This window comes from Dendrobates tinctorius, unplaced genomic scaffold (assembly GCF_039654945.1).
Source record: "Dendrobates tinctorius isolate UK_male_01 unplaced genomic scaffold, ASM3965494v1 ptg000120l, whole genome shotgun sequence".
NCBI lineage: Eukaryota > Metazoa > Chordata > Amphibia > Anura > Dendrobatidae > Dendrobates > Dendrobates tinctorius.
In genome coordinates, this window is record NW_027361788.1 from 35,693,843 (window position 1) to 35,815,738 (window position 121,896).

General features: G+C 43.7%; 1 protein-coding gene across 1 annotated transcript; it reads left to right on the forward strand.

The window, feature by feature from the left end:
• The first annotated feature begins 46,201 nt into the window (after window positions 1–46,201).
• ADAMTSL2 (ADAMTS like 2) lies at window positions 46,202–121,535 on the forward strand. Its single transcript, XM_073541387.1, has 21 exons — window positions 46,202–46,333; window positions 60,090–60,162; window positions 70,871–70,981; window positions 71,303–71,421; window positions 73,247–73,389; window positions 73,661–73,736; window positions 74,312–74,414; window positions 75,311–75,456; window positions 75,568–75,691; window positions 76,787–76,867; window positions 76,967–77,142; window positions 77,250–77,580; window positions 77,669–78,014; window positions 93,318–93,421; window positions 96,450–96,576; window positions 102,919–103,132; window positions 107,001–107,156; window positions 111,708–111,878; window positions 112,233–112,409; window positions 112,931–113,075; window positions 117,720–121,535. Exons 1-21 carry the CDS (start codon window positions 46,202–46,204, stop codon window positions 117,836–117,838), a joined length of 3,174 nt encoding a protein of 1,057 aa, XP_073397488.1. The 3' UTR covers window positions 117,839–121,535.
• Window positions 121,536–121,896: the final 361 nt, after the last annotated feature.

Sequence of the window (121,896 nt, forward strand, 5' to 3'; positions counted from 1 at the left end):
CACCACATTATGGGTGTCAGGTCCGAGCATTCCGACAAGGAATCTGACCCCCTAGCATTTCTTCTGCGGTGTTGCTATCAGTGGGTCAAGAATGGGAGAAGAGGGTTGCATTGACAATCCAACACAATGGGCAGCACTTTGAACACATTTTATAAGTAGTCATAAACTTGTAAATAACTCATGAAAGAATAAAGTTATGTTAAAACCAAGCACACCATTGTTTTTCTTGTGAAATTCTCAATAAGTTTGAGGTGTCACATGACCCTCTTCCCATTGGAAAAAATAAAGTTGGATTTAAAATGGCCGCCATGGTCACCACCCATCTTGAAAAGTTCCCCCCTCCCATATACTAATGTGCCACAAACAGGAAGTTGATATCACCAACCATTCCCATTTTATTTAGGTGTATCCATATAAATGGCCCACCCTGTAGTTTATCGTGTGCAAAGTTCTCATGTTATGTTTTGGCATATTTGTTAGTATTGTAAACTTCATGCATGATAGCTATGTGCTTCATCTTATTGTCATAGCTTTTGGTTTTTCCTTTCCCTTGGGACAGTGGACTCATTTTCATGTCTTCTGCTTGGCCAGCTGCCCACTCTGTGCTGTGACATTCTCAGTAGCTCAGGATAGACATTTCTTAATGTGGTTTGCTCTTAAGGGAAGTATGTGAAATTGGCTGTCACAGATATGATGCAGTGCCCTGTGGGAGGAGGCTGGGAGAGTGCCATACAGAATGGGGCAATGTGGAAGTACTCCTGTGATTTGCTACAATTATTCTGGTACATGATTCTTGTCTATAGGGGGCAGCAGTAGTGTAGAAGTTAGTGGAATTCTCTTGTTCCTAGTATTATGTATTATAACTATTATAGTAGTTATATTCTTGTATATAGGGGCAGCATTACAGTAGTTATATTCTGGTAAATAGGGGCAGTATTATATTAGTTATATTCTTGTACATAGGGAGCAGTATTATAGTAGTTATATTCTTGTACATAGGAGGCAGTATTATAGTAGTTATATTCTTGTACATAGGGGCAGTATTATAGTAGTTATATTCTTGTACAGAGCAGTGTTATAGTAGTTATTTTCTTGTACATAGGGGACAGTATTATAGTAGATATATTCTTGTACATAGGGAGCAGTATTATAGTAGTTATATTCTTGTACATAGGAGCAGTATTATAGTAGTTATATTCTTGTACATAGGGGCAGTATTATAGTCGTTATATTCTAGTACATAGGAGCAGTATTATAGTAGTTATATTCTTGTACATAGGGGAAGTATTATAGTAGCTATATTCTTGTACATAGGGAGCAGTATTATAGTAGTTATATTCTTGTACATAGGGGCAGCATTATAGTCGTTATATTCTTGTACATAGGGGCAGTATTATAGTAGTTATATTCGTGTACATAGGGGACAGTATTATATTATTTATATTCTTGTACATAGGAGGCAGTATTATAGTAGCTATATTCCTGTACATAGGAGCAGTATTATAGTAGTTATATTCTTGTACATAAGAGCAGTATTATATTAGTTATATTCTTGTACATAGGGGCAGTATTATAGTAGTTATATTCTTGTACATAGGGGCAGTAGTATTATAGTAGTTATCTTCTTGTACATAGGGGCAGTATTATAGTAGTTATATTCTTGTACATAGGGGACAGTATTATAGTAGTTATATTCTTGTACATAGGGGGCAGTATTATAGTAGTTATATTCTTGTACAGAGCAGTATTATAGTAGTTATATTCTTGTACAGAGCAGTATTATAGTAGTTATATTCTTGTACATAGGGGACAGTATTATAGTAGATATATTCTTGTACATAGGGAGCAGTATTATAGTAGCTATATTCTTGTACATAGGGAGCAGTATTATAGTAGTTATATTCTTGTACATAGGGGCAATTTTTACTGTAAAAAAACAAAAAAATACAAATAAATTTAACAACATTCTTCCAATAATACAAAACTAAATTCACTTGGATTGTACATATATTCATTACATATCCAGATTAAACATATCAAATGAACTTAGAGTCCATACTCCTAGTTTGGGAAATAAAAAAACACTTTGCAAACAGAGCTCATCATATTCCTACCCAGTGACTCATCCTTCCATATCTTAACATTTCCTAATTTCTCCTAATGATTCTTCCTATCTGAGTTTGGACATTATCTGGTTGACAGCGTCACAGATCTGAGTCGGAGTCGGAGTTATTCTGTTCACCACCGGTCTCCATCTCAGACTCTACGCGAGTGCCTCAGGTAAGGCCATGTTTCACACATCCGTTTTTTGGCATCCGCATGCATCCGTCAAAGTGTGAAAAAACGGATCTGTTTCCGTTTTGCCGCAAACGGATCCGCTTTTTTGACAGATCCGCGGTAGCCGCTAATGGAAGTCTATGGGACAAAAAAACGGATCCTCAAAAAAATGGCGGTTCCGTTTTTTAACGGAAAACGACGGATTTAGACGGATTTTAAAAAACGGAAGTGTGATCCAGGCCTTAGGGCTTCCGCTTTGGCGGAGGACAGTCCTCTACGTCCCTATCACACTCTGCGTCAATTCTTTTAAGGTCATCTTCAAAATCGCCGTCAGACTCAGACAGAACATCAAACCTGTTAGATATTACCATTACACCTGCAGAACTCTGGAATTTCTTCCCGGCTCCTTGGCCAGTGTCAAACTCCTCAGGTTTACGGGAGGCCTTGTCCTTTTTCTTCCTTTTCTGATTATTGCTATTCTCTTCAGACACAGATGGTAGCACTGAAGTAATACCTTCCTGTGACTGCTGCCCCTGAGGTACAACCTCCATACTCCCCTGCTGCTCTGGTGTTAGCTGAGTAGACCCCTGGTGGACCTCTGGTCTGGTCAGTATTTCCCCTGACAGTAAAGCTGCCTCCTCCAGAATTTCTGCCCCTGCCACCAAGTCCTCGTCAGGAAAGTCCTTACAGATATTGCGTCAGGCGTCTGGACAGTTCCTGTGAGGGTGACCGATCTTCCCACAGAGGTTGCACATGATGTTCTGGCAGTTTTCAGCTAGATGGCCGACCTCCCCACACAGGCTGCACTTCACCACAGTACAGGTATTTGCCAGGTGACCTGCCTTGCCACATTTAAAGCACTTACGAGGCTGCCCAGAATAGAAACACACACCCCTGTCCCTCCCAATAAAGAAGGAGTTGGGTAAGTGGGCAGTGATGTTATTGCATTGGCGCAGTTTCACCTATATACGCCACCCTCCCGTCCAGATACCTTCACTGTGTCTGCTTTTGGTGAGGTCAGAGACCAGGTCACAATGCCTCCGGAGCCACACCACAATGTCCTGCAGGGGAACAGACTCATTCCAGAAGATAAATATACCAATCTTGTCCTACAATGATTATTAGAATCTGGCACTTTAATAATACATATAAACACGACAATATTCCGGACTTACATGTGAACCATTGCCGAAATAAGATAAAGAGATCCAGAAAAAGTAATTTTAAAATATCATGTTTATTAAATACACATAAAAGCAACTGAAAACTGACCAGAAGGAGGCGCAATATACCCTAATAGTCACATATATCTAGATATAGCGGCAACATGCCTAGCAAGTCTAAGTCCCCATATCTATCTCATACCAAAAATAATTGCTAATGCAAAAAACATTAATGCTAGAAAAAAGGTCCTAGACCACAATTCAGATCATAGATCTCATATAGCTGAAAATATCATACCCATTTAGATGTAGCGGCAACATGACAGACCAGTCTAAGTCCCCTAATCAATCCTCATAAGTAAACAACTCCAGCATGAGTTAAAAAGGTTAGATGTAAACAAGAATAAACAGGGTAACAATACCTGACTATCATGGACACAAATAACGATGGGCACCGCAGCCTCCTCCACCCCAACGCGCGTTTCGCAACAAGCTTCTTCCGGGGGGGCTTCATCCAGGTAAGGTGGAAACTCCTGACCACGCTCTAACGCCTGCACCCCACACCACAGAGTAGTGTAGCAAAGCACCTTCAGCGGCTCCCTGCTTGGAGTATAGCAAAGCACCCATTGGTGGCTCCCTGCTTGGAACACGAAACGTGCTGGGAGGTGGGTGGAGTTAGATTACATTTCAAGGAGCAGGAAGAGTTTAAGTCAGTTAGTCAGTAGTTGATTGAGGAGCTAGAGAGAAGAAGATCCCTAGAGAGAGGGATAGATGGATGGAAGTGCTGCAGCAGATCCCAGTGATCTGGGTCTGCTGGCACGGGAAAGAGAGAACGAGAGAGCAACATAGACTGAAAGCTTGACTTTCCATAGAAGGAAAGGATTAGCACAGAATGTGAGGAGTAAAACAGAACAGAGGACGTGGGTGAGAAGAGAACCCTTCCTAGAAGTTCTAAGCGCAAGGCTGGGGCCCGGTCCCCGAGGATGTACGGATACTAATGGTCCTGCAGCAGACACCGGAGGAATAGAAGTAGTGACCACTTTATTCCCACACAAGACTTGGGGGCACAACAGCAACTGGATAGTGAGCCGGGACATAGTAGCAAGGAGTCCCTGAAACAGGCTACAGCTGTCTGCCGTACAAGTAGAGTTTATAGGAACATCAGCCAGGAGGAACTCCAGTGTGACTCAGTACTAGGAGTACTTCATCTAAAGGAGCTATAAGAGGAGACGTTCAGAAAGGCACAAGTTGGCGGAGTGTTGGAAAGGAGTATTCCATCTGGCCTGGGGGGTTGACTGGGTCCCAGACCCGGAGGACACGGCACAGAAGCAGGCACCTGTTTGTGCAACAGACTGTGAGTAAAGCGTTGGAACTGCATGCCCTGGTGTCCTCCACTTATTCCAGCGTCAACCTGCCCGGCACCACTACATCCCCTGCGCCTGACACTACACCACCTAAGTGTCACCATATCTACTCTGCCCTGGGACAACATTCCTGCCTGTGGAGGGCTATACCATCCCTGCTGCACCACACCATCTGTCCCAGAGGATCTGTCTTCAGCGTCGGCCTAACATCTACATTGCCGAACACCACAGGTGGCGTCACGACTTATTCATTCACACTGAACATTTACCATGGGCGCCCAGGGCCACGGGCCAGGTCACAGCTACCGTGACAATTCCCATTGAGATCCACCGGGCCCGGTACCGAGTACCCCCACAGCCCTGGGTGTGAGGGCATCCCAACTTGGCGTCACGAACAGGATGACAAGACCCGATGCCATCGTGTTCTGTGTGCCTACAATTTATTGAACTTAAAAGCTTGTGGAAATGTGCCGAAGACCATATTTGATAGACTGTGGAATGAACACTAAAAATGGCCGCGGTGAAGAGGGGCGTGACATCATGGGTGGTCCTAAAAAAAGACTGCGAACTGTTCTGGGCCTCCCCTGTCTGAACTTCTATGCATCTGCAACATGGCCCACCCCCCGAGGGGTTCGTGTACTGGCTTGGTAAGGAGGAGTAGGAAAAAGACGCCGCCCTCAGAAGGAGGGGCGAAGGCCAGTGGCGGGAAAATAGCTGAGACAGGAAGAAGGACACGGGAACGGTATCTTGGAAGGAGAAGGGAGGAGGCCTGTAGAGCGCGCGGAGGTTGAGTCGGATCTCCCTGGCGCCATTGGTTGAAGGCTCCAACCCAATTCCAGAGATGAACCGCCAGCAGCTGGAAGAAGAGATTACCCGGCTGACACACCATCTGCAGCTGAGGCAGGAGGCATTATGGAGGAGGAACTGGCAGCACGCCCAGGAGGGGCCTACACCGGCGGTACCCGCAACCCCGGCACCCGTCGCCGCTGCACCGGATCTCTCCCAGGCAGACTCCATGGAACTTGCAACTGCTGCCATACCACCGGCACCACCTATAGCCCCTTCTCTGCCGCCACCACCGGAGGGGTTGTATGAGGCTTTGGGAGCCGAAAAGGAGTTACCGTCTGGACCTGACGTGGCTGCGCAGGTCCCACCGGAGGCCCCTGCGGACCCGGAGCCGCCATCTGCTCCACCACCGCCGGCACCCGGACCAGCCATTCCGGTGGATATCCCTGCAGCTTCCCACCGTCTCAAGCCTGCACCGGAACACCACCGGGAGGCCCCAGGTATGTCTGCTGCCCCTGCACCTGGGAAGGCCCTGGGGTGCACGCCCGTGGCAGCGTCAGGACAGGTCGTGCTGGACCTTGTCTGGGACCGGGACGCTGAAGCCTGGGGGGAGACATCCGAACTCCCGGCGGCGGCACTCTTGCCCACCATGGGTAAAAGCAGGCCCCGGGAGGAGGAAGAGGAGACGGAGTCCTATTGACAGCAAACCCTCCATCAGCTGGCAGCAGAGCAGAGGGAGAGGGAACAGCGGAGACTGGCTATGTTGGGTCCTGATCTGGACCGGAAGGAGAAGGTCCGTGCTGGTCATTACGGTCCCCGGGATGCAGCTGGATGGTTGCAAGTTTTAAACGTGAACCACGAGAGAGGTTTTGGGGTTCATTGCAGACCCCAAAAGAATTAGTGACCTTTTCTTTAATCGGAGGGATGTGGAATCGCACCTGAGGAAGGGGCACCCTGCTAGAGACCCGCAGCCAGGGGAGTACGTAACTTTCACCCGGCATGAGGGGTTGAGAGGGTGGTATGCCATGAATATATACGGCGGATACCTGAAGAGCTACTGGCAACCTATACAGGAAAGAAGATATATGTACCCTCAGGTGTCACCGCCACTTCATCTCATATGAATCCAGCAGCAAGAAGAAATTGTCCAGAAGTTTTTCCCTGGAAGCAGCAGCCCAAATCAACAGCTTCCAGTACCCCAGGAGGGGACAACTAGCCAGAACCTGCAAAATAACTAACTTTGCTGCCCAGGAAGGTATTTGCACCGTTGTGCCTTTTTCTAATTTTGTTCATCATGTTTTTCTGTTCGCACTTTTGTTGCCCAGTTTGATTGGCAGCGTTTCTTCATTTGGAACTGTGGAGATCATGGACACTGAATGATCCAGAACTGTGTTTGTAAATAGTTTCATCTCTTTAGGTGCCCTCTCTTGATTTTACATAGACACTTTGCGAAGATAACGTCTACCTCATCTGGAGCATGACTCCAATCAAAGGACACTGCAAGAGATCCCGGCTGGGAGCGGTGTCCAGCACTTACAAGAATTATTGAAAGTTTTAATGTGAAGTATTTGATAATGTGTCTTATGATAGCTTTTATATAAGATGTAGGAATGTTTTAGTAAAGAGATGAGAGATTTGAATAAAGAATGAAGATTTGGAAAACGTAGGTGATGAACCAGGTATCAGCGGTTATCACTTTAACCCCTTTCCTACATTGGACGTAATATTCCATCCATGTGACATGGGCCCTAAGTCCCATGGATGGAATATTACGTCATAGCGATCAGCGGCGATCAGCGGGGCCCACGTGGTGATTATCACAGCTGACACCCGGCACAATGTGTCAGGGGCGGTCACGGACCGCCCCCGACACGTTAACCCCTTGCACACCGCGATCAAACACGATCGCGGTGTACCGGGGGTTAAAGGGAAGCATCGGCAGGGAGGGGGCTCCCTCCGTGCTTCCCTGAGCCCCCCACAGCAGCGCAATGTGCAGCGCTGCTGCGGGGGTCTCTTTCCCTACAGGCCCCCGGATCCAAGATGTAGAGAGCTGGCTTCCTCAGTGCCTGCAAAGTGCAGGCATGAGGAAGTCTGCGTCTATGCCTGTGACAGATTGCTGATCTGTCACAGTGATCTGTGATGTGACAGATCAGCGGTCTGTCACAGGACAGTGATGTCCCCCCTGGAACAACCTAATAAAGTTAAAAAAAAGTGTAAAAATAATTTTAAAAAAATCGCTAAATAAATTAGAAAAAAAATATATATATATTCCCAAATAAATTCATTTTTTGGAAATAAAAAAAAAAACAATAAAAGTACACGTATTTGGTATCGCCGCGTCCGTAACGACCTGCCCTATAAAACTGTCCCTTAGTTAACCCCTTAAAAATTAAAAATAAAAAACGAAGTAAAAAATAATGATTTATTATCATACCACCGAACAAAAAGTGCAATAACGCGCGATCGAAAAGACGCATATAAATATCCATAGTAGCGCTGAAAACGTCATCTTGTCCCACAAAAAATGAGCTGCCAAACAGCGTCATCAGCGAAAAAATAAAAAAGTTATAGCTCGCAGAATAAAGCGATGCAAAAATAATTATTTTTTATATAAAATAGTTTTCATTGCATAAAACGGCCAAAACATAAAAAAAGACATAAATGAGGTATCACTGTAACCGTACTGACCAGAAGAATAAAACCGTCTTATCAATTTCACCGCACGTGGAACGCTGTAAACGCACCCCCCCAAAAGAAATTCATGAAATGCTAGTTTTTGTTCATTCTGCGTCCCAAAAATCGGAATAAAAAGCGATCAAAAAAGTCACGTGCCCGAAAATGGTACCAATAAAAACATCAACTTGTCCCGCAAAGAATAAGACCTCACATGACTCTGTGTGTCAAAATACGGAAAAATTATAGCTCTCAATATGTGGTGATGCAAAAACTATTTTTACAATAAAAAGCGTCTTTTAGCGTGTGACAGCCGCCAAACATAAAAACCCGCCATAAATAGTAAATCAAACCCCCCCGTTATCACCCCCTTAGTTAGGGAAAAATAATAAAATTAAAAGAAAATGTATTTATTTCCATTTTCCCATTAGGGTTAGGGCTAGGGCTAGGGTTAGGGCTAGGGTTAGGGTTAGGGGTGTGTTGGGGTTAGGGTTGGAGTTAGAATTGGGGGTTTCCACTGTTTGGGCACATCAGGTGCTCTCCAAATGCAACATGGCGTCTGATCTCAATTCCGGCCAATTCTGAGTTGAAAAAGTCAAATGGTGCTCCTTCCCTTCCAAGCTCTGCCATGCGCCCAAACAGTGTTTTACCCCCACATATGGGGTATCAGCCTACTCAGGACAAATTGCAAAACAACTTTTGGGTTTCAATTTCTCCTGTTACCCTTAGGAAAATAAAAAATTGGGGGCAAAAATATCATTTTTGTGGGAAAAAAATGATTTTTTTTATTTTCACGCCCGGGCGTTATAAACTTCTGTGAATTACTTGGGGGTTCAAAGTGCTCATCACACATCTAGATAAGTTCCGTGGGGGGTCTAGTTTCCAAAATGGGGTCACTTGAGGGGAGTTTCAATAGTTTAGGTACATCAGGGGCTCTCCAAATGCACATGACACCCGCAGACCATTCCATCAAAGTCTGCATTCCAAAACGTCACTACTTCCCTTCCGAGCCCCGACGTGTGCCCATACAGTAGTTTTCTCCCACATATGAAGTATCAGCGTACTCAGGACAAATTGGACAACAACTTTTGGGGTCCAATTTCTCCTGGTACCATTGGGAAAATAAAAAAATTGGTGACTAAAAGATCATGCTTGTGGAAAAAATACGATTTTTTTATTTTCACGCCCAGGCATTATAAACTTCTGTGAAGCCCTTGGGGGTTCAAAGTGCTCACCACACATCTAGATAAGTTCCTTGGGGGGTCTAGTTTCCAAAATGGTGTCATTTGTGGGGGGTTTCCACTGTTTTGGTACATCAGGGGCTTTCCAAACGCGACATGGTGTCCGATCTCAATTCCAGCCAAAAACGTCAAATGGCGCTGCTTCCCTTCCGAGCTCTGCCATGCGCCCAAATAGTGGTTTACCCCCACATGTGGGGTATCAGCATACTCAGGACAAATTGCACAATAACTTTTAGGGTCCTGTTACCCTTGGGAAAATAAAAATTGGGGGTGAAAAGATCATTTTTGTGGAAAAAATATGATTTTTTAATTGTACCGCTGTACGTTATAAACTTCTGTGAAGCCCTTGTGGGTTCAAAGTTCTCACCACATATCTAAATAAGTTCCTTGGGGGGTCTAGTTTCTAAAATGGGGTCACTTGTGGGGGGTTTCCGCTGTTTAGGTACATCAGGGGCTCTCCAAACGCGACATGGCGTCCGATCTGAATTCCAGCCAATTTTGCATTGAAAAAGTCAAACGGCGCTCCTTCCCTTCTGAGCTCTGCCATGTGCCAAAACAGTGGTTCCCCCCCACATATCAGGTATCAGCGTACTCAGGACCAATTGCACAATAACTTTTGCAGTCCAATTTCTCCTGCTACCCTTGGTAAAATAAAAAAAATTGAACCTGAAGTATTTTTTTTGTGAAAAAAAGTTAAATGTTCATTTTTTTAAATATTCAAAAAATTCCTGTGACGCAACTAAAGGGTTAATAAACTTCTTGAATGTGGTTTTGAGCACCTTAAAGGGTGCAGTTTTTAGAATGGTGTCACTTTGGGGTATTTTCTATCATATAGACCCCGCAAAGTGGCTTCAAATGTGATGTGGTCCGTAAAAATAAAATGGTGTTGCAAAAATGAGAAATCGCTGGTCAATTTTTAACCCTTATAACTTCCTAACAAAAAAAAATTTTGGTTCCAAAATTGTGCTGATGTAAAGTAAACATGTGGGAAATGTTACTTATCAAGTTTTTTTGTGTGCTGTATCTCTGTGATTTAAGGGCATAAAAATTCAAAGTTGGAAAATTGCAAAATTTTAAACATGTTCGCCAAATTTCCATTTTTTCACAAATAAACGTAAGTTATTTGAATGAAATTTTACCACTAACATGAAGTACAATATGTCACGAGAAAACAATGTCAGAATCACCAGGATCCATGGAAGCGTTTCAGAGTTATTACCTCATAAAGGGACAGTGGTCAGAATTGTAAAAATTGGCCCGGGAGTTAACGTGCAAACCACCCTTGGTGGTGAAGGGGTAAAGCTAATGACAGAAAGGTAGAAAATGTGAAAAAAAGGAAAGATGATGAAGAAGTAGGTTGATGATGTAACTTGCACTTTTGAATTAAGACTTTAGATCGTTAATTAAGAATTGTTTGTAACGTTCAAGAATGAGTGCCTCTCACATTGAGAAGATTAGATAAGAACTGTTTATTAGCATTACAAAAATTTTGTATGTTCCTGTATTTGTCAACTTTGTTTTCTTGCAGCCCGCGGATGTGCTGTGTTTAATGGGGGGTATGTGGCGCCCCTGAGTCTCAGTCGCCACAGAGGTACTGCACCTCCTCCTGAGGTGTGGTGCTCCACCATCCAGGTAAGGTGGAAACTCCTGACCACGCTCCAAAGCCTGCACCCCACACCACAAAGTAGTGTAGCAAAGCACCTTCGGCGGCTCCCTGCTTGGCGTATAGCAAAGCACCCATTGGTGGCTCCCTGCTTGGAACACGAAACGTGCTGGGAGGTGGGTGGAGTTAGATTATATTTCAAGGACCGGGAAGAGTTTAAGTCAGTTAGTCAGTAGTTGATTGAGGAGCTAGAGAGAAGAAGATCCCTAGAGAGAGGGATAGATGGATGGAAGTGCTGCAGCAGATCCCAGTGATCTGGATCTGCTGGCACGGGAAAGAGAGAACGAGAGAGCAACATAGACTGAAAGCTTGACTCTCCATAGAAGGAAAGGATTAGCACGGAACGTGAGGAGTAAAAGAGAACAGAGGACGTGGGTGAGAAGAGAACCCTTCTTAGAAGTTCTAATCGCAAGGCCGGGCCCCGGTCCCCGAGGTTGTAAGGATACTAATGGTCCTGCAGCAGACACCGGAGGAATAGAAGTAGTGACCACTTTATTCCCACACAAGACTTGGGGGCACAACAGCAACTGGATAGTGAGCCGGGACTTAGTAGCAGTCTCCGAAGCAGGCTACAGCTGTCTGCCGTACAAGTAGAGTTCATAGGAACATCAGCCAGGAGGAACTCCAGTGTAACTCAGTGCTAGGAGTACTTCATCTAAAGGCGCTATAAGAGGAGACGTTCAGAAAGGCACAAGTTGTTGGAGTGTTGGAAAGGAGTATTCCATCTGGCCTGGGGGGTTGACTGGGTCCCAGACCCGGAGGACACGGCACAGAAGCAGGCACCTGTTTGTGCAACAGACTGTGAGTAAAGCGTTGGAACTGCATGCCCTGGTGTCCTCCACTTATTCCAGAGTCAACCTGCCCGGCACCACTACATCCCCTGCGCCTGACACTATACCACCTAAGTGTCACCATATCTACTCTGCCCTGGGACAACAGCCCTGCCTGTGGAGGGCTATACCATCCCTGCTGCACCACACCATCTGTCCCAGAGGATCTGTCTGCAGCGTCGGCCGAACATCTACATTGCCGAACACCACAGGTGGCATCACGACTTATTCATTCACACTGAACATTTACCATGGGCGCCCAGGGCCACGAGCCGGGTCACAGCTACCGTGACAACTCCCATTGAGATCCACCGGGCCCGGTACCGAGTACCCCCACAGCCCTGGGTGTGAGGGCGTCCCAACATTGGGTTGACTGACGAGGTGAAGGTCTGCAGCAGGAGGGGCAGCCACACCTTGTGTGCTCGAAATTAAAGGGGGGAAATCACAGACATTATCATGCACATTGTTATCATCAGCATCATTGTCATTATCAGACTGTGCAGCGTCCACCAAAGATACTGTGCTCCCCCAAGCCCCCGACCCCTCAGATACAGCGCGGTTATCCCCAGTATCAGAGCCCTGCTGGGCACCATCAGAAATGACCAGCACATGTCCACTGCCCAACTGTTGTGCTTGGCATTCTGAGACTTGTAGTCCCTCTGCTGGAAAGTGCAGTCCATGCTGCTGCTTGGAATCTGCTGCAGGCTGCTGTGCTTGGCATTCTGAGACTTGTGGTACACCTGCTAGAATCTGCACAACATGCTGCTGCTTGGGGTCTGCAGCCTGCGGCTGCAGTATTTGACCCTTTTGGAAGCAGAAACTTGCAGGCTGCAGCACTGGCCGCACCTGCTTCTGGGGTCCACCTGGGACAATGTCTGAGCTGGAACCTGCAGAGTTCTGCTTGTGTGACATAAACAGTTCCTGGTTCCTAAGTCTCTGCCAGGGGCCCCATCTTCTCTAGGATGCAGTCCATGTCCCTCACCACTTTTGCCAGCTGTATACCAAGTGTGTTCAGAGTCTGATCATAAAAGGCGTGATCCCCACCAGGATTAGCAGCCTTTACCTTATAGCCCATGTCTATTTGTTTCTGCAGCAAGTCTTTGTGCTGCTGTAACTCACCGAGCTTCTTGACCAGTCCTGGGATCTCCTCTGTGACCTGAAGCTCAGGTGCACGTGGCGTCTCCTCCTGAGATCCTGCTTTCAGCAATGTCCCCGGATGCTTGAAACCAGACGTCTCCTTAACTTTCACCACCGCTGGTTTTGTGGCTCCAGGCTACACAGCACTTTTACTGCTGCCACCTGACTGCGACCTTGTGCGCCCAGAGCTTGCCATGCTGGCCACCACATGCTTCTGCTGCAGTTTCTTCTGGAGCATCTGTCTCTCCAGTGAGGTTCTCCTCTGTTTGCTGGGAGTCAGGTGCACACCTGAAGCCGGTGATGGCACCTCCTGAGCTGCAGGCTGCTTTCCTCCATTCAGCTTCTCACCAGATTTCTTTTGGATTTCTCCTAGTTGCACTTCACTCTGCTTGCCTTGGCTGGCCGACTGCTTAACTGGAACTTTCTTACCCACAGCCATGGCTTGTTCCGTTACTTTACATACTTTCACAGCTTCATCTTTCTTGTTGCTGCTGCTACTTCCATTCTGAGCTTTCTTTCCCTCAGAAACAACTTTGGGACTTGTGTGGCGCCCCTGAGGCTCAGTCGCCACAGAGGTACTGCACCTTCCTCACTCCTAAGGTGTGGTACCCCACCATCCAGGTAAGTTGGGAGCTCCTGACCATGCTCCAACACTCGCACCCCACACAATAGAGTAGTTCAGCACAACCACATTGCGGCTCCTTGCTTAGAGAGAAGCAGAGCACCTTTGGTGGTTCCCTGCTTGGAGCACTAAACGTGCTGGGAGGCGGGTGGAGTTTAGGATACATAAAAGAGTGGGATGGTTTAGGATTACAGGTCAGTCTGACAGGAGGTCAGTGAGGAAGGAAGCCACTCGGGAGGAGTGGGGATCCCTGGAAGAAGGGATGGAGGAAGGAGTGCTGCAGCTGCCTCAGTGACCTGAGCCAGCTGGCACGGGAAAGGAAAGGAAAGAAGGAGAAAGACGTAGAACTGAAACCTGAGCTTCCATAGAAGGGAAAGGACAAGTACGGAACGTAGGAGTAAAAGGGAACACAGAGGATGTGGGTTAGAGGAAGAACCCTGCCTAGAAGTTCTAAGCGCAAGACCGGGGCCCGGTCCCCGAGGTTGTACGAACGCTAATGGTTCTGCAGCAGACACCGGTGGAGTAGTAGGCTGTAAATGCACTACTCCCATCTAAGACTTGAGGGAACAACAGCAATACGGATAGAGAGCCGGTACTTAGGAGTAGAGAGTCCCCGAAGCAGGCTTCAGCTGTCTGCCGTGCAAGTAGAGTTCTTGGGAACATCTGTCAGGAGGAACTCCGGTGTACCACAGTACTGGAGATCTTCACACTTTAAGGCGCTATAGAGGAGACGTTCAGGAAAGGCACATAAGTTGGCGGAGTGTGGAAGGGAGCTTTCCATCTTGCCTGGAGGTTGACTGAGTCCCTGACCCGGAGGACACGGCACAGAAGCGGGCACTACAGACTGTGAGTAAAGCTTTGGAACTGCATGCCCTGGTGTCCTCCATTCCTTCCTGCGTCTGTCTGCCAGCACTGCTACATCCCCTGCGCCAGACACTACATCACCTAAGTGTCTCCCCATCTACACTGCCCCGGGACAACAGCCCTGCCTGTGGAGGGCTACACCACCATTGCTGCACTACACCATCTGTCCCAGAGGATCTGCATGCAGCGTCGGCTTAACACCTCCCTTGCCGAACACCACAGGTGGCGTCACAAACTATTCATTTAATTCACATCTTCATATTACTTGGGGCGCCCAGGGCCACGGTCCGGGTCACCGCTGCTGTGACACGTCCCACTGATACCGGCCCGGTACCGAGTACCCCACAGCCCTAGGAGGGCGACCCACTTGCATCCGCCTTAGAAACAGCTTGGGCGTTACTTCCCAGTGTAGGCCTGGAAGCCTGGGCCTTGCTTGGGGAGTTACCCTGCCCAGGGTGGCCTTCCCCTGGGATTGCTCCAGACATCAGGAGAGCTACAAACACTCAACCTCACAGCTAGGAGGCAGTATTATAGTAGTTATATTCTTGTACATAAGAGCAGTATTATATTAGTTATATTCTTGTACATAGGGGCAGTATTATAGTAGTTATATTCTTGTACATAGGGGCAGTATTATAGTAGTTATATTCTTGTACATAGGGGGAGTATTATAGTAGTCATATTCTTGTACATAGGGGGCAGTAGTATAGTAGTTATATTCTTGTACAGAGCAGTATTATAGTAGTTATGTTCTTGTACAGAGCAGTATTATAGTAGTTATATTCTTGTACATAGGGGACAGTATTATAGTAGATATATTCTTGTACATAGGGAGCAGTATTATAGTAGCTATATTCTTGTACATAGGGAGCAGTATTATAGTAGTTATATTCTTGTACATAGGGGCAGTATTATAGTAGTCATATTCTTGTACATAGGGGGCAGTAGTATAGTAGTTATATTCTTGTACAGAGCAGTATTATAGTAGTTCTGTTCTTGTACAGAGCAGTATTATAGTAGTTATATTCTTGTACATAGGGGACAGTATTATAGTAGATATATTCTTGTACATAGGGAGCAGTATTATAGTAGCTATATTCTTGTACATAGGGAGCAGTATTATAGTAGTTATATTCTTGTACATAGGGGCAATTTTTACTGTAAAAAAAACAAACAAATACAAATAAATTTAACAACATTCTTCCAATATTACAAAACTAAATTCACTTGGATTGTACATATATTCATTACATATCCAGATTAAACATATCAAATGAACTTAGAGTCCATACTCCTAGTTTGGGAAATAAAAAAACACTTTGCAAACAGAGCTCATCATATTCCTACCCAGTGACTCATCCTTCCATATCTTAACATTTCCTAATTTCTCCTAATGATTCTTCCTATCTGAGTTTGGACATTATCTGGTTGACAGCGTCACAGATCTGAGTCGGAGTTATTCTGTTCACCACCGGTCTCCATCTCAGACTCTACGCGAGTGCCTCAGGTAAGGCCATGTTTCACACATCCGTTTTTTGGCATCCGCATGCATCCGTCAAAGTGTGAAAAAACGGATCTGTTTCCGTTTTGCCGCAAACGAATCCGCTTTTTTGACAGATCCGTGGTAGCCGCTAATGGAAGTCTATGGGACAAAAAAACGGATCCTCAAAAAAATGGCGGTTCCGTTTTTTAACGGAAAACGACGGATTTAGACGGATTTTAAAAAACGGAAGTGTGATCCAGGCCTTAGGGCTTCCGCTTTGGCGGAGGACAGTCCTCTACGTCCCTATCACACTCTGCGTCAATTCTTTTAAGGTCATCTTCAAAATCGCCGTCAGACTCAGACAGAACATCAAACCTGTTAGATATTACCATTACACCTGCAGAACTCTGGAATTTCTTCCCGGCTCCTTGGCCAGTGTCAAACTCCTCAGGTTTACGGGAGGCCTTGTCCTTTTTCTTCCTTTTCTGATTATTGCTATTCTCTTCAGACACAGATGGTAGCACTGAAGTAATACCTTCCTGTGACTGCTGCCCCTGAGGTACAACCTCCATACTCCCCTGCTGCTCTGGTGTTAGCTGAGTAGACCCCTGGTGGACCTCTGGTCTGGTCAGTATTTCCCCTGACAGTAAAGCTGCCTCCTCCAGAATTTCTGCCCCTGCCACCAAGTCCTCGTCAGGAAAGTCCTTACAGATATTGCGTCAGGCGTCTGGACAGTTCCTGTGAGGGTGACCGATCTTCCCACAGAGGTTGCACATGATGTTCTGGCAGTTTTCAGCTAGATGGCCGACCTCCCCACACAGGCTGCACTTCACCACAGTACAGGTATTTGCCAGGTGACCTGCCTTGCCACATTTAAAGCACTTACGAGGCTGCCCAGAATAGAAACACACACCCCTGTCCCTCCCAATAAAGAAGGAGTTGGGTAAGTGGGCAGTGATGTTATTGCATTGGCGCAGTTTCACCTAAATACGCCACCCTCCCGTCCAGATACCTTCACTGTGTCTGCTTTTGGTGAGGTCAGAAACCAGGTCACAATGCCTCCGGAGCCACACCACAATGTCCTGCAGGGGAACAGACTCATTCCAGAAGATAAATATACCAATCTTGTCCTACAATGATTATTAGAATCTGGCACTTTAATAATACATATAAACGCGACAATATTCCGGACTTACATGTGAACCATTGCCGAAATAAGATAAAGAGATCCAGAAAAAGTAATTTTAAAATATCATCTTTATTAAATACACATAAAAGCATAGGAGGCAGTATTATAGTAGTTATATTCTTGTACTTAGGGGACAGTATTATAGTAGTTATATTCTTGTACAGAGCAGTATTATAGTACTTATAGTCTTGTACATAGGGGGCAGTATCATAGTAGTTATATTCTTGTATATAGGAGAAGTATTATAGTAGTTATATTCTGGTAAATAGGGGCAGTATTATAGTAGCTATATTCTTGTACATAGGGAGCAGTATTATAGTAGTTATATTCTTGTACATAGGGGCAGTATTATAGTAGTTATATTCTTGTACATAAGAGCGGTATTATATTAGTTATATTCTTGTACATAGGAGGCAGTATTATAGTAGTTATATTCTTGTACAGAGCAGTATTATAGTAGTTATAGTCTTGTACATAGGGGCAGTATTATAGTAGTTATATTCTTGTACGTAGGACAGTATTATAGTGGTTATATTCTTGTACATTTGAGCAGTATTATAGTTAGTTATAATTCCTGTACATAGGAGCAGCATTATAGGAATTATATTCTTGTACATAGGGGTCAGTATTATAGTACGGTAGTTATATTCTTGTACATAGGAGCAGTATTACAGTAATTATATTCTTGCACATAGGAGGCAGTATTATAGTAGCTATTTTCTTGTACATAGGAGGTGGTATTATAGTAGCTCTATTCTTGTACATAGGGGAAGTATTATAGTAGTTATATTCTTGTACATAGGGGCAGTATTATAGTAGTTATATTCTTGTACACATGGGCAGTATTATAGTAGTTATATTCTTGTACATGGGAACAGTATTATAGTAGTTATATTGCTGTACATAGGAGCAGTATTATAGTAGTTATATTCTTGTACATAGGGGCAGTATTATAGTAATTATATTCTTTTACATAGGAGGCAGTATTATAGTAGAAATATTCTTGTCCATAGGGGCAGTATTATAGCTGTTATATTCTTGTACATAGGAGACAGTATTATAATAGCTATTTTCTTGTACATAGGAGGTGGTACTATAGTAACTCTATTCTTGTACATAGGGGAAGTATTATAGTAGTTATATTCTTTTACATAGGGGCAGTATTATAGTAGTTATATTCTTGTACATACGAGCAGTATTATAGTAGTTATATTATTGCACATAGGAGGCAGTATTATAGTAGTTATATTCTTTTACATAGGAGGCAGTATTATAGTAGAAATATGCTTGCACATCGCAGTCCGACGCTGCACATAGGAGACAGCATTATAGTAGTTATATTCTTGTGCGTAGGGGACAGTATCTTAGTTATATTCTTTTACATAGGAGGCAGTATTATAGTAGAAATATGCTTGCACATCGCAGTCCGACGCTGCACATAGGAGACAGCATTATAGTAGTTATATTCTTGTGCGTAGGGGACAGTATCTTAGTTATATTCTTTTACATAGGAGGCAGTATTATAGTAGAAATATGCTTGCACATAGCAGTCCGACGCTGCACATAGGGGACAGCATTATAGTAGTTATATTCTTGTGCGTAGGGGACAGTATCTTAGTTATATTCTTGTACATAGGGGGCAGTATTATATAAATTATACTCTTGTACATAAAGGGCAGCATTATAGAAATTCTTCCTTGAACATCAAGGCAGAACTATAGTAGTTATGTTATTGCCCTTAAAGGGCATTATTATACTTTAGCTGTCAATTTTTATAGCATATGAAATAAATTTAAGCAACACTGCAACATTTTTAGTTTTCCGATATCTTACTGTTTTGTGCCTACAGCCCTTATGCAGACCTATGTGCTTTACGGTTACTGACTGCAAAGTCATTTCCTCTGTCCACTTTTCTCAACAGCCAGTAAATTGTCAGGCAGATGGACATGAGGTGAATGACTGCATGGTTGGACAACATGCAATATTTTTTTTGCGATCTGTAACCATGTAGACGCATAGATCTGCATAAGAGCTGTATACACAAAAACGGTCCTTTTTTTACTTTTCAAGACTAGTTGATAAATAATAGACCCTGCACACAAGCAGACATCCCCTTTCATGGACTGTCTGCGAAATCCCAGCATCTGTCTTTCCTCAATTGATCTCTCTGTAATTCTCTCCGACTTGAAGAAATGATGGCTGATATAGGCTCCAGGAGACGGAGTACAGCAGGGTAGATGGCAGGCGGCTCTGGGCGACCTGGCATCAGCTGATGTCTGGATCCCTAGATAACATTTCTGTAGGACTTTATGATATTAGGACGTTGTCCATGAAGCAATGTGTTTCTGTAGCTTAAGTATGCAGTATACTATGTCTAAAAGGAACCATCTGTAATCCCTTACAGGTGTCTTAGCAATGACTTGCAGACGTCTCTGGCTGCTACCAGGTATGTTTTTTCCCATTTCTTCTTAAAATCATTCAATAACTGAGAGTGGAAAGGCAAGCAGCTGTGTGACAGAGCTCCACCTTCTGTTCTCTGAAGACTCCGAACAGCTGAGTTGGACATTGGGGAGACCAGAATGTTGTGACTGCCACAGCTGTCCAGACATTTCTCAGACATATGAAGCCTTGTTCCAAAAACGTAGCCGTGCTGTATGGCACAAGAAAAAATGCTATATGGCGGCAAACCTGCACTGAAGTGGTTAAATTATAGCTAAGGGACATATAAAGGGGGAAGCCACCTTAAATGTATAATATCGCCGCTACTTTGTTAATTAATACATAATCTACCCTCAGCGAAATCCTTAACTTCTCATGTAAGAATAGGAGACACCTGGGGACAGAGATGGATAGATACATACATAATTGTCCATTCTCCCTGAATGTCTGAGAAGTTCTTCTAGGAAAAAGAGGGGACCTTCCGAAGTCCTGGAAAAATTGGCAAATCTCCTTGGTACTGCCACCTCCAGAATCCTCTAGAAAAGTAGTGTTTACGAAAGGTTTCTTGTGCTTAACATTAAGATGCTATGTTTTAGATAGAGGGGCTATTGAATGGGCACAGAGGGGTGTGGCATGGTAAAGAAGGTGTAGAAAAATTAGATTTAGAGTATTCCCAACCGTCATCGAAAGCAGTGTTTCAGGAAGGTTTCTAGTTGGTGGCGCCAGGATGCTCCGTCATCAACATCAGATGAAGCACACCGTTCAGACAAACATTCAGGGAGCATTAAACCTGGAGGAGGGTGGCTTTTAAAAGGTTGATACTTATAGGAATTTGTTTTTAGCCTCTCCCACACCACCTTGTCTAAAAATCAGGAAGAATGGGATCGGTAGAAGTTTTCAATTACATATCACTGAGGCACTTCATTACCACCTGTCGTCGGACAAGTTTACGCCTTCTTTACAATTCAAGTCAGTTATTCTCAATGTTCTCTTGTACTTTTGGTCCTCCAGCCTCAAAAGGATACGTGGGACATAAGGCCCCGTCACACACAGCGATATCGCCAGCGAGATCGCTGATTTTGTGACGCCACAGCAATCTCGCCTGCGATATCGCTGTGTGTGACATTGATCAGCGACCAGCCCCCCCGCCGGGTATCGCTGATCGTGCAGGATCGTCCTGGACCGTTTTTTGATTGTTGGTCTCCCGCTGGTCAGCGCGCATCGCTGCGTGTGACAGCGAGAGACCAGCGATAAGCGACACTGGACACTGGTTTCCAATGTAATCAGAGGGTATCTAAGAGCCGCGTGGCTCTTGGTTACCTGCTGTTTACCCTGGAAACCAGCGTGCACGCTGTTTTCCAAGGTAAACAGCGGGTAACTAAGAGCCGCACGGCTCTTAGATGCCCGCTGTTTACATTGGAAACCAGCTTGCTCGCTGGTCCTGATCGCTGGAGGGGCTGTCTAAGTGACAGCTCATCAGCGATCAGCCTAACGATGTCCCAGCGATCCCATCCATGTCGGATTGTTGGTGGGATCGCTGGGACATCGTTATGTGTAACGGGGCCTATACTCTCCTTTAGGTTGGGGTTTAGACCACCTAAAAGCAGCTCAATATTTGGCTACAGCTGTGGCTTAGCTCTAGAACAATGCACTAGACAAAATCAACAATATGGGAGCTATCCTCACCTCACTGGTGTTACTTCTAGGACTCTCCCTGGTCACTTCTGCAGTCTGTTCTTAAATCTCCTTGGGAAAACGGTATGTAAATTAAATTTCCTCTAAGAGGAAGAAAAAAAGTAATTCTCTCTTGGGTTATATGTAATAATAAAAATTTGAACCTATGTAAGCCCGGAATATACATATATCAAGCAGCATTAAATGACATAATGCAGTAGTTAACCACCTATGAAACAAACTGGTTTTGTCAAGTCCTATGGAGCCAACCAAACAAATGTCTTTAATCCCCATAGATACAAGTCTTACATATATAGATAAAACTTCATAGCAGAGGATGATGTTGCACCCAGCACACATGCCCAAAAGGGGCCCACACAGACTTTGGTACCCATATGTAAAGGTTATTGCTATGAGAGATATCTCTTTATAGATAGTAGTCCAGGAGCCATATTCCGTGTGATCTTTTACAGTTTTATTAATTTTGTTACTTAATTATATGTGAATTATTCTTCATAGTGTTTGGGTAGCATTCTATTGTTATCTGTGATCAAAAATGGTCAACCGAAGCCTGGGGTCACTTGGTTGTTCTTCTTTATTTCATAGACCTATTGTGATCTCGCAAACAATTTCTGGAAGGGATATTGTTCTAGAAAGAATGCTGGCTGTCTGTGCTAATGTCAAAGAAAATTCTCCGATTGCAAAAAATGTGTTGCAGGCTGGTCCTCCAGCCAAGGAAGTACATTTTTTATGACTTTGTTGACTTGAATTGTATGTATGGTATTCTGTTCTTCACAGCTTGTCTGTCTCCTAATCTTCTACTGTGGGTCATGGTCCACATTTCAACAGGTGTCAACTCTCGAAGGATGGACTTGGACTGCCTCAACGCAAGTTGCGTATTTGTCTGCTTGGCCCAGCTCCCATGCGAAGCAGCGGCTCTACTTGGAAAAGGTGATTGGAATGTCAATGTTTCTTATGTGCAAGCTGCAGGCGAATCCAAGAAAGCTTAACCTGAACCTATTCAGGGTTTTAGTCAATGACGACAATGTATGTAATCTTGTTATCGAGACTGTGAAACACCGGGGAACAGCTTCATTGTTTAGTCTGGAGACTCCAAAACCAATAGATCTCTCATTTTTTTCCAACGCCCAAACAATATAAGAAACATTCTAAAAAAAAAAATACGTAGAATAGTTATAATTCAACCCCACCACCCAAAAAATCCCCCAAAATAAAACAGTCGTATTTAAATTTGTATTTGTTTCTAAAGTACAACATTTTAATCACACTTTTTCTTATTTTTTATTTTTGCTGCAATTTATCTTCTATTACAAGTTTTTGGGGGGTGAGTTGAGAAATGTAATGTGTTCACTTCCCATCTGTCTGATAAGAAAAGGAAAAAAAACCCTGAAAGAACAGAACAAAAACATTACCGAAATAAAGTAATTTTTGTATTTTTTTTTTACAAAAACACAAATTAAAAAAATAAGGGTTTTTCAAAGTTTGACACAAACGTGTTAAACTTTAATGAAAATGTGCAAAAAATAAAATAAGGTTTTTATCATATTACTTTGGATATAAAGTAAATTGCCCTAAAGTCAGTGAGTTGGGTCAAGGAAAAAACTATATCATGGTCAAACCAGAGTGTACACTTATTTCTGGGTGACAGATTTTCCTATCGAGCAATTATTATTTTTTTTGTGTCCATTTATTTTATGTTTTTTATTATATGTTGTACATTTTGTAAGAAAATAAATCTACCTAAACTAAGGATAAAAAAGTCTAATAAATTTCAAATTAAAAAATGGAATGAAGTCAAACAAATATATGCTAACATTTGTAGATTATTTTAGCATACTGATAATTAAAATAAACAGTAATTTCCATGTAAACCAAAGTGCTGAAATACAGAATCTCACATCTCTTGAAAGCTACAAATATTTTAGTCGGAATTGGGTTATTTTTGCATTCAACTTTTACTTTAGTATTTTTTCCTTTAGATTTTTGTGGATTTTTCAAAGGCTAAAATGAAAAGCTAAATTTTAATACAATTTGACCCATATTTTCATTAATATTTTTTATATATACAGTATATTCATATATTATTTGACTACAGAAATTAAAGGAGAAGCTTTTACTTTCCCTTTATGAGAATAAAGGGTGCTACATTTTAATATATTTTATATAATCAGGGAAGTGCAAGTTATTCAATTAAAATTTTTCCAATATTTTTTCACATTTTTTTCATGATCACCTATATAATAAATAAGTAAGCATGGCAGTTTTCACACTGGCTATTGAAGCCTCTCTTTTGCAGCTCACATTTCAGCTTTTCTGTTTAGTCTTGTCATGATCTGACAGTTTTAAATTGCACTGGGAGAACCTTTTTACTTTGGAAAGTTCCAAGGTGTCTTGACTGTCCCCGGTGGTGGTTAGTGGTATCGCACTTCAGGTTTTTGTGCACGTAATTATGGATCAGGTGTGACACCCTATAAAGGTGTGCTAGGGGTGTGCAATCACTGCCTGTGATATTGTGAGATTGTGTTCACTCTGAGTTGGAGAGCCTGGTGGAAGGATGGAGCTGGTGAGGAGTCCTGCGCAGCTTAGCCAGGGGGGACGTGTTTCAGCTATGGTGTCTGGACGAAGGGCTGGCATGGCGTGGTGGAGTCGCAGTGATGGTGTCAGCGGGAAGTGTCTGCATGGTCTGGTGGAGTGGCTACTATGGAGAGTGGCACTCGCCATGTGGGACTTGGCTGCTGAGCTGGACTCAAGCATGCTTGACTTCGTGGCAGAAGCTGAACTCATCCTTGGGACTCTGTTACTAAGCAGCAGCAACTGGTGGTGGACTCTGCTCCTAGGCAGCACTAAGGTGAAGGATCCTGTTATGGTGATGGATCCAGGTGGAGGAGAAGATGCACGCAGGTGGTGGGCTCTGTTGCTAGGAGCGCACGCAACAGAGCAAAGATAAGTGGTGTTTCCCCTGTATTGTCTCTTTCCTCATGTGTGTTATTAGTGCAGTGGTGGGATTAGTCTCCGCACCGACCCATTCCCTAGTGAGGGTTTAGGGTCAGGGTGAGCAAGGGCGTTAAGGTACGCGTGCAGCGACAGGTGCGGAGCCTGTATAGGGAATGCAAGGAGTGCAGGGACACTGGCTCAGGGGAGCTTAGGAGGTCTCCACGTCCCCCATTCCCTATCGCAGGGCCCACCATTGTTAAAGTTTCCCAGGTTCCCCCTTTATTATTTAAATTCGCCTTACTGGAGGCGGGGTTTCCAGATTTTATGTATAACGTGTAATTCCCAAATTCGCCAGGTGGAGGCGGCGTATCCACCTGCACGTTTTATTATTTAAATGCGCCCCACTGGAGGCGGTGTTTCCAGGGTCACGTGTGTTATGGGTTCGCCTTGCGGTAACCGATGCGTCCAGAGACACGTGACCATGACAAGTCTGAGACAGAGTCAGCAGAGTCATCTCATTATTATTGAAAGACAAAGGATTTAATTACAGATGATATATTTATTGTACTATGGGAGGGCTAGACAAGGCGGCAAGGCCACATTAAGCATGTTAACCAAAGGTATGCCGGCCCAATGCCATCTTTGGGAGCAAATTTTAGTTTGTGAATACGTTTATGTCCATAAATTGCCATTTATTGGGTTTGACATTAAGAATGCACATCTCAGTGTACTGCCAATGCAGAGAATGTAGAATGGATATTTGCGTCTCCAAAAAAGCCAGAAGAGTGCAACAATAAATAACATATTTTCCTATATAATTGATGAAATACTCTTTAAGGGTACTCTTTAAGGGCACGGATAGCTTATTGGTTTCAGTGGGAGCTGTGTAATACTTATTTTCTCCTGTGGAGGCACTGTGGAGAAATAGAATGCTCGCTTCATCAAGTTTTCTGAGATCAATTAATTATTGGAAAGCTCTTCTAACAAGAAAAATTATCCGAAGAATACTATAGGCAGCAAAGCCATGAAACTGAAAGAACAATTAGTCACTGTATAATATTGACACTTTAGTCTAGAACTGGAGTCGGCTTTAGAAAACGAATGTAACATTCTTCTTACAGAAAAGAAAAAACATCAGGAAAATCCTGAAGGAACACACAGCTGCATCCTGCTGACTTGTCTTCCAAATTGTTCTCTGCCGGTGTCCTTCTCTGTACACACAGTGGTTCATTTACTTTTGGGATGATTGCTGCACGCAGTGTCTTGGGGCTTTCCATTATTTTAAAGACCCAACAGATGATGACTCTAATTATTTAAAGGGAAAGTATTTAAAATAGTTCTATTAGCAGACATGGACACAAATACTAAGATTGGAAATTTAAGTGAAAGATCTAGTAGGCGATCTAATTTGTGAGAGTCAATGAGCCAGTACACCGATTCAAGGTACTGGCACGTCAACTCCCAGCTCAGTCTCTCCAAAGACAGGACCGGAGCCAGAGTGAGGGAGCGAGGACCAGGCTGGAAGCTGTGGTGCCAAAAAAGGTGAAGGGTGAGTATAATATGTTTTTTAATCCTTTTCAAGCTCTATAAGGCTGGGAAGGGGTGAATCAAATCTCCCAAAAATTGGGTTCCTAGTAATCTGATTTGCCTTGAATTAATTAGAATCAAACAATGTTAAAGTTGGAAGTGACCTTCTGGATCATCATGTCCAACCCCCTGCTCAATGCAGGATTCACTAAACCATCTCAGACACGTCTGACCAGCCTCTATTTGAAGACTTTAGCAGCTACTCTTCATTTGGAAGGTATATTTTATACTTTGCTTGGAACTTTCCATATTTTTAAAGTACATACTGTAAGTTGGTGTGCCTGGACCCTAACGCAAAATCTGTAAGAGGACCTTCCACTTACTCTTTGTCCTTTTAGACACTGGATGTGATTCTTACCTCCACAACCCCTATAACTGCACCCTTGTTGACCAAAGTTCACAAGGCTCCCATTGACATCAATTGGTCGCTGTCACGGATGTTTCAGAGGCTGCAGACAGTCGCACAGCATCTGGCTGCAGAAAGTCTCTGTGGATGGATTTGCAGACACCTTCCTAGCTTTTCTGATTCTTGAACCCAGTGGCAACCTCCCCCGGGCTCTAATTGACACACCTGGACCTGGGTGTTTATAGACTTCCTGGCTATTTCTGGAAATTGCCGGTGATATTTCCATTTCCCCATGTTGAGGCTTGGAGCTATAACATTTGGCTATCTTCCGCTTTGGTGCTGTTGGAGGACGACTGTGTTCTCCGAGTCGACTCAAGATAAGTGTTCCTCTTGTTTGTCTATCCCATCTGTCTTTAGTTGTAATGGGGATTGACTAGTGCTCACCCCAAACTTCCCTAAGCAGAGATTATTGCCAGGGTCACGCAGGAGTTAGGTTCCTGCTCGGCGATAGGTGCAGAACCCATATAGGGACATTTAGGGCAGACAGGATGACTTTTGATCAGCATAGGGGTCTCCATTCCCTTCTTCCCTAGTGTTGGGCTCACAACCCCTCATCCCTTCATGTTGCACTTTCCGACACTGTCCGTGACAGTTGCAATGATTGTGTTCCCATACGTAGCACTGCAGGAGAACTAAGCACTCCCTCAAATCTGACCACTGACAGATCCCACTACTGGGACATACTATGATCACCTTATTTGCAGGGAATCCTTCCTATAAAAAGGGATTGTTGAAAGCAAAAAGTGCTGCTTCCCTTTCAATCCTAATATATCAAAAGTTGAATGCTTTAAAAGTATAGATTCAATCTTAACCCCAGTTTTAAAGCCTGAACTTTAAGCTCCCATCTCTTTGCACCCTCTGCGTCTGCATAGCACTGGTTCTGCTGTTGCACCTTATAAGGCAAAGGCAATGACACCAAAAGAAGGGAGACTGTGGATTACCAACTAAAATAGTGAGAGATTTACTTTTAAAATTTTGGATGCAGCTTTGAATGTGAAAAGAAAAACCGTAGACCAGTCACAACCATTAGGTAGCTCAGGAAGGTTATTCATTGAAATTATTGGGCATCCATACCAACCTTTGTTTAAAGTGAATTCTCCTAAGGGTCTCACTTTTTTTCAGTTCCCCAGAGCCACAAGTTACACTGTATACCCGCATACTCTTAGTTGTTGGGAGTGGGCTGGACATGGGTCATACCCTCAAATGGGGTCCTAATGTCAGGAACACCGCAATGCACTTGCTCACTGAGCCAATGCGCATGTCCTGAGTAGAACAAACTATGCTCAAAGATACCTGTGGAGTGGGGCCACAGCAGTGGAGATGCGTGCCTCCGGCAAACAGGACCTGAAGCAGGTGACTGCTGGGGGAGTGTCTGGGGGCGGAGACAAGCCCCGGAGCTCTGGAGAGCAGCGCTTTGGCTAGATATGCCCAGAGAGTAGTCGGGCAGGCGTGATTCTAAGCCAGGAGATGGCATGGTACAGAAGGGGCAAGACAGGGATGTGGTCAGTGACAAATCAGTCTGGAAACCTGAGATAGCAGCGCGGTACAGGCAGGAGCAATGGAACGGAAGGTCAGGGACAGGCAAAGGTCATAACAGAGGGGCAAAACTAGTACAGAGGCAGGCAGCAATATCAGGAAAGGACCAGGTCATACACAAGCAAACATACACAGGCAGGCAATATCCACAGATACACAAGGGGTCAGGAAATAAGCCTCCCAGAACCAGAGTGAGGCATTAACCCCTGCAGCACTAAACCACAATTCACATACAGATCATGAGTTGACACCTACATTACAAAAAGTGGAAAAAAACCAACTTTACTCATCAAATACCAACAGGATCACATTAAAATTTGTATGGAACCCTGGACTAGAAACCCCATCCCACTTCGCTTCTAATGCCATATGGTAGCCGCATAAAGTTCCTTTTGATGTAAAAAGAAGGTTGCGTAGACAACCAAGACAGCAAGGAAGGCATCCATAGTCACTTCCTCACTTCCTTTTGACAGGAAGTCCACTGAAGTATATGGAAGACGAGTCGACAACCTATCCAACATGGTAATATATGTGGCCACTAGTGATGAGAGAGTATGCTCGTTACTTGAGATTTCCGAGCATGCTCAGGTGTCCTCCGAGTAGTTTGGGCGTGCTCAGAGATTTATTTTGTGTTGCCGCAGCTGCATGATTTGCGGCTGATAGACAGCCTGAATACATGTGGGGATTGCCTAACAAATTTTAAAAAATAGATCGTCACATTCAAACCTAAAGTAAGTGTGAACAGAGTCACCAACTCATATACAATCAAACAAACAAAGCAGCACTCTGAAGTGCCATAGCATACAAATATGAAATATGAAAATTGAATTGCATTACTGCACTAGAAATATGAAAAATTGAGAATGCTTAGAGCATAAATTGGGCAATTCATGTGTCCCTGGAAGCCACGTTAAGACGATTCTCGTTTCCAGGACCTAAAATGCCAATCCTCTCTTAGACTAAAGTCTTTATCTGTATGAGAACCTAATGTGAATCCTCTCTTGGACTGAAATCTATATCACTGTGGAGGGGTAAGGTCCTGCTGTGATTTAAAAACACCTGAGGCTAAGGGGCGGAGTGCTCAGTCAGAAGGTTAATGAATACAAATTTCAGCAAATTGACCGTCACAACCAAACATAAACTAGGTGTAAACAGGTGCTTAGCTAGAGTCACCAACTTATATACAATCAAACAAATAAAGCAGCACTCTGTAGCGCCATAGCATGCAAATATGAAATATGAAAATTGAATTGCATTACTGCGCTAGAAATATGAAAAATTGAGAATGCTTAGCACATTTACAGTCAAGCCAACAACGTAAACATCCACGGCCACCTCTCCACCTCTTTTTGATAGAGTAGAACCATCAGAAAGCCTATCAGAAATTATCGACAGTGGTCACCTAAATTTCCAATATGATAGAAACCCCATGGCACATACCTTTTCCACAGGTTCTTATAGAAGACTTTTGTAGCCACATTTTGAAGCTCTGTTGTAAGACCTTAGTATAATAAAACTTTGCTCATTGCTTTTATGTTTCCAAAGTGATAAAAACCCTATGGCAGGTTTTGTAAACGGCTCATGTAGCTACTTCCCAGATCCCACCTGGTGCTCTATGGCAGCCACATAAACGAGCAGTCTGCGTAGTGTCGGCCAACCCAACAATGCAGACATCCATAGCTCTTGGAAGAAGAACGTCCAGCTCAGAAGAATGAAATTCTCAACGTTTATTTGATTTCCATAAAACATGAGAAAGCTGACAATAAAACCCGACCGGTGAGACCAGAGGGAAGGTTGCAATAAGGAGACTGGAAGCGTTTCGAACAACAGGTGTTCTCCAGTTTCCTTATTGCAACCTTCCCTCCGGTCTCACCGGTTGGGTTTTGTTATCAGCTTTCTCATGTTTTATGGAAATCAAATAAACGTTGTGAATTTCATTCTTCTGAGCTGGACCTTCTTCTTCCAAGAGCCATTTACCCACCGTTTGACAGAAACGTCGTCCGAGCTGGGAAGTCACTTTGGAATACAAAGGGTGAGCTGAACATCTTTTTCCATTTGCACAGACATCCATAGCCACCTCTCCACCTCTTTTTGACTGGGTAGGACCATCAAAAAACCTATCAAAGAGGATTGACAATGTCCATGTAAGTTTCCAAAATTTTAGAAACTCTGAGGCACGTGACTTCTCCTCTAGTTCCTATAGATGGTCCTTGTAGCCACTTTTGTGAAGTTCTATTGTAAGACCAGGAACTCTAATAAGACTTTTCTAATTGCTTTCATGTGCCTCCTCCATTCATATGTCACGTCACGTTGTATTTACAGGCTTTCCAGAGAATTAAGACATTTCATTTTGTCTTGCAGATGTGTTTGATTGTCCAGTTGCTGCTAGAAAGCTTTATTTTGTCTCAGAAGCTGCTCCCGAAAGAACATCTGGATAAAATATTTCTCCATTTTACAATGTAAGACCCAGAAGCTTAAAGCTGGCGTATTCCGGGAGGTGCAAGTAGCGCTGAACGAAGCAGCTCTGTTTTCATACAAGACTTCCTAGGCTTCACATATCACGCTTTGGACGTCATACAGGTAGTAGACATTAGATAGTGAGGAGGTGTCCACATCGTGTGAGCGTGGCAGAAACCTCCAGAACAGTTCCAGGAAATTCATATTTTAACCTTGCGTTGCATTAATGCAAAAAATGTGCTTTACTCATTGACATATGGATTCCACTCATAATCGTCCATTGAGAAGAATTAGCGCACCCCTCCAGTCTAATTATTCGTTACCTGCGTGACATAAAACATGGGATTCAGTCAGCATTGTGTGGGATACAAGACGTCTTTCTTCACCTCCAAGACAGTGAGCGGCGGAAGGAAAAGTAGAAGGCGCCAGACAAGGAAGTCACGAGGAATTAAAGGGGATCTGTCACCCTTTTTACCCCCTATTAGCTGCCGGCATAGACATCGGGGGCTTATCTACAGCATTCTGTAATGCTGTAGATAAGCCCCCGATGTAACCTGAAAGAGAAGAAAAACACGTTATATTATACTCACCGAGGTGGGCGGTCCGGTCCGATGGGTGTTGCGGTCCGGTCGGGCGCCTCCCTTCTTCATGCGATGACGTCCTCTTCTCCCGTCCTGAAATGGCTCCGGCGCAGGCGCATTGCTCTGCCCTGTTGAGACCTCTCCCGACGCCTGCGCACTGCAGGACTCTGCTCTGCCCTAGACAGGGCAGAGCAGTGCGCCTGCGCCAGAGCCATTACAGGATGGGAGAAGAGGACATCATTGCATGAAGAAGGGAGGCGCCGGACGGGACGGCGACACCCATCGGACTGGACCGCCCACCTCGGTGAGTATAATATAACGTGTTTTTCTTCTCTTTCAGGTTACATCGGAGGCTTATCTACAGCATTACAGAATGCTGTAGATAAGCCCCCGATGTCTATGCCAGCAGCTGCAAAGCCAAAAAAAGGGTGACAGATTCCCTTTAAATCATTTACTGCAAAGGGGGAACGGGATCATAGTTGGCCAGGAGTGGAAAACTAGATGGTCCTATTATATTGGTGGTCTTTTGGGTCACCCTTCCAGGGCTGTGGGGTACTCGGTACCGGGCCGGTATCAGTGGGATGTGTCACAGTAGCGGTGACCCGGACCGTGGCCCTGGGCGCCCAAGTAATAGGAAAATGTGAATGGTGGAATGTAGTTAGATGAATAGTTCGTGACGCCACCTGTGGTGCTCGGCAAGGGAGGTGTTAAGCCGACGCTGCATGCAGATCCGCTGGGACTGATGGTATGGTGCAGCAAAGATGTAAAAGCTCCCCACAGGTGAAGCTATAGTCCCAGGGCAGTGTAGATGTGGTTGGCACGGGGATGTAGCAGTGCCGGAAAGGTAGGAAGCAGACAAGACACAGCGGGGTGCAATTTCTGTACATTTACTTGATAACTGCAGTCCAGGGTCCTGATTACAGATGGTAACGGAGCAGGCTAGCCTGGAAGCAATTCAGGGATTCTCTCTCAGCAGACGGGCTGTGCAGTCTCCTTCCTAGTGCTTGTTTGCGGGACCTCCAGTACCGAGTTACACTGAAGTTCCTCCTGTCAGATGTTCCCAAGAACCTCACTTGCACGGCAGACAGCTGTAGCCTATCTCGGGGACTCCTCTCTCTTGAGTCCCAACTCTCTATCCAAGCTGCTGTTGTGCCCTCAAGTCTTAGATGGAAGTAGGGCATTTACAGCCTCCTACTCCCCTGGTGCCTGTTGCAGGACCGTTAGTATCCGTACAACCGTGGAGATCAGGCTCCAGTTCATGCGCTCTCTCCAGAGATGAGCTTGTCCTCTCCGCTCAATCTCAGCTCTCCTTCCACACGTCTGCACACTTCACCCTCTGCAGACTAACTGACCACTCCTTCCTCTTGGCCCTCAGAGAGCACTCCTCCCCTTAATCCTGGTTCAGAGTTCCCCCTGCTTGGAGTGGAACTGTGCTGCATGCATAGATTGACTGCAAGAGAGACCCATCATTGCTGCCAAGCCTGGCATTACCCTCACCTGGAGGAAGGCAAAACCACTGTGGCGACCATACTCCTGGGGGTGCCACATTTTCTCTTTAACATCTTCTTTATCTTTGTGACACTACACCTGAATTGCAAACCCATTTAACCATTTTTGGAGGTTTCCTGAAGAGAAAAGGGTCATCCTAAGGGAAGATCCTCAGAGAAAGTTGGAACATTTGTCACTTCAAAACAAAACATCAGAAGAAGTCAAAAACACCACCTCAGCAGCACGTCCTTGTAAATAAGCAGAACAGTGAGGGCAGCTCTTACGTATAATAAACACCACCAGCAGAAAAGTGGGCCCTTACTGCAAGCCACAGGCTGTAGAAGGGAGCGCCTCATGACCAGGAGGTATGCTAGGCCCTAATAGGGGTAGTACAAAGCAAGGATAAACTAAAATGGAGTTTTAGGAGGGGGGGTTAGGATTTAAAATGGTGGATGGGAGAGGTTTAGGTGCAAATTATGGTAGGGTATTAGTGGAAAGGGGGCGTGAATGGGGTCAGTTGATTGGCTAAGGGGGCCAGGTATAAAAGAAAGGGATTGAGGGGGCAGGGAAAGTATTTTAGTGCACTGAAGTCCTACCCACCTGCCCTAGGAAGCTGATAGGTGGCGGATATGGTTTTATTTAGGGTGACGTATGACGTCTTGGGGGAAGGTTTGATTGAGTGAATGTTATGGCAGTTGGCGGGATGGGGTCTGTGGAGAACCAGGTGATGGTAGCAAAAGGAGGGGGAAGGGGGGGCCCATTTTGGTGGGGAAGTTACCTACCCCTCCCCTCTTTTGCAAGGGGTCCCTACTGGGCTGATGTCTAAGCGGGACAATTTAATTGGTGGCGCCATTCAGTTAGGGTACTCGAAACGGTGTAGAGCAGTTGAGGGCATAAGCATGAGGGTCCTCGAACTGGTGTGGTGCGATTGAGGCCATAAGGTGCGGTTGATGGCGCAATAAAATCTAGTACCCGGCTTTCACAGATCCCATTCCTTATTATTTGTCAATATATTGTTATACTGAATTATTGTAAAGTAAATATGTTCAATAAACAGGGCTGCTGAGGCCTATTTTATCCAAAAGGTTGGTTATGTGTCTGTGGTTATTGTAAGGTAGGGGTTACGTAAGATGGAGATTGAAATGAAGGGGCTGAGTCAGACATTCCAAGGTCAAGTGAGTGCAGCTCTAGAGTATAATACAGGATATATCTCAGGGGCAGTACAGGATCAGTAATGTATGTACACGGTGACTGCACCAGCAGAATAGTGAGTGCAGCTCTGGGGTATAATACTGGATGTAACTCAGGATCAGTAATGTAATGTATGTACACAGTGACTGCACCAGCAGAATAGTGAGGGCAGCTCTGGGGTATAATACAGGATGTAACTTAGGATCAGTAATGTAATGTATGTACACAGTGGCTGCGCCAACAGAGTAGTGAGTGCAGCTCTGGAGTATAATACAGGATGTAACTAGGGATGAGTACAGGATAAATAATGTATGTACACAGTGACTCCACCAGCAGAATAGTGAGTGCAGCTCTGGAGTATAATACAGGATGCAACTCAGGATCAGTACAGGATCAGTAATGTAATGTATGTACACAGTGACTGCACCAGCAGAATAGTGAGTGCAGCTCTGGAGTATAATACAGGATGTAACGCAGTATCAGTAAAGGACAGTAACTGTACCAGCAGAATAGTGAGTGCAGCTCTGGAGTATAATAAAGGATGTAACTCAGGATCAGTACAGGATCAGTAATCTAATGTATGTACACAGTGACTGCACCAGCAGAATAGTGAGTGCAGCTCTGGGGTATAATACTGGATGCAACTCAGGATAAGTACAGGATCAGTAATGTAATGTATGTACATAGGGACTGCACCAGCAGAATAGTGAGTGCAGCTCTGGGGTATAATACTGGATGCAACTCAGGATAAGTACAGGATCAGTAATGTAATGTATGTACACAGTGATTGCACCAGCAGAATAGTGAGTGCAGCTCTGGGGTATAATAGAGGATGTAACTCAGGATCAGTACAGGATCAGTAATGTAATGTGTATACACACTGACTGCACCAGCATAATAGTGAGGGCAGCTCCGGAGTATAATACAGGATGTAACGCAGGATCAGTACAGGATAAATAATGTAATGTATGTACATAGTGACTGCACCAGCAGAATAGTGAGTACAGCTCTGGAGTACAACGCAGGATGTAACTCAGGATCAGTACTGGATAAATAATGTAATCTATGTACACAGTGACTGCACCAGCAGAATAGTGAGTGCAGCTCTGGAGCATAATACAGGATGTAACGCAGTATCGGTAAAGGACAGTAACTGCACCAGCAGAATAGTGATTGCAGCTCTGGAGTATAATACAGGATATAACTCAAGATCAGTACAGGATAAGTAATGTAATGTATGTACACAGTGACTGCACCAGCAGAATAGTGAGTGCAGCTCTGGGGTATAATACTGGATGCAACTCAGGATAAGTACAGGATCAGTAATGTAATGTATGTACACAGTGACTGCACCAGCAGAATAGTGAGTGCAGATCTGGGATATAATACAGGATGTATGTCAGGGTCAGTACAAGATAAGTAATGTAATGTATAAACACAGTGACCACCAGCAGAATAGTGATTGCAGCTCTGGAGTATAATACAGGATGTAACGCAGTATCAGTAAAGGACAATAACTGTACCAGCAGAATAGTGAGTGCAGCTCTGGAGTATAATACAGGATGTAACTCAGGATCAGTACAGGATCAGTAATCTAATGTATGTACACAGTGACTGCACCAGCAGAATAGTGAGTGCAGCTCTGGAGCATAATACAGGATGTAACGCAGTATCGGTAAAGGACAGTAACTGCACCAGCAGAATAGTGATTGCAGCTCTGGAGTATAATACAGGATATAACTCAAGATCAGTACAGGATAAGTAATGTAATGTATGTACACAGTGACTGCACCAGCAGAATAGTGAGTGCAGCTCTGGGGTATAATACTGGATGCAACTCAGGATCAGTACAGGATCAGTAATGTAATGTATGTACACCCTTGACTGCACCAGCAGAATAGTGAGTGCAGCTCTAGGGTATAATACTGGATGCAACTCAGGATAAGTACAGGATCAGTAATGTAATGTATGTACACAGTGACTGCACCAGCAGAATAGTGAGTGCAGATCTGGGATATAATACAGGACGTAACTCAAAGTCAGTGCAAGATAAGTAATGTAATGTAATGTATAAACACAGTGACCACCAGCAGAATAGTGATTGCAGCTCTGGAGTATAATACAGGATGTAACTCAGGATCAGTACAGGATCAGTAATGTAATGTATGTACACAGTGACTGCACCAGCAGAATAGTGTTTGCCACTTTGGAGTATAATACAGGATGTAACTCAGTATCAGTACAGGATCAGTAATGTAATGTATGTACACAGTGACTGCACCAGCAGAATAGTGAGTGCAGCTCTGGGGTATAATACAGGATGTAACTCAGGATCAGTACAGGATAAGTAATGTAATGTATGTACACAGTGACTGCACCAGCAGAATAGTGAGTGCAGCTCTGGAATATAATACAGAAGGTAACTCAGGATCAGTAATGTAATGTATATATAGTGACTGCAGCTCTTGAGTATAATACAGGATATAACTCAGGATCAGTAAGGTAATGTATGTACACAGTGACTGCACCAGCAGAATAGTGAGTGCAGCTCTGTAGTATAATATAGATGTAACTCAGGATCAGTACAGAATAAGTAATGTAATGTATGTAAACAGTGACTGCACCAGCAGAATATTGAGTGCAGCTCTGGGGTATAATACAGGATGTAACTCAGGACCAGTACAGGATAAGTACTGTAATGTATGTAAACAGTGACTGCACCAGCTGAATAGTGAGTGCAGCTCACTATTATAATATTATATAATGGAATGGAATTAATGGAATATAATACAGGATGTAACTCATGATCAGTACAGGATCAGTAATGTAATGGATGTACATAGTGACTGCACCAGCAGTATAGTGAGTGCAACTCTGGAGTATAATACAGGATGTAACTCAGGATCAGTAATGTAATGTATGTACACAGTGACTGCACCAGCAGCAGAATAGTGAGTGCAGCTCTGGAGTATAATGCAGGATGTAACTCTGGATCAGTACAGGATAAGTAATGTAATGTATGTACATAGTGACTGCACCAGCAGAATAGTGAGTGCAGCTCTGGAGTATAATACAGGATGTAACTCAGGATCAGTAATGTAATGTATGTACACAGTGACTGCACCAGCAGAATAGTGAGTGCAGCACTGGAGTATAATACAGGATGTAACTCAGGATCAGTACAGGGTCAGTAATGTAATGTATGTACACAGTGACTGCACCAGCAGAATAGTGAGTGCAGCTCTGGAGTATAATACAGGATATAACTCAGGATCAGTAAGGTAATGTATGTACACAGTGACTGCACCAGCAGAATAGTGATTGCAGCACTGGAGTATAATACAGGATGTAACTCAGGATCAGTACAGGATCAGTAATGTAATGTATGTACACAGTGACTGCACCAGCAGAATAGTGAGTGCAGCTCTGGAGTATAATACAGGATGTAACTCAGGATCAGTACAGGGTCAGTAATGTAAAATGTATGTACACAGTGACTGCACCAGCAGAATAGTGAGTGCAGCTCTGGAGTATAATACCGGATGTAACTCAGGATCAGTAATGTAATGTATGTACACAGTGACTGCACCAGCAGAATAGTGATTACAGCACTGGAGTATAATACAGGATGTAACTCAGGATCAGTACAGGATCAGTAATGTAATATATGTACACAGTGACTGCACCAGCAGAATAGTGAGTGCAGCTCTGGGGTATAATACAGGATGTAACTCAGGATCAGTACAGGATAAGTAATGTAATGTATGTACACAGTGACTGCACCAGCAGAATAGTGATTGCAACACTGGAGTATAATACAGGATGTAACTCAGGATCAGTACAGTGTCAGTAATGTAATGCATGCACACAGTGACTGCACCAGCAGAATAGTGAGTGCAGCTCTGGAGTATAATACAGGATGTAACTCAGGATCTGTAATGTAATGTATGTACACAGTGACTGCACCAGCAGCAGAATAGTGAGTGCAGCTCTGGAGTACAATGCAGGATGTAACTCTGGATCAGTACAGGATAAGTAATGTAATGTATGTACATAGTGACTGCACCAGCAGAATAGTGAGTGCAACTCTGGAGTAAAATACAGGATGTAACTCAGGATCAGTAATGTAATGTATGTACACAGTGACTGCACCAGCAGCAGAATAGTGAGTGCAGCTCTGGAGTACAATGCAGGATGTAACTCAGGATCAGTACAGGATCAGTAATGTAATGTATGTACATAGTGACTGCACCAGCAGAATAGTGAGTGCAGCACTGGAGTATAATACAGGATGTAACTCAGGATCAGTACAGGGTCAGTAATGTAATGTATGTACACAGTGACTGCACCAGCAGAATAGTGAGTGCAGCTCTGGAATATAATACAGGATGTAACTCATGATCAGTACAGGATCAGTAATGTAATGTATGTACATAGTGACTGCACCAGCAGAATAGTGAGTGCAACTCTGGAGTATAATACAGGATGTAACTCAGGATCAGTAATGTAATGTATGTACACAGTGACTGCACCAGCAGCAGAATAGTGAGTGCAGCTCTGGAGTATAATGCAGGATGTAACTCTGGATCAGTACAGGATAAGTAATGTAATGTATGTACATAGTGACTGCACCAGCAGAATAGTGAGTGCAGCTCTGGAGTATAATACAGGATGTAACTCAGAATCAGTAATGTAATGTATGTACACAGTGACTGCACCAGCAGAATAGTGAGTGCAGCACTGGAGTATAATACAGGATGTAACTCAGGATCAGTACAGGGTCAGTAATGTAAAATGTATGTACACAGTGACTGCACCAGCAGAATAGTGAGTGCAGCTCTGGAGTATAATACAGGATGTAACTCAGGATCAGTAATGTAATGTATGTACACAGTGACTGCACCAGCAGAATAGTGATTGCAGCACTGGAGTATAATACAGGATGTATCTCAGGATCAGTACAGGATCAGTAATGTAATATATGTACACAGTGACTGCACCAGCAGAATAGTGAGTGCAGCTCTGGGGTATAATACAGGATGTAACTCAGGATCAGTACAGGATAAGTAATGTAATGTATGTACACAGTGACTGCACCAGCAGAATAGTGATTGCAACACTGGAGTATAATACAGGATGTAACTCAGGATCAGTACAGTGTCAGTAATGTAATGCATGCACACAGTGACTGCACCAGCAGAATAGTGAGTGCAGCTCTGGAGTATAATACAGGATGTAACTCAGGATCTGTAATGTAATGTATGTGCACAGTGACTGCACCAGCAGCAGAATAGTGAGTGCAGCTCTGGAGTACAATGCAGGATGTAACTCTGGATCAGTACAGGATAAGTAATGTAATGTATGTACATAGTGACTGCACCAGCAGAATAGTGAGTGCAACTCTGGAGTATAATACAGGATGTAACTCAGGATCAGTAATGTAATGTATGTACACAGTGACTGCACCAGCAGCAGAATAGTGAGTGCAGCTCTGGAGTACAATGCAGGATGTAACTCAGGATCAGTACAGGATCAGTAATGTAATGTATGTACATAGTGACTGCACCAGCAGAATAGTGAGTGCAACTCTGGAGTATAATACAGGATGTAACTCAGGATCAGTAAAGTAATGTATGTACACAGTGACTGCACCAGCAGCAGAATAGTGAGTGCAGCTCTGGAGTATAATGCAGGATGTAACTCTGGATCAGTACAGGATAAGTAATGTAATGTATGTACATAGTGACTGCACCAGCAGAATAGTGAGTGCAGCTCTGGAGTATAATACAGGATGTAACTCAGGATCAGTAATGTAATGTATGTACACAGTGACTGCACCAGCAGAATAGTGAGTGCAGCACTGGAGTATAATACAGGATGTAACTCAGGATCAGTACATGGTCAGTAATGTAATGTATGTACACAGTGACTGCACCAGCAGAATAGTGAGTGCAGCTCTTGAGTATAATACAGGATATAACTCAGGATCAGTAAGGTAATGTATGTACACAGTGACTGCACCAGCAGAATAGTGATTGCAGCACTGGAGTATAATACAGGATGTAACTCAGGATCAGTACAGGATCAGTAATGTAATGTATGTACACAGTGACTGCACCAGCAGAATAGTGAGTGCAGCACTGGAGTATAATACAGGATGTAACTCAGGATCAGTACAGGGTCAGTAATGTAAAATGTATGTACACAGTGACTGCACCAGCAGAATAGTGAGTGCAGCTCTGGAGTATAATACAGGATGTAACTCAGGATCAGTAATGTAATGTATGTACACAGTGACTGCACCAGCAGAATAGTGATTGCAGCACTGGAGTATAATACAGGATGTAACTCAGGATCAGTACAGGATCAGTAATGTAATATATGTACACAGTGACTGCACCAGCAGAATAGTGAGTGCAGCTCTGGGGTATAATACAGGATGTAACTCAGGATCAGTACAGGATAAGTAATGTAATGTATGTACACAGTGACTGCACCAGCAGAATAGTGATTGCAACACTGGAGTATAATACAGGATGTAACTCAGGATCAGTACAGTGTCAGTAATGTAATGCATGCACACAGTGACTGCACCAGCAGAATAGTGAGTGCAGCTCTGGAGTATAATACAGGATGTAACTCAGGATCTGTAATGTAATGTATGTGCACAGTGACTGCACCAGCAGCAGAATAGTGAGTGCAGCTCTGGAGTACAATACAGGATGTAACTCTGGATCAGTGCAGGATAAGTAATGTAATGTATGTACATAGTGACTGCACCAGCAGAATAGTGAGTGCAACTCTGGAGTATAATACAGGATTTAACTCAGGATCAGTAATGTAATGTATGTACACAGTGACTGCACCAGCAGCAGAATAGTGAGTGCAGCTCTGGAGTACAATGCAGGATGTAACTCAGGATCAGTACAGGATCAGTAATGTAATGTATGTACATAGTGACTGCACCAGCAGAATAGTGAGTGCAACTCTGGAGTATAATACAGGATGTAACTCAGGATCAGTAAAGTAACGTATGTACACAGTGACTGCACCAGCATCAGAATAGTGAGTGCAGCTCTGGAGTATAATGCAGGATGTAACTCTGGATCAGTACAGGATAAGTAATGTAATGTATGTACATAGTGACTGCACCAGCAGAATAGTGAGTGCAGCTCTGGAGTATAATACAGGATGTAACTCAGGATCAGTAATGTAATGTATGTACACAGTGACTGCACCAGCAGAATAGTGAGTGCAGCACTGGAGTATAATACAGGATGTAACTCAGGATCAGTACAGGGTCAGTAATGTAATGTATGTACACAGTGACTGCACCAGCAGAATAGTGAGTGCAGCTCTGGATTATAATAAAGGATATAACTCAGGATCAGTAAGGTAATGTATGTACACAGTGACTGCACCAGCAGAATAGTGATTGCAGCACTGGAGTATAATACAGGATGTAACTCAGGATCAGTACAGGATCAGTAATGTAATGTATGTACACAGTGACTGCACCAGCAGAATAGTGAGTGCAGCACTGGAGTATAATACAGGATGTAACTCAGGATCAGTACAGGGTCAGTAATGTAAAATGTATGTACACAGTGACTGCACCAGCAGAATAGTGAGTGCAGCTCTGGAGTATAATACAGGATGTAACTCAGGATCAGTAATGTAATGTATGTACACAGTGACTGCACCAGCAGAATAGTGATTGCAGCACTGGAGTATAATACAGGATGTAACTCAGGATCAGTACAGGATCAGTAATGTAATATATGTACACAGTGACTGCACCAGCAGAATAGTGAGTGCAGCTCTGGGGTATAATACAGGATGTAACTCAGGATCAGTACAGGATAAGTAATGTAATGTATGTACACAGTGACTGCACCAGCAGAATAGTGATTGCAACACTGGAGTATAATACAGGATGTAACTCAGGATCAGTACAGTGTCAGTAATGTAATGCATGCACACAGTGACTGCACCAGCAGAATAGTGAGTGCAGCTCTGGAGTATAATACAGGATGTAACTCAGGATCTGTAATGTAATGTATGTGCACAGTGACTGCACCAGCAGCAGAATAGTGAGTGCAGCTCTGGAGTACAATGCAGGATGTAACTCTGGATCAGTACAGGATAAGTAATTTAATGTATGTACATAGTGACTGCACCAGCAGAATAGTGAGCGCAACTCTGGAGTATAATACAGGATTTAACTCAGGATCAGTAATGTAATGTATGTACACAGTGACTGCACCAGCAGCAGAATAGTGAGTGCAGCTCTGGAGTACAATGCAGGATGTAACTCAGGATCAGTACAGGATCAGTAATGTAATGTATGTACATAGTGACTGCACCAGCAGAATAGTGAGTGCAACTCTGGAGTATAATACAGGATGTAACTCAGGATCAGTAAAGTAATGTATGTACACAGTGACTGCACCAGCAGCAGAATAGTGAGTGCAGCTCTGGAGTATAATGCAGGATGTAACTCTGGATCAGTACAGGATAAGTAATGTAATGTATGTACATAGTGACTGCACCAGCAGAATAGTGAGTGCAGCTCTGGAGTATAATACAGGATGTAACTCAGGATCAGTAATGTAATGTATGTACACAGTGACTGCACCAGCAGAATAGTGAGTGCAGCACTGGAGTATAATACAGGATGTAACTCAGGATCAGTACAGGGTCAGTAATGTAATGTATGTACACAGTGACTGCACCAGCAGAATAGTGAGTGCAGCTCTGGATTATAATAAAGGATATAACTCAGGATCAGTAATGTAATGTATGTACACAGTGACTGCACCAGCAGAATAGTGAGTGCAGCACTGGAGTATAATACAGGATGTAACTCAGGATCAGTACAGGATAAGTAATGTAATGTATGTACACAGTGACTGCACCAGCAGAATAGTGAGTGCAGCTCTGGAATATAATACAGAAGGTAACTCAGGATCAGTAATGTAATGTATATATAGTGACTGCAGCTCTTGAGTATAATACAGGATATAACTCAGGATCAGTAAGGTAATGTATGTACACAGTGACTGCACCAGCAGAATAGTGAGTGCAGCTCTGTAGTATAATATAGATGTAACTCAGGATCAGTACAGAATAAGTAATGTAATGTATGTAAACAGTGACTGCACCTGCAGAATATTGAGTGCAGCTCTGGAGTATAATACAGGATGTAACTCAGGATCAGTACAGGATCAGTAATGTAATGTATGTACACAGTGACTGCACCAGCAGAATAGTGTTTGCCACTTTGGAGTATAATACAGGATGTAAATCAGGATCAGTACAGGATAAGTAACTATGTACACAGTGACTTCACCAGCAGATTAGTGGGTGCAGCTCTGGAGTATAATACAGGATGTAACTCAGGATCTGTAATGTAATGTATGTACATAGTGACTGCACCAGCAGAATAGTGAGTGCAACTCTGGAGTATAATACAGGATGTAACTCAGGATCAGTAATGTAATGTATGTACACAGTGACTGCACCAGCAGCAGAATAGTGAGTGCAGCTCTGGAGTACAATGCAGGATGTAACTCAGGATCAGTACAGGATCAGTAATGTAATGTATGTACATAGTGACTGCACCAGCAGAATAGTGAGTGCAACTCTGGAGTATAATACAGGATGTAACTCAGGATCAGTAAAGTAATGTATGTACACAGTGACTGCACCAGCAGCAGAATAGTGAGTGCAGCTCTGGAGTATAATGCAGGATGTAACTCTGGATCAGTACAGGATAAGTAATGTAATGTATGTACATAGTGACTGCACCAGCAGAATAGTGAGTGCAGCTCTGGAGTATAATACAGGATGTAACTCAGGATCAGTAATGTAATGTATGTACACAGTGACTGCACCAGCAGAATAGTGAGTGCAGCTCTGGAGTATAATACAGGATATAACTCAGGATCAGTAATGTAATGTATGTACACAGTGACTGCACCAGCAGAATAGTGAGTGCAGCTCTGGGGTATAATACAGGATGTAACTCAGGATCAGTACAGGATAAGTAATGTAATGTATGTACACAGTGACTGCACCAGCAGAATAGTGAGTGCAGCTCTGGAATATAATACAGAAGGTAACTCAGGATCAGTAATGTAATGTATATATAGTGACTGCAGCTCTTGAGTATAATACAGGATATAACTCAGGATCAGTAAGGTAATGTATGTACACAGTGACTGCACCAGCAGAATAGTGAGTGCAGCTCTGTAGTATAAAATAGATGTAACTCAGGATCAGTACAGAATAAGTAATGTAATGTATGTAAACAGTGACTGCACCTGCAGAATATTGAGTGCAGCTCTGGAGTATAATACAGGATGTAACTCAGGATCAGTACAGGATCAGTAATGTAATGTATGTACACAGTGACTGCACCAGCAGAATAGTGAGTGCAGCTCTGGAGTATAATACAACATGTAACTCAGGATCAGTAATGTAATGTTTGTACACAGTGACTGCACCAGCAGAAAAGAGAGTGCAGCTCTGGAGTATAATACAGGATGTAACTCAGGATCAGTAATGTAATGTATGTACACAGTGACTGCACCAGCAGAATAGTGAGTGCAGCACTGGAGTATAATACAGGATGTAACTCAGGATCAGTACAGGGTCAGTAATGTAATGTATGTACACAGTGACTGCACCAGCAGAATAGTGAGTGCAGCTCTGGAGTATAATACAGGATATAACTCAGGATCAGTAATGTAATGTATGTACACAGTGACTGCACCAGCAGAATAGTGAGTGCAGCACTGGAGTATAATACAGGATGTAACTCAGGATCAGTACAGGGTCAGTAATGTAATCTATGTACACAGTGACTGCACCAGCAGAATAGTGAGTGCAGCTCTGGAGTATAATACAGGATATAACTCAGGATCAGTAATGTAATGTATGTACACAGTGACTGCACCAGCAGAATAGTGAGTGCAGCTCTGGGGTATAATACAGGATGTAACTCAGGATCAGTACAGGATAAGTAATGTAATGTATGTACACAGTGACTGCACCAGCAGAATAGTGAGTGCAGCTCTGGAATATAATACAGAAGGTAACTCAGGATCAGTAATGTAATGTATATATAGTGACTGCAGCTCTTGAGTATAATACAGGATATAACTCAGGATCAGTAAGGTAATGTATGTACACAGTGACTGCACCAGCAGAATAGTGAGTGCAGCTCTGTAGTATAATATAGATGTAACTCAGGATCAGTACAGAATAAGTAATGTAATGTATGTAAACAGTGACTGCACCTGCAGAATATTGAGTGCAGCTCTGGAGTATAATACAGGATGTAACTCAGGATCAGTACAGGATCAGTAATGTAATGTATGTACACAGTGACTGCACCAGCAGAATAGTGAGTGCAGCTCTGGAGTATAATACAGAAGGTAACTCAGGATCAGTAATGTAATGTATATATAGTGACTGCAGCTCTTGAGTATAATACAGGATATAACTCAGGATCAGTAAGGTAATGTATGTACACAGTGACTGCACCAGCAGAATAGTGAGTGCAGCTCTGTAGTATAATATAGATGTAACTCAGGATCAGTACAGAATAAGTAATGTAATGTATGTAAACAGTGACTGCACCTGCAGAATATTGAGTGCAGCTCTGGAGTATAATACAGGATGTAACTCAGGATCAGTACAGGATCAGTAATGTAATGTATGTACACAGTGACTGCACCAGCAGAATAGTGTTTGCCACTTTGGAGTATAATACAGGATGTAAATCAGGATCAGTACAGGATAAGTAACTATGTACACAGTGACTTCACCAGCAGATTAGTGGGTGCAGCTCTGGAGTATAATACAGGATGTATCTAGGGATGAGTACAGGATAAGTAATGCAATGTGTGTACACACTGACAGCACCAGCAGAATAGTGAGTGCAGTGCTGATCAGCTGTTGCTTACTGGACTAATTGTGGTTGTGTCCGCTACTGATCCTGCTGTGTGTTCCTGAGCTCAGAGAACCTTCTCCACCTAGGGGCCTGATCTCTCTCTACTACCAAGGGAGGTAGTGGGTTTCCTGGGATGAGCGATGGAGCCAAGTCCCAAGCTTCTGTTCAGCGCACCAGGCCAGCGGGATGCAGTAGAAACCAGCAACCGGCCTGCACATCAGGCTTCAGGAGCTACGCTGCACCAACGCCAAAACTTTAAGTGCCTCCAAACAGAGGAAGATGCAACTCCAGACGGAGGTAAAGAGGCTAAAAATTGAAATTAATGAGCTCGAGGTAAGGAAAGTTTTCACCAGAGAAAAAAGTGGACCGTTTAAAGAAAAACTAATGAATGAAGACAGATTCAGAGATATGGCTGATGACAGAGAGCAAAGGCAGATGGGGCTGCAGCCTGAGAGCCAGGTCGATGATGATGATGCGGAGGATGGAGCTCAACATAAATCTCCACCTGGCAGCCTTCAAAGTCACACGCAGGGCAAGTGCAACGAGCTTCCTGCAGGACAGGCAACATTGACATCCGGTCACAGTTCTGCCAGCCCTGGGGAAGACAGTCCCAACAGCGGCCAGTGAAGGACACTAATGGCAGAAATAAAGCTCCTGGAGTCCCATTTGGGCTATCAGAACTTCCACCTTGGTGATGATCTACCAAATGAAGCACCTGGGGGGCAGAAGAAACAGGCTAAGAAGACCAAGCCAAAGCTCCAGGAAGCGGTAAGCTATGTGTATGCCCCCCTCCCTGTACCCCTTAAGAAGGCTGCAAGTTTAGCTCGTTGTATTAGCCCCATTGCCCAGCCCTGCCCGGATTCTGCTGTGGATCCAGTGCAACGGTGCGGGGTGATTCCAAAGCGATGTAGTGAGGCACAGAGCTCTGTTTCTGCTTGTAGCAGTGGGGATGTAGTAAAAGGTTCATCAACCGAGAGGCTGGACAGTGAGGGCGGCCCAACAACGGGCATTCTGTCAGGCCACAATACTATGCGGCGCTTCTCAGTGGGATGGGGGAACAACCCAGTGTTGGGGGCCTATGCATGCTGTGGCCGCTGATCACTTACAGTAGTTGAGAAGCGGTGGCATTGTGAGGGGGCTGAGAGTCCCGGTCCTCCCATGAAAGTGTTATTCTGTGTTGGCGCTGCTGGTCAACAAGATCCTGATGCTTAGGGATCAGCAGTGCCTCACAGCAGCTAAAGATCAGCAGCGCATGATTCCAAATATCAAACAGCAGAAATTACCAACTGATAACGCAGAGGGCACACTTAAGACCAGAGGTGATGTTCTGTCCTCACTAATTGAAGCAGACTTCATGTAGCTTAACAGGCAGCGAAACCGCTATACCGAGGGTCCAATAAGGGAGACTGTAGTTGAATCTGTATTTTATTGAATGTGGTGGTATATTGGCACGGTGAAACTACAAGTAAAACATATAAATACAATCAGTACTGGGTTCATGGGAATACATAATATACATAGCATACATTATCTGCACTACTAGCTGAGCAGGGGAGAGCTAACTAAGCAGGGTGATCTAAGACAGGAATTAGATGTGGAAAGCGTAATTACCTACCAGCGATGCTGACGCAAGGGGGAAGAGAAATTAGATGTTCCCAGAATGCAGGCTTGATAGAACATGGAGGACTGGAGGGAGAAATGGGGGGTGGACTAATGCTTTGCAAACTTACCAGGGTGCTTTGCAAGCTTTCCCAGAATACATTGTGAATTGGAGGGAAAGCGAATTCAGGAAGTACAACACATAATAACATACAGTTATGACTTTGGTCAGTAGATGGAGCCAAAGAAACAGAAAACAGTAAAATATATAGAAACCAGTGCATTCTATACATTACAGCAAATAACAGTATATTTCCAGACAGACATTCAATTATTGGATTAAATGTCGGAGACAGAACAGGTGACGTTGCCTCCAGTTCTGTGGGGGTGGCTGAGGCTTTTGTGTCTGATGATGCTGGGGTCAAAATGTCACCCATTGTTATTACTGGTCCAGCTGAAGTGCATGTGGTGGTGGGTGTGAATAAGGCAAATTTATTGTCTAGTGGTGTGGTTGCTGGTTTGGTGGAAGATGAGATGGAGGTAATAGTAATGCTAGTAATGCTGTTGGGGCTGATTGGTCCAGTTGCCCCCCCCCAGCGGTGAGAGAGCCTGTCAGGAGTTACGCCAGTGTCACCTCCGGGGAAAATAGGGCATCCTTCTCATCTCTAGGCTCTGGGGACGTCATGTTTCAGTGGCATCTCCTGGAGGCTCTAAAGAAGGATGAGAGATCACTAATGGTAGAGGGTCATGTGAGATATGGAAAAATTATATCATTTTGATTTCTCATGGAATTCCCCATCAAGATAAAGTTTGGCCCAAAAATACTTGCGTCAGACCACTCACCCCCCCTCCCTTAAGACGCATTCCCCAAGGCCATAAAAAGCAATGCAATTTTTATCTTTAATTAAAAACTCCAGGAACAAGCTCTTTGAAGCTTGGTGACCACCAATTAGCACAAGGGTATGAGTTCTAGTGCAGACACAACCAAACTAAATTCCTTTTGTGTAATTCAGGCACTACCAGTCACAGCAAGGGTCTGAGGTATTGAATCTGGAAAATGACCTATAATAACAAGATGCAATATCTATGAGACTAGCCGAGCACATAAACGGAATCGGCATTCCTTCCCCTACATGCCTGTGACCAGCAGCCACCTGTAGTACTCTGCATTATTGAGTTAGAAAGCATAGCTACCAGGAATTACACACAGTAGGCATATTTAGTCTCTATGTGCAGATAAAATCCAGCAGAATCCAGTGGCACCCTTGCCATTCCATTCAGAGCTTTGGGCCGAACGTTATGAGCCTCCACAGTTCTGGACAGAAAATCATATTCTCAGAGATTGGAGAAGAGAGGCTGCACAAGCCCAGGGGTGGGCGCAGAGTGTGGGAGGGAGCAGCCTAGGAGATATAAGTCAGCTCCTCGTTTTAAGCTTAGTTTTCTACTGGCAGGAGGATTCATTAGCTGACGCAGCCAGGAAAACCACGTAACTAAGATTTGGACCTGTGATCGATCAGCGCCTCCCTGTGGTCAAGTGCTACATAACACGTTAATTGCAACCTATCAATGCCCTATCCTTGTACTACACTCTTGACTGCATACATGTATATTGTTCTGTGTATATATATATATATATACCTGTATATTTCTAGTGTGCCTTTTCAGCGATTAAATATAAAATTAAACTTGGGCTGCACTTTTATCTCGATACACGAATCCCCATGCCCGCACGCTCGGTTGGTTATATTATACACTACCCGGGTTGGTTTCTGATATAAGCCTGTTGTCGGACGGGGCTTATGTCGAACGAGGAACTGGTGGCATAATACGGTACTGTGTTAGTGAGAAGACCTGACAGTGATGGCTGGGAGGTTTATATATATATCCCCAGCCAGAACTGGTTATGCATATCCCCCCTCACTGGGGACACCTTTCTGGCGACTATTTGCCCTTGGTGCAGTTCCCTGACTGACCTGGGGCAAGTGGTGGTGCCAGAGAGCTGATCCCTGCTGGGTCCTTCTCTACCCTCCCCCATCCCTTGTGCGATCCGTCACAGGTCAAAAGGTTGATCTATCCTTCTGGATAGAGAGGCATGGCCTTGGGGCGTTCCGAGAGCAAAGAGGGGGGCTACAGTGTGGTCAATCCCAACAGCTGGGCCAGGTAGTGTGCATATGAATGTGGTCCGTTTTGGTGGAGGGGCAGTGACGCATATCCTTCAAGATCTAATGTTGTTGAGCTCCTGCTAATGATGGACTTCAAGGCGATTGACATCTATGACTTGATACATCCCTATTCCATGCCTGAAAATGATGTCAACTTTGTTTGGCAGGAGGGGCTTGAGCTCTTCTGGTTGAATTATAAGTTGTCAAAAATTTAGCCAGGCTGGGGAGGCTTTGCCATTCAGGCAATGTCTCGCCAAAATCAAGTCAAGAAGGTGACCGTGATGACTTGTAACAAGTCACTTTCTTAATATGACATCATGACGTGGCTTGGTATGGAGTGGTGGTAGAGATGCCAAAGAAAAACCGCAACAAATTTGGTATCTGGTCAGAGGCCTGGATATTTATGGTAAAAACTTAAGCATTCAGGTGGTACGGTTGCCCACACTGCATCATACGCCTTCCTGGGTAGGGATCGTACCCTGATCTACCAGGGTCAACTGAAGCTCTGTCACAAGTGCAACGACCACACACACTTCAGTGCAAACTGCATTGTGCAGAAATGTGCATTGTGTGGGGATGTCGCCCATCTTGCTGCATCTTGTGTGAACATTAGGTGCCACCTGTGTGGTCAGTTAGGTCAGTTGTGGTCAGATAGGTATTCAGCCGTTGTCTTCGCTCCTTTGCTAATTCAGTCGTGACCCCAGTAGGAGAAAGCAGTGAGGCTGATTCTGCTAGGGAAGGGACTAGTATAGGTGTTGGAGCTGAGGTGCCAGGGAGGAAAAGCAAGAAAAAGACGCTTGCCCAGCTGAGGCGTCTAGCCAAGCACAGACGGAAGAAGGAGCTGGGTGATCCTCAAGCTATTGGGGTGGCCACTGTCCTGGACGCCAGTCTTGCTGTTGAGGCCCCGAGAGATGATGAGTAAGATGAGGAGATTAGGAGGATCCATAGGGAGGAAAGCGCCACTTTCTCGGAATCCTCCCATTATGAAAGTATGGATGAGGACAGTAAGCAGTGGTCAGAGGACAAGCGCAAGTTCTGCATCAAAAAGAAGAGAAAGAAGGGAGATTAAACATTTTCTCCCGCTCTGACCAAGATACCTAATGAATGTAAAACTGACTCACCTCTGGTTGGTCTTTCTAACTGTTCCAAGCCCTTGAGAACATCTCTTCCTCTGAGGAGGAAGTTGAAAGTGAGGCTCCGGCCTCCGCAGGTCTGACGGGGGCTCCGAGTCTTCTTCTGGAGATGCAAGGTCTTTGGGGGGAGGGACTGGCCCGTAGTCCAGAGACGAGGATGATAAAAGGAAAAAAAATGTGGGAATGGACACCTCTGTGTCATTAAAGGGGGAAAGGATTCCTCCTCTGAGGTGGAGAATAAGGGGAGCGGGAAGAAGAAAGTCATCTATCTCAATAACAAATGTTAGCAGTACCCACTCCGTTGATGCTGGAATCTATGAATGTCGCCAGCATAATATTAAATATGGACAAATTTGCTGCCTTTGATTTTTTCAGCCCGGTTGAAGCTTGCTTTTTCTTTTTGCAAGAGTCCAGGCTGCCAAACATGGCAGACGTGTTTAAAGCTAAGAGGTAATGGAGTCTCGGGCCATCCTATTGGTCTCTTTTGGCCGAGCCGTGTATCAGAGAGGCAGTCCTTTTTACAGGGCCAGTGTGGAATGCCGATGGGTTATTTAGTTAGAATTGGGGAGGTGTCTGATATTAGATGTCCTCATGAAGGGACAAGAGCTCCGGCTTATTAACATCTATGGTCCCCAATCTAAGTGGGACCAGAAGTGTCTCTTTATAAGAATAAAGCCCTACCTTTTTAGTCGGCTGGTTGTCTTTGGAGGAGACTTCAACATTGTCACAAGGCCCTGAAATAGAGGGACTTCCAGAGACAAGCTGACTTATGATAGCTTCACCCTTAAGGCTATGTGCATGTGGGAAGAAGGGCCCCCGCCGAGTGTCCGGGCCGGAACCAAGGGGACCGTCACCTAGGTTCCGGGGGAAACTGTTCCCGGGGGACAGAGTTCAGGGACGGACCGTTGAGATGGACAGGTGGGCTGGGGGAGGAGCCAGTATAAAAGGGGCGGGGAACGGTAGTCACAGTGAGTCAGCAGACCGGGACAGAAGCAGCAGGAGACCGTGGGAGCGACTGAGAGCCAAAGCGACTTACCAGAGCCAGGAGAGACGTTCACCTAGGACATCAGAGGGACGGCGCCCAGACGACCATCCGAGAGCCGCTGCCCCGCTTCAACCCACAGCCACTGCTGTCTCACCCCAGCCCGCGGCTGCGGCCTGCCCGCGGTCGCTCGCGGCCGTTGCCGCCTCGCTCCAGCCCATGGCTGCGGCCTACCCGTGGTCACTCGCGGTCGTTGCCGCCTCGCTCCAGCCCGCGGCTGCGGCCTGTCTCCCGCCACACGCAGCCGCCCTGCTCTCACCCGTGGCCGCGGCAAGTCCAGTGCCATCGGCGGCCACCACTGTCCCGCTCCGGTCCGCGGCAAGGGCTGGGCCGTTGCTCGCCGCGGATTCCCCGTCGCAGCTGTTAGCTGCACAGGTGGCCTGCCAATCGCCACCCCGCATCGCTGCCGCTTGCCCCAGCCCGGGGGCTGCTGCCCATACCTCCAAGAAACTCCTCCGGGGCCTGTGGTGCCCTGGTGTCACCGGAGCGCCGGAACGCTCGAAGACTACGTCAACTCTTCAGCAGCTGGGCCCAGTAGCTGCTGCGCCGAAGAACAACCGTCCAGAACGCCGAGGGATGTCAGGACGGCTAAGTTGATCATATAGTTAAGGACCCGTAGTTGGCCATACCGCGGCCCTTTAGTGACCGGCTTTCGCCGGACGTAGTCGTGTTCTACTCTGTTCTTGTTCGCTTGTATTGAGCCCCTGCGAGGGCAACTCTTGTTACCCCTTTGGTTGGTCAGGCTACGACTGAGAACAGTTATCTCTAGGCCTATAAACGTTATTACTAAAAGCACTAAACCGTCTCGCACCTCGTCACTGCGTACCTGCTAGTACCACATTTGGCGTAGTCGGCAGGATGCAGTCTCCGAGCGCAGACGGCGATGCGCCCGACCAGAGTGTGGCTGCAGGTGCTGCTGATAATGGGGGCCTCCGCTGCAGCATCTCTCTGGGGGGCTATGCTAAGTAACGCCCCGGTTTTCAGGCTCCAATACACTGCTGTGGAGCTGGACAGAGCGCATGCGGGGCCTCTTCCGCATGCATCCGATGACCCCCGATTTAGAGGCTGAGGTGGCCCTCATGGCGCTAGATGGGGAAGCCCGGAAGTCAGTGATGTTGAGACCCCCGGCACAGCGCAACACCTTTGCCAGGGTCTTGCAGATTCTGGAAGAAACCCACGGGGATCCAACAAACGTGGGAGAGGTGAGGACCCGGTTGTTTAATCGGATGCAGGGGGAGGGAGAGACCATCATCCAGTATATGAATGCTCTCCAGGAGCTATACACAGCCATAGAGCGGAAGGACGGAGTAGGGGTAGGGCCCATCGACATTACCCTGCGTGACCTGTTAGTGACTGGACTCCGGGACCCGTTAATCAAGCAGGCATTGCGGGAGCAGATCCGAGTGAACCCACGCATAGCTTTCTCTGAGGTGGGGAGTCAGGCCCGTGTACGAGAGCAGGAGCAGGGGATGATGGTTCCCGTGGGGAAGGCCTGGAGCATGGAGGCTTCCGTAAACGTTGTCGGAGAGCCTCAGTGGATTGAGGAAGTGAGACAAGATCTGAAGAGTATCCGGGGTGAGCTGGCCGAAGTGAAGAAGAGAACGGAGCCCGCGCCTGGCCGGCTTGGCTACAATCCCGGGCCCTGGGGGCCTCGCAATACCCGGGGTGGCCGGGCCTCACCGCCCCGGTGTTATGAGTGTGGAGAACTGGGCCACTTCGCATGAGAGTGTCCGTGGCTTGGGAAATACCCACCCCGGCGGACATTAAACTAGAGGGCTCCGGGCATGGGGGACGCCGCTCGGAGCCGGAAGCCACAAAAAGGGGTGGCGGAAGTCCCGACGATCTGGTCGCTAAGTGCCCAATAGTGTGGGCCGAAGTCGAGGGTCGTGCTGTACGGTGCCTAGTGGATGCGGGGTCGCAAGTAACGACCATGCCGGCAACTTACTTCCGGCAGCATTTCCCGGAAGCGGCAAGGCCCCAGTGGAGGCCCATGATACGACTAGTAGCCGCGAACCAACTGCCGGTACCTTTCGCCGGAGTGGTGTGGCTCCAGATGACGCTGTGTGGTAAATCCCTCGGCCACCGGGGAGTGGTCCTAACCCAAGGAGAAACTAACGACCATCATCCAGTTATCTTGGGCGTGAACATTCTACGGGAGTTCGGCAATCTACTCCTCAACGAGCCCTCGCAGGAGACCCTGAGCCAGTGGGGTTCTCGCACGGCCCAAGGGCAGGTCCTCCAGCAGTTGGTGCAGGAGGCGCGAGTGCTCCAGGAGTGCCAGGAGGATGAGGCGTTGGGCAAAGTCATCGCGCCAGCGGCTCCCCCGCTCATGCTTCCTCCAGGGCAGACGGTGGTGGCCCTGCCGATCCGCACCCCGATGCCACTGGAGGGCGTAGAGGTGCAGGTGGAACCAAGCTACTCAGAGCGCCTGCACCCTGGCATACTGGTAGCCCGCTCCCTGGCCACGGTGCGGGAAGGGACAGTCCTGGTGCGTTGTGTCAACCTGGAAGACCAAGATATCGCCTTGAAGCCCCGGGCCGAAATGGCCAAACTTGTAAGGCCTTTGGAGGAGATGCTGCCAGACCCCGCGGTCCAGTTGAAGGTGCAGCCCGAAGATCCTTGGACAGTAACGGTACAAACCCTACAGACTGCCGTATCCTCGACCCAGGAGAAAGGTCGAGCCATCCTGGAGAGAATGCGGGACGAACTTTCAGGCCTAGCGCCAGCCCAACTTCTCCAGGTAGAGACACTTCTCGGACAATATTACAGTGTCTTCGCCAGTCATGAGTATGACTTTGGATGTACCACGGCCATTACGCATGGGATCCCCATGGCAGGAGCGGCCCCCATCCGGGAGCGATATTGGCAAATACCACCGCAGCTATACCAGGAAGTGAAAACCCTATTAGCTCAAATGCTTCGGAAGGAGGTCATACGAGAAAGCCAGAGCCCATGGGCAGCCCCCATTGTACTGGTTCACAAAAAAGATGGCACTCTGCGTTTTTGTGTGGATTACCAAAAGTTGAACGCCTGCACCATCAAGGACTCGTATCTACTGCCCCGCATAGAAGAGTCTCTGTCCGCCATGGGGAGCGCCACGTACTTCTCAACTCTAGACCTGGCCAGTGGGTACTGGCAGGTGCCGATGTCAGAGGAAGACAGAGCCAAGACGGCATTTATCCTTCCCATGGGTCTGTTCGAGTTTAATCGGATGCCATTCGGGCTGGCCAACGCCCCAGGAACCTTCCAGCGGTTGATGGAGTGGTGTCTGGGAGACCTCAACTTTGAAGGCACGTTGATATACCTGGACGATATCATCATCTATTCTGCCACGTTCAAGGACCACCCGCGGCGGTTGGGGCAGGTGCTCGGCCAGCTGCAGAAGTATGGGTTGAAGGTAAAGCTCCAGAAATGCCACCTGTTCCACACCCAGATTGAATATCTGGGGCATACTGTCTCTGCGGAGGGTGTCAGACCATCCCTGGAAAAGGTTGCTGCCATCCAGGGGTGGCCTACCCCCGAGACGGTGAAAGACGTGCGGGCCTTCCTGGGGTTGGCCGGCTACTACCGTCGGTTCGTGAAGAATTTTGCACTCCGAGCCCGAGCCCTGCAGGACCTGCTGAAGGGGACTCCAGCTGGGGTGAATGGACGGAAGGTCCAGTGGCAGCAACCGCAAGAGTATGCGTTTCAAGATCTCAGAGCTGCACTGTCGGAAGCCCCGGTATTGGCGTATGCGGATTTCTCGCAACCATTCATCCTGCATACTGATGGGAGCCTCCAGGGACTAGGAGCTGTGTTGTCACAGGTGTAGGTCGGCCGAGAGAAAGTGATCGCCTATGGTAGCCGGTCGGTGCATGACTCCGAACGCAACCCGGACAATTACAGCTCTTTTAAGCTCGAGCTCCTCGCGGTAGTGTGGGCAATGACAGAGCGGTTCGCAGAGTACCTGGCGGGCTCCGAGGTGGTGGTGCGGACTGACAACAACCCACTAGCCCATTTGGACAATGCCAAACTGGGGGCCCTGGAGCAGGGGTGGGTGGCTCCGATGGCCAAGTTCAACTACAAGATCATCTACAAAAGAGGGGCTGAAAACGTGCACGCTGACGCACTCTCCAGAATCTGACACACCACCCCAGGGAGGAATTGAGACGACGAATTAGAAGGAGAAGAGACGCCGTTCGCCCTCACCACCGCCGCGCTTACAGCCAACGCGCAATAAGCGCCTCATCCGGGACCCTTAGGGGGAATGCTGGAACAGCCACGCAACAAGTGGATCCAGCAGCAACAGGAAGATGGAGAAATTGGACTCCTGCGCTGATGGGTGGCCACCGGCAAATTGCCCACTGGCTCACAGAGACTGACTTTGACCCAGGATATGTTGCGCCAGTGGGAGAAACTAGTCATCAAAAAGGGACTTTTATATTGGAAAGCCGTGTCACGAAAAATGTCTGCTACAATATGGCAGGTGATCGTGCCCGGAACCCATCTCAGCCAACTGGCTCGGGAAGCCCACGCAAAGGGGGCAGGGCTCACTTTGGTGCTCAAAAGACTTTGCAATGGTTGCAGCAGATAGTGTACCATCCACGCCTGCACGCTACTGTGGAAGAAGTTTGCCGAACCTGCCGCCCATGCGAGCTCGCTAAACTTCCCACGCAACGAGCCTCGGCACAAACAATTGTGACATCAGCTCCCCTCGAGCTCCTCACAGTGGACTATCTGACCATAGGTCCTGCCTACCAGGGGTATGAACATTGTCTCGTTATGGTGGATCATTTCACCAAGTTCGCCTTGGTCACGCCCACCCAAGACCAGACAGCGGAGTCGGCCGCCTATGCGATTTGTAAAAACTTTATCCAAGTGTACGGCTGCCCGTAACGAATCTATTCGGACTAAGGAGCGTGCTTCCTAGGAAGAGTCATGGAAGAACTACATCATCTCTACGGTATCGATAAGTCTCAGACTACACCATACCACCCGCAGGGAAACGGAGCCTGTGAACGATTCAATCGGACACTAATCCAAATGCTGCGTACCCTGCAGAGCGACCGAAAGGCCCGCTGGCCGAATATGTCCCTGAGCTGGTGTGGGTATATAATAACCGGGTGCACCGGGTGACTGGTTACACCCCCTACTCATTGCTGTTCGGACGGGAAGGCAAAGGAATCACGGAAGTGGAGTTAAACCCGAATCGTCCATACAAAGCTCCAGGATCTAGAACACCCGGGGGGAGCGCTGCCCCCACCAATTGACTTCCAGACTGGGGATCGGGTACTCGTACTAGATCAACGCCCCCAAAACAAGTTAGAACCACGGTGGGAGGAGAATCTGTACCGAGTGTTGCACCGGATAAGCCCCGACGGGCCTGTGTATGAAATACAATCCGAAGGAAACGACGCACCTCTCACTCGTGTTGTGCACCGTAACATGTTACGGCCTTGTGCGTCCACTGATCCCATGCGACCCGAGCCGATCCCTCAGGTCCCCGACCCCCGGCCCACGGTCTGGGATCTAGACGATGAAGAGGACTCCCCAACCGCATCCGCGGGTCGCCCAAGTAGTGACACTACAGTGGACCCAGGCATCCCACCAGAATCGACTATCCTACCACCATCCACCACCCCAGAAGACTCCACCATACCCGAACTTCGACGCTCCGAGTGACCAACAGCTGGCAAACCCCCTGAACGTTACTAACAGGACCAGTTCGTATGGCGACAAGGACTGTTGTCTCAAAAGACTAACCTGAGTCTACCAAAACCCTCGCCCGAGGACTGGCGAGCATACAGGATGGGGGAGTGTGGGAAGAAGGGCCCCCGCCGAGTGTCCGGGCCGGAACCAAGGGGACCGTCACCTAGGTTCCGGGGGAAACTGTTCCCGAGGGACAGAGTTCAGGGACGGACCGTTGAGATGGACAGATGGGCTGGGGGAGGAGCCAGTATAAAAGGTGCGGGGAACGCTAGTCACGGTGAGTCAGCAGACCGGGACAGAAGCAGCAGGAGACCGTGGGAGCGACTGAGAGCCAAAGCGACTTACCAGAGCCAGGAGAGACGTTCACCTAGGATATCAGAGGGATGGCGCTCAGACGCTCGCAGCCGTTGCCGCCTCACTCCAGCCCGCGACTGCGGCCTGTCTCCCGCCACCCGCAGCCGCCCTGCTCTCACCCGTGGCCTCGGCAAGTCCAGTGCCGTCAACGGCCACCACTGTCCCGCTCCGGTCCGCAGCAAGGGCTGGGCCGTTGCTCGCCGCGGATTCCCCGTCGCAGCTGTTAGCTGCACAGGTGGCCTGCCAATCGCCACCCTGCATCGCTGCCGCTTGCCCCAGCCCGGGAGCTGCAGCCCATCCATGCAAGGACTCCTCCAGAGCCTGTGGAGCCCCGGTGTCACCGGAGCGTCGGAACGCTCGAAGACTACGTCAACTCTTCAGCAGCTGGGCCCAGCCGGTGCTACACCGAAGAACCACCGTCCAGAACGCCGAGGGACGTCAGGACAGCTAAGTTGATCATATAGTTAAGGACCCTTAGTCGGCCATACCGCGGCCCTATAGTGACCGGCTTTCGCCGGATGTAGTCGTGTTCTACTCTGTTCGTGTTCGCTTGTATTGAGCCCCTGCGAGGGCAACTCTTGTTACCCCTTTGGTTGGTCAGGCTACGACTGAGGACAGTTACCTCTAGGCCCATAAACATTATTACTAAAAGCACTAAACCGTCTCGCGCCTCGTCACTGCGTCCTGCGTACCTGCTAGTACCACATGCCCACGTATGCAGAAATTTCCTGAGCAAAACCTCATTCCTTCCCAGGAAATCCGCATTTTTATTTTTCGAGTTTTTTGCGCGTTTTTTTCCGGAGCATCCACATTCACATTGAATATAGTTGGAAATGCATTTTTTTCCGCAAAATTAATGAACATGCTGCACTTTTTTCCGCGATGCCTTTTCTGTAAGGGAAAAAACGCATCATGTGCACAAAAATTGCAGAATGCATTATAAGAATGGGATGCTTAATGTATGCGTTTTCTAAGCGTTTTTGCATGGAAAAAAGCTTAAAAACATGAAAAAAATGCTTACGTGGACATACAGCCTAATATTATAGCTAGTGAGGCTCATCAGGTGGATGTCCACATATGGTAAACTCCAGGCCACGAGCGGTTCACCTATCATGGAGGTAACTATCGGTCCAGAATAGACAGGTTTTATATAAAGATGGAAGCCGTCTCTTCAGCAGTGCCTGCTGTTGAGGTTGATTTCTCCGACCAATGTTTAATTTTGTTTTCTTTGAATGTTACAGAGATCCGCCTGATGGGAAGAGGCTTTTGGAGGCTCAATTCATCTCTCTTGCAAGGAGCGGAGATAAGACAGTCCTTTGAGGATTTTCTTCAGAGCCAGGTACACTTACTGGATCTTTGTAGTAGTATGTCAGAGTGGTGGGAGATGTTAAAAAAGAGGATGACGAGATTCTTTCACTTTCTCAAGCCTCGGAAGTCTGGACAGGTACAGTCTGAATCAGGGTCTGAGGAGGAGTCTTGAGCATCTTGATTCAACTGGAAGTAGCCATGAGGAGATCTCCAGAGTGACATCTTTGCTAATCTTTGGTTTTTGAGAGGGGTTACAGGAAGTATCGTTCACCCGACCTTTACAGAAACTGCAAGAAGTCAGTGAATAGTAAAGTAGTTACAGGACTAATTGACAATACGGGGTCCTTGAAAAAATCCAGATCAGGGATCCTGGATTTTGTCAGATCCTTCTACTCGCACCTCTTGGGGAAGAGAGATCTTGATTGGGATGAAATGGTGGCTTTCCTTTCTGGCTGAAGCCGGCCCTGAACCAGGGTTAGACCCTTCTCTTGATGTTTTGACAGAGATGATCAGGGAAGAGCAAGTTAAGTGGGCAATTAAAGGGCTTGACCTAAAGAATAAGACCTTTAAGGACGCCGTGGTTCCCCTCTTGACTGAGGTATTCAACGAGTGTCTTTCCTGGGGCACTCTGTCAAAGTCAATGAGGAGGTCTGCCCTGAACATCTTGTCAAAGGGTAAGGACTCATCTTGCATTGAGAATTGGCGTACCATAGTGCTACTCAATGCAGACAGGAAGGTTCTGGTAAAGGTGCTGTTTAATCGCCCAGTGAAATTCGCAGCCTGACTCCTTTTGGAGGCCGAGCATTGCTCTGTTCCAAGCCATAGCACATTTAGTGCTGTGCTCTCTGTCAGAGAGGCAGTGGAGCAGGGTAGAGCTGGTCACTGGACCAGGCAAAAGTGTTTAATCGGGTTGACCACGAGAACATCTGGGCTGTCCTTCTGAGGTATGGCCTGCCGGGGGGTTGTTGATTGACTTAAGACCTTGTACGGTGGTATGATGGGGCAGAGAGTATCACGCTTGTGAACGGTTGGATTATCAGCTCTTTTGAGGTTGAGTCTGCTGTTCGCCAGGGTTATCCCTTGAGCCTGCTGCTGTACATGTTTGCAATTGACCCACTTCTTAGCAGGATGGAATGTGGACCGTTGGCCGGGATCAGGATGGACCAGGCAGCATTGGAGGCCACTCTCTGGGGGGTGGCATATGCTGATGATGTCATTGTTTTGTTTACTCTCATCAGGAGCCAGAGTTGCTGATGTCAGAGGTAGATCACTACTCAGAGGCATTTGGGTCCAAGATTAACCAGGATAAGTGTGAGAGTCCCTCACTGGGTGAAGTAGATCCTTGTTTTGATCTCCCAGACACCCTTCCAGGACCCAATATCTCTGCAAAAGTCCTTAGCATCGAATTTGGCCAGGGGGTAACCCCAAACAAAATTAGGACAACAGGCTAGAGATCGACACTCAGAAGGTGAACCAAAGGAAGGTTTGGTCTTTGACCCTAAGAGAAAGGGTAAACCTGATCATAACTTACCTTCTCCCTTTACTGATATATCTGGGCAGTGTGTGTATCTTGCTGGAGCCTCTCTTGATTCGGGTCTACATTTTGTTCTTCCAACTGTTACAGTTGTGCTCAAAAGGTTTACATACCCCAGCAGAACTTTTGCTTTCTTGGTCTTTTTTCATAGAATATGAATGATAGCACCAAAACTTTTTCTCCACTCATGGTTAGTGGTTGGGTGAAGCCATTAATTGTCAAACTACTGTGTTTTCTTTTTTAAATCATAATGACAACCCAAAACATCCAAATGACCCTGATCAAAAGTTCACATACCCTGGTGATTTTGGCCTGATAACATGCACAGAAGTTGACACAAATGGGTTTGAATGGCTACTAAAGGTATTCCAACTTACGCTACCTTGTTTCTGAAGGTAATCTGCCAGTGGGGTCTGGGAATGTGGGAGGTCAAGACTCTGCCAAAGAAGCTCTTTGACAATAGGTGTCAGGATCCTGTCAGCGCCGGCGTGCAGCCTCCGCTGAGCAGGGACTCACCCACACTGTAGGGGTACCGGGGTCAGGTACAGCCGGAAAGTACCGATACACAGGACCTGTGGACGCTGAAGTTTAGCAAGCAGACACAGGACCTACAGTCATGTGACTGCAAGGGGGTGGGGCTTAGCGTCCTGCTTAGTGAGATGGCAAGACACTATACAGAATTACTCAGAGTCAGGCAGAACGGAGGTCATACACAGAGATAGCCGTAACGTACCAGGGATGAGACAGAATGGATAGTCAGGGCCAAGCAGAAGTCAAAAACAAGCAGACATAGAAGGTACCAAGCAGAATCCAAAGCAATATCCAGAGAACAGACCGAGTCGTACACAGATTATCAAGCAACCAGAACACAGCACAAACACACTCAGGGGTCACCACACTATGCCAAGGGCAAGAGTATAACTGACGAGGGATGGGAGCTTCCTGCGGCTATAAGAAGCTTTCCCAGAATCAATGAGAGGCCACCCTAATAGGTCCCAGGTGTGCAGGTAAGAGTCTGCACTGAGATCAAAACATTAACTCCAGAAGTGCCAGTCCACCAGCACTGGTATCATGACAATAGGGTTCTGTTGACCCTTTTTCAGAGACCTCTAGTGCTCAGGGATTGCACAAGTCTGGATCTTGGCATGGGTTTGCATCTTTTGAATTCAATCAGGATACCATCGCTAGGTGCAGCTTCCATGGGAAACTGTATGTGAGGGACAATCTGAAGTGTAGGAGCTTTGAGGACAGGAATTGTCCTCAGGAGCATTGAGGCACAGTGCTAGAACGCATGGACCCCTTCCTGCTTCCTTGTCCCTTTAACACAGAATTGTACAACAGGGTGGGCGTCTCCATTGACTGGCCTCAGCTGGCCGTTCTCTCTTATGCAGAATGGGCCTATGGATCATTCAGAGACCTAAGTGGTCGGCACCATTGCATCTTATTTCTAGGTAGCACAGTGGTTAGGTATCACATGTGGAACGCATGATACCCATTACCCTCATCTACTGTATCCTCACCTCACCTATCCCTTGTAGATTGTGAGCCTTCACAGGCAGGGTCCTCTTTCCTCCTGTTCTAGTTGGTGACTTGTTTTGTTAAAGATTATTGTACTTGTTTTTTTATTATGTATACCCCTTTTCACAGGTAAAGCACCATGGAATAAATGGTGCTATAATAATAAATAATAATAATGTACACAGCAGAATAGGGAATTATAAATCAAAAGAGAGTAGATTAATTGATCATTGGGCAGGGTGAAGTTACCAGAGAAATAGAACCTTTGTATGCTCTATCCTGGGTACTGTCACTTTAAGATATTCCATTTTATTTTTCGTAGTAGATATGGATATAATATATTATGTCCATTCTTGGATAGAAAAGTCCGAGGTCTGGAATCAGTAATAGAAGGTTCTAGTTACCAGATAACGATCCCGTGATGGTTCCTGATTACAGGCAGTCGTCAGCTCCTCGGGTTCTTTTCTTTAAGGCTGTGGCCTTTCCATGACTTTGATACAGGCGGGAAGTCTGTGTTTTCTGTCTGAGCCGTAGGACTAAATAATATGTTTATCGGTGTGATTTGCTGGTGATAATGGGAGTGAGGGATGTGGTGGATAATGGTGGAGACAGGGAAAATGGTAATAGAAGGGCCACAGACCTGTCTCTTTTCCCTCGCAGACAACAATTACATACTATTAAGTTTATTTATAAAGCTTTACGGCCGATCCTTCACAAAACTACAATTTCACCAGTTTATAGAAGTTTTTGGCCAAGATTTCTTTTTCAAAAGGAGGCCAATTGGGGTGCAGTATTACAATAGGACAAAACCTATAGACAACCAAGGGAGATTTTTGCCGTCCTTACTATGTCGTGCTTAATTGTAAGACCAGGCAAGGTCATTCAATTTTAAAGAGACAATTGTCCATGATCCCGTTGAGCCCAAGGACTAGACTCGGGATAATCAGGGATTTTGGCATTAACATTGCTCTGGACCACCAGGAGCGTTATCATTAACTCTTTTCATTTGTAGGCATCATTTGGCGGTTTTATTTAGCAACAAATTGGCAGTGCTATATGTGTTTGTATTATGTCAGCACTATATGGCAGCATTATTACAACACTTTATGACGGTATTATGCAGGCATCATATAAAGGTATTATTTGGGATCAGGGAGCAGTATTATGTGGGCTATCCTGTATATGGCTGTGATATGTCAGCATTGTATTGTAGCATTATTTGGATACTTTACGGACAAATTATTTAGACATAGTATGGTGGTATTATTTAGGAACTGAATGACAGTTTCGTGTGGGAAATACTGTATTTGGATATGACTTGTCAGCATGTATGGTAGCATTATTTGGATACTTTATGGAAATATTATTTTTTTAGGCATTGTATGGTGGTATTATATAGGAACTGAATGGCAGTATAGTGTGGCAAATAATGCATATGACTGTATGATGTATGGCAGCATTATTTGGACAAATATGGAGGTGCTGTTTACACATTGTATGGCGGAATAATTTAGGAACTAAATGGAAGGATTTTATCATAATTTGGATGCTTAATGGAAGTACTATGTAGGCATTATATGTTGATGTTATTTAGGAACGGAATGGCAGTATTATGTTGAAAATACTTCATATGGCTGTGTATGACGACTATGTAAGTGTTTGCTGTATGATAGCACTATGTATTTGGTTATATTATAATAGTATTATTAGGTAATGTATGGCAATATTATTTCAGCACTTAATTGTTTTGTGTAATGAATATATGGCAATGTAATACAGTTGTACATGGTAGTATAGTATTATTTGGATATTTTATGTATTATAAACGAGCCAAATACCTTTCTACACAAAGTAGACAACACCAATTAATAAAAAATGTACGCATTTTTCTTTATTTCATATTAGAGCACATCACAGCAATCTGACATATAGGAGTAAAAAGTAATCTGGAAAACAGTAAGCAGTCATGGTATAATCACTACCCAAATATTGTCCAAAGGGCTGTATAGATAAATAACATCATGAGAAATCTAGTGTAAAATTCATATGCAAATCTGGCTGGATGTGCATTGGGGGGTGTCAATGCACTTGTAAGAAGCATTGCTCCAGTGCACTTTCAGCCTGATTTGCATATGTCTTCTACTCTTGATATCTCACTATGGGCACATTGCATCTCTACATAACAGGTATCATTTTTATTAGGAGACATGTGCCTATACGACTATATCACTACTTCCAGAAAAACATGCTGACAGTTTCCCTTTATCGATTTACTGAAATACCACTGGCAAGAGTGGACCTTCATTTTATAAGGTAACCTTGAATAACAGGGTTAATTGCTATTTAATTTTGGGGCCCTGAGGACTGAAACCACTAAAGCCTACCTGTCTCATTTAGCAGTTTATCACTATATTATAGTTCCAGTAAAATGGATGATCTATATGGCAGTATTATTTGAGTTCTTTATTAGAGTATTACTTATATATTATTTGGATATTATTTGGTGATAATGTGTGGGCTCTATTACCTTAGCACTGTATGGCAGTATTATTTGAGTTCTTTATTAGAGTATTACTTGTATATTATTTGGATATTATATGGTTATATTATGTGGGCTCTATTACCTTAGCACTATATGGCAGTATTATTTGAGTTCTTTATTAGAGTATTACTTGTATATTATTTGGATATTATATGGTTATATTATGTGGGCTCTATTACCTTAGCACTATATGGCAGTATTATTTGAGTTCTTTATTAGAGTATTACTTATATATTATTTGGATATTATTTGGTGATAATATGTGGGCTCTATTACCTTAGCACTATATGGCAGTATTATTTGAGTTCTTTATTAGAGTATTACTTGTATATTATTTGGATATTATATGGTCATATTATGTGGGCTCTATTACCTTAGCACTATATGGCAGTATTATTTGAGTTCTTTATTAGAGTATTACTTGTATATTATTTGGATATTATATGGTTATATTATGTGGGCTCTATTACCTTAGCACTATATGGCAGTATTATTTGAGTTCTTTATTAGAGTATTACTTGTATATTATTTGGATATTATATGGTCATATTATGTGGGCTCTATTACCTTAGCACTATATGGCAGTATTATTTGAGTTCTTTATTAGAGTATTACTTGTATATTATTTGGATATTATATGGTCATATTATGTGGGCTCTATTACCTTAGCACTATATGGCAGTATTATTTGAGTTCTTTATTAGAGTATTACTTGTATATTATTTGGATATTATATGGTCATATTATGTGGGCTCTATTACCTTAGCACTATATGCCAGTATTATTTGAGTTCTTTATTAGAGTATTACTTGTATATTATTTGGATATTATATGGTTATATTATGTGGGCTCTATTACCTTAGCACAATATGCCAGTATTATTTGAGTTCTTTATTAGAGTATTACTTGTATATTATTTGGATATTATATGGTTATATTATGTGGGCTCTATTACCTTAGCACAATATGCCAGTATTATTTGAGTTCTTTATTAGAGTATTACTTGTATATTATTTGGATATTATATGGTCATATTATATGGGCTCTATTACCTTAGCACTATATGGCAATATTATGTGGACTAAAAGTAAGTGGAAACTAAAATGGAAGCAGGGGTGCTCTACTTTGCTTGTTGCTCTGGCCACCTGGAGATACCAGTACCCTTTAAGTAACCGATCTGGTAATTCTCTTCACAACATTTCTCTGTCATCACCCAAGCAAGAATTATAATTATAAAACAGCCTGAAAAAGGGCCAGACTTCTGCAAGTCAGCTTAGTGGTTAATGCTTTGTTTATGAGTGACGTCAGGGAAGACAGTAAGACAGACTTAAACAAAATGATAAAGGCATTATTGCCATGAGGGGGATACATGGTGGGGATTTGGGAAGAGGGGCTGTGGGTGGAGAGTGTGCAGAAGAACAGGGAAGAAGGAGGGGGCTATTATAGAGAGTCAATGAATAAACTCTGAAGGAGGAGAGAAGACAGGAGAGAGTGAGGTTCAACTGTGGCTCTAAGTGTGAATTCCTGACAGCCTGTCTGACAGCAGCTATAAAAGAGAGAAGCAGTGACTGGGGCGGCACAGACGACACAGACAGATACACTGCCAGGGACAGACAGGTACTATTATACTATTATACTCCATTCCATCTAGTGCATTGCAGTGCTCAGGAGAAGGCATTCAGATGTAGCAGAGCTGAGTGGTATCACTATGTCACTGCCTGGGGCTCTGTACTGTCAACATTTATGGCTAAAATGGAAAGTCATATGTGTGTGTGTGTATGTATATATATATATATATATATACGCGTATAGTGTATGTGTATATATATATATATACCTGTGCTGAGTGTGTGTAGCTGTGACACCTCCTGTCACTCAATCTTAGTCACATGACCTCTGATTAGGAGCAAGAGCACCAAAGAGGTTAGAGAGTCCAAAAAAGGTCAAAAAGTGTATGCATGTATATAATATGTATGTGTATTTGTATATACATATATGTGTGTGTTTGTGTATATATGTGGGCATACACACTTACACTGCATATATATATATATATATATATATATATATGTATACATCACATATAGGTGTGTACAAACATATGTGTATATATATATATATATATATATATACATTGGTATTGGTTCTGAAGGTAGAGCAATAGCCATTTCTCCCTGTGTCTTACTCCCAGTCCCAGGTATCCAGGAGGATGAGATACGGGATGCTGTAAGGTTTTCACACTGTAGAATCTTTTTTATCAGTCTGTGTATTTAGTTGTAACCTATCCTCATCGGATCAAAAAGTCACATCCTGTCTAAAGCAGCTGTATTATAGTATGTGAACCCCACCAAGCTGCTCCTTCTGTCTCAGCTTCCTTGACACTTGGGTGCAGAAAATGGTGGGATAGAACATTGGAGATAGGTTTAAACCGTGCACAAATGCAGCAATACTTGAGCCATGGTGGACGGTGGCAGGTTTGGTATAAACTTACTCCTGTAAATTCTGGATAGTTTTTTAGGCTGCTTCATAAACTGTCAGTTATGCGGTGGCGGTGTTGACTGTTTCCTTTATTGTTTAGTATGAGCATGGTCCGTGAAATTGTGACTAATTTGACTTTTTTAAGAACAAACAGGTTGCCCAATAAGTAGTTTATCACTGTGGGGATCAGCCTCCTAAAAAACCCCACTAACAGCTGGTATTGGTGGGTAAAGTCTAGTCAAGCTACACATTTTCCCTGCAGCAGCCACTACAGGGGAAAGGTAGTATTACATGCGCTCATTAAATTCAATAATTAGAGATGTCCACCCTTATTGTATCTTTATACCCTGATAGGTAACATAAACAGGAGTTGTCTTGATGTTACAACCCCTTTAATGTTAATTAAAGAGTTGTCACTAATTTCAGTTGTGGGGCAAAACAATGTTTTGTCGTATTTGTCCCCACTTTCAACAAAGTTTGCTTTCTAATTCCTCAAGGTTGAGGGTTGGTTGGTGCTTTATTTATCTGCCCCCCCTGTGCGTACTTGTGGTATCTAGTGGTATAATTGATGGCACACTACATTCGGGTGTATCCTACTAAAGGGCATGTCACACTAAGAGATATCACTAGCAATATCGCTATAACTAGTGACGTAGCAGCGATATTGCTAGCGACATCTCTGTGTGATACTTACCTCCGACCGGCTCCCCCGCTGGTTATCGCTGATCGTGCGAGAACGTTCAGGACTGTTTCTCGTCGTCAGCTTCCTGCGGCACTTCCTGCTGTGACGACGAGCGACGCGTGGAGCCGGGCGGGAGGACGCAGGATCGCCTGGTGTGACAGGTAAGTAGCGACCCCCGTCCCCAGCGATGTCGCTGGTGAGATCTGCCTGTGTGGCAGCTCACTAGCGACCACTTAGCGATGTACCAGCGATCCTGACCGCGTCATATCGCTGGTCGGGATCGCTGGTACATCGCTAAGTGTGACAGTACCTTAACAGGTAACCTTTAACAACATGATTTAAAGTGATTATCCATAAAGAAAAAAAGTCATATGAACCTCCAATACATCATATAAGGAGATCCCCTGATGTAGTCCCCCTCAATGAGAGTGGATCCTTCTTTGGTAGACTCAATGAACCTATTAATTTGAATGTGAACAGTGTAATACTTTATTTCACCAGCAGTGGCCACTGTTGGAGAATTGAGCAGGGGCAGTGAGCTTCCCTAAACTGATCGTCAGGGATTAGAGAAGTCAGACCTGAAGTTATTAACTGATTGAGTGGTTTCAATCTAGGAAAATGAAATAAACATATCTAGCCATTGGAAATATTTCTGCCACTCCAATCTAATGGGGATAAAAGTTCCTTATTCTGTCAATTTGTGCGAGTCCCAGTGGCCAGCCCACCATCAGTCAATCCTTTGGATAGATCATAGCTTATTTTCACTGCACAACCATTTTAAGAGAACTTACACCTTTCCCTTCTCTATCTCTTCGTGCCATAGTAATGACATAAAAAGTGGAGAACTTTAATTATTTTAAGCAATATCAACACTTGTTTCCCAAAGAGATCCTCACATATATAAGCAGAGATTGTACTTTTGCAGAGATCTCCATTGATCAACTGTAATCTGTGGAGGAAGTGTTCAATTTCCACTCTGCATCACCTCCAGAGGGGAAGTGAAGTATTACACCTTTCACTTCAAAATCAGTTGCAGCTTGCCTAAAGAAGGAAGGTGTTGATTCTCTCAGAGAAATAAATGCACTAGCTAATAGATAATGGTCATTAACAGATCCTGATGCCCCCTCCTCAATTTACATGGACAACCCCCTAATCATATTTGAAAAATTGGATTTCTAGCCCTGTCAGTGTCTTTAATGGTTACTGATAATTTTATGAAGCTGTGATATACCGGTATACAGGAACATGAAGATTTTGTAATGAAGCACCGTCAGGATGTGACACTTTTTTGTCTTGACCCCCTGTCCTGTATAGGACCACCCTAGAAGTTTATTGTATGACTTCATTCTTTTTAATAGGACTAGCGCATTTCACTTTGGACTGCATGCTCCAAGAGGGAGAATATTGGACAGTGCTTCTCTAGAATAGTGTAGGAGCCGAGTCTTTAGCCATTCCAAGATTTTTGACTTCACACTTTATAAATTGTCTGAAGGATCACCATTTAACGACCCCACAACAATGTATTGTTAACAGCATTCGATGGTTGTTCTTTTATAGGTTTCACCTCCGCTAGTTAATCTGTGTGTATACTGTTCCTCCGCCGGAGGTTGCAGCCAGGCTCCTTAAACTGTGGCTGTTCCATCTTCGCTCTTTCCTCCTTGAAAGTTCATGTTAGACGTCGCACTAAGCAGTGTTTCTTGGCCCGGTCCCAGATATGTCTGGAAGACCTAATGAAAAGCAAGTGTGGGAAGACACTGAGACACCTGTCCGCTGAAGAACCGGCCAAAACCTCTGGGCTGAAGTTCATCAATGAATTAGTGTGCTTCTCAATCACTTAGAAAAAAAATTGTAGGAATAAGGGGGTAAAGTGGTTAAATGCTGACTGAAGACCAATAAATGCTTAGGGTACTGGAACAAGGGGTGTTCACTTATAGATGTTTCCCAAAATTTAAAAAGCATTGCTGCTTTTTTCCCAAAACAGTGCCACACCTGTTCACAGGTTGTGGGTGGTATTGCAGCTCAGCCCCATTTATTTCAATGTAACTTAACTGAAATGACAGATGAAACCTATGAAGATGCTTGGTGCTTAAAATGGTCTAGGGGTACATTTTTGGGGGGTGGATGTGCACCACATTTTCAGAAATGATGATTAGATGTACATGAATTTGGCACATGCACTTACCAAAAGGTATGGCCACAATATAGAGTGATGGAAGAATGCACAACGTGTAACCCCTCTCCAGAGGATGATGTAGACAGAAGAGGGACCCTTTGCAACTGCCGAAGTTGCACCAATAGTATATCCATCACTGCCCCTCTCTGTACGCCATGTTAAGGCGTATAGTAGTCAAAATAAGGGGAATGTCCCCCGTCACAACCCACACTATTACTAGGGTTAGCCGCAACATCCTTTGGCAATATCAACTGGTATGAAGTTCTATGAGTGACCAGTGACCCTATTTAGAAATCTGCCCTTTCCCCCAATGGTTCCTTGAAAGTCCTAACTAGTAATGTTCCACATTTCCATATTTTTATTGGACTTCATAGAAGAGAGACCCAAATTTAAGATAGGCATCCTTAAAGTATTCCAAACCCCATCCGGACAGGGATAAATCATTTTTTCCCCCTAATGACATAAAAGCTTGAAGAATGACCATTTGTTCTGATGACCATGGGTGGAGACAATACTTCACGCCGTGAGATGATCATAAGACGCACATGTTTGTTTGCTTGTTTTGAGAGCCGATGTACGGAAGTTCTTGTCCCACGACACCACCTCCTGACTGAATGGAGCCTGTGTTAAGGCTGGGCTCAGCTCCTCCATGTAATAGTAGGATTTGTTTCCTAGTCAAACACACTATGGCCGGAGATGAAAAAGTGACCCCAGGGCTTTTTACCTCAGCTGGGTGATCTGTGCCAAAGAAATGGATTTTTGCACATCTGGCCTCGATCTTTTCTTGAAGTTCACTAGTCCTTTTAGATCATTGATGATAGTCTTGTTACTTCGTTTTAATTTTTCTTTTAAAACTTATTTTGGAAAGCTAAAAAAAAGAAAAAACAATGTAACAAAAAAAAGAAAGAAAATGTCATACATGGATACAACCATAGAGGAGATTCAAAAATTTGAGAGGTTCAAAGATGTATGTTTTTGGTAGGTGTTCTGCTGGGGTCTATATCTCGATTCTTATTACGCTTTCCACTTCAAAATGGTTCTCCATCTGATTGCCACATGTGTAGAGCACCACAACCTTCTTCCTGTTCCCAGGTCCATCAAATACTCATGTAGTGGATAATAGAGAAGAAGATATCACCTCACTTGTCAACGTAGACCCAATGCCAAGGCCTAGTATAGTGTTCACCAGGGGTGTTGGAACAGGTATAGATGTTCTCCTGAAGACAGCTGGAGATGCCACTGTTATGCCGGAAAAGGGGTAGTTGTCTTTAATAATGTAGGTGTTTTTACAAGGAAAACAAAGTTAGAAACTACAACTCTAGTCTGTATTCGTTATATAGAAATACAGTTTATGGTCAACTATGACTGTGCTCTTTCATCTCTATGGCCCCTCCAGAGCCTTTCTCCAAGGTCCATTCTGAGAATTAGTTCTGATTTCATTCCTACGAGCCTATCTCAGATCCAGAGTCATCTACATTTTTATCACTTCTAATAATATCTTCACTTCTTTTTCTTTTCTTCTAGAAATGATCACTACTCATAGGAACCTGCGACCCATCCTATTTATTACCAGACAAAGCTTGAGCAAAGCATGGATCCCACTTCTTATTCTAGTAGGAAATGTCACAATTTCTATCACACAAGTGAGTGTATCTTCTTCAGATTTTTTGCAGTGTGGTTGTGCCAATTTTTAATTTGAGAGTGATTTCATTAAAGTGAATTTGTCAGCAGGTTTTTGCTATGTGATCTGAGAGCAGCATGATGTAGGGAAGAGATTCTAATTCCTGCGATGTGTCACTTATTAGGCTGAATGTTGCTGTTTCAGTAAAATCAGTGTTTTATCAGCAGATTATTATCACTATAGGACTAGGTGTCTCGTGCCCCTTAGTCATCTGCTCTGTGTAACCCTGTCCCCACCACTGATTTGCAGCTTTTTGCCAATGTACACAGAAAGCTGCCAATCAGTGGTGTGGGTGAGCGGGGATATACAAGATTCGTGTCACGTGGACCCGTCCTGTGTGACACGACCCGCAGGCCGGTAACTAAGACAACAAGACACGGCACGTGTAACTGTCCTGTGTGACACGACCCGCAGGCCGGTAACTAAAACAACAAGACACGGGGGAAGAGGAAAGTTACAACGGTGGGCCATGCGATAGGGAACGTGGACGTGGAGACCTCCTGCACTCCCCTGAGTCAGTGTCCCTCACACTCCTAACGTTCCCTATATAGGCTCCTCACCTGTCGCCGAGCCGGAACCTGTCACCCTAGCACACCCTACACCTATCCCTTGCTAGGGAGCTGGGTGGTGCAGGCACTGGCCCCACTACTGTACTAATACTCACCAGGGAAAAATACAAACAGGGAAACACCACTTAGCTTTGCTCTGTTGCTATTGCTCCCAGCAACAGAGTCCACCACCAGAATGCAGCTTTCCTCCAGAATAGCTGCTACTTCTCCAAGCTTTGTCAGAGCTGCAAGGAACACCTCTCTGTAATTCCTTCTTTCACCAGACTTTACACCAGAGCTCCTCTGAGCTGCTCTCTGTAGTTCCTTCCTTCACCAGTCTTGGTTGGAAATGAGAAATATCACCAACAGTGAGTGAAACCACCTGCTACACCTTTATAGGCAGGACCCAAGGAATCACACCTGCTTCATTATCATGTGCAATAACACTAACCACCACCGGGGGCAAACTAGAACAAAAGACACCACCGTGCAATAACCCCAATGGCCACCGGAGGCAAAACCAACTCCAAGTAACCAGCTCAAAGGAAAAAAAAAAGGTTACTTATTCAAAACCTGTCATAATCGAGTATGGATCATGACAATTTGTCATTCTGAGCTCTGCTAAATTTATAGCAAAGAAAACTGTGATTGCATCAAAATGACATCAAGCAGACCAGCAAGTGACACATCACAGCAATCAGGGTGTCAGTCCCTACATCACATTGCTGTCAGATTACATAGCAAGAACCTGGTGTCACATTTCCTGTAGTAGCATTTTATAGATCTGGTGACAACATGTGGGAAGTAAAATAGTCGGCTTGTGCTCCTATGTAGAAATATTTGAAAGCTTTAGTGAGAGAAAAGCATAGAAGGAAACAGTCTGAACGTCAAAATAACACTACAGGTAAGTGGTGAACTTTTGACCACTGTAGACTCAAGTAGACATTGTAGCTACGTTGAAATAACTTATAGCTCTACTCTAATGGATTTTAGCAAAAATATTGTGGTTGGCCAAACACAGGTCATGATGAATGTTTAACTTGTGTGGTTGGGTTGGACTGGGCATGTGCCTACTGAAGGGAGTGCCTCTAGCCCATGTGGGTGCACACCTAGAGCTTGGATTGGGAGCATCACGAAGTGTCACTACATCCCCCGATTGACACTCAAATCTACGGCACAGGACACAGTCAGACCTTATAAGTGCTTACTTTTACTTTTTTGTATTTGGACTCAATTCAGGACATTGCTCAGGCCTCTAACAGCCTTGAAGATGGGACAGACGTGACAACGTTCTGGTGGGGAGAGTGGACCAAATGGACAGCTTGTACTAGAACCTGTGGAGGAGGAGTAAAGTCTCAAGAAAGGCATTGCCTCAAGCAAAGGTAAAAAAAGTACAACAGCTGCCATATTATTCTGTTCTGGAGTTTGTACTCTTAGATGTCACTAGGGGTGAGCCATAGGGGGTGTAAAAGTAGTCTAAAGGCTCCTCTCCCGCATAAGAAGACTCATATGTTAAGTGGGGGCCCTATTATAGTTTTTGCTTTGGGGCCCAGAATCTAAGAATTGCCTTATTAACAGGAATCATCCCTTTAAAATATCTTCCCATTTCAATAAGACTTGACAATGAGTAAAATCACAGTTTTATATTTCCAGGCGGAAATCTCTCAGTTCACTCGGAAATAAAAATTGCACTGGGACATCTAAAAGATATCAGCTCTGTAAAGTCCAGGTAAGGAGTTAGACAACTCCTCAAGCAATGATGTTGAGTACAGTGCCACTATTGTCTATAGGCTTGGTCTGGTATTGCGTCTCAGCTTCATGTCATAAATATGTATTTTTTTACCTGGTGTAAATGCTGCTGTTCTGCTCAATCCTGAGATTTTTTTTTTATCCTTACACCTCTCCATTAATGAGATATGGCCTTCTATTCCCTTATATATAAATCTTCATATCTAATTGGGCGTTGTTCTTAGTCTTACCCTATGGTCATCTTCTCTAGAGGGACACGCCTTGACTAAAATATTATGCAAGGAAGAAGGGGCCATATCTCAGGAATGGAGAAGCACAGGGACAAAGGAGAAAGAATTCCAGATTCAGAGAATGGAAGTGACAGGTCCTGTTTAATTCAAGTAAATACAATACCAGACAATGGGAGGCACTGATTTTAGAAAAAAATGTTTTGCTTTTCACAGTTTTCAGTTTTTGCAGATTGTAATGTAATGTTCATGTTGTGCCAGCAATTAAGTAGACTGGATATTAGACAATGATGAAACCTGGTGATCTCCGGTGTGGGTTTCATTGCAGGAATGTGAGAGTAACAGCAGGAGTTTCCGAGAGGAACAGTGCACATCTTTCAATTCTCATGTGTATAATGGAAAAACCTACCAATGGAAACCACTTTATCCTGGTAAGTGTCTGAGAGTTACAAGAGGAAAGCATGAAACGACTGAGTCCTCTGTACATACTGCAGGACTGAAGAAGCCATTTATAGTCAGTGTTGCACATCTCGGCCCTGCTAAACCAATGGGTATGACCTGATTACAGCGCACAATTCCATTTGGGAAAATCATAGTCCTAGTATTGAGTTTTTAATGCCCTTACACACTTCTGTGGTGAGTACTGTACACACAAAGCACGTGGTGGTGAAAGTAGGAAGTACTCGTTGACTTTGTTGGGTCTTTGTCCAGTTGTTTTAAAGGAAAACTCCAGGTAAACGTCATACCATGTGTTGTTTCTGATGCAGGGTCCAAGGTGGTGGAAAGTGACCCCAGGGTTCTCCCCTTGGTGTTCTTTGATTCCTCTATGTCATCCACTTGGATCTCTGTCCTATTCATAACACAGTAGGCAATTGTGTCTGAAGTGTTCCTTTAATAATATCTGTCTTTGTCCCCCCAAAATACTATTTTTAATTTTCTTCCAATCCGGCTTCACCATAGTGCACAAATTTGAATATCTGGGAGGAGCTTGCTTGCTGAGTGACACCCCGGAGTAAAAACCTACTATGTGTATTTTTCAAGTATATGTCACTTTTCTTCCTTACTCAACTATTGGCTCAAAAAGAAGAATAGAGTTGTTAGCGGAAACTACAATATTACCCTCCTACGGGCAAGAATACAGATTTAATTTAAAAAAGTTCATATCTGATGATAATATTATTTTATTCCTACAGACCCTATATAATGTACAGTTTAATAGTTTCTATATATATACCTTATACTTCATCTTTTAGCTAGGCTACTAGTTGGTAAAGTGAAGGTGTTGTATTGACCTTGTCTGGACTTATGTAAGGATGTTGGATTCTAGATGACTATGTGCACATCTCCAGCAAACCGTGTGACCTGCAATGCACTACAGTCGATGGTCAGAGACAGCTCATGGTTCAGGCTCGAGATGGGACATCCTGCAAATACAGTGACTACCGAGGGGTTTGTGTGTCTGGAAAATGTGAGGTTTGTTGACACATTCCTATAGAACGTTGGCCAATATTATTTTAAAGTTTTCAACAGATGCACTCTTTGCTGCTTGGTCCATATTATTATCTACCGTTCCTCTCTCCCCAGCCAATTGGATGTGACGGAGTTTTGTTCTCCACCCACACCCTGGATAAATGTGGTGTCTGCCAGGGAGACGGGAGCAGCTGTGTCCATGTCACTGGGAATTACCGTAAGGGAGCTTCCCATCTCGGTAAATGGTTCAAGGTTATCAACGTGCAGAATTCAGTCCTCACTTCTCACTTAATGAGTATTCTTCAGACTTTTGAAAACTTTTGAAGGAATAAGTCAAAAATAAATGCAAAACGTTGCATTGGCCAAAGCTTCAACTTGACTGTAAATTAACAACTTGTGCCAAAAGATATCCAGAAAAAGTGGGTTGGGTAAATACAGTTGCCCAATGACACCTACTTTGTTTACCAGTTGCGTGACTTGGGTGTCTTACAGAAACTGCAGTTTGGTGGGCAAAAGTTGCAGGTAATTGCATTAAGGTCACATTGGTAGCACGTATGGTCAGACTCAGACTCAAGGTCCAACTGAAGAGGTTTTGAATACTTAAACCCTGTATAACTGTCATGGGTTTACCTCGACAGAGGGGGGCCAGGAGACCCCAGCATCTTATTTCATGTACTCATGTACTAATTAGAATTACTTCTCCTTCATATTAAATTGTGCAGGTGTCTGTTAGCAGTCCAGGGGTTAATCTGTTCAGCTTAGAACCTCTGAAGCTTTCCTGCTCGGATGATCTCAGCTGCTCAGTGTTGGCCACTCTCTTCTCTTATATATACTCGCCTCTGGCAATCTGGATTGCCAGTGTTATTCTTGTACTGCCTGGTGTGGAGTGGGGGAGTCAGTTGTTGGTAGAGGCATTTGGATTGTTGATCTGTGACTGTTGGTTGGTGTTTCTGCTGTGTGCAAATCCTCACCCTCTCCTATTTGGTTTTCATTCCTTTTTTCCCCTGTGTTCCACTCTGTTGTCTGTTAGTGCATATTTGTATGTTTGATATTTTTGATTTATCCCAGTACATCCTCCCTTGTTAGTCTGGTCTGTGTATATACATACGCTATTACTCCCCACTTCCCTGGGTGGGGGAAGAGGACAGATATGGGGCTGATTCAGCAGATAAGCAAGGTATGTGGCCCCGGCGTTGTCACCATCAGAAGTAATCAGGGGAGTAGGGATAGCTAGGGCATTCCTAGCGTGTAGGGATAAGGAAGGAGCCCCTGACCCAGGTATTCTGACAACAGAAATGTGACAATAACATTAAAAACATTTAATTTCTCTTAGGTTATGCCCTTGTAACATATATTCCTGTTGGTGCAAGGGATATCCAGATAGTTGAACGCAAGAAATCGGCAGATGTCTTAGGTCAGTAACAGTCACTCATATGGTGCCAAATATAATAATGCAACTATGGTATCTTATGAATGTTTATGTTTTGTGGGTCCTCAAACTTTGTGTCTCAAGCTGTTGCAGATGAATCTGGATATTACTACTTCAATGGCAATTTCAAAGTTGACACCCCCAAAAATTTTAATATTGCCGGTACCATTTTTAAATACCGGAGACCAATGGATGTGTATGAAACCGGAATTGAGTACATAGTGGCTCAAGGACCAACCAACCAAGCCTTGAACATCATGGTGAGTCTAGTAGAAGTGTTTTTGTTTCGAGGTCGGAAGATGACCAAAGACAGACCCTATTGTGCCATGTAAGGTGTAATCCTGTCTACTATTGCATCTTTTTATAGGTATGGAACCAAAATGGCAAAAACCCTTCAATCACTTTCCAATACACCCTCCTCAGAAGGCCAAATTCTCGGGTCACTCAGCCAATCTATTACCCCTTCCCAAACTCTGAGAGTGAAGAAAGCAAAGAGTTTGAAGAGGATTTTACATCTCAGAACAGAAGTTTCAACACTAATGTTCAGAAAGGTAGAACAAAAGGTGAAACTCCGACCTTTGGGAGACAAAATTCAAGGGAGAACGGTAGCCCGGTCAATGAGCGGAATACAAATGAAGTGTATGATGGAAGAGAAGCCATTGACTGTGAGAAGAGGGCAAAATGCAAAACAATCAAAGGTAAAAAAAATAATTTTTGGTTAGTTGGTTGGTTGTATGCTTTCAAGGGGTTCTACAGAACAAATCATCTATTCTTCTCTTCGCGTAGATCTAAGCACAAACAAGACTACTTATATCTCAGACACTGGAGAACAGGACTCTTCACATAGATATAACTCAAAAGAGTTCCTACCTGGCAATGCTATTGCCAAGAAGTTTTCCAACAAAGCCACTGGGTCCAGAGAGACTTTCCATCACCTTAACAGAAGTATTGGAGAACCTATCAACTCTGTAGAGCCCAACCTGGACAATCTCTATGCTGATTATGAGGAAAATGAGGAGACTGCCGTTTTTGACTGGAATGTCACCTTCTTGGAGTTGAGCATTAACACCTCAGCTGAGACTCAGATGATCAACGCATCAGCCCCTTCTACAAATAGAACACAGAAAGTGAGGTAGGTGAGATCAAGAATCTTGAGGTTCTTTTAATCCTCCTATAATTCTATAGATCTTTGAACAAACACCCAAAAAGTATATCTGCTCTTACCATATGGTCTATATTGTCCTTCCATACCTAACATAGAGGTGGTCATTTTTGTCTGAGTGATAGGACATCAGACAATGCAAGGTCCTCCCTACTCTAGGGTCCTGAGATCTGTGGTCTTCATGTTTGGGAGATGGTTTAGAATTCGGTAGAACTGGAATGGATGAACCAATGTGAAAACCTACATCTCAGATAGGTCAAAAAGTAACTTTTTTCAACTTCTTGACTTAGAAGAGCACCTTTTTTCTGCTTATGAATAATATTCATCAGCAATAAGAGCTCCCTGTAAGTTCTGTAAGCACAGTTAGGCATCTTTAGAGAGCACCTTAAATCTCAGCTTGTCACTAAAGTGGTGAGTAAGAGATTGGGCCCGATTCATCAAGCAATTTCTGAAAGATTTCTAAAATAAAATTGCATTACATTTTGCAAAAATGTTCAGCAACTTGTAATTGCGAAAAACATTTTTGCAACTTTCGGAGTCTTTACGGCAATCACGGCCAGATCCACAAATAGTTTGAAAAGTGAGTGACTGACAAATTTCTCATAATTATACCTCAAAAGTGGTGTAAATTACGACAGAGATGTACTCTAGTATCTGACTGGATAACTTTCTTGCAGTGAGACAAGGAAGTTGAAAGTTGTGCCAAATTCATTGAATGCTATTGTTTTCTATTAGCTTTGCAAGATTAGATTAATATGGATGCTTTTATTTGAAAACAGCACCACACCAGTTTAGAGGTTGTGTGTGGTATTGTAATTTAGCCACATTTTTTTTTTCAATTTTGACTTAAGTAAAGCATAAAATATTCAAACTTGGCTGGAGTTATACTGTACTTTCATTGTGAAATTAAGGAATCTACTGTGATTATGACTGGGTTCCCTGCATAGATGATGGGGTGTGACATATAGATAATATTGTTTTGTTGTTAAATATTGTCATTGAATATATACGAATAGAGTCATGACTTTGCGACACAGAATAGAGTCATAATTTGCGATACAGAATTTAATTTTGTGAAAGTCAGGATTATTTTTGTTTTTACAAAATGCATTTTCTCGCTAAAGAGTATAGAAACAGAGAGGTGACTAACTAAACCAGGCATGAAAAAGTGAATCCATTATCTTGGAGAGAAAGTCTTTAGTTTACCGCCACTTACTGTACCTCACATAATAGCTAGGCTAATTCTTTCCCCACGTTACAAAGAGGCTTCTGTGCAGCAAGACAGTCTAGACAGGACATTATTAGGCTGAACGTTTAAATAGCAAGTTACGTTCCTGGTGGAATGCATGGCATAGGTGTCCCGTGTAAGAATGTGAGACTGTTTGTCATTTCTTCAATAAAACATGAGACGTACACATGGAGATGCGGAATTGCCCAGTAATAGATATGCCAAGCAGTCCTAGACAATAAACATATGCTGCTTAAAAGCCCTGAAATTCTCGAGGGCCGACTGTCACTCATAAGACATCACAAGGCGCCTTGTCGTGAGATGAGATTCTATCAGAAATGTATATTTCCCCTCAGAAAAAACCACAATGGTGCCTCAAGAGTAGTGCTCGGTCATGCTACCGTGACGCCCAACCCATGCTGAGGAGACTCTGTGTTGTGAAGGAGAGAAGAGCTTCAATCTTTGGCTTTCTTGCCCATTTTGCTAGTCTTCCAGTACTTATGTACTCTCCTTCACCCATGGTGATGGGTTGTTGAGCAAACCTGCGTTCATCCATGCAAAAGGGTTGTCTAGCTAATTTGAGGCCATGAGAGAAGTATGTCTAGTTAATTCAAACTTATTCATGAGAGAGGGGTGTCTAGCTCACCTGAGTTCATCCATGAGAAAGGTGTGTTGAGCCAATTTGAGCAAATCCTTGAGAAGAGGGTGTTGAGTCAGCCTGAGCTTAACCATGAAAAAGAGGTGTTGAGCCAACCTAAGCTGATTCATGAGTAATGGGTAATGAGGGAACCTAAGCTCATTCATGAGTGAGGGGTGTTGAGCCAACCGAAGCTCATTCATGAGTGAGGCGTGTTGAGCCAAACAAAACTCATTCATGATTGAGGGGTGTTCAGCCAACCAAAGTTCATTCATGAGTGAGGGGTGTTGAGCTAACCTAAGCTCATTCATGAGTGAGGGGTGTTGAGCCAACCTAAGCTCATTCATGAGTGAGGGGTGTTGAGCCAACCTAAGTTCATTTATGAGTGAGGGGTGTTGAGCCAACCTAAGCTCATTCATAAAAAAGATGTACTGAACCAACCTGAACTAGGAACACCATGCTCATGGACACTAAATCAGCTGCAAGGGCTACCTGTATATTATGCACACTTTATGTTTAGCAACCCTTAGATGGTACAAAAAAAACACAGCACGCTCCAAAATATAATACAAGACTTATTTACTCAAAATATTGCACTAAACCTAAAAAGTGGTATAAGTTTTTGGCCATGAGACCTTTGTGGGTACATTGACCATCTACGTAAAGTCCCATGACCAATTATCTACCACTGGTTTATGGGTTGTCTAATGTCTTAAATATATAGAGTAAAAAAACCTCGTGGTGCCATTTTCTTCCCTGTAAAGCATTATTTAGTCACATGACATAGATAGCACAGTAATGGGGCAATTTATAGGGCCATGGGGTGAGTGTTGACCCTATAATCTCCCCTCCTTCTGCCTATACACTATTGATTCTCTTTGATTGGTTCCTAGATATTTCTTTATTCTATATGAGCCATTGTGAGAAATTCTACCATAGAGGTATGCTGCTATGATGGGTCTCCAAGATAATGAGGCTGAGTGCCAAATTTATTCAAGGATTGGAAGTTGAACCCTTTTCACAGATACTTCAATATAAGCAAACATAGGATAACCAACCAGACCAAGGGATACTGCCACCAGCCCTGTCCTACAAAGGATAAGTAGTATTTGCGGTCAAGGGGCATTGGGCACACTTGACCCCCAATGTTGGTATTTGATGGTATGAGTCAACCCATAGAAGGGTCCTATTGTAAAATTTGCTCCATAACCTTGTATTTTCCATTAACGTTCATAAGGACACAACTATCCAAGTGAGCAAATCTGGTGGCCATATCTTTTGACTAGACGTCATTAAAGGCCAATGTAAAGTACTGACTGAAGCTGAAAAGGGCGAAAAACATCAAATTCCAGGAAGTTGTTTCTATCTTAAAACCTAAAAGTACCTTAGTTACGATTCTATGTTGGTTAATGATAGATTCAGCAGGACAGTGTTTATTTATGGAATCCATTAGAAGGCGCATTTAGTACAGGGAGACATGGTTTCTTTTACATGATCGCTTCCAGGAGAACCAAAATCAGATTGTCTAACTAATAATTTTATGACGCACGCAGGTTGAGCACAATTCATGAAAACCTGCCGAACAGCCCGCCTCAGGGATTACATTCTGTTTTCTGTAGGCCATTTTTATTGGCCCGTGGGTTTTAACCACACTGCAATAATAACCAAGGTGAACTTGGCCAAAAACTGCAAATGTACAGAGGGATGGAAACACATGACTTTACATATGTAGGATAAAATATACTGTACATACACCTATGCTGAAGGACAAGGAAGGTTTCAGAACATGAAACATTGGGCTATTGCCTGAGGTCCACATGCTCCAATGGGGCAGGATGAGACCTTCAGAAACATCCTTAGTGTGGAGCAGCAAAACATTTTATATGGGCATTGGAAAGTAGAATTTTGTGGGAAATGTATATTGCAGTTATGAGGACACTAGAATATTATATTATTTAAATACTATATGAAGTTATTATGGAGGCAGTGGGCGCCCAACATAAGGCCAGTATTACTCTCCCTAACCCAGTAATAATGCCCCCTGAATTTCCACTGAAAACCAATAATGCCCCAAGTGTATCTTTAAAATACAAAAATGCCCCATTTGTACCCCCTTTAGAAAATATTAGTGCCCCATTGAAAAGTAAGGATGCTGCCTGAGTGCCCTCTTCAAAAGTAATAATGCCACCTTTGTGCTACCCCCACTAGAAGCAACAAAGTTTATACTCACCTAATGCGATTGAACAACCAAGTTCCCATTCTCCCTGCACACTGCGTGACGGCACAAGGGCCACAAAGCTGTGGTGTCATTGTGTCGCCTTTTCTGGGACACTGTCTTAGAGGCCTACATTATGGAGAAGGTTAGGAGATGAAGCCTATTGATTCAACCGTATCAGCATCATATCGATGGTGATACAGCTCAAAGTAGCGATTATCCGATGATTTGGAATACCCGGACAGAAGTCCTTGGCACTAGCAGCGCTAATGCTGCTTTCTTTCTTTTTTCTTTTGAAATTTTACGCTGCTAAGAATTTTAAACCTGGGGCAACGTCCCTATCCTCACGCTATGCTACTGTATAAAAGAATTGCTCTAGGTTATTTCATATATACATCTTATGAGTAGGGATGAGCGAGTACTGAAGTATTCGGACTTGCTATACTCGTACCGAGTATACCCTAATACTCGGGTATTCGGAACGAATAGTGAGTCCAATGATAGTCAATGGAAAATGCGAGTAATTGTCTGCTGGACCCTTCAAAGTGGTCTGGGGGCTGAGGAAAATGCTAAAAAATGTGTAAATGTTAAAAAATGTATGCTGTAAACAAATGTATATAACATGGGGGCACCTGGTCAGGGTCAGCACAATTGTTTTTACCCCACTGCTTCACTAGAATGTACAAACACTATTTAAGGTCCTTTGGTTTTGTGCCGGAAGAACGGGACTCGTACGCCACTTACGCAGTGCCAGTCAGTGATATATCAGAAGTACCGTAAGAGCGAGTGATGCTGGAGGCAATCTACTGACAGCTAAGTGTGTAAGCGGTGTAAGGACAGCAATCTGCCCTAGGGGTAGGGGCTGTGTTATGGTTAGCGCAGGAAGAAGCCACCCATCATCATCATCACAAGGGATTCACAATTATAAAGCTTGGACTACTGTCCTTGTTGTGCCACTGCCCAATGTGTAGGCATAGATTTAGTGTCTTCAAAACATTAGCCCTAGGGGCTGTATCATGGTTGATGAAGGAAGCAAGGCAGGTCTGAAGGGCCAAACCATTATGATAAAACCAGGACTACTAGCATAGAGGTGGCCGTGCCCAGTGTCCAGGCATAGCAATAGTGTCTCCAAAAATTAGCCCAAGGGGCGGTATCATGGTTGATGAAAGAAGCAAGGCAGGTCTGAAGGGCAAAACCATTATGATAAAGCCAGGACTACTAGCATAGAGGTGGCCGTGCCCAGTATCCAGGCATAGCAATAGTGTCTCCAAAAATTAGTCCAAGGGGCTGTATCATGGTTGATGAAGGAAGCAAGGCAGGTCTGAAGGGCCAAACCATTATGATAAAGCCAGGAATACGAGCATAGAGGTGGCCGTGCCCAGTGTCCAGGCATAGCAATAGTGTCTCCAAAAATTAGGCCAAGGGGCATGATAGCATAGTTGATGAAGGAAGAAGGGTCTCACTCTCATCACAAGTGCCTCCGATGGGAAATATTAATTAACGTAACATTGTTTTTAGCTTATTGACCATGAGGTACATGTGTCAGAAGCAGGTTTTGAAAACATGTGTAAGAAGAAGAAAAGGGGCTTGTATGGGAAGGGATGGATGTGATCACCAAATTAAAAAATAACGTGTTGGGTGACTTTAGGTTGGGATACTGTCATCTGGAGGGCTGAAATACTGTTACGAAATCCAGTCCTTGTTAAATTTTATCAGAGTCAGCCTGTCTACATTCTCTGTAGTCAACCATGTGCATGTATCTGTGATGATTGCCCCAGCGGCACTGAAAACACGCTCTGACATCTCACTAGCAGCAGGGCAGGCCGGCACCTCCAAGGCATAGAAGGAGAGGTCGGGCCCACTATGCAGCTTGGATACCCAGTAGTTAAACGGTACAGAAGTGTCAGGAAGGACGCAGGTATGGTCACTTAGATAGTCGTTGACCATCTTGTTCAACTTCTCCCTCCTTGACATTGCTACTGTTCCAGCTAGTCCTTGGTGATGAGCCGGTTTATTGAAGGTAGCCCAGTTTGTGGACATTTTGCCACCACCTCTTTTGGACCTGCTTGACGTCAGGTTATGTTTTTATAAATTTCTGCACCACCAGGTTCAGCACGTGAGCCATGCATGGCACGTGTACCAGCTTCCCAAGTTTTAAAACCGCCACCAGGTTACGCCCATTGTCGCAGACAACCAGACCAGGTTGGAGTTGCAGTGGGGAGAGCCACTGATCGGTCTGTTGTTTTATTCCTTGCCAAAGCTCTGCTGCAGTGTTTGGTGTGTCACCTAAGCACATCAGCTTCAGCAGAGCGTTTTGCCGATGTGCTGCTGCACAGCTCCCAACTTGGGAGTGATGTGGAGGGTAATTCAACATAGGATGACGTAGAGGAGGAAGAGGGGAGACTGGACGTATATGATGAGGCGGAAACCCTGATTGAGGTTGGGCCCGCTATTCGTGGCATGGGTAGGATATGTGTTGATGGTCCAGTTTGAGACTTTGTCCCACCTTCCACCAGGTTCAGCCAGTGTACCATGACAGAGATGTATCGTCCCTGGCCACAAGTACTTGTCCACGTGTCTGTTGTAAGATGGACCTTCCTGGTTATGGCGTTAGTGAGAGCACGCTGTAGATTGTTTAAGACGTGCTGGACGTATATGATGAGGCGGAAACCCTGATTGAGGTTGGGCCCGCTATTTGTGGCGTGGGTAGGATATGTGTTGATGGTCCAGTTTGAGACTTTGTCCCACCTTCCACCAGGTTCAGCCAGTGTACCGTGACAGAGATGTATCGTCCCTGGCCACAAGTACTTGTCCACGTGTCTGTTGTAAGATGGACCTTCCTGGTTATGGCGTTAGTGAGAGCACGCTGTAGATTGTTTAAGACGTGCTGGTGTAACACGGGGATCGGCACACTGGGAAAAATAGTGCCGGCTGGGAACCGAGTATCATGGGGCAGCCACAGCCAAAAGATCACGCAAAGACTGTGTCCCCACAAGCCTAAATGGCAAAATCTCCACGGCGAGCAACTTGGCAATGTGCGCGTTCAGTATTTGTGCTTGTGGGTGCGTGGCTTGGTATTTACGCCTCCTTTCACACATCTGGGGCACGGACAATTTGACGCTTTCCTGGGACAAACAAGTGGATGAGTTTGTTGTGGCCTGTGTCTGTGCAACCGCAGCTTATGAGCAAGAGGTATGATGATCACCTGCTTCCTGCCCATCAGATTGGTGAGGCCGTATAACAGGCAACATGGCAGTGGTTTGACCCGCAGTCACAGATACTGATTTGGTACCCTGTTGTTCAGCCCACTGACTAGGGTGCTTGGCTGCCATGTGTTTCCGCATACTGGTGGTGCTTTGGTTGCCTTTGCCCTGGCCTCTGCTCAGCTTCCTATGGCAGATGCTACAGATGACATTTGGTCCAGAAGGACTATCGAAAAAAAATGTCCAGACGGCGGCTGAACGCACCCTTGCCTTGACTTGGGGCACAGAGGGATTGCTCTTGGCAACAGTTGACACACTTCGCACTCTGCTCAAACCAGTAGCCCTTGGTGCCTTTGTTGGTGCTACGTATCCACCTTCATCCTCTGTGCTGCTGTGCTGCCTATGCATGCCAACGGCCCAGGTCGGATCGGTGGTCTCCTCATCGACCACCTTGTCGTCCATGTCATCCTCTTTCCGTGTTGATATTGGCGACTGGACAGATGGCAACTGTGTGTCATCACCATCAGCCTCCACCTCTTCACCCGGTATATCATGTGGATGAAAGTGGCTTTTTTCTGGACGTGGGTTTTCAAATATTTGGCCATCTTCAACAGACGTTATCCCCTCACATTCCTCTTCAATGTCGCGTGGTGAGAGGCCAGAGGCAACAAAAGAAAATGGACCAAACAGATCCTCGGAGTGACCAAAGTTGGGGTCAAATGTTTCCTGTGACTCCTGACCGCGTGATGAACTAGGAACAGGTTGAGAATAGGATGACCCAGCGTTCTCTGTATGGACAGTAGACTGTTTTGTCATGGACGATTGGGTGCTGCTAGAACATTTCGTGGAGGCCTTATCAGCCATCCAAGACAGTATCTGCTCTTGTTTTTCTGGCTTCCAGGCCCGTTTATGTTCCAGACCGGGAAATTTCGCCAGGAAACTAGATGCATAAACCTTCTTCAATCTCCCAGACTCTGTGCCTTGTTGGGCACCAACGACCCCACGTCCACGTCCCCGTCCCTTCACAACAGCCTTTTTAGGAATTTTGGATTTTTCTGCCATAGTTGCAGATGTTCAGATGCAGATATTGGGGAACAAGGAGCAGTTAGTGCTTTGGGGAAGGTAGCACTAGAGCCTAGTACTGGTTTGTGTTTTACAAACAGTACCGCAGCAGCAGAAAAAAATTGCCCTGAGGTTTAAGGTGAGATTACGCCCCCCAGCAACCACACAAGACAGCGGTGCTGGCTGCGTGTCAGTTGTGCAGTACTGTGCGTGCTATTCGCTGTGGATGCAGCACGGCAGCAGCACAAAAATCCTGCCCTGCAGAGGTAAATGTGACCTAAAAAAAAGCTGGGAAAACGGTCACTACTCGGTCCCTGACATTATACTTTCAGCTCTGAAAAGAGCTTTTGGGTTTCACAGGGGATTTCTGGCTGATTAGAACCAAAAAACACAACTCTCCCTGCAGCTGCTCACACTCTCCCTACACTAGCTGTGTTCTGCATGCAATGTGCAGAAAATGGCGGCGGCAGGCAGGGCTTAGTGCCAGGCTATGATTGATGACTCATAGGAAGCTGGGCGGCCAGCTAATCATAGTAATGCCGCCCACAACCAAGAAGGGTGCGGCATTACTGTGATTGGCAACTGCTGGGTGGGAGAACCTAATGGCGAGGTAAGTAGTGAAATACTCGCTATGTTTCGAGTACCGCATTACTCGCCGAGTACCGAATACCCACGAATATGCTCGCTCATCCCTACTTATGAGCTATCAAAATACAGCTGGACTAGACTGGAATAGGTTGCCTCTTATGTTACTCTCATTTGTGAGACCTCCCCTGTGACACTCTTAAGCTCCCGTTACCCATAACGATGTCCCATCGATCCCACCAATGATCCGACATGATGGGATCGCTGGGACATTGTTAGGCTGATCGCTGGTGAGCTGTCACATAGACAGCCCCAGTGATCAGGACCAGCGACACTGGTCGCTGGTTTCTAATGTAAACGTCGGGTATCCAGGAGCCGCAGCTCCTGGATACCCGCTGTTTACCTTGGAAACCGGCGTACATGCTGGTTTCCAAGGTAAATATCGGGTATCTAAGAGCGGCGCAACTAGTCCTGGATACCCGATGTTTACATTAGAAACCATCGTCTAGCGTCGCTGATCGCTGGTCTCTCGCTGCCACACGCATGCTGGCCAGCGGGAGACCAGCAATCGAAAAACGGCCCTGGCCGATGCTGCACGATCAGCGATAACCGGCAAGGTGGCCGCTCGCTGATCCCCGTCACACACAGCGATCTCGCTAGCGAGATCGCTGTGTGTGACGGGGCCTTTACACAACTTTTAAGGAGTCGTGGGGAACGTGCCTTAAGTCAAATCCCCTTACTTACTGCAACCCACCCCCGCACCTTAGTATAGTCATGATACCATCTTACAAAGCCCCAATAGGGAGACCAACTTTTTTTTAGGGGTGACCAGTTCTCTTTAATTTTTAGGAAAAATTAGTCAATAGGATTATTTTATTTATTTTTTAAAGACTACACTAATTAGAAAAAAACATGTAAAATTAAATCTAACTAAATTTAGGTGCACAGACTGTTAATCCCAAGAGTCCTCAGTATTATACTTTTGTTTCAAACACTCTTCTTCAAGTTAGGCAGCCAAAACTCTTGAATCCAGTCCTGTAACTTCTTGCCAAAAACTTTTTTTTATATTTTTTTTATTTCACTCTTTTCTGTTTTTGGCATGGACTAGTCAACACTGCGGGATCCATCTAGAGGGAAAGAATAGGTTTTGTTTTATAAAGCTTGCAATTTTATTGAAACACATGTGCACACCAACCTATGACTAGACAACACCAAAAAAAATGTATACTTTTAAGAATATTGCTCAAAAGGACAAAGGTCCTGCTGCTCCAACTTAACAAGAGTCTATCCTATGACTGGTTAATTTAGGTCTAGATTTACAAGACCTTTTTCTTCTCTTAAAGGTTCACTACAGGCAAAACTGATATTTTATTATATACCTAGTACAGGGCTTAAGGCGACGGGTGCATGAGAGTAACTGGAAAAAAAAAGATCAGATACAACGTAATACATAGTAACATAGTAACATAGTTATTAAGGTTGAAGGGAGACTTTAAGTCCATCTAGTTCAACCCATATCCTGTCCTAACCTGCCCTAACATGTTGATCCAGAGGAAGACAAAAAACCCATGTGGCAAACAGTAAGCTTCACATTGGGGAAAAAAATTCCTTCCCGACTCCACATACGGCAATCAGATTAGCTTCCTGGATCAATGCAATATTAAGGAAACTAGTGTATATACCCTGTAATATTATACTTTTCAAGAAAGGCATCCAGTCCCTTCTTAAATTTTAGTAGGGAATCACTCATTACAACATCATATGGCAGAGAGTTCCATAGTCTCTCTGCTCTTACAGTAAAGAATCCGCGTCTGTGAGTATGCTTAAACCTTCTTTCCTCCAGACGTAGAGGATGCCCCCTTGTCCCCGTCACAGGTCTAAGAGTAAAAAGATCATTAGTAAGGTCTTGATATTGTCCCCGCATATATTTATACATTGTAATAAGATCACCCCTAAGCCTTCGATTCTCCAAACTAAATAACCCCAAGTGTAATAACCTGTCATGGTATTGCAGACCCCCTAGTCCCCTAATAACCTTCGTCGCTCTTCTCTGCACCCGCTCCATTTCAGCTATGTCTTTCTTATACACCGGAGACCAGAACAGTACACAGTATTCTAAGTGGGGTCGCACTAGTGACTTATATAGAGGTAAAATTATGTTCTCCTCATGAGCATTTATGCCTCTTTTAATGCATCCCATTATTTTATTTGCCTTTGCAGCAGCTGCCTGACACTGGCCGCTAAATGTGAGTTTGTCGTCCACCCATACACCCAGATCTTTTTCAGTGACAGTTTTGCCCAGTGTTTTACAATTAAGCACATAATTATACATCTTGTTCGTTCTACCCAAGTGCATGACCTTACATTTATCCCCATTAAAGCTCATTTGCCATTTATCAGCCCAAGATTCTAGTTTACATAAATCCTCCTGTAATATAAAATTGTCCTCCTCTGTATTGATTACCCTGCAGAGTTTAGTGTCATCTGCAAATATTGAAATTCTACTCTCTATGCCCCCTACAAGGTCATTAATAAATATGTTAAAAAGAAGCGGGCCCAAAACTGACCCCTGTGGTACCCCACTGCTAACCGTGACCCAGTCCGAGTGTGCTCCATTAATAACCACCCTTTGTTTCCTATCCCTGAGCCAGCTCTTAACCCACCTACACATATTTTCCCCTATCCCCATTGTTCTCATTTTATGTATCAACCTTTTGTGTTGCACCGTATCAAAAGCTTTTGAAAAGTCCATGTACACCACGTCCACTGCATTCCCTTGGTCCAGTCCAGAACTTACCTCTTCATAAAAGCTTATCAGATTAGTCTGACAGGAACGGTCCCTTGTAAACCCATGTTGATATTGGGTCATAAGGTTATTCTTCTCCAGATACTCCAGTATAGTATCTCTTAGAAAACCCTCCAGGATTTTACTTCATTATACTTTATTATACATTATACTACATTATACTTCATTTATCCTGCAGGGTTGCTGCAGGGAAACTGAACACTCACTGCCAGGTTCCTCTTCAGATTACAGCGGATCACTTAAGTCCCAGCAAAACCTCTGATCATGTGACTCATCTAACAAAAAGGCTTTGTCAAAGTTGGACTACTCGTTTAAGTCTTCAAGGCATCTAATCTAGTAAAATGTGATATACTTTGTTGAAAAGATAATAAGATATTATCTTGTGAAGAAAGTTTTTTTCCTTTGTGTACATACTTTTTAACAAAAATATTTGGAGGGCAAATTAAAGGAGACGTAAGTCGGCTCAATCAACCAATTTCCTAAAATGTATGGACTCGGAGGGGTGCCAGGTCTTCTAAAATGGAGCGTGTTAGGTGAAAGAAGGATTAAGTTGACCACACATGTTATATCGCAGATGGCTGAATGATTCTTCGGCCAGTCGTTTGGCCAACAACCATTTTGGCCGACTCTCATATACACAGGAGCGCTTGCTTGACCAAGCTCTACTGAGTTCTCTATAAGAAAGCAGCCGATTAACACATACAGTACACATTAGACTGTTGGCTGAATCTGTTGATATTGTTGGGTTTTGCCAGCATTAGCCTATTGTGTATAAGGGCTTAAGGCATGGTGGATTTTATCACATTAGATCTTTTGTTCCTGTGTAATCTGGCAACTGTGAATTCTCTTGGCCCATATGAAAACACAATCATATGGGGGACTTGAGAAAACAGCTGTCAGATGGACGAGAGTTCAGACAACAGCCATCTTGGGTGTATGGGCAGAATTAAAGTATTTTGGACTTATGTAAGGGTTCACAAAACTGGCACAATTTCTATAAATCACAATTTCTTTTCATTGAGACTCCGATAATCCAAAAACAGTCATGGTTTTATGTTGAGTCTAATGAAACAAATATGTCCTAATCAAATGAAGAGGAGTAATGGTGGCCATATACATTCGGTAAAAAAAAGTTTGATGCTTGAACAACCAATGATCGAACAATCATCGGATTGCTATCCTGACGCAGCCGTACATATTCTAGTCCATGGTGGATATCACAGGCTTTCAGCGTGGATATACCACCCATGTTTGACACAGAGAGCGGGCCGAACCACCTTTATGGGAATATTCTTTCAAGGGATGGTTGTTTATGGACGAGATGAAAGCTCTTTCTTCCAACTATCAAACAGCAGTTTCAAACATAGAAACTTAATTTTAGATGATCGCAGCCTATGATGGCTCTGAGTTGAAGTTGTTCGTTTTCATCAACTAATGTCTAGTGTATATTGTTACGTCAAAGCCGGCCATACATGAGAAAGCTGACAGCTGAGTGTTTACTCTTTCCCGACTCCCCCATACACATGAATGAATGTTCCCTCATACACATGAATGAATGGTCTTATATTTTCAACTGAGAGAGAAGAAAAAGCCACTGACTGACCCCTCAGGATACTTTCATACACATCAGATGGTCAGACAATCCTGACAAAATCACACCAGATCATAGTTACATTTTGTTGGAATTGATTCAATTGGTTTTCAAGGGCCCAACATAGTCTCTCTTTTCCATCGCTCTTTTAACAATGGTACTTTGGTTAAGTTCACTGTTATACCTAAGCCAAATCCAACCTTGAGATCACTGACCACCAACATTGAGCTCATCCTATCTTTACCACAATTTGTCCTCCTAGTGTCTTCGTACACCTGGGTCTTCCAAAGTGAATATTGGAAGTCTGAACTTCCACTTAATTGGCTGATGATATTTTAACTTCATCTATGGCGCTTGTAATTGAAGGACCAATCCAACTGAAGGTCCAAAACCCAGCGGTAAAACTCGAAACTTACAATCCGTTTCAGAACACCGGTACAGTGGTTACATTTGGAGATGTAGACTTGTCTTTTCCAGAGCTGGAGACAGGAGGGAATGACTTTATTAGTCATCTATCTAGTTTCTCCAGCAGTGGCCAGTTCCCAAGGTTCTTCCAAGACGACAATGACCAACTCTATGATAGAAGATCGTAATGAGAATTTCTCAAACTCTTATTTCATTTGTCTTACGAAATGATGTATTCTGAGTTTGATTGTTCCCTTTTGGAATTTGTGTTGTGTGCATGTATTTTATCCCATTTCTCTAAAAAGCCTGCTTCTCCCCCCAATCAGAATGTGGGGTTCTTGATTCAGAAGACCTCCCACGCCCCCTTGTTATTGGTAATTATTGAATTGGCCGGATGACACATTAAAAGGCCTTAGTGCCTGGTATGGAATTAGACACTGTGAATGCACCAATGGTAAAAAACAAACAAACATTGGGACATACTGGTGTAAATGGGGATGGATATTGAAGCCTGTGAAGATCTGATTAATATGGAGTCTATATGAGGGATAGTACACCTCTGTGTAGGAAGTTCTGTATGTTATGACTACCTTTGTCAGGTCAGCGCAGACAGAAACTGAATGAACGGTGCAAAAATACTGCATTTAATGACCTTAAAGGGCGGCTCCATTTTAGGAAATGCCCCTTAAATAAAAATGCATGTCTCCTCCCTGTACTTGTGTCATAGGACATTTTTTCTATGGCTCACTGGGACTCTCTCCTCCTGCGCAGCAGGGGACCCATCAAGGAATTGAGCCTCTACAAAGGAGACGCAATGTCATTTCAATGTCCCAGCGCCACTAATCTGGGCGCTGGGGTGATGAAATTCCATTGCGTGGCAAGAAATGAAGCAGTAGCCAAAGGGGGAATGGGCCCAATAAAATAGTGCTAATCTATGGACATTCTCTTTTCCTTTGTGGAGGCTCAATTTCTTTAGGGGTCCCCTGTGACGCAGTTGGGAGGGACCCTTGGTTTACAAGTATAAGGGAGGGTGGTGCATTTTTTTAAAGGACACATTTTAAAAAAATGTCAATTAAAGCCCTTGAAATCAAAAGACCAATGACCGAGACAATGGTGGTCAGCAAGACCCGTTCATACGGTTTCTGCTCTTTCGAAGCTACAACTGGTAGTTGTTATGTCCCTGGACTCCCTTATCCCTGTTGTTATATTCTGATCTGTTTCTATACTGGGTATTTTTATCCCATTCTCTCTTTTTAGACAGTGGAAGCTCTGCTTCTAACCAGGCTGGGGATTCTACTTGGGGAACAGGACAGGTATGTTTTTAATACCCAAAACAAAACACCTGAGCACATCCCTTCATAAGATATATGTCTGTATAATGTATCTCTACATGTCCATATACCAGTAAGCCAACACAACCAGTAACCAAGAGATCTTGATTCTAAAAACCGTTACGAGCTGTCTGTGCCTATAAAAATTTGAGCTCTTTCCACGGTAATGGTGGCACTCTCATAATCGTCTTTTTTTTTGTTTGTCGATAGAAAAGGGCCAAAGTTACTGAGGAAGGTGCAGGGAATAAGTGCTGTGGACATGTACCGATGGAAGCTGTCTTCTCAGGAGCCATGCAGTGCCACATGTACCACAGGTTTGTGCCATATACCTATCTTCTATTACCCTGTCTCAGGGCTAAAATTAGATTGGTGAATGCCCATGGGCCAAAATCTGGAACCCATCTGACACTGAGATATGATGTATATGGACTGCCAAGCCAATTTTACGTACTATACATCCACCAAATTTCAAAAGTGAGGATCACACATACCACCTGGCCATTAGGTCTCCAAGGTAGTGGGGGCCTAAGGGAATACCCACCCTATCATTCGGCACTACAACTTATAGGTATTTTTATACAGACTGAAACAATCCATCCTATGGTGATGAAACATGGCTGAACAAAGCTGGTATTAGACAAATCTGTAGTGTTTTCCAAAATCATACTCCATGGGACATTAAAGGGCTTGTCTTTTTTTAAATTGATGGTCAACTACCCAATTAGAGTCTCTCATCTACTGGCCAGAGCAAAGAGTCTTGCTCTAAAGGCTTTGAAAGCTCAGTGCATTAAACAAACAGGTCGTTTAATTAAATGAAAAGGATGAAATACTTCATTTCTCCTGCGGGGGCACTGCAGGAAAATTGAATAGTTGTGTTCCGTGGAGGAGCTTGGCAACAAATGCTCCTCAAAAGTTCCAGAAGCAAAACTTTATGATCTTCTTATCAACTGGAAATCCTTCTAACAATTAGGGTACCGTTACACTTAGCAATGCACCAGCGATCCCCGACAACTGGTGCATCGCTAAGTGGTCGCTAGTGAGCTGCCACACAGGCAGATCTCACCAGCGGCATAGCAGGGGTTGCTACTTACCTGTCAGACGCGGCGATCCTGACGTCCTCCCGCCCACGCCCACGTGTCGCTCTTCTCCACAGCAGGAACCCCAGCAGGAAGCGCCCGACGAGAAATGGTCCAGGATGTTCTTGCGCGACCAGCGATGAGCAGTGGGGGAGCCGGTCGGAGGTATCAGACATAGCAATATCGCTAGCAATATCGCTATAACGTCACAAAGCCAGTGACGTTACAGCGATATTGCTAGCGATATCGCTATGTGTAACAGGGACTTAAGAGAACTGTAATCAAAACTACAACCTCTTAAACTGCCTACACAACTTTCTAAAAGTCTAGTAGTTTGTCATGAACTGTTTTCACATGGAATTGCCTAATAATGTAGAAACTTTCAATATCCTGAACAAAGATACCAAGTGATATAACTTGTTAGAATTTTCTCATTGTCCGTTACTTACAACTGTCCAAACCCAAAAGTAAATTTAATTTTTTTGCAAATTTTCAAATTTGTATGAACTATTAGAGACACAGTGTTAGCTTGAATTCTGTAACCAGTGAGACACATTGGTTTGCATGAGAGCTGTGTGCACAAAACAGTAGCCTATTTTTAAATGCTTTGGAGAAATGAAAAATGAATAATTGGTTGCTCATACCCTATATACAGTATATAAATACTGGAAATGTTTCCAAAACCATCCATTATACCTGTAGACCAGCAAAACATAAACCAGACAGTAATGTTCTATTCAGTCTACCGCTGCTCAGCACAGCGCCCCCAGATGTCTGCTGAGTGTAATAACTTGCGCTGAGCTGGCTTGGGGTGCATAAATACACATTAGCTGTTCCCCACAACTTGGCTCTCAGTGCCCAATGGTGAGATAGGCTCAGCAATATTTCCACTGGCAGAGCGGTAGAGGGGCACAGCCTGGGACTTTACACAAGGCTCTTTTGTAAGTAGGAGACCAGAAGACACTAAATGTGACTCCGCGTCTGCAGGAAGGCTGCTCGCCGTGTGCCATGTCCCTTTCCTTCTGAGTGCGGAATTATACGGGATAATAAAAAAAATATGCTGACTAGGAAGACAGACACTTTCCATCAATGAATGTGTTATATTTCTACATCACCCAAATAAGTCTTCATTCTGAAACTAGACTTTGCTTAGTTTTATTTATTTTTTTAATTTCAATTATTCCAACCCTCCAAAACCATTCATATAATCCAACATTAATCATCTATATGTTAACATCTGTAGAGCTACATTAATACTTCATATGGCTTATCCATCCATTTAACAGGGTAGGAAATGACTAAGGGATTAAATTGGCTAAGTGATCAACATAATAAAAGAAATATTATTAATAATAATATTAATTGATAAAATAATATAATGTACCTAAAATAATAATAGGACTAAATAAAATAATGCAAGCAAATAATACTAATAATAATAGTAATCAAAATAAAATAGGTTCAGTGATCAACATATTAAAATAAAAATTGTCTTAATATAACATAATGAAAATAAAATAATAATAATAATAATAATAGTTAAAAATTAATCAAACTAAAAGGCTAAGTTATCAACATAAAAATAACTAATATAACAAAATAAAATTATATATATATATATATATATAATAAATAATCAAACTCAAAAATAAATGATCAACATAATAAAATAAATAAAATAGCAAAATAAAATTATTTAATAAATATATAATACTATATAATAATAATTTTTCAAAATAAAATTGGCTAACTGGACAACATAATACAATAAATAATAATAATAATAATGCAACAAAATAAAATGATATTAGAAATATAAAATAATAATAATAAATACTTTAAAATAAGCTAAATGAAGAACACTAGGCATCACAGGCCTCTTGGGTTAACGAAATAGACCCTTTTGTTATCCTATATCAGTGCATAGATCCATATACCAAACCATTGTGCTAGTCATTGGAGAAAAGGAGGCCCATTGGTTGGACCCATCTCCTTTGCTCTAGGGTACCAAAAGCCTTTCTAGCAAACAAGGTGATGAGGAAATTGTCTCTATGGTCAAGAGAAAGGCCCTAAAGGCGCGAGAAACATGAGGCCCTTTTGGCAACACCCGGCACGATGAGGCCCATTTTTGATCAGCCATTACCAGTCAATAATGATTAGGTTTTCTAGCATAGATATAAATAAAGGCAAAAAAACACAAGAATAATGAAAAAAAAAATGTATTTTTTTTTTTGTAGTTTGATTTGATTTTGTTATTTCTTCATAGGAGTGATGTCAAATTACGCCATGTGCGTGCGTTATGATGGAGTGGAAGTGGACGACTCACACTGCGACGCGTTGACCCGTCCCGAGCCCGTGCACGAGTTCTGTGCCGGGCGGGAATGTCAGCCAAGGTACACACTGTAGTAAACACTCATTTGCAGATTACTCCGACTGCCACGTTCCAGGACCAACCTTCTCACAACTTCCAGATGGAGACGGCCAAAAATATCATCACCACATTTTTGAAGGCTTCTGGTAGAAATGTACTGAGTCATCCAGTGATGTGATGGATACCGAGCCATGACTGTACAGCACATTGCTGCTTTATGTCACCGCCAACCCTGGCTTTCCAAAGTAACGTAATTAAAAATAAGGATTTTATTTCTTCCCTGAAATAGCAAAATAAAAATATTTTAGTCCCAAAAAGGTTACTCCACCCAAATGACATAATCCCTTCTTGTTTTTGTCATTTCATCACTTGTTTATATACGAAATCCAGGAGAAAAATATAATGTTCCAGTCTTATGTAGCATTGTATGGAGGGTTATTTGTAGTATAATGTGGGAACTATATTTCAGTATTTTATGGACTTTATGGATTTTATAGAGCATTTTCTGGAAGGTGCACATGGTATGTGCACTATATGGTGGTATTATCTGGGCTGGAAAAACAGCTGTGTTGTCTCAGCACCATACGGTGGTATTATGTGGGCTGTAGTTTTGGCAGCATTGTCTCAGCACTATATAGTGGTGATATCTGGTGAGTAATAATGGCAGCATTGTCTCAGCACTGTATGGTGGTGTTATGTTTTAAGTAATAATGGCAGCATTGTCTCAGCACTATATGGTGGTGTTATGTGGTGAGTAATAATGGCAGCATTGTTTCAGCACTAATATAGTGGTGATATCTGGTGAGTAATAATGGCAGCATTGTTTCAGCACTAATATAGTGGTGATATCTGGTGAGTAATAATGGCAGTATTGTCTCAGCACTATATGGTGGTGTTATGTGGTGAGTAATAATGGCAGCATTGTTTCAGCACTAATATAGTGGTGATATCTGGTGAGTAATAATGGCAGCATTGTTTCAGCACTAATATAGTGGTGATATCTGGTGAGTAATAATGGCAGCATTGTCTCAGCACTATATGGTGGTGTTATGTGGTGAGTAATAATGGCAGCATTGTTTCAGCACTAATATAGTGGTGATATCTGGTGAGTAATAATGGCAGTATTGTCTCAGCACTATATGGTGGTATTAGCTGGTGAGTAATAATGGCAGCATTGTCTCAGCACTGTATGGTGCTGTTGTGTGGTGAGTAATAATGGCAGCATTGCCTCAGCACTGTATGCAGGTGTTATGTGGCGAGTAATAATGGCAGCATTGTCTCAGCACTGTATGGTGGTGTTCTGTGGTGAGTAATAATGGCAGCATTGTCTCAGCACTGTATGGTGGTGTTCTGTGGTGAGTAATAATGGCAGCATTGCCTCAGCACTGTATGGTAGTGTTCTGTGGTGAGTAATAATGGTAGCATTGTCTCAGCACTGTATGGTGGTGTTCTGTGGTGACTAATGGCAGCATTGCCTCAGCACTGTATGCAGGTGTTATGTAGTGAGTAATAATGGCAGCATTGCCTCAGCACTGTATGCAGGTGCAGCGTCGGACTGGCCCACCGGAGAACCGGTGGATTCTCCGGTGGGCCCTGGCATCTGGTGGGCCCTGGCACCTGCTGGCATACAGGGCCAGCAGTTGCCTAGGGCCCCCGCTGTTCCAGGGGCCCCCAGCCAGTGGTGTGTGGCACACCATGCAGCTGCTATGGGGGCCCCTGCCAGCGGAGCAGCAGCGGGTGTCAGGAGGCAGGAGCCCCTGTCCCCGCTGCTAAAGAGAAATGAATATTCACTGCGAAGCAGTGAATATCATTTCAGGTCTCCACCCCCAGAGGCCCCGCCCCCAGCCCAGTAAGCTGCTCTGCATCAGGGCCGGCGCTGCCCTCAGTCCCCTCTGCTCCTGGCTCACAGCCAGTGCGCGATGACGTCACTACATCGCGCACCCGCTGTGTGTCTGGCAGAGGGGGCAGCTCCTGACACTGAAGCCGGGATCAGCGTGGGAGCGAGGAGGAGAGGTGAGTATTGTGTTTTGTTTTGTTTTTTATATCTCTCGCTCTCTCTATCTGTATCTATCTATCTCTCTCTTATATCTATCTATCTTTCTATCTCTATCTATTATCTATATCTATCTCTATATCTATCTCTATCTATCGCTCTATCTTTATATCTATCTTTCTATCTCTACATCTATCTCTATATCTATCTATCTCTATATCTTTCTATATATATGTCTATATCTATCTATTATGTCTATCTATCTCTATATCTATCTATTATGTCTATCTATCTATCTCTATATCTATCTATCTTACTCTATCTCTATATCTATTATCTCTATATTTATTATCTATCTAGCTACCATCTATATCTATCTATCTTTATCTATATATATCTCTATCTAATATCTATATCTATCTCTATACCTATCTATCTATTTATCTATCCGTTATCTATCTCTATATCTTTTCTCTGTATCTATCTATCTCTATATCTATATCTCTCGCTATCTATCGCTCTATCTCTATATCTATCTCTATATCTATATCTATATATCTATCTCTATCTATCTCTATATCTATCTCTATATCTATATCTATTTCTCTCTATATCTATCTCTATATCTCTCTGTATATCTATCTATCGCTCTATCTCTATATCTATCTTTCTATCTCTATATCTATATATCTATCTTTCTCTAACTATTTATCTCTATATCTTTTCTCTGTATCTATCTCTCTCTATATCTATATCTATCTATCTCTATATATATATCTATTATCTCTATATCTATATCTATTTCTCTCTATATCTCTCTCTATATCTATCTTTATTTATCTCTATCTCTATATCTATCTCTCTGTTTTTCTATCTATCTTTCTATCTCTATATCTATCTATCTTTCTCTATCTCTATCTATCTATCGCTCTATCTCTATATCTATCTTTCTATCTCTATATCTATCTTTCTATCTATCTCTATATCTATCTATATCTATATCTATCTATTATGTCTATCTATCTAGCTATCTCTATTATCTATATCTACCTATCTCTATATCTTTCTATCTATCTGTTATCTCTATATTTATTATCTATCTGTATCTATCTATCTCTATCTATTATCTATATCTATCTCTCTATCTATTTATCGATCTCTGTATCTATCTCTCTCTATATCTATCTCTCTCTATCTACCGCTCTCTATCTATCTTTATATCTATATCTATCTATCTCTATATCTATTATCTCTATATCTATCTACCTACTGTATCTCTATATCTATCTCTATATCTATATCTGTTTCTCTCTATATCTATCTCTATATCTCTCTCTCTATAGCTATCTATATATTATCTCTATATCTATCTATCTATCTATCTATCTCTATATCTATCTGTTATCTCTATATCCATATCTATCTATCTCTATATCTATCTTTCTATCTAACACTATATCTCTATATCTATCTCTATATCTCATTATCTATCTATCTCTATCTCTCTTTATCTATCTATCTATTGATCTATCCATCTATCTCTATATCTATCTATTATATCTATCATCTATATCTATCTATCCATCTATCTATCTAGCTATCTCTATCTATCTCTATATCTCTCTCTATATCTATCTATCTTTCTAACTCTATATCTATCTATCTCTATACATATCTCTATATCTAGCTATTATCTCTATATCTATCTCTCTATATCTATCTGTCTCTATATCTATCTCTATATCTATCTATCTATCTCTATATCTATCTCTATATATATCTCTATATCTATTTTTATTTATAGCCATCTATATATATTTATCTCTATATCTATCTATATATGTCTATATTATTATTATATCTGTATATCTCTATCTATTATCTATCTCTATCTATTATCTATCTCTATCTATATATCTATCTATCTCTATATCTTTCTATCTATAGCTATCTATCTCTATATCTATCTATCTATCCATTATCTATTTTCTATCTATCTCTATATCTATCTACCTATCGATCTATCTATCTATATTTCTTTCTATATCTATCTTTATATCTATCTCTATCTATCTCTATCTATCTATCTCTATGAATCTTTCTATCTATATCTATCCATTATCTACTTTCTATCCATTATCTACTATCTATCTCTATATCTATTTCTACATCTATCTTTCTATCTATATCTATCTAACTCTATATCTATATATCTATATAGCAGTATTCCCTATGAGGGGGGCAGTATTATTCCCTATGAGGGGGTGCATTATTCCCTATGAGGGGGTGCATTATACCCTATGAGGGGGCAGTATTATACCCTATGAGGGGGGCAGTATTATACCCTATGAGGGGGGCAGTATTATACCCTATGAGGGGGGCAGTATTATACCCTATGAGGGGGTGCATTATTCCCTATGAGGGGGGCAGTATTATACCCTATGAGGGGGTGCATTATACCCTATGAGGGGGGGCAGTATTATACCCTATGAGGGGGGCAGTATTATACCCTATGAGGGGGGCAGTATTATACCCTATGAGGGGGGCAGTATTATACCCTATGAGGGGGTGCATTATTCCCTATGAAAGGGGCAGTATTATACCCTATGAGGGGGTGCATTATACCCTATGAGGGGGTGCATTATACCCTATGAGGGGGGCAGTATTATACCCTATGAGGGGGGCAGTATTATACCCTATGAGGGGGCAGTATTATACCCTATGAGGGGGTGCATTATACCCTATGAGGGGGGCAGTATTATATTCTATGAGATGGCTGCATTATATTCTATGAGATGGCTGCATTATATTCTATGAGATGGCTGCATTATATTCTATGAGGGGTCTACATTATATTCTATGAGGGGGCTGCTTTATATTCTATGAGGGGGCTACCCCAACTCCTGCTACATAATTAAGACATGTACAACCTTATATTATAGATATAATAGATTATTATAGATATTAGCGTGTTTTACCGCACAATTGGTGGTCTGGTATTTAACTCTATGCAGCTACATAGTGGGCCCCAAGAATGATTTTCTCTGGTGGGCCCAAGGTGTTCCAGTCCGACGCTGTGCAGGTGTTATGTGGTGAGTAATAAAGGCATCATTGTCTCAGCACTGTATGGTGATGTTATGTGGTGAGTAATGGCAGTATTGTCTCAGCACTATATGTTGGTGTTATGCGGAGAGTAATAATGGCAATATTGTCTCAGCAGTATAGAGTGGTTTTATGTGGTGAGTAATATTATTATTATACCTTTATATAGCGCCATTTATTCCATGGCGCTTTACATGGGAAAAGGGGAAATATAGACAAGTACAGTAAACATGTGCAAGACAAGTACAGAAGGAGAGAGGACCCTGCCCGCGAGGGTTCACAGTCTACAGACTGGCAGTATTGTCTCAGCACTATATAGTGGTGATATCTGGTGAGTAATAATGGCAGCATTGTCTCAGCACTGTATGGTGGTGTTATGGCCAGCAAACTCACCTGACCTTAACCCCAGAGAGAATCTATGGGGTATTGTCAAGAAGAAGATGAGAAACACCAGACCCAACAATGCAGATGAGCTGAAGGCTGCTAACAAAGCAATCTGGGCTTCCATAACACCTCAGCAGTGCCATAGGCTGATCCCCTCCATGCCACGCCGCATTGATGCAGTAATTGATGCAAAAAGAGCCCCAACCAAGTATTGAGTGCATTTACTGAACATGCATTTCAGTAGGCCAACATTTCGGATTTTAAAATAATTTTTCAAGCTGGTGTTATAAAGTGTTCTAATTTACTGAGATAATGACTTTTGGGTTTTCATTGGCTGTAAGCCATAATCATCAACATTAACAGAAATAAACAAGTGAAATAGACCACACTTTAATGACTCTATATAATATATGAGATTCACTTTTTGTATTGAATAACTGAAATAAATTAACTTTTTGATGATATTCTAATTTAGTGAGAAGCACTTGCATATGTTGTGTTATGTAGTGAGGAATAATTCCAGCTTTATCTCAGCACTATATGGTGGTGTTATGTGGTGAGCAATAAGGGCGGTATTGTCTCAGCATTACATGGCAGTATTATGTGAAATTAAATGAGAAAATCTGTATGAAAATGTAAGTGGGATTCATACTTTGTCTACAGCCCCATTTTATGATGATCTGCATAGATGGACGGGTGTTTTAGGAGGACGTGATGTATAAAAAAAAAATCTAAAAAGGTATCGTTATCTGTAACCAAGTATAGCAATACTAAACAGACCAGTAGGTCAAAAATTTCAACTTCAAGTGCAGTTCATGCTGACCAATCGTCCCATAGTGTCCTAAAACTCCGAAAGTCCAGTAACATAGTTCTCCCTTGTTTTAGGTGGGAGACGAGTAGTTGGAGCGAGTGTTCGCGGACCTGCGGCGAGGGCTATCAGTTCCGTATTGTCAGATGCTGGAAAATGATTTCTCCTGGGTTCGACAGCTCGGTGTACAGCGAATTATGTGATTCTACTGATATCACCAAACCGGACGAGAAGAAAGTTTGCAGAAATCCAGCGTGTGGACCCCAGTGGGAAATGTCAGAATGGTCCGAGGTAATCGCTCATTGACGCAATCCACCTGTGTGATGGTTGTGACTTTCCATATTATATGCTTCTCTTTTCGTAACTACATGAGTACAACTGTTGCAAAAATAGGATTACAATGCCGCAGATTGCACGGTCAGTGTTTCCTGCAGAGGGTTGAGAGCCGTCATTACTTTAGGCCTGCTTATAATTGCAGGTTAGCCTGCCTAATAATATTGAGTTCAGAATGCCGTCTTGTATGGGTGACCACTGTGTTTGATCTGTATAAAGTACAGCTGTGCGTCCCCTGCTGCGAGTGAAGCTTGCACGCATTCCTCTAACCTCTGGGCACCATTACCAGCTAAACTAATCTCATTTCTTGATCATTCTGAAGCTTCTCGCCAGCTGGCAGAGCATAAAACAGTCTTTTACAGAGTGATCTGAACAGTCTTAAAGCCCATGTGAAGTGTTTGAGAAACGCGTCGGTCACACGCTGTCCTGTCATACAGCCTTACACCAATGTGCAATCTCCAGGGGATACGGCCCTACTGGATATAACTGCTGGCTATGCCCATGGTGTTGTCAGTTGGAGTAGGCCAAAATACTCAGCAATACCTACGATAAATACAAGTAGGAGAAGATCTTTCTAACTGATGTACATGGGCAGCGTAGCTGTAGGGGATGCAAAGGTAGCAGTCGCATCCAGGCCATGATGCCCGATGATGGCCTAAGGAGGCATATGGCTAGGATAGGATCTTCTTCTTTGGCCACTTATGTGGGCTTCTTTCACCTAACCAGGGATTCTCCAAGAAGTTAATAGAGGTGTAACATGTTCTTCACTGCACCATCAGTGATCTCTGGGTTGGTCTTGAGGTGTCAACAGTCATGTAATAGGTGATCAATAGAAATAGTAAGACAATGATTACCAATAGACTTCAACGTCCTTCAATGGTGGAGGTGGACCCCACTTAGCACCCAAAATATGTGTTAGTAGTGTTTAACTTTGGACAAAAAGAGCTGGTCTGGAAGAACACAGTATAGTTCATGGCCACCATTTTGATTTTTCAACTTGATTTCTAAACATCCCTTGGAAAGAGATTTCTAAATATATTTTGCTTCCCTTTTTAACTTAATTTTTGGACATCAGAAGATAGATGAGCCCTAAGCATGTCACACGGCTTGATTATTTTCTCATTCTGAAGTAATTTGCACCATACTCAACAATAACTTGCTCTTCAGAAGATACCGAGCTTGTGGAGCGGACCAATTACTTCTCATAATATTTTTATTTCGCATGCAGTAAAGTTTATGGGCTGCAAAATCTTTAAATTTTTCTGTTCCATTGATATTTAGTTAACATATTTTTTATATTATTGACTACAATATCACTCTACCCTTTCTTAGAAGGCCATCTATTCTATTATTTCTAAACACTGTTTTTCGGTGATTACTTTGTATCTCCGTTCATACTGCGCCCACACACACAAATGATACACCATTTGAAAGGTATACTTGCCCCCTTCAGCAAGAAAATAGCCAAACAAACCACATATCCACGATTTGATCACAAAATACAGTTTAAACATTCATTTTCATAAACCTGCAGTAAGGAAAAATGACCTGCAGGTGGCACCACAGTACCCCCAAGCACACTACCACAAAGCTGCTTACAGACATCACAAACAAATCCAAAAATTTGCCTTGGGGCTTTCGAGCTTGCCAAACTGCTTGCCCAGCCTATTTTAGCCAAACTGGATGATTGCACACTTCACTGCAGGTGAGGCACATATGCAAACACATTTGTAAACATGCACTGTCTATTGAATTGCACACTTGCTCCGTTCATATTCCACCCACACAAACAAATGATACACTATATGAAAGGTCAAATTACCTGCAGGTGGCAGCACACTACCCCAAAGCACACTACCACAAAGCTGCTTACAAACAAATCCAAACATTTGCCTTGGGGGCTTTCCAGCTTGCTCAAGTGCTTGCCCAGCCTATTTCAGGCACATTGGAGGATTGCACACTTCACTGTAGGTGAGTCACATATGCAAACACATTTGTATACATGCATTGCTTTTTCAGTGATTACTTTGACCCACACACACAAATGGTGAGTCACATATGCAAACAAACTTGTAAATGTGCACTGCTTTTTCGCTGAATACTTCGCCCCACACACACAAATGATACACCATTTGAAAGGTAAACTTGCTCCCTTCAGCAAGAAAAGAGCCAAACAAACCACACATCCATGATGTTATCACTAAATACAGTTTAAACATTCATTTTCAGAAACCTAATATTTCATCACAGGTTTGCACAAAAGTAAATAACACCATGAATGACCTGGTATGTACCATGAATACTTATAAATTAATCACTGTTTGGATACCATGAATAAGAAAAATAGGTACTGAATAAAAATTATTTTTTATTGAACAATCATATTTAAAACACACATGTAGCTACAGAGGTGTGTATCCAAATGAAAGAGGGACAAAACAAGGCCATAGGGTATCCTAAAACAATGCCTAAATTAAAAGTGTCACCCAGTATGCTATGTAAACATATTACACTGTGCAAAACAAAGCATAAACAAAAGCTACTTAATATAGCCAAATAAATAGCCACATACTATTGTGCAAAGCATGCATTAGCAATTAGACAAGAGCTTATCAGTACAGCCAGGTCAATAGTCATATAGCATCAAATAAGGATGTGTATCAGAGGTTTACAAGCCGGAACTGCTCACATAAAAAAAGCCGCTCTAACAGCATGCTAATCTAGTAAGAGCAGAAAGTCCTAGCGTGTGACACACTTCCCAAACACATCACTGCAAGAATAGGGGCTAAGCACAATGCAAAATCATTAACAAAACAATTGGGTAATCATACCTATCATTGGCATATGGAGTCCCCAGGTGTCCCTCTGCCCTGACACGCGTTTCGCTACCGCTTCTTTGGGAGGCGCGCATACTGTGTGACACCTTTAATTTAGGCATTGTTTTAGGATACCCTATGGCCTTGTTTTGTCACTCTTCCATTTGGATACACACCTCTCCATCTACATGTGTGTTTTAAATACTATTCAATAAAAATAACTTTATTCAGTACCACAGTTTTTTTGAGCCTACTTTTCTTATTCATGGTATCCAAACCGTGATTAATTTTCAGAAACCTGCAGAAAGACACAATGACCTACAAGTGGCACATCAACTGGAAGACATTTTTTGGCCTCTACTTATCAAACTAATTTATTGTATTACCAATCTACATACAATATATAAATACCTGTCTGTGTTCATCATCTCATGAAATACATTTACATTTGACCGGCTTGCTTTTTCTGACATTGCCTGCGCCCCTGACGACCAATGTGTGAAAATTTTGCATGGGTCAAGCTAGTTTCATGTATTCCTGTAAATAAAAAAGAGCACTGCACATGTGTTACATTAAACCCAATGACATACTATGGAGGTTTATTGCCAAACTATTGACCCAGCAAAAGATCTATGGTGGAATACAATATGTAGGTCTGCAGTTTAAGAAGGAGACAACTATTCCTTGTAGTGTTCCACAGAGGGGAGGTGAAATGTGAAGGGACATTTCCCTAACAAGCAGCTGATTACTTTAGATCAAATGGATTTCTAGCTACTTACTGAAAGCTATGTACTACCCACCGTATAATTGAAAATGGCTACTAAAGTCAACCATAATCTCTAAAAAGAAAAACAAATATGATTATGGAAGTAGTTGTTACCCATTGCAAAAAAAAAGAAAGTTTCATCAAACAATTAAATACTAATCTGACCTTGCAGATGTCTTTAGGCCAGCAAACTCATATTTTAAAGAAATCCAAAACGTCTTAAACCCTCTTTTTTGTTTTTCAGTGTACAGCAAAATGTGGCGAGCGTAGTAGTGTCACTAGAGATGTGCGCTGTTCAGAAGAGGAGAATCTTTGTGACCCGAACACCAGACCACCTTCAGAGAAGAACTGCACTGGACCTCCTTGTGACCGGCAATGGACAGTATCAGACTGGGGGCCTGTGAGTGATAACAAATTTTCCCAATTGTTATATATATTACATCAACGGTGAAAAAAATGCAAAAGAAAACCCCTATAAATTTAAATCTGAAAATTGTTATATTGGCCCTGAAGAAGGACATTTCTAAGGCTAGTTTCACACTAGCGTTTTTTAGCACTGCGCTTCGTGCGCAATAGAATCTCATACAAAAAACGCATCATGCATTTTGTATGTGTTTGCTTTTTTTAGGCGCATGCGTTTTAACCAGTTTCTAGCCATGATAACTCTTAAAATGTATGCGATTTTAAACGCAGGCGTGTGTGTATGTCCATGTGCACGCCTGCGTTCCTATAGACTGTAATGTGATTTTTTTTTGCGCATTCCGTGCGCAAGCGTGCTCATGCGTCTTTTTGAGACAGGTCGGACGAACCAAAAATGCAACAGGTTGCGTCAGGTGCACCTAGGCGCACGCTACAAAAAAATGCATGCGCAAGAAAACGCATACGAATGCGTGCATACGCTAGACTATGTGCCCCCATGTTAAAGATAGGGGTGCAGGACGCATGCGCATGGACGCCACGAAGCGCAGCGCTAAAAAACGCTAGTGTGAAACCAGCCTTAGGCTACTTTCACACTTGCGTTTTTTTGCGCTGCGCTACGTGCGCAGTGCAAATGCGTATAAAAACGTATCATGCGTTTTTTATGCGTTTTCTTGTTTTTTTGCGCATGGTTTTTGCAAAAAACGCATGCTTTTTTGTGCTGACGTGCGCACTCCCATAGACTTTAATGGGTTTTTGGGTGAATTTCGTGTGCATTGCGTGCGCATGCGTTTTTTTGAGACAGGTCGGACGCACAAAAAATGCAACAGGATCCATTTTGTGTGCCCGGGCGCACACTACAAAAAAACGCATGCGCATACAAGCGCGTACAAACGCATGACAAAGCGCACCCATGTTAAGTATAGGAAAAAAACGCATGCGCATTTATGCGCAAAAACGCAGCGCAAAAAAACGCAAGTGTGAAACCAGCCTTACACAGGTTCCTTGACATGAGTACAACTGATGTAATAAGTCACGTGAAACATATTTAATTAATGGGTTGGTTTGGTTAGATCTTTTTGTAATTGGGACTGATCACACTGATAGAAGTCCCTCGTGGCCTGTATCTACACCATGATGTGACGATGGCCACTTCCTTCTAGTATTTAAAAAGACCTCAACAAACTGGAGCAAGTTCAGAGAAGAGCGACCAGAATGGTGACCGGTCTGCAAACCATGACCTATGAGGAACGGTTGCAGGATTTGGGAATGTTTAGCTTGCAAAAGAGAAAACTGAGAGGAGACTTAATAGCTGTCTACAAATATATCAAGGGCTGTCACATTGCAGAAGGATCATCTTTATTCTCATTTGCACAAGAAAACTGAATGGGAGGAGACACAGATTAGATATTAGAAAAAAATTTTTGACTGTTAGGGTGATCAGTGAGTGGAACAAGCTGCCACGAGAGGTGGTGAGTTCTCCTTCAATAGAAGTCTTCACACAGAGGCTGGACAGATATCTGTCTGGGATGATTTAGTGAATCCTGCTTTGAGAAGTGGGTTGGACCAGATAACTCAGGAGGTCCCTTCCAACTCTACCATTCTATGATTTGTCTCCAATGTCAATTTAAGAGATTACATTTTTCAGCAGAATACCATCGACCTCAGTTTGGCTGTGTCATCCATTCAGGTACCAGTTGAGGATCATGTTGTCCTGTGGGGGGTCAGTCCAATGTTGGTTGTTCAGTTGTCAACAGTTGTGGATTAGACCTAAAGTTGACCTCACATAGGCATGAGAACAAAGCTCATTTTAGCAATGGTAATTACTCCCAGTTCCTCTGCTCCTATGGTGCGTCAATCCAACACTGGTTGTGAACTTGGCCGTAAGCTGGCCTTAGACATGACATGACCATTGCATCAAAAATTATTAGACCAATAGTAATTTCCCCCAACTATGCCAGCTTGTCCGAGAGTGCTTTTATTTCAGTAGTGAATGGGAGTAACCTGTTCTTAGGGTCCCGTTTCACTTAGCGACACACCAGCTATCCCGACAACAATACGACCTGGTAAGGATTGCTGGTGTGTCGCTAAATGGTCGCTTGTAAGCTGCCAAACAGGCAGATCTCACAGCCATTCAGCAACCATCCAGCGATCCTCGGCGGTCGTTGGTACCTTGTCACACAGCAGCTTTTCTGACGATTCCCGCCTGCGTCCCTGAGTTCTGCGTCACCAACAAGGTCGCTCGTCCGGTCAAACACAGCGATGCGCGCTGGCCAGCGAGACACCAACGATGAAAAAATGGCCCAGGACATTCGAGCACGATCAGTGATATCCAGCGGGGGGGGGGGGCGGTCGCCGCTGCGTGTCACATGTAGCTAGTTCGCTGGCGAGGTCACTGTTGCATCACAAAATCGGTGATGCTTCAGCGATCTCGCTATGTGAGATGGGGGCTTAAGGGCCCCGTCACACACAACGAGATCGCTGATTTTTGACGCCACAGCGATCTCGCCAGCGAGTATCGCTGATCGTGCTGGAACGTCCTGGGCCGTTTTTTGATCGTTGGTCTCCCGCTGGCCAGCGCGCATCACTGCGTGTGGCAGCGAGAGACCAGCGATCAGCGACGCTGGGAGCTGGTTTGCAATGTAAACAGTGGGTAACTAAGAGCCGCGCAGCTCTTAGATACCCGCTGTTTACATAGGAAATCAGCTTGCTCGCTGGTCCTGATCGCTGGTGGGTCTGTCTATGTGACAGCTCACCAGCGATCAGCTAACTATGTCCCAGCGATCCCATCCACGTCGGATCGTTGGTGGGATCGCTGGGACATTGATACGTGTAACGGGGCCCTAAGACTCCTCCATCAGTAGCTTATCTACTATGGAAGAAAAGGATTGGGTTTGTTACAATTCTACATACCCAATCCTTTTTACCTTCAGAAACTTTCAGGCAGTCTCATACTGATAAGACCAATTGGCCAATTCCTTAATGCAATAAAGATTGCCAGTGCTTAGTGACATTAGTTACATGGCCAGTAAATGAGACCTGTTCTTGGGTGAGTTTATTTCAATAGTCACAGGATATAACATACTGTTAGATTCCTCCTCAGTGGCTTATCTACCAAAGAAGGAAATGATTAGGCATGTTGAGATTCAACATGCCTAATCCAGTTTACCCCCAGCATGGGCAGCCTCATACTGATAAGGCCAATTGACCAATTCTTTAACAAAATGATCCTGAACTAATGTGCTTGGCTAGGACTTGAACCCATCATGTGTGATTTATGCTGGAGATTGAGGCATTTCACAAGGCAAGGAATCTCTCCAACACTTGTAAAAAGATTTATCTCGTGCGTAATCAGTCAGCGACCACAAGCAAATCCTGCGGATGTGAACAGCTCTATGCGTTGCATTTACATGATTTACATAGAGAAAAAAACATAATCAGCAATCAAACAGAAAGCATATCTCCTTCTCCAGGAGCGTTTTCTGCCCATTTAGCTTCTGAACGAAGCTAGGAACAGAACGAGCAGCCGCTTCAGACGGCATATGTTCTCTTTAGAATTTGCATCCCTTCTGGTAAAATGATGTTGGGGCCATTAAAAGATTTCACAATCTACAAATAATCCAATTATCTTCAAGCAAAATGCAACTTCTAAATCTCTTCTGAGGGCATTTAACAGATATTGCTAGGCAACGGTTTGCAGTGTGGCTGCCTATTTTTAGTGGTAATTGATGATTTTCGGAAAAGGTGGAAAATAGGTTTGGAAAAGGCAAAAGTCCATGAGGCTCTGGTGGCTAGACCTTCGGAGATTAGTTGTAAAACATATCCCTGTCTCACTCGAGCCAATCACCCTCCTAAAACTACATTATGTATTCCAGATATTCTTCTTCTGGACCTTGTTGTCCAAGTAGGGCAAGCGAAAACAAGTCTGTGTAGTCTAGAGAGGCAGTCTGCTGTAACATAACCAGTTACTGAGAAAAACATTAGTTGCTAGTTACACTATTTATTTCAAGAGTGACAGATAATAACCTGATGCTAGGCTCTTATGTGAGTCAGTGATCTATCTACTCCAAAAGCACAGGATTGGGCATGTTGAAATCCAATATACAGAATCCATTTTACCCCACACATTTTCCATTAGGAAATGTTTAGGTAGCCTCATACTGATAAGACGGTTGATCGACTCTTTCAGTGACCTATCTAGTACAGAATCAGAGGGTTGGGCATGTTGAAATCCAACATGCCCAATCAATTTTACCCCTGACTTTTCCAATTGGGGAAACTTTTAGTTAGCCTCATACTAATAAGACTGTTACCCAACTCCTTCACGGCCAGAACTTACAACATGAACCTCTGCGTGTGATATAATGTATATTTGATGTATGAGACACTTCACATGGTCTGGAAACATATACAAGGGTTGAAGTACCATACCGTAAGCAACATACCGAGTGGAGACCCAATAACCGGTCAACAAAATATCTATAAAGTTAAATTTGTGTTAATTTTGCTGTTTCCATCCAACTTCTCCCCACAGTGTAGTGGATCTTGTGGTCCAGGGAAGATGATAAGACATGTGTACTGCAAGACCAGTGACGGCAGAGTGGTACCCGAGTCCCAGTGTAATCTAGAGACAAAACCATTAGCCATACATCCATGTGGGGACAAGAACTGTCCTGCACAATGGATCAGCCAGGATTGGGAAAGGGTAAGTTGGTTCACCTTGAAAATGTTTGTAATTGATAGAACATAAGTTTGGTATACTACTTGGTGGGCATGATCACCTGAAGAGACAACTTGGCCACAAAGTGCACTACGATGTTTCCAACTCTATCACAGTTGGTACCTTAGGGGTATTCAATGGATCAGTCATTTATTTCTCGAACACGATGATTTATACATCTACTCTACTGAAGCCTGTAGGCACGTGTGGTTTAGTGCCATGTTCCATCTGGATAGATCTTCTATAACAGAACATTTTGTAGAGTTTTTGGTTACTCAGCCATCTTCATCTCTAATATTAATCCATTTAGGACTCACAAAGTTGCCTCCTTTCACGCAGTGTAACACAACTTGTGGCAGAGGAGCAAAACAACGGGTGGTCAATTGCCTAGAAGTGGCCAATGGTAAAGTCAAGACTCGCAACCCTTCCGATTGTGACATTGCCAAGAAGCCTGCTGAGGAAAACACCTGCTTTGAACGCCCATGCTTTAAGTGGTATACAACCCCTTGGTCTGAGGTAGGAGACCCTTCTACTCTAAACAATTTACTTGAGAGAGATTTTTTTTGACCACTAATGGACGTCACAGGGTATCATGCAGACAGACTGTTTCTCGGCTGCCAAGAGATGATTAGATTTGGTGTATCGATGCCAGACACAGCTTTACAGCACTGCCTGGCAAAGGCTTCACTGTAGTCTCCAGCTGCCAAGATCTAAACAGTGTCCTGCTGGTTTTGGGATAACTGTAATTAACCCTTTGTGACTAGTTTAGTTGTTTTTTTGTTAAATATAACAAATCATTGCATATGTTACACATACTATAGGTTGACAATGGATGTTTCCTGAAGGGACTACACTTTTCATCGTTTTGAGGAGCACAATTTTTGAGTACCTCTAAACACATGAAAAATTAGGACCAACCTAATACAGGAGGTAGAATATGTTTTTTTGGTGTTTTTAACAAATATAAAAAAGTCATGGATGACATGAAGTTAGTCTGATGACTTCTTCGTAATGAGCTAGCCTTTTTGACCTTGCAGTGCAGCAAGACTTGTGGGGTTGGAGTCCGGATGAGGGATGTCAAGTGCTTCCAGGGAAGGGATATTGTGCGAGGATGCGATCTTTTAGTGAAACCAATTGGAAAACAGACCTGCGATTTGCAGCCTTGTCCAACTGATCCACCAGGTGAGTCCAAGGGACAAACTTTTAGGATAGTAGGCATCACAGTTGCCCTGTAACCCCAAGACTGAGGGGGTCTATATCCATTTTCAAATTGCAAAAGTAAGTACAACTGTATTCTCTTCCATACATGTTGACCACAGGCAAGTAATTGTATAGTCTTGCACCAAGGGGGGTTCATCTCCACACTGATTGTTCATGCCTGAGAAATGATCACTAGAAATGGGTTCCCATGGAGAAGGGTGGTGAGGGGCACCTCAGGGTGCCCAAATACATTATATTAATATGGCCAATCCTATGAATTTCTGTGGGCACGGCCATGTGCGTACCCAGGATAAAAACTAGAGCCATGGTCGTTCAGGTTGTAAAATTTTAGAACGAAAAAGGTGAATTAAACTGCTCCATACAGTATAACGAGCCCCATACCTGTATACATATCATCACCAGCCCCAGCCCACTAAGCCCAGCACCTGTATATATATCATCACCAGCCCCAGCCCACTGAGCCCACCACCTGTATATACATCATCACCAGCCCGAGCCCATTGAGCCCAGCACCACCTGTAGGTATCATCACCAGCCCCAGTCCACTGAGCCCAGCACCTGTATATACATCATCACCAGCCCCAGCCCACTGAGCCCAGCACCTGTAAATACATCATTCCCAGCCCACAGAGCCCAGCACCACCTGTATATACAGTGCCTACAAGTAGTATTCAACCCCCTGCAGATTTAGCAGGTTTGATAAGATGCAAATAAGTTAGAGCCTTCAAACTTCACACAAGAGCAGGATTTATTAACAGATGCATAAATCTTACAAACCAAAAAGTTATGTTGCTCAGTTAAATTTTAATAAATTTTAAACATAAAAGTGTGGGTCAATTATTATTCAACCCCTAGGTTTAATATTTTGTGGAATAACCCTTGTTTGCAATTACAGCTAATAATCGTCTTTTATAAGACCTGATCAGGCCGGCACAGGTCTCTGGAGTTATCTTGGCCCACTCCTCCATGCAGATCTTCTCCAAGTTATCTAGGTTCTTTGGGTGTCTCATGTGGACTTTAGTCTTGAGCTCCTTTCACAAGTTTTCAATTGGGTTAAGGTCAGGAGACTGACTAGGCCACTCCAACACCTTGATTTTTACCCTCTTGAACCAGGCCTTGGTTTTCTTGGCTGTGTGCTTTGGGTCGTTGTCTTGTTGGAAGATGAAATGATGACCCATCTTAAGATCCTTGATGGAGGAGCGGAGGTTCTTGGCCAAAATCTCCAGGTAGGCCGTGCTATCCATCTTCCCATGGATGCGGACCAGATGGCCAGGCCCCTTGGCTGAGAAACAGCCCCACAGCATGATGCTGCCACCACCATGATTGACTGTAGGGATGGTATTCTTGGGGTCGTATGCAGTGCCATCCAGTCTCCAAACGTCACGTGTGTGGTTGGCACCAAAGATCTCGATCTTGGTCTCATCAGACCAGAGAACCTTGAACCAGTCTGTCTCAGAGTGCTCCAAGTGATCATGAGCAAACTGTAGACGAGCCTTGACATGACGCTTTGAAAGTAAAGGTACCTTACGGGCTCATCTGGAACGGAGACCATTGCGGTGGAGTACGTTACTTATGGTATTGACTGAAACCAATGTCCCCACTGCCATGAGATCTTCCCGGAGCTCCTTCCTTGTTGTCCTTGGGTTAGCCTTGACTCTTCGGACAAGCCTGGCCTCGGCACGGGAGGAAACTTTCAAAGGCTGTCCAGGCCGTGGAAGGCTAACAGTAGTTCCATAAGCCTTCCACTTCCGGATGATGCTCCCAACAGTGGAGACAGGTAGGCCCAACTCCTTGGAAAGGGTTTTGTACCCCTTGCCAGCCTTGTGACCCTCCACGATCTTGTCTCTGATGGCCTTGGAATGCTCCTTTGTCTTTCCCATGTTAACCATGTATGAGTGCTGTTCACAAGTTTGGGGAGGGTCTTAAATAGTCAGAAAAGGCTGGAAAAAGAGATAATTAATCCAAACATGTGAAGCTCATTGTTCTTTGTGCCTGAAATACTTCTTAATACTTTAGGGGAACCAAACAGAATTCTGGTGGTTTGAGGGGTTGAATAATAAATGACCCTCTGAATAAACTTTTCACAATTTAAAAAAAAATTAAACAAAGAAATAACATTCTTTTTTGCTGCAGTGCATTTCACACTTCCAGGCTGATCTACAGTCCAAATGTCACAATGCCAAGTTAATTCCGAATGTGTAAACCTGTTAAATCTGCAGGGGGTTGAATACTACTTGTAGACACTGTATATCATCACCAGCCCCAGCCCACTGAGCCAAGCAACTGTATATACATCACCAGCAGCCCCAGCCCACTGAGCCCAGCACCTGTATGTACATCACCAGCCTCATCCCACTGAGCCCAGCACCTATATATACATCATCACCAGCCCCAGCCCACTGAGCCCAGCACCACCTGAATATATCACCAGCCTCAGCCCACTGAGCCCAGCACCACCTGTATATATCACCAGGTTCAGCCCACTGAGCACAGCACCACCTGTATATATATCATCACCAGGTCCAGCCCCAGCCCACTGAGCCCAGCACCACCTGTATATATCACCAGGTTCAGCCCACTGAGCACAGCACCACCTGTATATACATCATCACCAGGTCCAGCCCCAGCCCACTGAGCCCAGCACTACCTGTATATACATCATCACCAGGTCCAGCCCCAGCCCACTGAGCCCAGCACCACCTGTATATATATCACCAGGTTCAGCCCACTGAGCCCAGCACCACCTGTATATACATCATCATCAGGTCCAGCCCCAGCCCACTAAGCCCAGCACCTGTATATACATCATCATCAGCCCCAGCCCACTGAGCCCAGCACCACCTGTATATATATCATCACCAATCCCAGCCCACTGAGCCCAGCACCACCTGTATATATATCATCACCAGCCCCAGCCCACTGAGCCCAGCACCACCTGTATATATATATCATCACCAGCCCCAGCCCAGCACCACCTGTATATACATCAGCCTAGCCACAGCCAGCCCCCAGCACCTTTATATACATCAGCCCAGCCACAATCAGCCCCTGTATATACATCATCCCAGCCACAGCCAGCCCCTGTATATACATCAGCCCAGCCGGCACATGTATATACATCAGCCCAACCACAGCCAACCCCTGTATAGGCATCAGCCCAGCCAGCCCCTGTATATACATCAGCCCAGCCAGCCCCCAGCCCCTGTATATATATCAGCCCAGCCAGCCCCTGTATATACATCAGCCCAGCCACCACTCAATCAACCAGACCTGGAGTGACGTCACTGACTGAATAGAATAACAGCGATTGCCTCAGGAGTGCACGAGTACTAGGAGCTCCTCCGGATGCCTGACCTGATACGTTCAGGGGCGTGCTGCAGCCAGGGGCGGGAGACGGGGCGAGCAGAGCGCTCTCTCTCCCACAAAGAACATCCTGACGTTTAACATCAGGCGTTCTTAACCCCTATGTACAGGGCACCTGGCCACTGACTCACTGATGCTTGCACGAGTGCGCGCACCTGTAAAGCCGCCGTGCCGAAGATTTAAAGGGCCGGCAGCAGGAAAAACAGGTGGCCTTATCATGATAGGTGTGCGCTCCTGCTTCTGGGGGGGGCAGCTGTCCCCCCGCCCCATGATGGGGTACGCCCATGGGAACAGCCATAATTATAGTCAAGTATGGGGGCTTCCCTCATTCCAGACAGCAGTTGTAGAGGAAACTATGATCAAACATGTTGGATTTCATCATGTTCGATCCTCTGAATGCAGAGGAAGGGAAAGGAGAGGTAGTGGATTTGTAAAGCAGAAAGGAAAAGAACAAGTGTCTAAGGGAAGGCTCTGAATAATCCATTTTTATGAAGAGGTAACAAATCTGGAATTATGATAGGTTGTGGTTTGTTGTACAATTTTAGTTCTGAGTAATGCACTTTGCATGAACATCTCAGAAAAGTGTGGGATGGCTGCTGACAACTTCTCCGGGCACATATCTGGATTAGAAAAATGGTTGTCAGTTTCAATCCTATTTTTTGGCTGGCTTTATCTGAGCTAAATATTTATAACAGTAACCCCTATAGAAACTTACCACCCTCCTTGCATAGCCAGTACAGCAAGCTACTGTAATGGCTGCTATGTCTTACACTTTTTTTTTTTATCCAATCATATTTATTGGTATTTAAACATGACAAACAAAGACTGACATAAAAAACATCAGTGCTAGCTATGTCTTACTATGTTACAAATCATCTGTTTGTGATGGGAGTGGGGACCCGGACCCGCAACGGCAGCAAACAAAAGGGGTTATCATTATTCCTATTGATCACTGGGTGCCATACAGTAAAATGTGAATAGTCAAAAGGTAGAGGCGTGTAAATACTTTGTAAATGCATTAAAAAAAAAGAAAAATTGAGGTTAAATTTGTAGAAGTAAATCTTTCATCCTGCAGAGACACCTGGAGTATGTCAGGGTCAGTGATTTGTACTGTAATTGCTGATTATTTGACTGGCTGCTATGCCTGCATGCCGTATATTCTGTTTATGCCAGTAATTTCAGGAGTAATCAGTTCATGTACATTGTCTGTCCATGTAACAAGCTGTACTTCTCTTCCACTAGATGACAGCTGTCAAGACCAGGCTGGAACGAACTGTGCTTTAGCCATTAAAGTGAATCTGTGCAGTCACTGGTACTATAGCAAGGCTTGCTGCCGATCCTGCCGTTCTGCCCATTCATAGGAACTGTGAGACCGAGAATCTGCAGGCAAAGGGACAAGTTCTATCCTGTAGATAGCATGACACTAGGGGGATGCCAAAACGCCCAGCCTGAGCCCCTAAGTAATAGAAATAATACACCCCACAGCATATAGAGCCCCCCACTATACAAATACAGGACTATAGTTGTTGGCTCGATGCATGGACCTTCCAGTTAAACCGTTTGTGCACGATTTTTGATCTTTGGGGACAATTTTTTTTCCTAAAGGAAACCTGTCACCAGGATTGGCCACCACCTTTCAGGGCTGATATACAGCATTCTATAATGCTGCATATCTGCCCCCAACCTGACCTGTAAGAGAAGAAAAATAACTTTTATTATACTCACCTGCGGGGCGGTCCAAGGGATGTTGATGTTCTTGGTCTGGCGCCTCCCTTCTTCTTATGATCACCATTCTCCTGCTTGCTTTAGGTGGATGACACAGTCTTCCCGGCTTGCGCTCCCGCGCAGGCGTATTTCTCTGTCCTGTTGAGGGCAGTGCGCATGCGCAAGCAAAAGTTAAAGAGCCCTGGCGCATGCGCACTGCAGTACTTTGCTCTGCCCTAGTCAAAGCAGAGAAGTATGCCAGAGGAGTGCAATGCTGGGGACATTGTGTGGATGACGTAGGACGCGTCATTCCCACGAAGCACAGAAAGAGGATGGCATCAGAACAAAGGAGGCCAAGACCATCAACACCCCTCGGACCGGATAGTCCCGCAGGTTAGTGTAATAAAAGGTATTTTTGTTCTGTTACAGGTCCGGTTGGGGCAGATATACAGCATTATGCAATGCGGTATATTAGGTCTGAAAGGTGGTGGCCGCCTGTCATATTAGCCAAACCTGGTGACAGGTTCACTTTAAATGCATGTACTTTTGGCTAAAAGTTATTTTTGTAATTGGGCTTCATCAGAAATTTTGCCATCAATAGTCTCTGTGTTGCCCTGTCTAGGTTAACTGAGAATCTGTCAGTGTGCTCTTTCTGACGATTCAATTGGAGAATTTCGCACTTTTTTATGTCTTTTTTTTTTTCGCTCCTCAGCTAATTTATGACCACAGATCACATCAAAAGTGAATGTATGAAACAGAATTGCAAAAAAGATTTTTAGCCCCCCCCAAAAAAATATTCCCAGAGGTGGAATAGTTCAAAGATTTAAAAAAATAGGATCTGATTCTTCCCCCCCTCCTCAAAAAAACAAAAAAAACAAACAAACATGTCCATCTCTCGCCACTGTGTGCCTTGTATTGCTGAAAATGTCCATTTAAGTGAAAAGGGCTATACCGCAACACCCGACATAAACCATAGACAGAGGTGGCGCTGTTTGAGGAAAAAAATGTAATCCTGCACAACCCCTTTAAGTGGTGTAATGTGGCCTTTTACATGTAGACGTTTCTTTGGCTGATGAGGCTTGTACTCATTTTAGATTATTTACCAACATGTACATTGTTCACTTTAGAAGCTTATGATTTTAGGCTCAAATTGATATTTTAAATGTCTCTCTTCAGGGCTCAAATTGTCCTTAACCACTAATGCCAACTTAATACATAGAAGGACCAGAAAGTCAATAGTAACCTATCTTAATGGCATCCTTATTTTCTGATAAAAAGCTCAAAATTTCTGTTCAAAATATTCTAATTGCTTGTAGCCACCACTAGGGGGAGCTTCAGAGTTTACAGCATACTGTTTTATTATTGACTCAATTACATGCAGTAAGCTCAAAACCTCCCCCTACTGGTGGCCGCAGGAAAAAATTCTATGTTAGAGCAGGTGATTTGGAGCTATGTATCAGATACCATCATGTCTTTCATTAAGTCACACCCCTTTAAATTAGAGCAACAATACATATGAACCCACATAAAGGGTTATGTTCTTCTTCATAGATAGGTATTATCGTTTAGTGCTTGTAAATATAAGCAATTTTGCAATTTACCGCTTGTGGACATTTTCAGCCGTTCATGAGATATTAACACACTTTACACTGGACACTAACCACTGCTGCTACACAGCAAAACGTGCGCAGTAGTTATAAGTTTTTCACTATTGAGCTTGTAAGCGCTGTTTTTATGCTGTCCTGGATTGTTGGAGAATGCTGTCACCTCCTAATCCCGTCCATCTTCAGCACAAGCTAAACAGCAGCAGTAGTCGGTCTCCTAGGCAACAAACAGTATGAAAAGAAAAGTGTTAATATTTCAAGATCGGCAGTGAATTTTAATAAGCAGTAAACTAAATATCCATCTGTGAAGACGTGATTAACGCCTTTATTGCCTGCACCCCTCCACATCATATGTAAATAGTGGATGTATGGCATGCCAAGAAATGGCGTCGCTTGGGGACCGATGTTCTCTTCTGTTAGACAACATCTGCAATGGAAATTTGGGGAACATTTTTCTTACCTGTGTACTCGGCAGGTGTAACCTGAAGGCTTCTCTCCTTGTTTCATCTTGTAGACAAAGTATAGGGATAGACCCTAAACCTTCAACTTTTCCAAAAATGTATAAGCTCGAAAAGATCCAAGAGAAGAAAAGACCTTGCTCTTTTCCCGTGGACACGCTGACCTCTAATGGCGCCACACATGACCTCAATTTTTTTGAGGTTTGAACTAAACAAAAATATAAAATTTGGGGCAATTTTTTTTGCCAATTTTATTGAAAGTGTGTCTTTCTATGCGCCCCCTATAATGAATATACTGGAGCAGAGTAATAAAAAGTGCCCAAATTCTGGCAGGACACAACCTTCAAGGGGCATGGCATGGAACATAAGGTGTGTTGCCTTACCAGAAACGGCTTAAAACGTGCCAAAATTTGGATTCTAAAGTAAGCCAACAAGATGGTGGTATAAAATGAGACAAGCGCCGAAAAATGTGCCAAATTTATTATCCAGCATGAGCCACTGTGGTAAATTTGGCTAATTCCAATCTAAATTTATTACCGAATTATTAAATCTTCCCCACTGTTATTTACACGCACTGTATGCATAATGTGGGGGAAAAAAAACTAGGCCTCATTTATCAAAACTGTCTATTGCCCGTAGCAACCAATCAGAGCTCTGCTTTCATTTTTTCAAAGCAGTTTCAGAGATGAAAACTGAATTCTGATTCGTTGCTATAGGCAACAGCTTTACTGTTAGCCCTATTGATAAATGAGGTCTAGTTATTGTGTATTTTATGTTTTTCACACTGCACTTTAGTAATTTCCAGCTCAGCCACCATATTTGGGGAATCAAAAGTCACTTAGTTTTAGGTGAAAGAGAGTTGTATTTCCTTTTAGGCTGAAGAAAATAAAGCCCATGCTGCTTCGTCACATTATGTAATTTCTAATTTAAGATATCCTGTGTAATTTTATCAGAGACTTTTACTACGGATAGTCGGCCTCTGGGGCTTCCGTCATTGCAGAACCTCATCCAACCATCTAAGCTATTAGGCATCATGGAGTTTGGCAATAGCGGGGGGCCCAGGGGTCATCCGGTTTGACCTCTAACGCATTCCTTATATGGAAAGAAGTATAGCTATGGTTCAGATGAACTTGTAATATGAAGGTGTATACTTTTAGAATAATGTATCCATGCATATAACAGGTATTATTATGAGCTGTAAAAACATTATAATCTTATTACAAACTGACTAATATAAAGGGTTGAGCCCTAATTGGGCATCTTAAAGGGAATCTGTCACCCCTTTTTTGAGATATCATATAATGATATCATTCAATTGTGTGTCACATAAGGATTCTCTTAGTACTTTTGCTTCCCCCTGACCCCGCACCTTTCATGCATAAATACCTTTTATATATCGGTTCAGATGTATGTAAACTGCCGCTGTCCGGTCCGCTGGGCGGGGCTTATTCACCTGCTCCCCCCTCCCTGTCTTGCTGTATGCATTTCTTCTTGTATAGAGCAAGACAGGGAGGGGGGAGGAGGTGAATAAGCCCCGCCCATCGGACTGGACCGCAGCAGTTTACATACATCTGAAACGATATAAAAAAGGTATTTATCCATGACAGGTGCGGGGTCAGGGGGAAGCAAAAGTACTAAGAGAATCCTTATGTG

Coding starts and splice junctions, on each gene's coding strand:
- ADAMTSL2 (XM_073541387.1), top strand. CDS start 46,202: ATGGCAGAAATAAAGCTCCTGGAGTCCCATTTGGGCTATCAGAACTTC. Junction 73,737..74,311: donor ATCAGCTCTGTAAAGTCCAG/GTAAGGAGTTAG, acceptor GTTTCATTGCAG/GAATGTGAGAGTAACAGCAG. Junction 93,422..96,449: donor CAGTGCCACATGTACCACAG/GTTTGTGCCATA, acceptor ATTTCTTCATAG/GAGTGATGTCAAATTACGCC.